The 144,179-nt window shown below is 41.8% G+C and overlaps 4 protein-coding genes across 4 annotated transcripts; 3 read left to right on the top strand and 1 right to left on the bottom strand.

The window, feature by feature from the left end:
- The first annotated feature begins 4,383 nt into the window (after positions 1 to 4,383).
- gspt1l (G1 to S phase transition 1, like) lies at positions 4,384 to 22,912 on the top strand. Its single transcript, XM_083978076.1, has 14 exons — positions 4,384 to 4,783; positions 5,766 to 5,810; positions 10,075 to 10,320; positions 11,521 to 11,554; positions 11,674 to 11,751; positions 12,578 to 12,758; positions 13,030 to 13,184; positions 15,624 to 15,764; positions 15,853 to 15,946; positions 17,302 to 17,382; positions 18,997 to 19,170; positions 20,666 to 20,755; positions 20,942 to 21,110; positions 21,847 to 22,912. Exons 1-14 carry the CDS (start codon positions 4,591 to 4,593, stop codon positions 21,897 to 21,899), a joined length of 1,734 nt encoding a protein of 577 aa, XP_083834202.1. The 5' UTR covers positions 4,384 to 4,590; the 3' UTR covers positions 21,900 to 22,912.
- A 5,092-nt stretch (positions 22,913 to 28,004) lies between these two features.
- On the top strand, positions 28,005 to 28,613 carry LOC310990577 (transmembrane protein 238). Its single transcript, XM_083978010.1, has one exon. The coding sequence runs from the start codon at positions 28,094 to 28,096 to the stop codon at positions 28,604 to 28,606; it is 513 nt and encodes a 170-aa protein (XP_083834136.1). The 5' UTR covers positions 28,005 to 28,093; the 3' UTR covers positions 28,607 to 28,613.
- A 3,564-nt stretch (positions 28,614 to 32,177) lies between these two features.
- On the top strand, positions 32,178 to 44,684 carry rrn3 (RRN3 homolog, RNA polymerase I transcription factor). Its single transcript, XM_083976388.1, has 17 exons — positions 32,178 to 32,494; positions 32,579 to 32,635; positions 33,126 to 33,215; positions 34,498 to 34,627; positions 35,529 to 35,588; positions 35,787 to 35,850; positions 37,129 to 37,198; positions 37,526 to 37,624; positions 38,203 to 38,298; positions 39,884 to 40,007; positions 40,096 to 40,226; positions 41,296 to 41,426; positions 41,537 to 41,724; positions 41,820 to 41,928; positions 43,331 to 43,483; positions 43,798 to 43,882; positions 44,080 to 44,684. Exons 1-17 carry the CDS (start codon positions 32,399 to 32,401, stop codon positions 44,227 to 44,229), a joined length of 1,833 nt encoding a protein of 610 aa, XP_083832514.1. The 5' UTR covers positions 32,178 to 32,398; the 3' UTR covers positions 44,230 to 44,684.
- Positions 44,685 to 47,068: 2,384 nt separating this feature from the next.
- On the bottom strand, positions 47,069 to 135,972 carry LOC310989744 (syntaxin-binding protein 4; the record flags this gene model as incomplete). Its single annotated transcript, XM_083976890.1, has 21 exons — positions 47,069 to 47,256; positions 48,694 to 48,824; positions 48,913 to 48,962; positions 49,914 to 50,030; positions 51,246 to 51,443; positions 51,563 to 51,628; positions 51,969 to 52,061; positions 52,449 to 52,576; positions 54,145 to 54,241; positions 57,411 to 57,499; positions 63,420 to 63,498; positions 64,231 to 64,372; positions 66,486 to 66,592; positions 75,013 to 75,154; positions 77,861 to 77,984; positions 80,827 to 80,906; positions 86,886 to 86,960; positions 87,051 to 87,120; positions 88,979 to 89,074; positions 100,056 to 100,129; positions 135,830 to 135,972. 21 exons carry the CDS (start codon positions 135,970 to 135,972, stop codon positions 47,069 to 47,071), a joined length of 2,289 nt encoding a protein of 762 aa, XP_083833016.1.
- Between the last annotated feature and the right edge of the window lie 8,207 nt (positions 135,973 to 144,179).

Below are 144,179 nucleotides of genomic sequence, written 5' to 3'. Positions count from 1 at the left end.
TCTCGACTGTTTGACTGTCTTTGGTTTGAGTAATAATCACAGGCAGCACTGGTATGTATGGCACAGTGTGGGCACATTACGTGCACTTTATGAATGCTCTTTAACATGACTGTAACTTCATAGTGCGTCTGTCACACCAGGACACTAGAAGACATAGAGACCGTGATGACTGTGTGGTCCCAGGTGATCTGGTCTGATCTGAGCTTTGGAAACCAAAGACAAAAACTCTTGACAGGATCAGAAATATAAAAGCAAATTCTCTCCAAACCAACCAGACCATCAGTGAGAAATGATGCAAACACCGTCTGACATGACAGGGTAACTGCAGACTGTGGCGCGGCCTTAAAAGAAAACTCTGTCTTTTTTTGAATATTATTATTTTCCATCATGTGTCTGTCCATTAATGAACGTGATTCGTCAACTGGCAACCTCTGGCGCGTGTGTAACGCCACCCATTGGTTTTAAAGGGATAGTTCAACATTTTGGCAAATTGGCTCATTGCCATAATCGCTATAGTCATAGCAGTTTGTTACGTTTATTTGTCGGCGTAAGCTATTTTTAGAACAGCGGAGCAGAGCCACGAGCTGCTCAGAGCTACGCTACGAAGGCTCTTGGGATTTCTTGGTTTCCCTCATCAAACTCATCAAATACACAATCCAACAACTCCACAACGCTCTGGTGGACAAGTTGTGACCTGCACATTCACCAGGCTATGAGATAATAATGGAACGTTACGAGACACAGTTGTTTTCAAGGTAAATACAGAGTCTGCTTGCTGAAAAACTGCACGTGCATCAGTGGTTTTGCATGTATTTACCTCTAAAACAACTCTGTCTCGTAACGTTCCGTTATTATCTCATAGTGTGGTGAATGTGCAGGTCACAACTTGTCCACCAGAGCGTTGTGGAGTTGTTGGATTGTGTATTTGATGACTTTGATGAGGGAAACCAAGAAATCCCACTAGCCTCCGTAGCGTAGCTCTGAGCAGCTTGCGGCTCTGCTCCGCCGATCTAAAAATAACACCGACAAATAAAGGTAACGAACCTACTGCTATGACTATAGGGATTATGGCAATGGGCCAATTTGCCAAAATGTTGAACCATCCCTTTAAGGCTCAGGGGGAGCTGCTTTGTTGATGCCATCATTTGACTCCGCCCCTAACTGCAGCAAATCCAAAGGTGAAAGTTGGGGTGTTTATAGAGCTGAGACTCTGGTGCATGCACATGCTTCCTCACCTGTCACTCAGGGGCCACACCCTCAATATGCAGAACTTTAAGCCTTAATGAAATGTAAAAACAGGTGAGCTCAGAGGTTGATACATAAGCAGAAAGAGCTGGAGTCGTCATCTTAGTCACAGAACTGAATCCTCCTCCCTCTGTACAAACAGTTGGTGAGAAACGCTCTTTGAAACGAATCTGTAACTTCCAACTTCGTGCTCAACAGCTCTTCCTCGTCCTCTGCCTGGGACTGCAAAGCTTATTGTCTCTTGTCAATCGGTTCCACACAAGCACATGGGAAAATAATCCACACTGTGATGGAAACATGCAAACTTCCATAAACAACACGATGAGCGTGGTCTCATCACTGAGAGGTTGTCATTGTTCTATACATGATATTGGAGTTGAGTGGGTGGGCGGGGGTGCTCAGTGGGTGTGGCAGACATGGGTTTGTCTGACTGGAAAAACATGACATTAAAGGGATAGTTCAACATTGTGGCAAATTGGCCCATTGCCATAATCCCTATAGTCATAGCAGTAGGTTCTTTACCTTTATTTGTCGGTGCAAGCTGTTTTTAGAACGGTGGAGCAGAGACGTGAGCTGCTCAGAGCTACGTTACGGAAGCTAATGGGATTTGGTTTCCCTCATCAAATACACAATCCAACGCAACAATTGGAGTTGTTGGATTGTGTATTTGATAAGTTTGATGAGGGAAACCGAGAAATCCCATTAGCCTCCATAGCGTAGCTCTGAGCAGCTCACGTCTCTGCTCCACCGTTCTAAAAACAGCTTGCACCGACAAATAAAGGTAACGAACCTACTGCTATGACTATAGGGATTATGGCAATGGGCCAATTTGCCAAAATGTTGAACTATCCCTTTAAAACAGAAGGAAAGTGTCCAAAAATGAGAAGATGAAGCTGGACTGGTCCTGTAGTAGACTGAGGCCGGTGGTGGAACATTTACTGTAGAGAGATAGAACATGGTTTAATAAGGAATTAACACCGGGGGAACGACGATTACAAAAGAATGGATTTCAGCTTTATTGCACTTGTTCTGTAGATAATTACTTTACTACTGTTCTTTATTTAATTTCTAAATGGTGTAAATGAAGCAGATTAATGATTATTTTTGTCATGTGATTATAATGCAAAGCTGAATCAATAACTTTCTATGTTTAATGAAGAACTTTTGGTTTGATATGAAATGTCCTGTAGCTTTCACTGTCTGAACGATTGACTGTATTTAATCAGCAGAATCCTTCCTCTTGAATATTTTATACAATTAATTTACAGCACAGAAACATGTTGACATGTTTTGTGTAAATTATTCCTGTCGACAGATTAAATTCTAAGTTTTCTAGTCTGAACGCGAGGTCATGGCTTTCTGTAGTTCAACCTCTCCATCGGATTTTCGTCATGAAGTTGTGGGTTTGTCAGTCAATACAACTTGTGTATTAACGGTTCAGTTAGTCAGCATGTTCATTTTGTAAGGACAGTGGAGAGAGAGAAATGATGACAGGCAGAAAAGGGGCCACTGGTCGGAATCGAACCAGCGAGTTCCACCAGTTGAGCCACCATGGCGGCCCCAGTCAGCATTCATTCTTAAACACTGCAAACTGTTATCGTTCTGAGGATCAAGATGTCAGACAAATACAAAAAGAAATGTCAGGTGTTAATAACAAGATGCACAGTCACTAACAACATGAGATAATTATATTATAGGCACTTCTCTATAATATAATTTGTTTGTGTGTACATGTGTTTTAAGACCCTGTGACATAATATTACAAATAAAAAGTTAATATTACACCTTATCTGTAATGGAGCTGTGAACAGGGTCAAACTATGTAAGGTCTCCTAAACCAAAAAAGAGAGAGAACGTGGTGGGGGAGTGAAACAAAACACAATCACAACCTGCCTCCATGTGTGGAATCGGAAGTCTTAACCACATCAAAGAAAGACAAACACTAGTCAAAACTGCATTGCAATCTAAAATGAAAAGGATTTCCAATAATACTGACTTGTGATCATTTTGATGTTTGAAACCGAAGTCTGGACTGAACTAAGTGGTAGTTGGTCTTGACCTGAGACTTCCTTGTGACTTGGCCCTGGTCTTGTTACATTTTCATGTTAACATGGACAAATAAATTGCAGCACATGTTTGATCTAGTGCTACAGATCCTTCCTGTGTGAGGCTCAGAGAAGGTGATTCCATCTATTCATCTGTTCATTCACAGGAAGTGTGGCTGGTTGCATTATTTTGGTTTCATTGAGTTGCTTTTATCTAATATACATAATAAACTAACAACAACCATATAATAACTCTACACACATAATTAAATAATAATTGCAGGTCATATGGGCCTAATCTAAGACGGATGTTGCATCCTCTGAATGTGAAGTTTATGCCTTCAGGCACTCCTTTTTATAAACTGGCTGCTATGCTGATCTAATTAAATGGACAAGTTAAATGCCTACAGGCATATTCAAAACCACCAAATATTCAGAGGTGACACCCATCATGGACAAAAAAGCACGTGTTTCTGTTGATTTCCTAATTATGCCAAATGAGCTTTTTGTATGACTTTTAAGTCCCTTGGTACTTGCATTTACTCCAAATCATTCATTACCTGAGGCTGATATGCATTATTGGATAAAATTAAAAAGGGAATTACTTCAGTGAGTGAGACTGGTGCGAGTTTAAAATCAAATCCTTAGCTTTGTTGACTTGATAAAGTTGGTGATATAATTATTGGGGAAAAAAAAAAAAAACTTTTTCAACAAATCCTCATGGCGAATTTCGCAAATCCCAGAATATGTAGAGAATATTCTATGTGGAACTTAAAATGTTGAAGTACAATAAGCTTTCCAAAACAGAGTTGAATAAAAATACTTGAGTGCAGGAAGTTGTTTAACTGAAACTGAAGTCGTTTTTCCAATTGCTCCAAAATCTGAGTCGAATCTGCGGTTCCTGAAAAGGTCAGAAACCCCTGACGTTAAATGTTTGCCATGAGCCTTCGGGAAAAGTAGTTTTCTTGCCCCAAAATCTCTTTAAAAGCCAATGTTTCGCAAAGGCAAATAAGACTTCATATCCCATAGGGCATTGCGCGTAGCACGTCGACTGACGGGACGTATTAGCTCACGCGGACTGTCTCTGGGAGTGCTGAGTCGAATATCCTCTCTGGCGTCTGTGCCGATAGAAGCCGGTGGCTGAATTTCACCTGAGCCGGAGACAAAACATTACACACCGAGTTGGGGCGCGCTCGATTATCCGGAGGGGTCACCTTAACGTCGGCTATTGGACAGACACCAACATAGACCAAGAACTACGTTGTTCAAATCTCACACTAGTGAAAATCTGAGACCAACGATGGACCCGAGAGACACTGCCCCTGATTCCTGGGAACAAGAGGACGATGTGGAGGCCACGATCGACGGACAACTTGATTCCGCATTCACAAATCTGAACGTGAATGCCAAACCGTTTGTGCCCAATGTAAACGCCGCTGAATTTGTTCCGTCTTTTGCCGTGAAAGCAAACTCGGAAAATCTCAATTCCGATGGTAAGTTGACAGTCACGTTGGGGGGAGCTACGTTAGCAAGCAGTTAGCTAGCCGCCAACACGAGCCTGGGCTGGGTGGCTGCTAGCTCACTTAGCCGCTCCACAGACACGCGTTTCTCGAAGCGCGACAAACTAAGCTAACTGCCGTGGTGTTCGGTCGGCGTGGTAACACACTCGACACGCCTGACGCTGTGTAACTCTAACCACGTCCCATAGGCGCCGTAACTGTGATTAAATTGTGTTGTGTTACCTTGTTGAGCACTGGCAGAACTGTGTAAAAAAGTGCTCGAGCCAGCCGGTGTGGGCTCGTTAAAGCGGTAGCCACCTAGCGTGTTCGTTAGTGGTGCGGTTTCACAACTGAGCCCCGGGTTCCAGTAGAGTCGACCTGAGCTCCACCGTTCACTCCAATGTAAACCTGTAAACGGACCCGGGGCTGGACAGCAAACAAACACCACTGTTACCGTTTACCACCAACACTGTGGTTATTTAAGCGAAGCTAGTTGCTCGGGACAGAAATTAGTGGGAACGTGAGTGTTTCGTGTGACGTGGGTGTTCTGACGCACTGCTGGTCAAGAGTGGAGCAAAATGTGTCATTGAAACCCGGGTGAAGGCGAACCAGAGACCTGGACCGGGTTGAATACCGTACTAACACCGCAGTAAGCAGCATGGAGCGGTTATCATTTTACATTAACGTCCTGTTTCCACAGTGTGACAGACATTATGATGTTCACTGAGTTCCAAACTCCTCCACTAACTGTCTCCATTAACACCACTCGTGGACTTTGAGATGCCTGACATGACAAACGGATGGAAGGACCTCCACATGTCAGGCTGTGGAGTTTGAGGAAAAATACACTTGTTTTATATAGTTTTCCAGTCAGATCAAACCACAGTGTTAATTTAACAGAGTTTGGCCTGTGGTGAGTGGAACTAGTTGAACTTTACAGATGTCACATTAATTCAACACTTGTTTCTTTTTTCAGTTGCTGTTGAAAAAATCTCCACCATGGAGGTGTCAGAAAGCACCGGTATGTATGGCCTGCCTCTGTTTAAGACCAGTTCCCTCTGTGCCATGTGTCACCTACATGTTGTTACTGGTACGCCTCATTGTGCTGCCTAGTGCAAAGCCTAAAGTGACTGTTACATCATGAATAACTGAGGCCTAATTACAGAAGTTTAGCCCCCCCCCCCCCCCCCTCTCTCTGACGCCAGATTAACTGAAAAGTGAGTTTTTGTCAGAGATTAGCATCAGTTTGTCCCGTGTTTTGTTTCTGGTTGTGTTTCATTATCAACTTTAAACAGACATGACCTTATTTCAGAGGGAGATAAAGCTCCAACATTCAGCTGAGTTGTAAGCTGGTGAAATGTGATTATAATGAACTATGGTTGTGTTGCGTGTCCTCAGGGTCACAGTGCGCAGCTACATTGATAGTGTAACACTGCTACCTGTTACTTGGTCATTCACCTCTACATGCATGCAGTCATTCTTACACTAGAACCAGGACAAATATCTGTAGTATTAGTTTTTCTCTTGTTATGAGGAAACATAAAAAGGAAGCAGAGGAATGTGGTTGGATGTCAACAGGTGATGACCATAGTTTGAGGTGCGGCCATCATGTTTGGATCCTACTGCTTGTCGACTGTGCACACACAAGCCAGGAGTCTAAAGTAGGCTCTGTAGAATTATATTCCAGAGAAAATAATATAAAGTAAGTTTTAGTTTTTGCTGAATAGCCAACATACCGGTAAGCATTAACAGCTGTTTACTTACCAATGCAAACAAAGCTTAACAGGTTCACTTCATTGTCATTCTTCAGTGGAGGAGAGCAGCCCTCTTGTTGTAGTTTTATCTTCTTCTAAAGTTGGCCGACCTGATTCATCACTTCCTGGTAAGAAGTCACTGTAGCATCCAGTCTGAGCTGACTAGAGGGCGTATCTGAACCTCTTGTGCTGTAAACACAGGGATGGTTGACGCTCTTGACAAGACTGGTAAGTAATAGGCTGGTAATGCATATGTTGGCCACATCCTCGTAGCAAAGCTTAGAAATAGCTTCTTTAAAGGAATAGTTCAACATTTTGGTAAATTCGCCCCATTGCCATAATCCCCTAGAGTTTCAGGAGTAGGTTCATTACCTTTAGTTGTCGGTGCAAGCTGTTTTTCGATCGGCGGGGCAGAGACGTGAGCTGCTCAGCTAACGCAACAAAGGCATATGGTATTTCCGGGCCTTCCCTCATCAAATACACAATCCAACAACTCCGAAACACTCTGGTGGACAAGTTGTGACCTGCACATTCACCACGCTATGAGATAATAACGGAACGTTACAAGACGGAGCTGTTTTTGAGGCAAATGTGTAACAGAAACTACATTCCAGACACGTGGCTGCTGGGCGGAGTGATTTCAAGAGCAAGTAGTTCTGAGTATTTGCTTCATGTCTTAATGTTACATACATGTATGTTTTTTCATAGTGTGGTGAATGTGCAGGTCACAACTTGTCCACCAGAGCGTTTTGAAGTTGTTGGATTGTTTATTTAGTTTGATGAGGGAAATGTGGAAACACTGTGCAGCTCACGTCTCTGCCCCGCCGATCTAAAAACAGCTTGCACCGACAATTAAAGGTAATGAACCTACTGCTATGACTATAGGGGTTATGGTGATAGGAGAATTTTCTCCTAATTTATGATGTAACAATTTCTCCAAACCTGATGTGGCATCCTGCCAGTAACAGTTTAGTTGATCTTACAGAATGTCAATCCAGAAAATATTTAAAGCAGTAAAATGAACCATCATAAAGAAAAATGGAGGTTTTTCAAAAGTCTCTGAACTTTTTGCTGATTTTTTTTTATAGAGAAAGGAAACAGTAATGGTGTTTGTTAGATAATTGCAATGTAATGGTGTTGGGTTATAATAAGGGGATATACTGTGAAAGTTCATTATGTCTTCTTAATATAAGGGGAGCTGTTTGCAGGAACGGGTATTGGTCAAAAGATCAAATCTGAGGGAGGTGTGAGACAAGACGAAACGAAACAAAACATGTGCCCTTTTCAAGGAGCGTTGTACAAATCCATCTCATCACTCTTAACTGGTCAGATAGACACAACTGATGATAGATCCCAGGTCCATCCCATCCTTCTCTGTCCTGGACTGTTCCTGTCTCTGTCCACGGTCACTCTTGTGGTCACCTGTGTCCTTTCAACCCCAGCTTATGCACAAAAGAGCTCACGTGCCTCTGAGTTGATTGAGAGCAGACAAAAAACCTCTTCATGACTGCACACAGAGCTTTCCATACACCGACAGCCAAACAGCCGAGTCGACTGCACATGAAGTCCAGTGTGCCTGTTTCACGACTCTGCTCCAAAACAATGCGAGCCCCCACATGCTCTGTGTGTGTGTGCGTGTCTGTCTCCTGTACAGTAGAGTGTGTGTGGTGTCATCTTTTGGTATTTGATAAATATCAGCAAAGTGAATAACAAACAGCTGAAGAAGTGCACTGATTGACCACACAGCCTGCTGAATGTACAGGGAGGATGAAGAAGACCACAGACACCACACAGATGTTCATCAGCCTAATGAACGAATTATCTTTATATACACAGCAGCACATTTTAACAAGACTCACTGCAAACACACTGGAACAGACAGTGTTGTCAAGCTAACAGGTGTGTGTCATATGTATTGCATTCACTTGAAAAAAAAACAAATTTTTTTCTGAATAAGTTATTTTTTGGTTTGTTTTTTTGAATATTTTTTTCTGTTTTTCTGACCAATTCTTTTCCCCTTACTTCACGAGATTTCAAAATCAAGCAAATAATGTTTAACTGCTGCGGTCAAGCCTCCACTTCATCACAGATCTATTAAATCCATGATATGTATGTGTTCCACTTCAAAAAGTACAGTTGAGCTATCTCTGGCATTGTTTTGTGCTAGTCCTACATGTATATAGAGCGTGTAAGTGTAACTCACCCATAAAGGACGTGCAAACCCGACTGCCAAGCGGTCATTGACCACTTGGCACAACGGTTTGCATCGCCGCCCGCCGTACCGAAACACACCGCAGAGGGCCAGATTAACATCGGCTACATGAGGACTGATTTCAAAATAAAGGTGACCTTCCAAAACGGATTCAATCGCATGCTTTGCAAGGTGATGTAGATTTTCAAAGGAAAACCCCACTCGTTTTTCATATTTTCACTGTGTTCCCTGTAAATTCAGATTGATATTGAAAGGAGACTACCTGTCATTACAGAACACCACCTCAGAGAGTGTCACCTTTATTTTGAAATCTCGCTAAGTCAGAAAAAAAAATTACTCTGAAAAACAGGCGGAAAAAAATTAACATGAAAAACAATGAATTAATCAGAAAAACAGAAAACATTATTCAAAAAACAAACCAAAAAATAAATTACTATTACTAAATGACTTGTTTTTTTTTCAATTGAATGCAATACGCTTCCTTACATGAGAAGGTGAATTCACCTTTACAAGAATTCACCATTTTTATAATAGTGTTGGCAATGTCATTAAAATGTAATGTAATGCAGTGTAAATCCAGTTTGTACACACATTGACCTGTGAGAAGACAGTGTTGTGGTGCTGTTTGTCGTCCCCAGGACTGCAGAGGTGACATTCTTGTGACTGAACTTGGTCAGAAAGTTGCGTGTCAGTTCTAGTTAGGTGCACTGATGGTGTGTCTGCACATGGAAACACTTCACTTTTTAGTGTTCAAATCCAGTGAAACGGACTCTGAACTGGTCCCGTGTTGGTGCTTGGTGTTCATTGCTGCTGCAGGCCTGTGGTGGCTTTAGCTCTGCTTCACTGCTGGATCCTGAACGAACCTTCACTGGCAGACAGATGTGTGAATTAAGTATTTGTCTGTTAGTCACGCACTCTTGCCTTTGCTCTCTGTCAAACTGTGCGATCGTACGAATCGCTTGTGCCACAGCTGCACTTTGACACACAAACGTTGCCAGCAGAGAACGAAATACCAAACATAAAGCCAATGTGTAACGATGTGCAGGGTATAAGATACCGTCTTTATATTCAACGTCTGAGTAAAACATCTGGTCAGTGCTTTTTGCAGTCGTAGTTTGTTTTGTGCTGAATGAAGTACTTAACTTGAACTCAGGAACTGCTCCGATCAGGGTGATTTACAGTCAACAAAGGTGCTGTGTTTTTATGTTTTAAGGATCGGTCCACACCGCAGTCAGAACACACACTTGGCTTGTTGCTCTGCAGTTTTGTAAAGTTACCAGTAGAATAATGGGTGTTTGTGTGTGTGTCCGTCCGTGCAGCTCCGGTGGAGAACGGCGACGCAGAGATGACCACAGAGGAGCCGTGGGACCAGAAAGAGGCCGAGCCCAACGAGGAGGAGCCAGGAGGCGGGGACCGGGGACCGGCGGTGGCGGCCACAACGGAGGAGACGGCTCCAGAGATGATGGAGGAGGAGGAGGAGTCGCCACCGGTGCCCAAGGTTCCACTCACACAGCCAGACGCCCCCAAGAAGGAACACATCAATGTCGTATTCATCGGACATGTAGGTCAGTGCAAACAAATACCCTGTCCCCGCTGATTTCCACAGGAGAGGCTTCAAAAACCGTCTCAGACATAGATTGTTATTTTTGAAGGAGTGAATGCTCAGGGATTTCCTAACGCGACACGGCCCAGCTGTAAACTAGGTCTCTACCCAGTCAGGGGACCAGAGGGAAGAAGGTCCATCATGTCTGCAGCCAGGATGCAGAATAGAATAAAATGAAAATCCCAATTTACCAGGCGATCAAATCAAAATGCATCTGCAGAAATAATCTATTAATCTACAAGTTAGCCACAGAAAACATAGTGCCCATGTTCAGATCGATTCCCTACGAGAGCAGCTGCATGTTTCCTAAAGCAGCTATCCCGCTGATCTCAGTTCTTCTGGTAGTTTGTTCCAGTTGTGAGCAGCATAACGGCTAAATGCTGCTTCACCATGTCTGGTTTGAACTCTGAGCTCCACTATCTGACCTGAGTCAGTAGATCTCAGAGCTCTACTGGGTTTATACTCTACTAACATGTCATTCATGTATTCTGGACCTAAACCATTCAGTTATTTTATAGATAAATAGATACCAACGAGTGGTTCTGCGCATGGAAAGTGAAGACCAGTTTGTGAGAGAGTACAATGTACAGCGATGTGTGAGGGGTTGAATAAGTTGTCGTTCATATCTGTTATTACAAGTCAGGCAGGCCGGGCTAATTATCCCACATAGATAGAATGTAGGTGATTATGTTGGACATGTGACCGTGGGCCTCGGACAGGGCTGTGCCGCTGCCAGCTGTTCAGCCGGTGTGTAGCCGGTGTGTGTGTGCTCAAGCTGCTACGTGGTGGGACAGGAGCCTCCTCTACATACTCACACATGCAGATCACAGCCAGCAGCAGACGGAGCTAAACTGTGCTGATGTTTGTTCCAGCTGCTGCCGTGTGTTTACTCAGCTGTCCAGTGTGCACACAACCAGCTCAGAGATTATCACCTCCACAGTGGCTCATCACACTCATTCACACTGTGGTGTGTGTGTTGTGTTCAAGCTGATTCATAATGAAAGGACAGTTTTATCAACCCGGGCCCAGCAGGATGATCTGATACACCTAAAGTGTCTCTGAACAGCAGCTGAGATTAGACTTGTCACAATACCACAATTAGCCGATAGTCGATACCAATACCACCATTGATGTAAAGTTGCTCCGTGTGTTTCTTCTCCAGATGCTGGCAAGTCCACCATCGGCGGACAGATCATGTAAGTGTCCTCTTTTTTTCTGGTCCTGTGCTTTTCCTCCACCGTGAGCGAGGTTAAATCCACCATGAGGCCTTTGTGCTGCTGAGGCTTGTTTCTTAGTCTTCCCTGCTTCCCAACAGGTACCTAACGGGCATGGTAGACAAGAGAACCTTGGAAAAGTACGAGAGAGAAGCCAAGGAGAAGAACCGAGAAACCTGGTGAGTGCTCACACCGTCCTGCTCTGTCCCCGTGACTCCATTTAACATCTGAAACACACTGGAACTTTATGACTGATGTCATATCAGATTATTAGCAGTTTAGTTTAGTTCCTCAAACACTGATGGAGCCTTTATTCATGTGCTGAATGACAGCTGGTTATGTCTACTCCCTCTGTTTGATGAGTCATCGGTCACTGTCGGAGCTAACGTTAGCCTCCATCAGGATAACTGTAAGCAGGTTTTCACTGCACACTGGATGAGACTGCTGTGATGTAGTCGGACGTTGTCCCGTCACCTTTTTCACCTCGGCTGAGTTTGCACTCCCTGAACTTGCTGCATTATTTATACAAACCAGCACTTCCTCTTACTAACACTAAAAAATATGCATGGCCCTTTAAAATTTGTTTTATTTTTTCCCAAATTCTGTTTTTTCCATTTTAATTTTTGGGAATTCAGTTTTATTTTTGCCTTTTACTCTTGTTTTACTACCAAAAAGAGTATATCTTTTAAAGGGATAATTCAACATTTTCGTAACAAACCTACTGCTGTGACTATAGGAATTATGGGGCCAATTTGCCAAAATGTTGAACTATCCCTTAAATATTAATGACTACACAAATTAAATAGAAATGACTTAAAATGTATTGAGGTAAAAAATAAACAACACTTTGCATGATGCAGCATAACACTGCACTACAGGTACTTTGAATACCAACAAAATATTAATGCTGAGCTTTAAACTGTTTAGTGTTAATCGGCCGATTAAGGGGCCCTGATTATGTACTGTGATGAACCGGCATGAAGCGTGTCATGGTTTGTCCCTCAGGTATCTATCCTGGGCCTTGGACACCAACCAGGAGGAGAGGGACAAAGGAAAGACGGTGGAGGTGGGACGGGCGTACTTTGAGACTGAGAAAAAGCACTTTACCATCCTAGATGCTCCAGGCCACAAAAGCTTTGTCCCCAACATGATAGGAGGGGCGTCACAAGCAGACCTGGCTGTTCTGGTGAGTCATGGACCTGATCAATGTCGCTCAACTCTGTGGAACATTCCATTTAATAGACGCTAATGAGATTTAAAACAAAACAATAGGTACAGTCTGAAAGCTATTAGTCGTTTTGTTTTCCTCAGATAATCATCTCAAACTGAAACACAGTGAAGATGTCTTATATTCAGTCCTGCAGCCAGGTCCTGGACTCTTGTCCTGTCCTGTTGTCTGTCTCTGTGGTGGGACTGTTGCTCTTGATTCAGATCTGATCCTTTCTGCCGTCCCTCAGGTGATCTCTGCCAGGAAAGGCGAGTTTGAGACTGGCTTTGAGAAGGGCGGACAGACGCGGGAGCACGCCATGTTGGCCAAGACGGCCGGCGTCAAGCACCTGATAGTTTTGGTGAACAAGATGGACGATCCCACAGTCAACTGGAGCCTGGAGAGGTGGGTGAATAAGAACCAGGAGCAAAGAGAGAAAGCCAGCGAGTTGGTGCATTGTACACAGTTGAGGGTGGGGTCACGGTCCAGGTGGTTGCTAGGCAGCACTAAGGAACTCATTGACATATTTCTGGGAGGTGAGATCAGACCCCCAGCAAAGCTTTGATGAGGAAGAGGAAGGAGGAGTGTGTACTGACAAATGACTAACTTCAGTGTGTACCTTCATTCTGCCTGTCAATCAAACACATGCACAAAAAGCCAATGATCGCGAAAACCCAAATGAGCAGTTGTCTACGGTGGCCTGGAGGCGCAAACCAACATTACAAAATCCGAAAGACAAATTTACATTTCAGAAAACAAATGGACAAGAAACGAAACACTTTTACAAACACCTTGACAATGATGGTTTGCACCTCCAGTAGTGCTGCACGATTAATCTAATCGCAATCGCAATCGCGATGTCACGCCGTGCGATTACGTAATCGCACGAAAGAGTGCGATTGGCGATTTAAAGTACATAAATGTGCGACCGCGTGAGCCTGTAAACGGGACTTTAACTCCTGTAGTGTGTGGAGCGGAGCCGCTAATGTGTGCAGCATAGCAGACTCCGCCAGTAGTCATGTGACCAGCAGGTCTGATCACGTGACTACCCAGCTGGCAGACAGCCTCCGTGTGCTGCAGGACCGTCTCCCCGTGATTACAGCAGGTGTGGAGCTTTAGCGTCACGGAGCGAACTGTGTTTTCCTCCGCAACATGTGCAGTGCGTTTAAAAAACAAGGAGGTATATGCCTGTTGGGGCGAACGACCAGAAAGCTCCGGTGTTTGGTTTTCTTTTAACTGTCTTTTTTTTTATTTATTTTTTATTTTTATTTTACGGTAACAGCCACACTCATTTGCCGTCTCCTCTCGTCTCCTCCGTTGTGTGTGTGTGTGTGCGCGCGTGTGCGTGCGTGTGTGTGTCTGTCTGTCTCTGTGTTACCTGTGTACCTGTGTACTGTGAGAGGAGGGAGGGGGGAGAAAGGCATTGTAATAAATGATGGCATCGCAGTAGACTATGAAACTGAACAAAAAGTTACCTATTTTTATTTAATACAAAGATACTGTAAGGAAACACTTATTATTTGAGAAATACACTCCTAAAATATGGTTATTTCCTGTGCTGTGCTTGAAAATCAAGCAAATAGACTCCTTACAGCATTAATTTACAATATCGTAATCGCAATCGCAAATCGCAATATTTTCCACCATAATCGCAATCGCACATTTTTATCAAATCGTGCAGCACTAACCTCCAGGCCACCGTAGTCGTCAATTTTATCATGATTTTTACTGAAGTGCACTGAAAATGTCCTTTAAGTCCTGAAACACAACCTGATCATTCACTTAAGCATGTGAATGTCTGAATCCACACACATCCAGTGCAGCAGCGCTGGCTCGGCCGGCTCCAGGCTAATGACAGCTTTTCCACTGCTGTAATGTCTCTCAGTCACAGACGCTACACTGTGCTGTTAACGGCAAGGCACATGTATTTGTTAGGAACATTATCATACAGAGAGGTCATTCAGTGTGCGTAGCAAGGCCAGAGCAGTTACTGTATCTATTCTGAGTCTGAACCTTGGAACATGTCATTCAGCAGCTTTTCACATGGACCATTGCCATTAGTGTTGTTTTTGGAGGCCTGATTTAATTGTAGTTTTAGTCTAGTCTTTGTGTCCAACTGTCATTTTAGTTTTTATTAGTTTAGTTTCATACTCTTTTTTTTCTTTTTTTTTTGTCTAGTCAAGTTTCAGACGACTAAAAGTCTGAGCATTTTAGTTTATTTTAGTCAGAATAACCCATTACTATTTTGGTCTAGTTACAGTCAATGATTTAAATCTCTTTGTCATTATGTTTAACCCAGTCAATGTAGTATAATTATCTTGTATAGTATAGACATCCATAAACATCCATTCCTGACATGGAAGATGCTGCTCAACATATTTATTTTCAGTTCCCACACACTAGGTTTAGCAGATATTTTGGAAAAAACCCACTTTACACTCTCTCTCTCTCTCTCTCTCACACACACAAACAGGCTGGCGGCCATCGGGCCCTTTCTCAGTGTCAGACTTAACTTTGTTTCTTAGATTGTGGTCAAGTCTAACCCACCGCAGCTGCATCTTCCTAAATAATGCTGCGAGTAGGGATTGAGGAAGTGACGTCGCTGCCTAGGAAACAGAAATACTGCAAAATAATAATAACAACACGACTTTACATTATATTACATAACATTATTTCGTCCCGTCACGTTTTCGTCACGTGATAAAGGTTCGTTGACAACGATATTTTAGCTTTGGTTGAGGAAAGCATCACTTTGCCTTGTATGATAATATATATATATATATATAATATATATAATATGTAGCTGTGTGTCCTGACACCACGTCCCCTTGTCTGAACCCACAGGTATGAGGAGTGCAAGGAGAAACTGGTGCCATTTTTGAAGAAGGTGGGCTTCAACCCAAAGAAAGACATTCACTTCATGCCGTGCTCCGGGCTGACAGGGGCCAACCTGAAGGAGCCCACCGACATGTGCTCCTGGTACACGTAAGTCCTCTCAGCAGCGAGCCGTACACACACACGGACCCTGGTGTCCCTCCACCCAGCTCACCGTCTGTGCTCTTTGTCATTCCAGAGGTTTACCGTTCATTCCACACTTGGACAGTTTGCCAAATTTCAACAGATCAAGTGATGGCCCTGTCAGATTGCCCATCGTAGACAAATACAAGGTAAGAGCGTGTTGACGACACTCTGCAGGTCCACCTCGACCTATTCATCATCCCTTTTAACATTTCAAATATTTGTGTCACACACCCGATTCTGTAACGACATGGAATACATTCTCACAGCGCCTTTTCTAACTGATCAAACAAGTGAAAGTCTTGGACCTGGTCTCATGTCCACATCACAAACTGTGTCTTTAGACTCTCAATCTTCTCTGGAAAAAATTTGTTTCACTTTCCACTTAAAGGGCAATTCCGGGCAAATTCAACGCGGGGCTGTATTTTCCCAACATTTTAGGTCTAAAAGAAGGGATCTGAAGATTTTCAGTCTAATTGCTCCTGTTTTGCGGTGGTTGTGTCTGTCCCCGCATCGCCACGGCAGCGATGAATGGAGCGGATTGAAGTTCCGCTGCTTAGGCTGTTTACATCCCTCAAAACTGCAGTTTTTTTCCACAGACAGCGTCAGATGGCTACTCAAACATGCACCCAGAAGTTTGTTTACTTCAAGCAAGTCAAGAGTTGATATTCCTGTGTTTATGACACAAACGGGAGCTTCCGACTGCACGTGAACACACCGAGCACGTCAACTTGAGACTTTGAATTAGATCTAGTTTTACAAACATGTCGGCTTGCTTGAAGTAAATAAACTTCTCGGTGCATGTTTGAGTAGCCATCTGACGCTGTTTGTGGGAAAAAAATTGCGGCCTTGAGGGATGTAACAGCCTAAGCAGCGGAACTTCAATCCGCTCCATTCATCGCAGCCGTGGCGATGCGGGGACAGACACAACTACCGCAAAACAGGAGCAATTAAACTAAAAATCTTCAGATTCCTTCTTTTAGACCTAAAATGTTAGGAAAATACAGCCCCGAATTGAATTTGCCCAGAATTGTCCTTTGAGACTCTAGCAGTAGGTTTGTTACCTTTTCATTTGTCGGTGCAAGCTGTTTTTAGAACGGCAGAGCAGAACCGTGAGCTGCTCAGAGCTACGCTACAGAGGCTAATGGGATTTCTTGCGTTTTGGAGTTGTTGGATTGTGTATTTGATGAGTTTGATGAGGAAAACCAAGAAATCCCATTAGCCTCCGTAGCATAGCTCTGAGCAGCTCGCGTCTCCGCTCCGCCGTTCTAAAAACAGCTTGCACCGACAAATAAAGGTAACGAAACCACTGCTATGACTATAGGGATTATGGCAATGGGCCAATTTGCCAAAATGTTGAACTATCCCTTTAAGGGAGTGCATGTTTAATGTTGTTACCCAACCTGTCCACATGTCTCCTTCTTCTTCACATGGACCTTGTTAAACAGCTGGTGTTTGTACCACTGTCTCTGACTGACACTCTAACACCTTGTCTCTCCATCAGGACATGGGCACGGTGATTCTGGGCAAACTGGAGTCGGGCTCCATCAGTAAAGCACAGCAGCTGGTCATGATGCCAAACAGGGTAAGATATCCCACAGGCCTTTGCTCCAGACAGATACACAGGATGAGACTGTACCTGGATGTATTGATCCCTGCAGGCTTTGTTTCTTGTTGTTGTGCTGCTTCAAACTTCATCTCAGGACCCGGTAACACGTTTAGAGTTGACACATTGTCCACAGTCCTCAGAACAGCATGCTCTGTCTTCAGTCCTGCAGCCTGCAGACAAGACAGCCTCAGCTCACACTGACCAATGATCATCAGCCACTTGCACATAACTCACTCTAATGGTCTCATATTGTTACAGTTTGACTGAGCAGCTGGGTAATGGATGAGGTTGCTTTCAAGAAGTCAAACAGTTGGATGACACACAACAACACAACATTTCTGGAGCGTGAACACACTGATCTGTTATAGTGGACGCAGTCATTGTTGTCACGGTCTTCATCCCTAAGATGAATGGAGCAAAATCTTTTTTATTTCAAACAATTTATCCACATATACTAGGGCTGGAACGCTACAGAAAAGTTTCACTTTTGAAGCCACGGCTCATTAGTTTCACACTTTCCTCAGAATGGGACTTCAAAGAACTTCTAAAAACAAAACAAAAATCAAGCCCCAGTTCTGTCAGCTCACCTTCTGCTTTAAGTATAGCAAACATCGCAGAATTCATTTCAAAAAAATAAACAAATTCAACGTTGAGTGCTGCTTTACCAGCAGTGCAAACTCATATTCTCTCTTTTTTTGAACAAAGCAGCATTAGCAGCAGAATGAACTAAGAAACCGCTTCATTTAAATGTCTTCTTTTATTTTATTTTATTTTTTTATTATTTTTTTTATATATATATTTCTTTTTTGGGTGAGGCTTTGTATTGCCTTTAGTTGATAGCACAGTGAAGAGAGAGACAGGAAATGGGGAGGCAGAGAGAGGGAATGACATGCAGGAAAGGGCCGCCCAATGCGGGATTCGAACCGGGGCCGCCTGCAGCGAGCACTGTAGCCTCAACGTTATGGTGATGTGTGACAGTTTCAATCATCACACGCTCGTGGTGCAGCGTTTTTTTTTTTTTTTTTTTTTCAGCAGTATAGACGCTTTCTAAAAAAATAGAAATTAAAAAAAGATGGGATTGATTGATCGTCACGTAATCCCGCGATCGCGTATTTATCACACTTATTTTTACCAGGCCTACTCCTTCTCTTGTCTTTTACTGACTTACTCTCTCTTTTTTCTGTCCGTCTCGTGTTTTTAGTAACGTTGGGTTTTAAAAATGCCGCTTATTTCGGGGCTTTCTCTTAGTGTCACATCCTGCTTTGAGTCTGACCAATCAGCACAGAGTAAATCTCAAGCCCCACCGGGACTTTTTCAGGGCCGATCTGAGTACCTACCCCCAGGCAGGGACTCCGTTGGGCCCCGTAAAGGTTCCTGTAAACGGCCCAGTGGGGGAGGTCTGGGTCAAGTTGAACAGCTGTCAGTGATGAGACTCCTGTAGTTTGCCTTTGCTTCTAAACCAAACCGGAAAATGAAACGTTAACACGAGGAGTTGGAGCTTTAATTCATGTTCTCTGTTGCCGTCTGCTGTGATTCTTCTACCCTGCACATAAACATGAAATGAGCCGTCTCCCCTCTGTCCTCCTGCAGCATGTGGTGGAGGTGTTGAGTCTCCTGTCAGACGACGTGGAGACGGACGACGCCGGGCCTGGAGAGAACCTGAAGCTGCGGCTGAAGGGCATCGAGGAGGAGGAGATCCTGCCGGGCTTCATCCTCTGTAACGCCGAGAACCTCTGCCACTCAGGGCGCACCTTCGACGCCCAGGTCAGTCCCACGCAGCGTCTCCGCTCGCCGGCGCCGCTTCACCGTCCAGCCGTCATTACACAGTCTTTTGGGAGAAAATGAACAGTGGGTGGCACGATGCTGCCCTCCCAGTAGAAAGCCAGGGCCTGTCGGTGTAGAGTGTGTGTGTGTGTGTGGGTGTTGTTCAGCTTGCATCCAGAGAGCAGATCCCCTGAAGGACGCAGCTTCTATGTGAGACACAAAACAGGACCCACATCTCGTCTCTCCTAGAGAGATCCAAAACTTCATTGTCTGTCCCAAAAGGTGACGGAAATCCTCCTTTTTCACAAGGCTCAAACAGCACACACAGTTCACATTAAAACACATTGAAGAACATATTAAAACATACAAAGGAGAGAGGGTCAGACACAGCAACAGATAAAACAGAATCACCATGTGTCTATTTTATATTATTCAGGGCGGTTCTGACAGAGCGAATGATAGATTTCTTCTAGATGTGTTTTTGGGGCCAGTAGGACTTGATCACTGGGTGGGAGGGGTCTTCAGAAGTCAGGGTGGTCTAAACTCACTCGTCTGCACCTCAGTTACAGACCACAGCCTGGTTTTCACCACACAGTCAATTAAAGGAGAATTCTGGCCATTTTTGACCCCTAAATGGTTGTCCTGATGGTCACCCAGTGTTGTGGGGAGCAAAAAACGTGACTAAAATTGATGCAGGCAAAAATAACCGGTGGAGCAGTGCAGTGGTAATGTCCATAATATCTCTGACTGTTTATTTTTGTAAAGAAATCATCACAACAAGGAAAAAGTGTTTGTTTCTGTGGCGGGGAGAGCAGGCGCTCTGCGATCGGATAGTAACGTCTTTAGTTTATACTGTTTCTACTGTACACTATATGAGTTCAGTGGTGTGTCATAAGGATTCCAGTCATGTACCATAGATATTTGATTGTTTTTTGAATGTTTGTTGTGGTTGAAAGAATTGTCCCCATGGGTTAGCGTTGTCGCTATCCCTAGCGCCGTCTAGCCATGGTGTAACTCCGGTTTGCCTGCATCAATTTTAGTCGCGTTTTCTGCTCCCCCCCAACACTGGGTGACCACCAGGACAACAATTTAGGGGTAAAAAATGACCGGAATTCTCCTTTAAGTCAGTGAAAGAATAACAGCAGTCTGAGTACAGATCATTGGGCGCTGCTGCTGCTGCTGCTGCTGCTGTTTTGTAAAATTAGCGGGTTTGATTCTTGTGTGGGACGTCGCGCTTTAGACTCTTCCAGTGACGACGCTCTGGCCAATCAGGGAAAGGCAGTCAGCTGACATCACCTCGGTTCACTTGGAACCCGAGGCCGAGGCGTTGCCAGGTAGCAGGGGCTGGAGGAGAAGGGCCAATAGGAGCGTGGTTGGGTGGGACATGTACTGAGACACGTCCTAGTTGTGGGACAGTAGATTGTAACTGCCTGTAGCTGGTGTTGTGGGAAGTCCCTGTGTGTCCTCATCATCACTGTGCGTGTCTTCTCCTCAGATTGTCATCATCGAACACAAATCCATCATCTGTCCAGGTTACAACGCAGTCCTTCACATCCACACCTGCATTGAAGAAGTGCAGATTACAGTAAGTCTGACATCACTCACTACAACTGATAGTTGTTAGCAGACGGAGGAGGATGTGCTTCATTATGTTGTTCCTGCTGTTCCTGCTGCTCCTCTATCTGAATGTATACAGTGATGTCATGTCTGTCACTATGAGTAGCTGTAGTGACGCTGTGTGTGCTGACGTTGTGTTGCTCTCTGCTCTCAGGCCTTAATCTGTCTGGTAGACAAGAAGTCAGGAGAGAAGAGTAAGACACGCCCACGATTCGTCAAACAGGACCAGGTCTGCATCGCCCGCCTGCGCACAGCAGGGACCATCTGCCTCGAGACCTTCAAAGATTTTCCTCAGATGGGACGGTTTACCTTACGGGACGAAGGTGTGTGTGGCCTCATCACTAACAATGCCGTCGTTAGAAATCTGCTGTCACTGTTCTGAGTTCAGTGTGAAACTCTTCCACACCCTAACGTAACACTCCTCAAATCTGAGTTAAAATAATAACACTTACACAAAATGCTGTTAAGTTTTTTTATGTCCAACGAAGAATTCAAACATTTCTCCTTATCTTAGTCTTACACTACAGGTGAATAGGGTAAAAAATTTAACTAACACATACCATCATGACACTTCCCAAGTTTATCACTTGCATTAAGACAAATATTTTTTGTATTAGAAGTTTTGTCAAATTTTATGTTTGACTATGTAAATGGAGCAATATCTGATGAAATATGCGCTAATTTGCATATATTTCCAGAACCAAAATCTGAACAATGGATAAAGCTACTTTCAAAATTCTTGTTTTATTTTGTTGACATATTAGAGTCAGAAGTTTTTACAGAGGGGATTTTGGATATCTCTTTTTATCACTCTGTAAATTAGAAAATACTGTCACCAGCCATAAAAAAATCACATTTCACCCTATTTTTAGGGATAAAATGTTGTATAAATCAGGCTGTGAATGATATATCAACAATCCACTCTGTAACAACCTTCAGAATATGTTTTCAGTCTGGCTCCTGAACCAAAAACTTGAACCATCTTGTATCCAGTAGTTTCTTGCTACAGACTGACTTTGACTGACATGTGACTGTGTGTTTTGTGTGTGTGTGTCTCAGGTAAGACCATTGCCATCGGTAAGGTGCTGAAGCTGGTCGCCGAGCGGGACTGAAGAGGACCGAGCCGTCTGAGAGTCCTGGTGAGAAGGAACGGGCAGAGCTTGGTTTTTAACCCGCCCACAACGTTGTCAGCGGCGACGGCACCTCCCTGTCACGCCCCCCTTCTGCGTGCCGAAGATCTGCTTCAGAAAAAAAAACTCATCTGAAAAAGAAAAACCTGTTTTTAAGTAAACGACAAACCAAGATGAAGTCCACACGAGTCAGCTTTCTCATATTGAGAGCTCAGCTATGCCATTTCTGGGTTAGCCCTCCTCCACCTCTACCACCTCCCCTCTGGTCTACTCATCATTACATGATATTTTTCTTCTAGTTTTTTTTTTTTTTTTTTTTTTCTTTCATAAATGACAGTGACAAATGGCAGAAGTTATATCTGTAAACAGATGTGGACCAGGATTTTGCTTGGAGTATAAAAAATGATTTTCAGAAGTAAATTGCAAAAGAAATTGTTTGAGAGAACTTAACCAGTTGAAACCAAATGTTTATCTTGGGTGTACATGTCTCCCTTTGCTTTGACCCAGTTTTTGGTTTCTCGTTGCGTTCTGGCTGTGTGCTTGAGCGTGCTCAAATGTTATTAAAGCAAACAACTATGACAATAAAATAATAAATTGGGAAAACAGTGTTTTCATTCTCAGAGCATGTTCCAGTGGCTGCTTTCATATTTCACTCTTTAAAGGAGTTCCTGACAGACAAATAACTCTCCAATCTCTAATTGAAATTTTTAAAGAATAAAATGTTTTTTATTTTTAGATAAAATTCTGAGCAGGTCCCAGACAAACTGGCCTGATCCACACATCTCTGTGTCGGTGCACAGATGCTGCAGATGTTTGGCGTCATACAGTTTGTCTTGAGGGACTGCTCCTACAGCTGTTTGAATCTGGTCGACCTCAAGGCATTCTACACAACGGGCCACATTCACTTACATTTGTACTTTTTCTTTCACGTGCACAGTCACTAATGATCAGTGTCTTGTCCACGAACTCACCTGCTGTGTGTTATCTGGGTTCAGACTTCGCCACAGAGGCCGAGGCTGGAGTCCAGTCCCCGGCCCTGTGCTGCTGCTGCTGCTGCTGTCATTCTCTCACTATGACTAATAAAGGCAGACGCCTGAAAAGACAACTTTAAGAAAAAGAAAGATATTGTGTCTCTCCTAACTTCCTCTCTGCCTGGTTGATTCCATCATTAACAGCGTAATAGTTGTAATCACAGGTCCTTCCTCATTTATATTTCACTGTGTTTTTACTCAGCGTTTCATTGTTGAACTTCACAGCTGAAGACTTCACAGCAGGCCCACGTGGTCCAATGACCCACATCTGATGTTTAATGGCAGTGTGAGCAGCACAAATCTCACCATATAGAACCTTTCAAAGCAAATAAATGCTGTTCAAAATGCTTTACATTTTGATTGAAAAAGTATGTAAGAAGTGAAACAAGAAGAATGACATGGAGACTAATGCACAAAGATTAAAAACAATAAAATATAGCAATAGTAAAAAACAAAATAAAATAAAAACAATAAAATATGATAAAATATTTAAAGAAGAAAAAACAATTTAAAAAAAATCGAAATAAATTTGAATATGGTTAAAGTTGATTTATTTTGTAATTCAAAAAGTGAAACCTTCACATATTCTCGGTTTAAAACACGCAGACTGAGATATTTGAAGCTGTATTTTAGTTTAGTTTTGATGCACAATTCTATGAAAGACTCTTACTTTGAAAATATGATCACCAGTACAGTGTCAATCATGTTTGGACCTATCAGTGTCCTAATGATGCTGTAGGATGAAGATGAGGTGACTCAACAGGTTGTGTAAATGTGGAACAATAAAACAATGAGTTGACATTTATAATAAATTTAGTTGGGGATACTTTAAACTCACGTACTGCAGCATTCTTAACTTCAATATATACAGTGGCGTGCAAAAGTTTGGACACCCCTGGTCCAAATTTATATTCATGTGAACAGTTCAGCAAGTGGAAGATGAAATGATCTCCAAAAGACATAAAGTTAAACATGAAACACTCTTTTGTAATATTTTAATCAATATCAGTGTATTAATTTAGAGTGAAAGGGGGAAACAAAGCAGCAAGAATGGGAAACCCAGGAGACTTGAGCTCTCAGATAACTATGACCAGCCCCAGGTGGGGTTCGACCCCTGGTCTCCTGCACGGCGGGCACCGATGCAAAACCGTTGTGCCAAGAGGTCAATGACCGCTTAGCAGTCGGGTTTGCACGTCCTTTATGGGTGAGTGAGTGCACCCGGAACCTCCGTTGCACATGCTGTGATAGTTTCCATAGCTACTAACTGTGCCGGGGGACAAACCTTTGCTGTGGCTTTTTTGTTTTTCTGTCATTTTGAAAATGTAAAGGGAATTTTTTTCTCCAACCTTTATCTTCTGCGAGGGAGACCTGGCTAAGAGATTGCACTGGTACAACAAAGATAGAAGCAGATTACGTGACAATACAAGCACTTTAAACATAATACAAACATATCATCATTCAGGTGCAGGTGCACTTTTCTGTTAATTTATGTTTTATAAGGGCTTTGAATTCGCCCGGGGAGATGAAATGGGACAGTTGAAAGGTGTTCTGAGTGCTGTTCCAGGACCAAGGGGCAGCATAGGAGAAGGCTGCTCTACCATGCTCTGTATGAATCCTGGGAACTTTATACAACTTCCGTGTGGAAGAGCGGGAGTTGTGAGCTGGGGATAACAGATTGCACAGATATGACGGCAACTTATCGAGGAGCGCTTTATAGATGAAAGTAATCCAATGGTGTTGTCTTCTGAGTGACAATGAGGGCCAAGAGACCAGAGAGTAAAGAGCACAATGATGTGAATGCTGAGTTGGTGATGAACCGAATAGCACTGTGGTAGGCTGTGTCGAGGCACTGGAGAGTTGAGGGAGCAGCATGCATATAAATAATGTCCCCATAGTCCAAGGTGCTTAAGAAAGTTGTTTGTTGTAATTTTTTCTTGGCAACAGCATTAAAACAATGTGTCATCTGTAACTTTTAGATCATTCCATCTTCCACTTGCTGAACTGTTCACATCAACAGAAAGTTTGACCGGGGTGCCCAAACTTGTATATCACTGTATCTGAACAACTTTCACTTGTACCAGAGAAATATCCAACAAGGAAAATCTGTACTGACAGCCATTCAAACACACACACACACACACACACACACACACACACACACACACACACACACACACACACACACACACACACACACACGCACACACACGCACGCACACGCACGCACACGCACACACACGCACACACACACACACACACACACACACACTTGGCGTCATGATGAAGCGATCTGACCTAATCTAATCTGCAGCTCGTCCATCTGTCTGTGTGCGCTCTGCAAATAAAGCAGAACCCCCTGTTAGACAGCAGCTCAGTGTGAAACACTGGTGCTGTAGAGTCACCTGCTGGATCTGTCACTCTCACTCTGTCTTAGCTTTTTTCAATGTGTCCATAAGTTGGATGGATTCACTGATACTAAATCTGCTTTTTGTTCCCTTTACTGATAAGATAACCTTCAACACCCATCCTGAGGCTATGACATATGACCCATACAGACATTTATGTGTATATTCTCATCTCAGAGGGGCATTCTATTAAAATATCAGTGTCTTTAGAGGAAACACTAATACAAAAAATACACTTCAACATTTGCAGCAAAACATGAACAGTTCTTTATGAAAGTTGCAGGCACCAAATAAAGCCACGAGTAGATCAGTTAGTACGAGTTCACTTAATACAAAGAGCAGTACACGGGAGAAGTCTAAGTCAGATCTGGATTAGTTGTGACCCCTCTCTCTCTGACTCCAGCAAACCTGCTCTTCAGGTAGTTGGTAGGTAGCCTATAGGTTGTCCTGCCATCTGCCTCTGTGCAGTAGTACAGTAACCATATATATCCCTTATAAATTCTGACCATCAAAAATAAAGATATCACAACAGTGTTGTAGAAAAAAGAGCCAGGACCTCACCAGACATATTGTGTTGGTCCGGGTCCCACAACAGACTGCTCTGCACTGTGTGTTCTGACAGCTTTCTATCAGAAGCAGCATGAAGTTGTTCAGCAGTCTGAGCGTCAGTAGCTGGTCTGTTGGATGGAGCACACACAGCCGTCTCTGATGAAGAGTTATTCACTTCACCTGCGAGTGGTCAAAAATTCAATGTAGTTTATAAATACAGTTAAAAATGTTTTACTAAGCACTAACTGTATTTATAAACTACTATAGGCCTATTAATGAGTATGCATGCATTATAAATGAAGAGTTCAGTATTTATTCATGCTTAAAGCAGAAGTAAGTGATCCGGTGGTTTTGGCTAACTTCCTGTCAGCCGATGGAGTTAGCAGTCCCCCGCCCCCGCCCCCTTTATGCCGTTCTCTCTCCTCATTGGATAAAGGTTGTAGGATACAAGGAAAGTTTTCTCCTCGGCTTACAGCAGAGCAGAGTGACTGACAGACCCGTGTTTCAGACCAAACACTCTATATAAGTGATTGCTGTCGGAAGATATAACTATTTAAGACTTATATTAAAGGGACAACGAGGAGTTTCTATTCGGTTATAAAAAAGTCTCACGTTAATGTGGATGAATCTCCGCTACCCACACTTGTTAATGGGCCCATTTTCGATAAATATATCGTTCTGTCTCTATCGTTATTTTGTTATTATTAGTGGTGGCGGAGATGCTGGTCGAGCCGACCAGCGTTTTTTACTTTCGGTTTCGCAACGAGTCATGAGAATAACACAGCTGAATCGCCGTTTATGGTCGGGACTACGACGGTATGTGAACCTCTTCGAACCTCTGACTTTAATTCTTGATGAATGAAAACATGAGTCCGTCTTGCGCCGGTCAAAAGAATTTTACGGTGCGCGCGGAGGCTCATAAATGTAGTGTGAAAACGCTTCGCTTTTCCAAAACTCCTCGTTGTCCCTTTAACACAAATATTCCGCTTACTTCTGCTTTAATAGTGTGTAGGCTACTTATTATAAAGTGTTACCAAATGTTGTCATCTTCATTACATCACACAGTTCAGACAAGTGAAACTATATCAGTTTGACATTCCACCATTATGTTTTATTACTCTGTTATTACTGAACACACTGTGTGTGTGTGTGTGTGTGTGTGTGTGTGTGTGTGTGTGTGTGTGTGTGTGTGTGTGTGTGTGTGTGTGTGTGTGTGTGTGTGTGTGTGTGTGTGTGTGTGTGTGTGCCATTGTGTGTGTGTGTGTGTGTGTGTGTGCCATTGTGTGTGTGCCATTGTGTGTGTGCCATTGTGTGTGTAACTCTACCCCTTTCAGGAAGTGGCCTACAGCCAATGTCTTGTGTGTGTTTGTGTTTGGACGTTGATGTTGCCGACCTGTAGGCCACCCAGCTGGGAAACATCTGCTCAGCACCTGAACATCTGTCCACTCCCTCCATACAGAAGGAATCTAGTAGCCTAGGTAAAAAAAAAAAAGTAATAGGGAATAAAATCATCATTAGTCTTGTCAAATATTGATTTTATACAAGCAGAACATTAGGCCACAATTAATCCATCACAACAGACATAATGTGTTACAAGGTCTAATACTGACCAAGTTTACTGACCTTTACAAATGTGAGTCAGTAAAGAAGTCCACATGTAATTTTCAGACTGTTTGCAACAGACTAGATTATGATTTGTGATGAAGTCTAATGTGTTATTTGAAAAGTTCCCTAACCCGTAATGTATTGACTATAATTCCATTGGAGTAAAACCAGGGCAAAGTTGGTCAGAAAGACAAACTACAAAATAGGCTACATTACTTCAGTCCACCTTTATCTAATCAATTATAGACTTGGTAGTTGTTCATAATTTGATGCTTAAACCTGACAATGAAAAACACAAAAAGCAGTTTTTCTCAGTTTGGCAGCACTGTGCCTTTGTAGGGCAGAATGCTCCCTACCTACCTCCTACCTGGCAGGTGAGGCAGTCAGCCCCTCCCACCGCGGGCACGCCCCTCCCTTCAGCCTCAGCAGGTCAACCTGAGCGGGAGCGCGCCTTACCTGTCTCACCTTACAGCCTCTCTGAAACTCAACACCTCGGTCCAAAGGTCCCGGGTGAAGAATCGGTTATTGTCAGAGACCTGGACGTGTCTTCGGAGTCCCGCGCCGTACCTGGGAGCGTCAGGTGGACATGGAGCCGGCCTACCGGGGTCTGGGGCGCTGCGCGTGCTGCTTCTGGCTCGCCGTGGCCTTTGACATCGTGGGTCTGCTGGTCCTGCTCATCGGGGTGTTCGTCAACGTCTTCTTCTACGACCTGCTCATCTACGCGGGCGCCATCGTCATCTTCCTCAGCCTCATCTGGTGGGTGTTCTGGTACTCCGGGAACATCGAGGTCCCCCCGGCGGAGCTGGAGGATGACGTCGGTCTGCTGAAGAAGGACAAGGGCATCAGCGGCGCGGTGCGGCGCTTCTCCAGCCGCCTGACCGGCAGCATCAGGAGCTCGTTCCGCAGGAGCGGAGCAGCGGCCGGTGCCGGTGCCGGTGCCCGCCGAGGGCCGCCGGCCGCCCCGCCGGGGGGACAGGTGACTGTTGCGATGGCAACTATTAACCCGCAGGAGGACATCCCGCACAGTGACAGCGGGTCCACGGCGGCGGAGAGCGAGATCCAGATGCCACACACCGCCACAGAGAGCTTACCTGCATAGAGCAGCTGGACAGGTGAGGCAGAATGGAAAGTTAACCAAAACAAACCCCCATGTTGCCTAATGAGATAAGCACTTGAAAACTAAAATGTTAAATGATTAGGCCTCTTTTCTTTGTCTTTTTCAAAGCTGTCCATCATTAATCAGAAACAGAACTGTTTTTATTGCCAAGAGCAGTAAAGGTCAGTTTACAGCACGAGGAACTTGTCTTGGTGTCAGGTGCAAACATAAAGGTACCAAAAATACAATAGAATAAGAATTTAGAGAATTAAGAATTAAAATAAAATAAGATGGAATGAATTAAAATATTCTAGTGCAAAAGATACGCATATAGGCTACTATGCAAAAAAAAATATGCATATAGTATAAATACACATACTAGCCTATATAAAAGAGTATAATAACGATATAGGCCTATACAAAATAAGTTATAGTGCAAATTGTTGTAATAGTGCAGAGTGACTGTCCATAAGTTTAGGGTTATTTAGGGGGAACTGGGGCATTGTTCATTAGGCTGACTGCTTATTACATACACTTACATTATCCAGTCTTATCAATTAAAACCATACTGATGTCATGGTAGCCTACTAAACCATCAGATTCTCTTTAATGTCCACTCTCACTGAGCCTTGTACCTGGTTAATAGAGGATTCAGGATCATGGAAACATGATGTTTCAGTAAAGAACAGCTTCCTGAGCTCTGTTAGACTGTAGGCTACAGTTCTAAAGAAATAGAAAGATTTTCAAATTCAGTTTTATTTTACATCTAGCTGACATACAGTTCAGTTAAAAATGAAAATCAGACTGTATCAAACGTGCTATGTGTGTAGGGTGAATGTAATATCCCCCCACAGGTCTGTGGTCCTCAAATGTGTTACACATGGTCTCAACACCATTTGATAAGAATGAAGCTCAAGTGGTTTCACAATCGTTCTTGCCATTGTTATATTATCATGAGTATATTTTAAATGAAAGTGAATAGCAACAAAGTATCTGTATGTTTGATGTCAGATCAACAGGGAAACCCGCCAAACACACAGAAGAAGCATCACAATCCTGTGTCAGATGTATTTGCTGAAGGAACAGTTTATCGTCCTAAAACCTTGAAACTGTGAAGTAGAGGCGGCATTTATCAGGGCTTGTTCCTTCTTTCCTTCAGCCTGATGTTGTTTAAATGTGCAACTGAAAGGACTACCTGTGTCTGTGGCAGGCAGCAGCACAGATCTCTTATCAGTGGATAATCATTAACCACAGTTCACTGCTCACCGAGAGACAAGCCCTTAGTTTAAACAATGTCATTATACCTGAAACTTCCTGGTCATCCACACACACTGATGTACAAGTCTCTCAAACACCACATTCATCTCCAGCCAGTGCACAAGCTTTAATAACTTTTTTTTTTTTCTCTTACAGATATTTTTTATTAATATTCTCTTGCAACACTGAACAAAAGAGAGAGACTGCACTTCACTGTCCTGAGCTGTCTCCAGCAGACTCCAGTGGATGTTTTTTTCTTTTTCTTTTTTACTGTTTAACTGTTTGTTAAACACTGTTTGTGTGTTTAATGAGAAATGAGTCATAATTGATAAGGATGTGTGGAGGAGGTGTCATGTCTTTAACCACTGTGTCAGATGTGTGGCAGCTTGGATCATAGACAGCATATTTATAATGTGATGACAGCTGCACATATGAGCAGCAGCTTTATGTCTGTTTGTTGGAGAAGTCATGGAACACATAGACGCGGCTAGGTTAGTTTTTATATGTTGAAGTAAATCTGAACTAAGAAAGTGTTTTTTGTTTTATGAACTATGTTTGTTGATGCTCTAAAACATATCAGACTGTGGAGAGACATTCAACCTTCCAACCAATCAGAGAAGACAAAAGTCAGGATGGACCTTTATTACAGTAAAACAGCTGTCACTTACAGGCCTATACCTCTCCTCTCAGGGCCATTAAACCTCACTGATGTTGTTCATAAGAATTGTAAATGTCTTACAGTAATTGGTGTAAATGGTGTGTATGATGTTTTGTATGACTGAATTGTGTTGTAGCGCACGACATCTTGATCTCAATGACATTTTCTGACCTAATAAAGCCTTAATGTACTTCATAAAAATGCATGGCTGAACATGATGCAGTTTAAAGTATGTTGATCCACCTCTGCCTTTTGTTTTTCTCTGGTTTAGATAGATAGATAGATAGATAGATAGATAGATAGATAGATAGATAGATAGATAGATAGATAGATAGATAGATAGATAGATAGATAGATAGATCTAGATGGAAATATAGTAAAGGCAGATTAAAAGTACAGTGGGGGCTGGATGTGCATTCAGTGTTTGGATTGTGCATGCCCTGTGAGTGTATTTTGTTTCTTTTTCCCTATCTTGATGGTTTTTATAGTCACTGTTTCCATTAACAACCAGCAGTTCATAGTCAGACACACCCATCAGGTAGCTGTGATAACAGCTGTAAATGTATGAATGTGTTTGGTTCAGGCCACCAGCTCCACTCTGGTTTATGCTCGGACCCCTACCTTACTAGACTCACTATGGCCATGGTTTATCTCATCATATTACTATGTCATTCAGTTACTTGATTCAAGAGGAAACACCAGTAGCCTATGTGACATGAACAACAAGAGCCAGTGACCGCTGTGGAAAAACAGGTGTAGTTGTCCACAGGCCTCCCTGTTCCCACCCATGGTGATAACAAGCCTCGTGTCCAACCTTTGGAACCAGCTTCACTTTATTATTCCTCTTTTTCCTCCAACTGTACCTGTGCTTCCATTATCAATTCTACCAGTAGGTAGGCTACAGTTCAAACAAGTCTGTTCAGTCACTACAAAGTTGATTACATAATTACATTCAGAATCAGTTTGTCTTTTTGTCTCTGCACTGGTCTATTTGATCACTGATCTAGATTTCAGATTTTATACTAGGATGAATATAATAGCCTACACAAAGAATGCATTTGAAAGACAGCTTATGAATAGGAGACTGAAGCAACAGGCAGCATCCTGATTCACACACTCTGCTCAGGAAATCAGCTGCAGAGCATCTGAACCAAATTCCATTTAGAAATAGATTATTATAAAACCCTCTGTTCACGGACCTGCTGGTTGATAATTCATAAGGTCATGGTATGTAAAAGCAGGACATAAAAACATATGACTTCTTTTAGGAACACTGTGAACACTAAACACCATGGATTTCAGTGAGAACTTTGAAACATGGAAGGAGTGAGACAGGAGGGAAAGAAGGAAGAGGTGTAGGACAAAGAGGACATAGAAGACCAGACAGGAGACCATGGATGTATTAGATTAGCAGGAGACAGACACACACTTCAGATTACACTAGGATTTCCTCTTTTCTACATGTTCACTAGTAACATTAAAGCTGGTGTCCGGTGAAACTACAAGTATAACTTCAAACAGAAATGTTTTGTTCTGTGTTTCGAACTCAAGAGTCAACGCTACAAAGTGTAAGGTAAGGAAAGCCAAGCGGAACTCATCATTCCGGAAGTGGAGCAGCTGGGAACATTTTGACTATAACACCGGTGTTCTGACGTCACTTCCGTAAATACACATTTCCTCCTCTAGAGAAGAAACTTCCCATGTGCTCAGTTGTTTACTACGCAGGATATTAATTTACTGCCAAAGCAGCATATAATAAACCCTATAATCACGCGGACGTCGAGCTGTGAGGACAGAGACAGAATAATGTGAGCTGTCCGTCTTTTCCTTTGGCGGGACAAACAGTTAGCAGTTAGCAGTTAGCAGAGGCGGTGGTCGACATGGAGATAGACGGCCGGGACTTCATGAACAGCCCCCCCGTCAAGACGGTCCGGTTCGGCAGCAGTGTGGCGGACATGTTAATGAAGCACAAACAGGTGAGTGCTGCTGACGTCAGGCGGTGTGGTGAGTTCAGGTGCCGCTCGGTCACCGTGTAACTGTGTTTCTCTTGTCTTGTCTAGGGAGACTACAGCGACTACGAGCTGCTGAAGCACCAGCTGGCGGACCCCGACATCAAGGTAGAGTAGAGCTCTGACGTCACGTGTGAGGAGACCCTGATTTATTCAACCACCAGCAACTAGTCAAGCATGACATCAACACAGGCGACTGGTTTACTGAAGTCATGGAAAACAGTGTGCAAGTGTCAAATGAAATAAACTGATTTAGAAAGAACTTTTAAAACAGGCCATAGACCCACAACAATAACAACATCCACTTTTATAATTATTTTTCTGTTATTATTTCTTGCACTGGTGGGTATATATACCATCCGAGCAGGAAAATTGTTTTATTATTTGAAAAGTCAGTCTCCTAGATCTACAACACATTTCCTATGGAAAGACCATTGCAAACCCTTGATAATACAGACATTCACCAGTTCCAGTGACTCAAAAGTTGGATCAAATCCTTGTTTTAGATGAAAAAGAAAACTCTTCCATTGTGTTTGAGAGACTGTCTGTTGTTGGAACAGTGAAGTAACAGGAGCTGCTGCTGTTTCTCCTCTGACAGGATGCTCAGATCATCAACTGGCTGCAAGAATTTCGGGGTTGTATCACCCAGCTGACTAAAGATCATGAGCAACTCATCTACGCTATCCTGGTGAGTGGGGGGCAGTGATTGGAGGGTGGGGGCTAAGTCATATTAATCTTTCTTGATTGTCCACAATGTGGAAATTTGTCTTTGGCTTCACCACATAAAACCACATGATAACACACATTGAATAAATAACATTCAATACACAAAGAGAGAGAGGTGTTGTACATAGCTCTGAAATGTCCTTGAATGTGTTCATGAATTTAATATTGTGATTGCATTCGGTATGAATGACTCCTTATGAATATTTTTCATTGTTTTGGCAGCTCTATAGCGCCTTCCTGAGGAGAGTTTTTGAAATTCATTGGCCGGGAGGTGACTGGGATCAGCCAAAATCCTGTGTGCTTTCCGTTCAACTCTAACGTCATAACTAGCCTACATCCCAGCTGTTTCTCCTCCCTCCCTATGATTTTACTGGCCATTTTTATAATTTTTGCCAGTTTGGCTCTGTTTTTAACCCCCAGGTGACCACACCATGTACATATTATTGTAACACAGCACGCTTTCTACAAGATCCTGATAGACTGGATCCAAAATATTCTTACTCGCATAAAAAGAATTCAATTTTCTGTATCATAACCTAAGTGTTTTTATTCATTAAAATTGCACATTTTGAACATAAGGATATATCCTATGGTTACACTGATCATCATCATCTAGTTTGTATTATTTTTTCTGCATAGTTTTATATCATTTATTGTACTTTTTGTAATTAGTACACCTCTTGATATTGATGCTGCTGCCTATGTGCTTTTAATCGCCCCCCTGGGGATAAATAAAGTCTTTTGAATTGAATAGAATTTGATCGACAGGCAATTATTGAAAAGTCGCCACATTTACTTTTTAAACACCAAAGTCCAAAGACAAACAGTGTAAAGCGCTGAGTGGTCCTAGAGCAGTGGTTCCCAACCTTTTTTGGCTCGTGACCCCGTTTTGACATCACAAATCTCTGGCGGCTGTCAATCAAGATGCGTCAGCTCAGATATTTTTATATGCTGCGTTTTATTTGAACTCTATTTATATTCGAGAAAGTGAAAGTATAGAATACAGTTGTTAAAGATTGTGTGTGGTGTTTTTAATTATACTTTTAAAAATAATCAAAATTAATTAAAAAAAATATTTTTATCAGTAATTTTTTTTATCAGTTACTAGACATTTCAGGCGACCCCATTTGAATTCCAGGCGACCCCACGTGGGGTCCTGACCCCAAGGTTGAAAAACACTGTCCTAGAGACTAGAAAAGTGCGATGTGAGTCCATTGACCATTTCCCATAATACTCTGTTGTAGAGGCTTCCATGGGCGGGGCGGAGCCAGGCGGTGGTGGACGAGTACATGGCCTTCCTCAGTAACCTGGTGTCAGCGCAGACGGTCTACCTGTGCTCCTGCCTCAGGATGGTGGTGTCCCACTTCACTCCCAGTACGTTTCCCTCACAGTGATGTCAGAGCTGTGAGCTGAGTCAATATTAGAGCTGCATTGTGATCAGTGAAAGTTTCGGCTTTTCACAATTATTTACATAATCGCCTGATCACAATCATTTGAGCTGACTGCGGTCATCATAATGGTTTCCATTCAAATTTATAAAAACAGCTGGATGAAACTAACAGAAGTGTCAGATTTCATCACTATTTCCTCCTCCACTGTTTTAGTTTTGACTTAATGACATCATGTTGCATCCTCATGGTTTAATGACACGAGTGGAGAATTAGTGCCACAAGCTGTTCATCTGTAGCTTCATTTCTTATATTCAACAGCTGCATTTTGATGAACACATGTAACGGAGGTCCGCGGTTATAGTCACAGTCACGAGGTACCAGTAAGGAGAAGTGACAGTGTGTGGCGGTTAGTGGTTCTGAAGTTAAACTCACTCACCCATAAAAGACGTGCTGACCCACTTGCCAAGTGGTCATTGACCTCTTGGTGAAACGGTTAGCATTTGTCGCCCATGGTGCGGGAGACCCGGGTTCTAAACCCGCTTAGGGCAGGTCAGACAACATCGGTCACACATACATAGATTTAGTTGCAAAGTCTAAAGATAAACAGAAATGCAGTTTTTTAAATATATATATCTATATGTTCCAGTTTGCTCTTCTTCTTTATAAGGTGTATGTGTATATTTAACTATGTTCAGGCTTATACCATAATAGTGACATAATATGATCAGAAAAAGACAATAACATCGTTAATTTCAACTATTTGTACAATTAATGGTAACCTAAAATGTCTGATTCTGACAGCCTTGTGCATGTTTTGTGTGTGTTACCACTGAAAGGTAAAAGACGAACGGTCACCTCATGTTGTACACTGTGTGTGTTTTCAGAGAGAGTGACCATCTGTGAAGGAGGGGTGGATATCTCTGACTCAGACGACGAAGATGACAGTAAGTGCTGTCTTTGTTATTTCTGATGCAGGTGGCTTCTACCATGTGGTTGTTTTACACGTCAGACACGTGTGATCATGGCTCTGTTTATCAAGTTTATGGAAAGAGAAAGAGGAAAGAGCAGCAGGACGTGTGCGGTGTGAATGTGAAGCAGCGCAGCTTTCATCCTGAACTGAAGCGTTCCCTCTGTTTGTTCAGACCTCCCCAGGACCTTCAACCAGAGCCACCAGGCGCTGCAGCTCATCACCAGATACGTCCCATCGTAAGTCACCTGATGAGGAGCTCTGCCACTTTATCTCTGTGAGATCATAAGAGGAGGTTTTAGGCAAGGCAAGGCAATTTTATTTGTATAGCCCGTTTTTACAAACAGTTTGTCTCAAAGGGCTTTACATGGCATCATAACAACATTCTCTGTCCTTAGACCCTCACATCCACTGAGGAAAAACTCCATAGAAAACCCTTTTAACAGGGAGAAATTGGAGAAACCTCAGGGTGAGAAACAGAGGAGGGATCCCTCACCCAGGACGGACAGACGTGCAATAGATGTTGTTACAGACAAGAAAACAGTTTATAACACAGAATATGGAAAACATAGACATGTTAACAAGAGCTGATGGAGGAAACTTCTGGTGGGAGGAAAGGCAGGGAGAGCAGGCCAGCTTAAAGGGAGGACTGGATGACAGACTGGTTCATGGGAAGGGAGGGCAGGCCAGTTTAAGGCCAAACTACAAAGTGCAACAGATAAAGATAATGACAGTTCAAAATGTGCTGAGAAGAGAAGAGAAGAGAAGAGAAGAGAAGAGAAGAGAAGAGAAGAGAAGAGAAGAGAAGAGAAGAGAAGAGAAGAGAAGAGAGGAGAGGGCTCCATGTAACCAGATGTGTCCCCCAGCAGTCTAAGCCTATAGCAGCGTAGCTATAAAAAAGGACTCGGAGCTACCTGAACCAGCCCTAACTAAAAGCTCTGTCATAAAGGAAGGTCTTAAGCCTAGACCTTAATGTAGTCCCTCCTTTAGGGACAGAGCTGTTTGAGACTCTTGGGGACTCTGATCAGTTCCTTTTGTTTGACATGTGAGGGGGCAGGGGCAGGGGCAGGGGGCTGCTGCTGATGGATGTGGTAAAACATCATCATTACATCGCATTTTCTGATCATGTGTGAACATAAAATGAAATTCATCATGATTTTCTATCAGAAGAGTTTATTTACCTTTAGTTGCATCATCCATGTGAGTGATCATCATGTTGACATATGGGAGGATCATGTGTTTGTGAAGGTCTAGATTTCATCTAGACTGTGATCCAGACCAGAAAGAACCTGCTGTAGTTCTACATTAAACTCCTCAATGAGGTTTTCTGACCAGTTCCCTTCACATTGAACTTATGATTGTTCAGGACATCCAGCAGCCAGTCATTCCAGTGATGATCCCACCTCTGGCTCTTGTCCTTACATAGTCCAAACCTCCTCCTATGATCTTCTTCAGATCTTCACATGCTGCTTTAATGTTTGTGTTTTGAGCTGCTCACATCTGCTTCCTCCTTCCAGCACAAGCCGCTTCCTGATGCCCATTTTGCAGGAGAACTTCCCCTTCATCCAGAAATCCTCCAGAACCCTGGTAAGAGAGCACAGACCATGCAGCAGGTCCGGTCACATGACCACTGTCAAACATGGCCACAGAAGGAAAAGCAGATTTGTTAGCCTGTGGAGAGCAAAGAGGTGGAGGGGAGTCTGATAGTCATCTCATGTTGGCAATAATCTATTCATATCCAATAATCTAAAATCAATATCACACTGATCAGGCCGTGGAAGTGGTAGAATGGCCACTCCCACTTGATGGTGCCGTTATACATGGGGATTGTTTTCTGTCTGAACTCACTCACTGTGTTACAGACTAATGAGAACTGTGGTGTTGTGGTGATTGACAGCTTGTTGCTCTCTACAGGAGTGCTACGTTCACAACCTCCTGAGGGTGACGGTGTACATCCCATCCATCAGACGGGACGTCCTGGAGCTGATCATGGGGAAGATGCTCAAACTGGATGTGAGTGTTGAAAACGACACAGCAGGAGAGGGGAAGTCTCCGTTTGATATTTAACTGTGAACGAATTTGTTAAAGGAGAAGTGCCGTTTTTTTATAACCTGGACCTTATCTCGCCATAAAATCTGGCGATTTACTCACCCATATAACTTAGTGTCATTAGGAGTCCTTCCGACGATATTTAGATCCATTCCAGAGCTGTGTATATCCATATAGTGGGAGTGACCAGGGCACTGGAATGCCTCTAAATAACACATTATCTGCCGTGAAACTGGTTCATTTCAGCAACATCCCTGATCACTCCCACTATATGAATATACACGGCTCAGGAATAGATCTAAATATTGTCTGAAGGATCCTAATGACACCAATGTTCTCTAGGTGAGTAAACCACCAGATTCTATGTCAGAAATAAGGTCCAGGTTGTAAAAAAAAACGGCACTTCTCCTTTAATGGACAATGCAAATTCATTACTGTGCCTTCATTATTTTCTACTGCAAGATGTTTGAAGAATCAGGTGAGTGGATTTGCCAGGTTGGTGGTCAGTCCAGGGTTGTAATGTGTTGAGTTGTGTGTCTCAGGTGAGTGCGTCCCGGGCGGACATCGAGGAGGCTGAGGAGAAGATGGAGCAGAGCCGGAAGCCAGAGGAGCAGAGTGAGGAGGGGCTCTTCCACATGGTAACCAACTGACACAGCAGTCAACAATAGTTATGTTTAAGTTTATCACAGATTAATGAAACCGTTTGTTTTTTTGTTTTTTTTTATTTTGCAAGAACATATAATTTGAAATAGTATGAATAATCATTATGATTGGGATGTGCAAAGGGGAGGTATGAAACCCAAAAGGGCTTTTATTTATATGTGTATATATATATATATATATATATATATATATATATATATATATATATACACTATATATATATATATATATATACGGTATATATATATATATATATATATATATATAAAACCTCACCCAAGAAGAACATTATACAGAAACCAAATTTGTTACAAGTAAAGACAAGAAAATAGGGAATAATTAAATGATAACGAAAAATAAGTAGAAAAGTAAGTGATTATACAGTACATATAGGAAAGAAAGGAAAAATACATACATGAATGAATATTATTATAATATATATGTTTTTCTGACAGCAGACAAGTGATTGTTTTCATCCCTTGACATGTTTTGACGGTGTTCTTCCGTCTTCTTCACCACGTCAAGGTATGAAAAGAACCACTTACTTGCTATAAGGAAACCAATACAAGTATTACAATGTGAGACACCCTATTGAGCAACTAGAACAAATGTTTGTGGAGAAAATATCAATGTATCTTTTACATTTGCAGGTAAAAGACTTGTTCTACCACAAGTTTTTGAAGCTAAATTGAAAATATGGAAGGAAAAAAAAGACATGAAACATTGTAGTCCAGTAATTTTAAGCCAAAATGGGGGTCAACCTTGAACAAATTGCAACAGAAGCAAACTCAACTGATTTTGTATCCTCAACATGTCCTGAGTGAGGGAAAAAAAGCCCAGAAGAATCCCATTAGGGGAAAGTTTCAAAAAAGACCAAAATATAGCCCATGCCATACCTGCTCCACTAAGGTGGCGGTCATCTTGAAAAATTGCAGCCATCTTCAAATTTCAAGTGGGTTCTTGTCGAGTGACTGATGGAGTCAACTCATCCCAATTTTCATGCTGGTACCACCACAGCACCTTTATATATACCCGTGCTGTCAAAACGGTGTGATTTATGCAAATATATGCAAAGTTGCTCATGTTAACAAACAATTAAAAAAAAACTTGTAATACATTTTTTGTTAGTCTTAATGTAAGTATCAACCGGGTACTGTAATTTTCATGATGATATCTAAAGGTTAAAAATGTTATCCTATTCACGAGAGAAAAATAAGGCGTATGAATGGACTATGTTTTTTTTTTTTTTTTAACTTTCCCCTAATGGGATTCTTCGGGGCTTTTTTTCCCTCACTCAGGACATGCTGAGGATACAAAATCAGTTGAGTTTGCTTCTGTTGCAGTCTGTTCAACCTTTTTTCATAAAATGACTGGACTGTTGTCAATCATCATTTCTATCTGATGACGGTTGTTGTATGTCAGTAGTAAAATACAGTGTTCAAAACAAATGAAATCCACAAAGAGAGAGAATAATGTGAATGTATCAGAGTAGAAGAAGTGAGTCAGTGTGAACATGATGTGAAGAGGCTGCTGTGTTTGTGTGACTGTGTATTGTGTCAGGACGAGGACGAGGCAGCAGACGAGTCCTCCAGGACGTCTGCCATGGCTCATCCAGAGGCTGAGAAGCTGGACGTCCTCATGTCTGTGATGATGTCTTACATCAAGGACATCTGCCACGACACAGGTACGGCACACCGGCTGCACATCTGTCCGCCGTGTTTGTGTGTCTGTCTGTGAGCTGAGCTGTGACCTTCGCTGCTTTGTGTCTCCAGGCTCCCTGCACGTGGACAGGACCAAGGAACTGTACAGAGATCTGTTGAGCGTGTTTGACAAACTCATTCTGCCAACGCACGCGTCCTGCCACGTCCAGTACACACTGTTCTACCTGTGCAGCTTCAGACTGGTCAGTAAGCTGTCGCAGACAGGATCACTTAGTAGTTGTGTGTGTGTGTGTGTGTGTGTGTGTTCAGGGTCACAACAGCCTCTGTTTTCATATTACAGTTTTTCTCATTTGCTTAGACACAATTCCACAACAACTCACCATTTTCTCATATCTTCACACATTTTATACAATTTTAAAGGGACATTGTGTAACTTCTCCCGTTATCTATTCACGAAAATCGATTATTTTGTTCAAAAGTATGTTTTTCAGTAATCAGTAATCACCCCCATCAACAAACTGAATTGGTCTGTAAACAACAGGTAGAACAGCAGCATAGGGTCAGACCCCCCATCTGGTTGTGCTGTTAAAATAAATTTTAAAAGGCAAATATACAGTACATTAGTGAAAGTGTTTCAAATTCAAACTTCAAATTTTAAAATTCAAACTTCAAATTTTAAAATTCAAACTTCAAATTTCATTTCAGTTTGGGGAAAAGTAGTTGGGGAAAAGTTTTTCAGTTGTAGAATATTCAAAAGTTAATTTTATTTACTAATCACTGTTATGGTTTAAAAATGAGGTGCAACATGTAAATCGATAAATGTATTTTTCGGCTTCTACATTATAAATATTGTTTATTTGACCAGTTTGAATATAATTTAAATCACAATTTGTTCCTGAAATCCTCCCTGAATTCACCCGACTGCTGGGATCAGAATAATCCTGTTTTTTTGGATCAAAGTTATCCCGATCCTACTAAAAGGTTTTGAACAACACAAGGTGAGGGTTTGATCCAGATGAAAACCAAGATTGGATTACATGATCTAATCCGATCTGAGAATCCGTTTTTGGTTTTGAAACAACCCATTTTCAAGATTTGATCTAATCCATTATCCAAAATCCCATCAGATTACTTTTGAACAACTGGGCCCTGGGGATCAAATACTTCTTTCCCCCACTGTATAACAGGTGAACGTATGAAGTCCAGTCAACAGGTGGAGACAGACACACACAACCACAAATCCAGATGAATGCTGCCCCCCCCCCTCAGATGAAACTCTAATGGTGTGTGTGTCTTCTGTTGTGTGTTCAGGCCCTGGCCGAGGCCTTCCTGGACCACCTGTGGAAGATCCTGCAGAGCCCCTCTCAGCCCGCCGTCCTCCGCCAGACGGCCGCCGGCTACCTGGGAAGCTTCCTGGCCCGAGCCAAGTTCATCCCCGTGCTGTGAGTCAGTCCACCTGTAGTCTCTACACACAGGCAGCTGCAACACACCTCCATCAGCTGTTCTAACCCCCCCCCCCCCCCATCCTCTCCTTCTCCCTCCGACCCAACAGCACGGTGCGCGCGTGTCTGGACCTGCTGGTCTCCTGGGTCCACGGCTACATGGACAGCCAGGACAGCAGCGGCAGACAGGCCTGCTGTGACATCAGCCTGCACGGGCCCTTCTACTCGGCCTGCCAGGCCGTCTTCTACACACTCATCTTCAGGCACCGGGCCATGCTGGGGGGCAACATGAAGAAAGGTCTGGATCCTCAACCACCTCCCATTCCACTCACTGCCCACAACCCCACATGAAAAACACCAAAACACTCTTCTCTGTGTGTGTGTGTGTTTCAGGTCTGGAGTACCTGCAGGGCCTGAACCTGGAGCGGATCGTGATGAGTCAACTGAACCCTCTCAAAGTCTGCCTGCCGTCTGTCACCAACATGTTTGCTGCCATCACCAGGTACACACACACACACACACACACACACCTGACACTGCTCAAAGTGAAGGTCAAATGTCTCAGTCTGTACATTTACATTATAGTTGAGAAAACTGAATTCTGGCCTTAATCCGACTATGGTCTTCCATGTCAGAAAGACGCAACAATCACTGGCATCTCTTCATCTTTAAAGCCATTACTGAAAAACTCCCACCATACATTACAACACTGTTAGATTTAAATCAAGGTTCATATTCAACTCGCTCCAATGACTGGCTTACTTTTAAAGTCCCCCGGGTACAAACTGAACTTGGTAAATCTGCATTTTGCTATGAAAGTTCCTCCTGGAACGACCTTCAACTCACACTTAAAATTGATGCCCCTCCATCCTATCAACATTATGAAAATATCATCTCAAACCTCTTTACCACAGTCTGTAACTGTTTTTAAATTTTGTAATGAATCAGCTGTATTTAACTTTTGTAACTGTGTTTTATCCTATGCTGTGCATTGTGTTTTGCTTTGAATGTTGCTGTGATCTCTACGACATTGCAAATGAGGGTAAAACCTCAATGTCCTTTCGAGAATAAATAAAGGTTTGAATAACTGGACGACTGAAGTTCATGTAAACGCATTAATCCGACTAATATCAGAGTTCTCCGTATCCGACTAAGACACTCAGATAATGTGATTGGAAAACGATTTTCTTCTGCGTGTATTCACCTTCAAGGTACATTGTGTAGGAATTACTCCCATCTAGCGTTGCGGTTGTATATCGCAAGCAACTCAATGGTATTTTTCATGCTGCATTCACATGGAATTGGGCAGACGGCAGACGGACGACAGCCGCTGCACATAACGGCATAAACAAGCCTCTATGTAAACAAGTGGTCCGTCAGCACGAGGCAAAACAATACACGTGACAATATGTTGTCATGGCGATGTGGTATTGTTTACCTGACCCACGTTTTACCGACTTTCTCTGTGACTAAAATGACATCTGGTTTGTTACCGACGGTCGTCTGCCCGCCGGCACGTGAATGCAGCATCAGTGTAACGCTCCATTCCTCCTCACACACGGTGTCTCCGGATTGTTTATGCGGTTATGTGCGGCGGCTGCCGTCCGTCTGCCCAATTTCACGTGAATGCAGCATGAAAAATACCGCAACGCTAGATGGGAGTAATTCCTACACAATGTACCTTTAAACCTCCATACTGGTTGTTGTGCCTCCACCTCAGAACTGTGTCTCAGAGTGTGTCACCCTGTAAGTCTGCAAACATCACAACACACACTCTGAGCTGTTGGACGTAGAGCAGCAGTGACAGAGGCAGGCAGAGGTGGATCTGAGTCATCACCCCCCCCCCCCCCCCCCCACAGACATCCTCAGCAGCAGGTGTGTGTGTGTGTGTGTGTGTGTTGCAGGAAGTACCAGGTGGTGTTCTGCTACACCATCATAGAGAGGAACAACCGCCACGTGCTGCCGGTGGTGCGCAGCTCTGCAGGAGGAGACGGCGTGAGCACCAACACCAACCCTCTGGACAGCTTCTTCCCCTTCGACCCCTACCTGCTCAACAGGTCCGTAACAACATACATTTATACAGGAAAACTCCCTGAATAAACAAAACACAGAGGAAAATCTAATGGCCATCCTTTGACACTCAGATTTATATTCCATACTTCAGTACTTGCTTAAATAAAGAAAACACATTAATAAATATTGACTGTCTGAAATGACCTATCCTTATATTTTGACCACTTATAATAAACTTTATTTGTATAGCACCGTGTGGGAGACCAGGGTTCGAACCCCACGCAACATCGCCTACACATATAGAGAATTACTATTATGGTGTGAGTCCTGACTCCTCATGTTAAATGTGTCCACACAGGTCCGGTCAGCTGATCGAGCCACTCTACCAGGTGTGGGAGGAGCTGTCGGACGTGGAGACACTTCCTGCAAAGACAGGCAAACAGGTGAGAGGAGAACTCCAGCAGGTCACCACAGGAATCATTGTCTCACCTGTGTGAAAGTGCTGCACTGTACCTTTAAGCGACTAAGTGAGTGACAGGTACAGGTAGTATATGTGTGTAAAGTAAAGGAGCCTGGTGTAGGGTGTGTTGTGTCCTTCCTGTTGACTGTTGGCTGAGGTTGTCCACTCTGTGTCCGTCAGGGCGCGAAGGAGGACGAGGACGACTTCCTGACTGAAGAGACGCCCAAAACAGACGGCATTGTGGGAATGACTCCCAGCTCCTATGAATCCACCCTCCACAGCCCGTGCAGCATCGGTTCGCCGCCCTTCGGCTTCCAGAGAGCGCTCTAGTCCCTCATCATGCTGGACAGGAAGCTGCTCTGCCTCCAGCTCATCACACACTTCATGTTTAACTTATAAACTCAGACAAAGACTTGACATGGAGACAGAGGAGCAGACCACCACATCATGACTTCACTAACAAGAGACAAACTGTTTGAAATAACTATGAACTCTACACACACAGATATCCAATATGTTAAAGTGACACAGGACTCAACTGTGTCTGTTTTTGTTTTCTACTGTGGAAAGTTCATGCATCTGAAAGGTGTTTAATATATAAAAGAGATGAGAAGAGAGTAGGAGGTGGTGATGGGAAATGTAGTCAGGAAATCTGATCTTAATATTACAGGATAGTTTTCTAAAACAGCTGAAAGTTCAACTTCAGCTGAATATTTTTGTACAGGACGAGGACAGAGGACAATGAGGACAGCAATGTTGTTGGTCTCGCATAGACTTGAATAAATGTCCTGTGCGATGTTACTGTTACTGTACAGTTGTTCTTGTGTTCATCTATTTACGTCTGTTGACCAGATCTCTGTGAGTGTGGGATGTAGTCACATCCTTCACTGTGGCTCTGCTACAATAAAATACCTTCTGTTGGGTTGTTCTCAGCGGAACACCATGTATGTGTGTGGGGGGTTGGAACAAATTCTAGTCAACACAGGGTACACCAAGGCCTGATCAAGATCATTCGAGCTGACGATCATTTTGCTTAATGGTTAAAAAGGTTTCCATTAGTCTGTATGAAACTAACAGATGTCAGATTTGATCGCTCTTTCCTCGTCGTTTTCCACCATTTGAGGTTTGACTGGTCCTCTTTTAATGACATCATCACGTTGCGGCCTCTTCTTTAATGTCACGAGTGGAGCCACAGACGGTTTATCTGGACTGCATTTCCATGAGCATCTATTGACATTAGGCAAGGTAAGTTTATTTGTATAGCCCATTTTTACAGTTTGTCTTAAAGGGCTTTACACAGCATCATGACAACATCCTCTATCATCCTCTCATTAGCATCATGGATTTAGTTGCAAAGCCAATAAATAGCTCTTCTTGTGTGTATTAATAAACTATGTTACGTCTTATCTTATATTAGTGGCATAAAATGATTAGAAAAAGACAATTACATAGTTAATGGCAATTAATCAACAACTACATTTCATGATTGTGACAGCCATACACAGGACAGGACAGGTGACTTGTCCAATGACTGGACCTTTTTCTATTAAAGGGAACTATTCCTTTAATTACATAACATACATACACAACATAACATTTTTGCCAAATTCGCCTATCACCATAATCCCTATAGTCATAGCAGTAGGTCATCACCTTTAGTTCTCGGTGCATGTTGTTTTTTAGATCAGTGGGACAGAGACGTGAGCTGCTCAGTGAACACAATGGAGGTGAATGGTACAGGTCCCCTGTAGCTCATCAAACTCATCAAATACACAACCCAACAACTCCACAACGCTCTGGTGGACAAGTTGTGACCGGCACATTCACCACATATGAGATAATAATGGAACGTTATGTGACAAGAGTTGTTTTAGAGGAAAATGCGTATCCGGAACTACATTCCAGACACGGCTGCTGGGCGGAGTGATTTCAAAAGCGCAAGTAGTTCCAAGTATTTGCTTCATGTGTTGTAGTGTTACATTATTATTTCAATCTCAAAACAACATGCACAGATAATTAAAGGGATAGTTCAACATTTTGGCAAATTCGCCTACTGCCATAATCCCTATAGTCATACACTGTAGGTGTAGGTTCATTACTTTTAAGCTAGGCTCAAGTAAATGGTCATGGAGAGCTAACCACTTTCTTTTTACAGTCTTTATATTGAATCCCTGTAACATCCATGGTTCTTTAAACCTGTCATTCCCTCTGCTCCTGTGAAATACAGAGAAATACCATGTTGGAAATAAACAAGGAGCCGGTCCAGTCAGTTATTCCTTTAATATAAAACAGTAACAGAAATAACATGAGGCCACACCAAAGATGCAGTCTGGTCGAACTACAGGACGAGTCTTTGAAAGCGTTTGCATCTGTCTGTAGAAATAAAACCAGTGCAGCCTACGACTGATGTCTGTCTAGACTCTGTGACTAACAAACACAAGTTACACAGCTGGAGCTACAGCCACAGTAAAGCCACTCGTCAACATGAACCATGCAGTGACATGAAGCTGCTCGAGTCCAGTAGCTTTCGCAAAACGCCATTCTTTGCCTTTAATAATGAGTAAGGGCACAAGGAGAAGAGAGCATGATGGGAGAGGGACTGTTGTTGTCTTCCTAACAGCTGGTTCTGGCTCTGTGGCACAGCTAAACCCGTGACAGTGTGAGGAGGCAGATGGCTGGCAGCCAGTTATTACGACGGAACCGGCTCAGGATTGTCCTCTCCAAGCAAAACAAGTCCTTTACATGCAAATCCACGGAGCGAATCTACGTGTGTGGTTAGAAAAGAAGTCAGGCAGGAATATTAACAAGGTGTACAGCAACATGTGTGTGTGTGTGTGTGGAGGACTGGGTCATGCAGATCCTCCAACAACCACCTGCTCTCAGACCAACACAGAGAGGATTCCAGCAGACGTATTTTGGCAGAGCACTAGTCATAGAGACTTCTGTACATGTGAGTGAGTCCATGGGTCATGGCTGAGTTCAACACACCCCACCGCTGGGAGCCCACACAGGGACGCAACACACTGATTTGATGTGTGTGTGTGTGAGGAAGCTTTGGCATCAAAACGTTGGCTGCGCTGTGTTCAATCAGTGGCCGTGAGCCGACGGTTTATTGGATTTGGTTGAAGTGGTGTCGGATGGCGTCACGTCTGGCTGTGGTGTTGCTCGGTCATGGGTCGGGGGCCTCTCCAGCGTTGCCCTGGCCTCCCGCCGTCCCCTCTGGCTCTCTGCTGCTCACATCTGAGGAGGGCCGACATCTGGGAGCGCCGCTGCCTCTGACGCGTTGTCTGCTGCTGCAGGTCAGAAACACACAGCACTGATCATCATCTTTAATCAACACAATGCATTTGGTGGTTTCTGGAACAGGAGCACAGGCACAGATGAATCCACCTTTTCCAGACTTCACAAACGGTTTTGCTCTACCACCGGAATTGTATGTAACGCATAGATCTATTAACCCTGGGCTTTTGGACCGTGGAAATCTAAACATACAATTCCATCGGAAGAGCAAAACTGGCTTCCGTTTGTGAAGTTGGGAAAAGGGTGGATAAATCAGAAGACTCTGTTGCTAAAGAAGGTTCTGACTGAGTGAAACCAGCGTCGTGGTCACTGCTGCTGTTTTCTGTTTGTGCCATGATCCACAACTGAAGCCCAAATCCATACACACATACAGTATTTCAGACTGTAACCGTGGGCGACGATGCTAACCGTTTCGCCAAGAGTTCAATGACCACTTGGCAAGTGGGTTAGCACGTCTTTAATGGGTGAGTGAGTTTAACTTCAGTACCGCTAACCGCCACACGCTGTCACTTCTCCTTACTGGTACCTCCTGACTGTGGCTATACCCGCGGACCTCTGTTACACCTGTACATATTTCCTCCATTGTTAGAAGCACTAAAATTTTCCTGTTATCTTATTTCAACATCAGTTGTTTGTTTTTGTGGATAGGTAAAGGAGTAGCCTTTCATTGTTGTGTCTTTTTCTATGGAGGAAGGAAGCTGCTGCCAGGGAACAGAAAACTACATTCTGGGCTAAAGTGTGATTTTTGACATTTCCTGTTTAATATTAAATCTTTTTTTTTTTTCCAGTTTTGGTGAGTCTGACTCTCCTCTGCCTTGCTTCCTGCATCATGTGATGTGACAACTAAAACTGAACCAATGTTTGGCGGCCACATTGCTTAGACCTGAAACCTGAACTACAATAATATAATCAGTCATAACAGAAGGGACAACACGGCTGAGTTTATGCAGGTCACAGCGTGTTGTCAGTGCCTCGACGTTATGCTGGACGCCGAAAGTTGCTGCATAGCGTATAACTGGAGCAGAGTGGATGAGTTGTTTTTGTCTCTTTTCAATAGAAACCAGGCTAAGCTAACAGATGTTTGATGCCTCGTATTATGTGCTGGGACCCTGATTGTACTGTTAATGACGTTTGGTGCTGTTCTGAACATTATTTGTGGCTATAAGTGGCTTTTTGATCGTTTGCGCATGGATAAATAGACTGCGCTGTTTGTTATGGTGCGGTCATTGTTTAAGTTGCTACAACTAGAGAAGCTAGCCGTTAGCAGACTTCATCTCTCGAGGGGGGATCTAACTTGGTGTCACGGTGTGTTGGACCATGGCTTAATATTATGCCGGAATATCCCTTTAATGAGTAGTAATTGATCTTGATAAAAAAAAAAATATGTTGTCTGACTTCAGTCGACGTCCCACATACACAGTGTGATCAGTTCAAGCTTTGAGAAGCTGATGTGTTTTCTTGTTACTGAGCACAGCTCCATGTCTCCTCTCTGACCTTTGCTGTCAGCGGTGACGCTGCTGACTCCCTCCACCAGCTCCTTGGCCTCCACAGCCAGCTGGAACGCAGGGTCAGGAAGTGGTGACGGGGTGTCGGGGCTGTCGGTGGCTGGAGACGACCTGTTGCTCCTGACAACACACACACAGGAGGAAGGATTACAACAGCGCTCATACTGCAGAGGTGGGGGCTGATAATGTGACGTTCAGGGTCTCTTACCCGCCTTCTCCTCCAAACAGGCTCGGTGTTGTCAGCACTTTGTGGACGTTCTGAGGAGAGAGATAATGTGTCAGTTTAACAACGTTATGTGACACAGCCAGGGATTTATCAGTGTCATGAGAGAGAGAGAGAGAGAGAGAGAGAGATGAGGTGTTTTCAGATGGAGCTGAGGAGAAAGAGACCTGCACCACTAACAGGTTCCATGCATGAGCTCAGAAGTCAGTACAACCTTGTGTTTGTCTGTGCTGGTTTATCAAACTGCAGTGAGCCCTTCAGCCAGTAGGGGGCAGACTGGCTCCATAGCTGTCTAGTGATTGGCTCAATCTGCTGAGTGCCCAGCGGTCTGCAGCACAGGCAGAGGCAGGACACACTGATCATTATGGAGGGAATTCCCATTTACCACAAATCTTAAGGCCTGATGAAGGTGCTGATGTAATCAATCATCAACAAGCTGCTTCATGTTTGGCTCTTGAGAAACCGACCTATATTGTTAGAAAGAAGAGGACTCTGATTTACAACATGTGGAAGATATTTCTGGAACTGTTGAGAAAAGGAGATGTGAAGGAGGCAGTGGGAGAAGGAGATAATGAAAAATATTTAATTTGTTGTTGGGAATGTACTGTAACCTACATTAAGAATATATATATATTTTTTTACTATTATTTTTATTTTTTCCATTTAATAGGCTACTCATTGCACAGTAATTTGTTGACTAATGCGGTTTTTATTGATTGATTGTTTTTTTTAAATTATTTATCTTTTGCTATCTCAATTTATTTAATTATTCATTTATTTGAAAATAAATATAATATATATTAATACTACTGAAAACAAAAAACAAGCTGCTTCATTTGAAACTGGGAGTTAGTTAGTGAGACTTTATCGTCTCCGAGGGGAAATTCTTTTCCACAGCCACACACACAAACGCGCGTTCAAAAAAATGCCCTATTAGACGCAATCTGTGACTCAATGCAGGAACAGACTGACTGCAGGAGCCTAACCTGAGCGAAGCACAGCAGTTTCTTGTTGGAGATCTCCAGGTGTTTCCTGCTCAGCTCAGACTTCCTCAGCTGACAGTCGACGGTCGTCAGCCTCTTGTTGAGCACCAGCACATCCTCCTGACAAACACACACACACACATCACCACTGTGTCAGCACTCGTACACCATTGATTTTGTTGATGACCTTTTGAGGTAAGAGAGACTGGATCAGAGTGAACTTCAGATCCAGTTGTTTATTTGGCTTTGTTCTTCTCTACCTCCCACCATCAGAAACATCACTCTCACAGCTCTCAGAACAGTTCATGTAATTCTCATAATCTCACCTGTGAAAAGCCTCTGAAACAACCAAAACCTTGTTAATGTGTTGAAAGCTGCTAAGTCAGTCAATCAATGTCAATTAAACCTTTTCACCAGAGCTTCAAAGCCCAAACAGCAAATGTTTGTTTTTTGATAAAAACCTGACTTACTTAAAAAACATATTCAGACATACACTGCAGCAGAGTTTGCAGCCACAGAAAAAGAAGTGTATTAGCAGACCACTGGACTGTCTGTATAGAAATGTATACACAAGACTGTGAAAGACAGAAGAGCCTCAGAACAAGGTTTACTGCTGGACATGAACTCACAACCATCAACTCCTCTTACACATTTGGGAGAGATTATATTAGTTATGGACTAAACTGGGTTGGTAACCTTGATCTTTGACCCCTCTAACCCTAACTGAGCAACCTTACCTACAAATTAAATCCTCCAATTGAACTTTTCAAATCCTGTTCAAACCTGTATCATTAGCAAAACATGAACTTATCGAAACTATCACAGTGTACAATGAGACTACAATGAGAGATTGTAATATACAATCATGTATATTACAGTATATTTATTATTCATGCATTGACATGTGATCAGCTATTTAATGTTGGACTTAGTTGTTCCAGAGTTAAAGAGGAATTGCCGTTTTTTTTTTTACAATCTGGACCTTATTTCTAGCATAAAATACGATCATTTGTAAGACACTTGTAATGACACCAACGTTATCTGGGTGAGTAAATGATCATATTTTATGCTAGAAATGAGGTCCAGATTGTAAAAAGTGGCAATTCCCCTTTAAACTAGTTCATATGTTAGGGACTCTCCTTTTCTGTCACGCCACTCCACTAATCAGATCTCGCTACAATCAGCCAATCACATCGTCCCTGTCATACTTCAGGTGAATCCAGGTGAATGGCTGTGACCTCCTGGAGTCTGATGACCAAAGACTCTCACCTGTCTTTCCTGCATGACATGATGTTATGTGGAACAGAGTCAGGCTGACTCCTGTGTGAAACACACCTTGCCGGGCTCCAGTCCTCGTGCTTGCCTCTTGCTGGACAGCTGGTTCTTCAGGTCTCTGATCTCGGCCTCCAGCAGCTGGATCACCTCCTCGTAGTCCTGCTCAGCGCTGCTGGTCTGCCGCTGCACCGCCTCGGCCTCGGCCGCCTGCAGACGACTCTTCAGACGAGAGTTTTCCTCCACGGTCAAACATGCTTTCTGAAGACAAGAGAATTCTCTGTGGTGAATGTTTCCAAAAATCAACCTCAGCCATGGAATGTAAAACATACAGTATGTCCACCATGTTGAGAGGACCACTGTGGACGCTCATGTCTCACCTCTGAAGTCTTCTGCAGTTCATCCTCCAGAGATTTCTTGCTGTGCTCCATGTCCTTCAGCATCACCTGTAGTAGATGGAGACCAGCAGGGTTTTACAGCTGGGAAACCAGACTACATAACAGATCAACCCCCTCTGACCTCTTCAACATGGTGGATGTCGATAAATCAACAAGCTGAGTGCCACCTCAATATCCTTATATGGCTATTCATGTTAATTGCTGATCACTGGGGGCGTGCTGTTAATTTGCAATGGGTTCATGATCTTACACACGTGCTTACGATCATCCAATGTTATCAAATGTTTGATAGAGAGGTACAGAGGTCCTGTCTGTTATGATGATATCGCCTAATTTACTATCATCACTTTGTGTGAGTGTGTGTTTCTGTGTGTGAGTGTGAGTTCACCTTGAGCTGTTTCATCTGGGTCTGCAGCTGCTTCACCTCCGTCTGAAACTGCTCCATCTCCTCACTGCTGTAGCTGCACTCTGATTCATATGTCTGCACACACACACACACAGAAACAACATGTCCCTGTTCAGTTCTATCACGTTACATTCTCACTACAGACCACCAAGGCAGAGAAAACAGGAACAGTAAAAGGCAAAAACAGACTGATTTTCTTTTTTTTCTGAGGTAGACACCAATATTTACAGATAAAAACCTTGGTATTTAAAGTGTGCATGTTCATACGGGCTCTCTCTGACTCAAACAACTTCTGTTCAGTTTAAGAGGCAATTGTTGGTGCTGTAAATATTCAAAGTTTTACAGATAGTGGACTGTCTTCTGTCTTTAGATCATTAAAGCATTGCTTGTTGTGTTGTGTTGCTCGTTGCCAGAGGCTGTGCAGATTGAGAGAAGCTGTGAGAAGCTGTGGCTGCAGCTTACAGGTGAGTGGAAGGCCGATGTGTCCATCAGGCTGGCTGCTTCATGGTAGGAGAACATGAAGGGACCCGACCCTAGACCCAGCTCCTCCAGGTCCTCCTGCAGGACGCTGCGTATGGCCTCCACAAAGTCTGAGAGTCAGTGGACAAACACAGAAAGGACAATGTTTTCTATGGGAAAGCCAAAGTTCCCATGGTAACCAAGGGGACAATTAAAACAATCTATGGTCAGAAATGGTTCAAATGCAAAGTCTCAGTGATTCAGAGAATTTAAAGAGGTGTTATAAACACCTAACTATTTGAACCATTTTTAATAGAGATAATGAGATATTTAAAAGTTAGTTTGTATCGAGTGCCTTTGAAAGATGAATAAAAGAGCTGAATGGTGTTTCATATTATCACATGTTGAAATTATGTAGATGATGACATAGATCTAAAATAACAGTGACTCTGCTGCACTTTACTTTGTAATACAATAGAGTGGGCTAAAAAGAACCGTGTCGGATGAATATTTACAACAGATTCTACTACAGAATAGATCTGTTAGATGATCATTTAGAGACAGACCTGTAATTGTTAAGGTTGACACCTTTAACCCTCCTGTTGTCCACCTGGGTCAAGGAAGGAAGGAAGGCAGGAAGGAAGGATGAAGGGAAAGAAGGAAGGAAGGAAGGAAGGCAGGAAGGCATGAAGGACAAAGGGAAAGAAGGAAGGAAGGAAGGAAGGAAGGAAGGAAGGCAGGAAGGAAGGAAGGAAGGAAGGAAGGAAGGAAGGAAGGCAGGAAGGACGAAGGGAAAGAAGTAAGGAAGGATGGAGGGAAGGAAGGAAGGCAGGAAGGACGAAGGGAAAGAAGTAAGGAAGGATGGAGGGAAGGAAGGAAGGAAGGAAGGCAGGAAGGACGAAGGGAAAGAAGTAAGGAAGGAAGGAGGGAAGGAAGGACAAAGGGAAAGATGGGAGGAAAGAAGGAAGGGAAAAAGGAAGGAAAGATAGATGGAGGGAGGGAACAGATTGGGTCAAGAAGGAAGGAAGGAAGGGGGGGGAAGGATTGTGGAAAGAAGGAAGGGAAAAAGGAAGGAAAGAAAGATGGGGGGTCAATTGGATCAAAAGAGGAAGGAAGAAGAAGAAAGGACAAAGGGAAGGAAGGAAGAAAGGAAGGGAAAAGGGATTGTGGAAGAAGGAAGAGAGAAAAGGATGGAGGAAGGGAACAGATTGGGTCAGTTTGACCCAGGAGGACAACAGGAGGGTTAAATCAGCAGTTTCAGACCAGCAGCTGATTGGATATAACCTGTGTAGTTTGAAGTGAATTACAAATTCAGACAGATCATATGAAGCCTGATTACTAAACAGCCTCTTGGTATGACCACTATTCATTCTAAACTCAATGAATCATGACAACAAGTCTGACTGTAGTCATCCGTCATGCGGGGGGCTGATCCCAGACATGCTGCACAAAAACACACTGCTGCTTCTTGGTTACACCATGTGACACAGTCAGTCAGTAACAGAGCCTGTGATTTGACAGGATTTCAACACAGATCTTTCACCTTGCTGTGGACTAAACTGGATAGGTGTGTGACTTGTTGTTGTTGTGACTCGTTATGTGTGTGTGTGTGTGTGTGTGTGTGTGTGTGTGTGTGTGTGTGTGTGTGTGTGTGTGTGTGTGTGTGTGTGTGTGTGTGTGTGTTGTGAGTGTGCTTCACCTCCATAGGCCACAGTGCCCTGTGGGTCTGCGGTCAGATTCTGTCTCAACTTCTTCTTCTTTTCTTCTGTGACGTCTAACCCCAGGAAGGACAAGGCCTGAGAGACAGACAGACAGAGACAAAGGAAATGAAGACATGGAGATATTTTGGAGCCAAACTGCAGCAAACTACCTGCTGACAGTTTTTGGTATTGGATTAGTGTTACACAACACAAGTTAGCAGAGAGTCAGACTGTGTTTACAAGGCCAAAGCTGGTTTTTTGTCACCATGACCTTGACCTTTCACTTTTAAGCACCAAAATGGAAATCAGTTCACCATTACATCTAAATGAATTTTAGATGTAATGGTGAACTGGTGAATTTGGGCCAAATTTGAAGAACTCCCCTTGAGGAGGTCACTGTGACTTTTGGCCTTTGGTTTCTGTAGGACTTGAAATACCAATAAAGACCTTGGCTAAGGAAAACTAAACTGAGACTAAATATTCAGCTAAAATGCAAATTCATACAGCGCTCTGCAGCAGTAAAAGCAAAGTGAGTTTGATCCACTGTCAATCCAATCTGAAAGCGCTGAGGAAGAACATTCCACATGTTGCACATGTTGAGGCTTCTCAGGGGGTTTGTTAAAGAGATAGTTCAACATTTTGGCAAATTTGATTTGATGAGGGAAACCAAGAAAATCCCATTAGCCTCCGTAGTGTAGCTCTGAGCAGCTCACGGCTCTGCTCCGCCATTCTAAAAATAGCTTATACCAACAAATAAAGGTAACAAACCGATTGCTATAGAGATTATGGCAATGGGCCAATTTGCCAAAATGTTGAACTATCCCTTTAATAACGACAAGAAACATGGACTTTGTGAATGAAGTCACAATAAACCAAAGCATTTTTACACTATGTTGGATACAACATTCAACCCCTGTCACAGCCATCAGTGGTCTGGACTCTGGACCTCATAGGGCTCATAATCAGTGATATGCAGAAATGTGTATCAATGTGCATCCAAATACTGTATTGTGTTCAGTGACAACTCAATAACACAGTTTTTTTTGTTTAATCTTTCATTGTTATTTTGTCCTTTGTGACATTTCCTCACCTATTACAGTGTCTCTCAAAGCTAAAAATACCCATAATCCACCTCTCCCTCTCTCTATTTTGCATTTGTAAAGGAGCCAACAGATCAAGAGAGAACTGTATTCAACATTGAGTCTCTCTGTCTCTCTAATCCTATTAATGAATTGGTAGATTAGAGGGTCAACCTATGGCTGAGCAGGATCCGGACTAAATTAAAATCAAAGCTGAATAATGGAAACAAAAACCATAGAGAGGCCAGGGAACAAGGCAGAGGGGTGGGAAGCTGGGCGGCTGGAGAATGTGCTGATAGGAGAAAAACTAATGAATACTGTGAGCGTGATAGGGAGAGCAGAGAGAGATCAATAATTAGATGAAGGGAGCGCTCCGGGATACGGGTGAAATGGCACTAGAGCTGTGAAAAAGTTGTAACTGAGTTAATCACATCAAATACTTCCTGATTCCTGTATTAGACTGAGCCCTCAACCACCATCATCATCTCAGCTGTTTATCTCTCACACTCTCACTAGATTTACAGTGATTAACTGAAACAGATTTTTAGATTTAATTGAATTTAATTTCTGATATCAATAAAACCATCCAGTGAAGCTGTTCACTGAATATTTCAGGGAAATCTTTCAAATGTAGGTACAAGCACTAAAGTTGACACAAAGGTGTATTTTAGTTTAATTTTAAATAAAGAGGGTAACTTATCCAGATATGTGTTATTTTGTACATTGGAATCCATCAGACTGGTAATACATGATGTTTTTTCTGCATCAAAAAGGATTTTGACTGATTGTGACTGAACACTGATTGAAATTAAATACTCTGATGACTTGTTCGGTGTGTCGTCCTGAGAGTTTCACTTACAGCACTACAAGCTGCCATCTGCATACTGACTCGGCACATCTGATCTCTCATGAACAAAGTCACTATTATGAAGAAACAAGCTTTGTTATCTGGAGATGACGGGATAATCACCTCTTTATCTGGATAACAAAAAAAATCTCCTGATAATATCTCATTATCTTGGGATAACGAGCTTTGAAATGACTGACATCAGAGCAGCCATGTGTAAAAACATAAACACGATGGTTATTGATTATCACCTTGTGTTATGCAGCAATATGAAAGTCAGTCAGTGACACAGTCACAGTATGAAGAGAGTGGACTGTTAGTGAGTGTGCATCAGGAGGTTGAAGGCGAGACAGAAACTGTGTTCGAAATCATCCACTCATCCACTCACTCCCTATCCCCTACATATGATATAGTGCACTACATCATTTACACCATGTAGGCAACGACAGGAGGAGAATTCGGACACTACACGGTCATTTTCTGACCATCAGCAGATGCGCCAGGTGTTGCTGTGACGTAAGCAGAGGCGCCGAGAATCATGTAAACAAACCCGACACATAGAAATAAAATAAGAAAAAACAGACACTTGCAGGAACATTTGAGGATGTGATTCTGCGTGGTTGTGTTTCTCGGACAATAAACTGTTGAAATATCGAAATCGTTTCTAATCGTTTTTATCGTTTGGTCTACTACTGGGACTACTGTTGTGTGTCCCGACTGGGAGCCGTAACGGTTCTGTGGCTATTAGCTTAGCTCGTATTTACTACATATTCTACTACAGTTTCTTTATTAGATTGATTTAATGCTGCCTCTTATTATTCGGATGCTGCTCGCCCAACTCCTGCTCCTCAGGCGAGGCAAACGGAGCGAAGGCAAATACGTCTGGGGAGTTTATTTGTAAATAATAACCTAAAGAAATCGTAGCTAACATGCTAATTATCTTGCTCGTCTTCTCTGGCAAAACACGATCACATTGCATTGTGGGATACGGGAGTAGAAAGTAGTGTACATCGCTTGTTCACTCAATTTTGCGGTGCATTGTGGGTGTTTTGTCGTCCACTACATTATGAAATCGGCCACTGAGAATTCGAACAACACTACAAAATGGTGAACACAATATATAGTGCGCTACATCCATGATAGGGGGCGATTTACAACACAGCTAGAGAGACAGAGTGGAGTCAGAGAGAGAGAGAGAGAGAAGCAGAGGAGGATTCATGTGGCTGTCTGGGCAAATAAACCTGAAGCAGGAGCAACAGCTCACGGCTTGAATAAACCGCTGCAAACACCACACGCAAGGAGCATCGTGACCACAAACAACTTGTCTGACAAGACTCACCAAGTCTAACTTGTCTGATTTGAGGCGTATGTACGGGTCCAGCGTTATCTTAGGTTTGGCCCCTGTGGGCGACCTCTGGCTGGATGAACCTAGAGAAAGACACAGAAAAAAACAAAACGTGAGGAGAGTGGAGGGAGAATGAAAAAAGAAAAATATGAGGAATCTGGACAGCAGGAAAAAAAACAGTGTCATCAACAATACAGTGTCTGTCTGTGGTGAGGAGACTGTCTGTCTGTGAGGCCACTGGACACCTGGTAAACAACACAAGGAGAGATATCATTGGATAATCTGTATTATCAGAGTGGATGGACCAACATTCTCTTTGGATTTGGTGGAAGTGGGAGGTGTAGTGATAGGGGAGGTGTGTGAGTGGGGGTGGGGATGGAAAGCAGATGATTAAAAAGAGGAGTGGGAGAGAGAGGTTGATGATTATATGGATGGGAGTGAGGGAGAACAGTGTGTGTGTGTGTGTGTGTGTGTGTGTGTGTGTGTGTGGCACAGAGCCCAGGCCTAATATTAATTTGATGAGTTTGTATGTCCCAGATTTGTGTGTGTGTGTGTGTTCGCTGCGGCAAGTGTGTGTGTCTGCACACCCTCTGTTGCTAGGGCTCCTCCTCGTCCTACCCAAAGGATTTACCCCTCTGATTGACAGACCTGCTGTCGTGACAACAGCCATGCTTTAAACGCACACGCGCGCACGGCGCAGCGGAGTAAAGGTCTGTAACCTGCGCCTGGTGTTGGTGCTTCTTTCCTGGAAACAGCAGCTGATGAAAGAATCCCACCTCTCGTTCATCAGCAGCTGGGATGGATAGCGACCATGTGATGATGCTTAAAAGCTCCTTCGCAGCTTCTTGATGTGATGTGTTTGATTAGCAGGAGCGAGGCCGTTTATTCTCAGGTGACGACAGGTGTGCGTGCAAACAGGTTTTACACATAATGACACGCGTCAGTTCATCTGACTAACAGGATTGAACACCTCTGATGATCTCTGGAGGGGAGCTCACGGCTGACCCACCACACGAGAAGCTGTGATGACCCCGACTCAATCTGACAATCCGGTTCCTGTCTGCTTATGTCTCGGATGTCTGGTGTGTGGGTGGGTGTCTGTGTCTCTGTGCCTTCCTGTACTCAAATCATCTCAGTTTGATAATGACTTTGTTTAAAGGGATATTTCCATTTTTTTGCGGGGCAAATTGGCCTATTGCCATAATCCCTATAGTCATAGCAGTAGGTTCATTACCTTTAATTGTCGGTGCAAGCTGTTTTTCGATCGGCGGGGCAGAGACGTGAGCTGCATGGTATTTCCACGTTTCCCTCATCAAACTAAATACACAATCCAACAACTCCAAAACGCTCTGGTGGACAAGTTGTGACCTGCACATTCACTACGTTATGAAATAATAACGTATAATTATGTAACATTACGACACATGAATAAATACTCGGAACTACTTGTGCTTTTGAAGTCACTCCGCCCAGCAGCCATATCTGAAATGTAGTTCCGGCTACGCATTTGCCTCGAAAACAACTCTGTCTCATAATGTTCCATTATTATTTAATGTGCAGGTCACAACTTGTCCACCAGAGTGTTTTGGAGTTGTTGGATTGTGTATTTAGTTTGATGAGGAAAATGTGGAAATACCGCGCAGCTCACACCTCTGCTCCGCCGTTCTAAAAACAGCTTGCACCGACAATTAAAGGTAATGAACCTACTACTATGACTATAGGGATTATGGCAATAGGCCAATTTGCCAAAATGTTGAAATATCCCTTTAACTTCTGAAACCTGTGTCCTCCACTGTTGCCATGGTGTGAAAAAGCATTTGTGTGCCTGAGCAGTATCACTGGTGTTGGGGGGGGGGAATGGGGTCTGCTCACCTCACCACAGACCGCTGACCCTGACACCACCTGGACCTGGACCTGGACCTGGCTAAGCAGTAAGAGCCTGAAGGTGAGATAAGTGGCCACAGCACCCAGGATATAACCTTAGCTGGTCTAATCCAGGCAAATAGGATTGGGGCCGGCTCTGACGACCCTAATCATCAGAGCTGCTGCTCTCATTCACATCAGGACTTTTTCTTTGACTATGAATTGATTGTTTTATATTGTTTGGTCAACAGCTTCATTGAGGTTCTGGCATTTATTCTTCATTACCTCTCAACCAGTCAACTGCAAGTCCTCCATCTGAACTGACACCAGGATATTTCAATCAGACATGGTCAGTCATATTGACTAAGTGTTCTGCACCACATGGTGTCCAGCAGGGTCGTTCACACTAACACGAGGCAGCAGCAGCATCAGAGACAATGTCATGACAATCATGAGTTAGCCACCACTCCAATTAGTTTTTCACCATTGGTTTGGCTCATTTTTCGAAACAGAAATTACATTCTCAAAACAACATGGACAAACCTCCAAACCACTTGGCAAATGTTCACAACAGAATTGTATTTCTCATTCATTTCATCAAATTGTGAATGTCTTCGCACATCTTTGCAAATGATTACATAAGTACAGGTAGCTGCACAATTTCCAAGTGAATAGATCTCGTTGATCTAAACTGATTGTTGATTCTCAGTCTAATGGTTGTTCTCTCCAAAACATGTCAGCATCATTTCATACTATAAGTCATCATCACATGCACAATGGTCTGTTATTCACTTGTCAAAATTAGTCAAGAACATAATACCATGAATACCATATATTTATTTACAGCACTGTAGGCTAATCATAATTTCCCTTGATTTTATGTGTTTATATTACAGTAGGCTACTGTATACTGTATACATTTTCTTTTTACTCTGATGAATGGAACTTACTTTATGTGTGAATACCTTTCCTTGACAGTATGAGTGCAATGTGTGATGTCAAACCTTATAGGCTACTCTTACCCTAAAAATGTTTTCTTCAGTTTTATACACAATTGTATTCTGTTAGCTAGACAAAACAACAACAACAAAACTAGTACAGTAACTATTATCAATGAAGCACTGGGCTCAGAATGCTCCTCTGCCACAGTGACAAAACATTTTGACTTGCAGTGCTCACACAATGCCAAAGGGACGATGCATTTTGGGGGCACTGAGGATTAGTGCCCCCAAAATGAGGATTATTATTTTATTATTTGCCAAATGATCTGAGAGTTTTGAGAATGTAATTTCTGTTTAGAGAAATGAGCCAAACCAATGGAGAAAAACTGTAAGTCCCCTGCAATGTACCGTTTTAAAGAGGTGGCATGTACCAGTCTGCTTTTATAGAGCTGAATTGAATACAAAGCTGTAGCGGGTGTTCTGAGCAGTACACACTTTCAATGCTGTCTCTTGTGTTTTCAGAATAGACAGCACACCTCCATCTCTCCAGCCTATACAAAGAAACAGAGTCCCCGGGCTTAAATTATAAAGTGTCAGCTGTCAGGTGACAGTCATGCACTCCTCCATACTCTGGAGGTATGAATACCTAGTGTGAAACTTTGGCCAGTCCTGGAGATAGGAGGGCGTGTAGCCAGGCTCCATCCTCATCATTTGTTATCCGATTCCTTTCATTTCTCTCCTCTGACTATGTTAATGAGTCTCATGTGCATAATGATGAACTCCCTATCTCCAGCTCTCTCTTTATTTAATGAAGGCCTTTTGGAACGTGTACAGTCTGCCATGTGCTTGTGCAGGGTGCTGATGGATGGGCTGAGCTGCCTGATGTTGATTATGTTTTTACCTCAGCACCACGACGACCCCTTCTGCTTCACTCGAACTATTCAGAGTAGAGCTCTGGCTCTGTTCCTGTTCACTCCGTATACACCAGACTTTGAATAAAGCTCTTATCTTACCACAACCAGAAATACTGGGATGACACAGGTCTTCACCCTCCAGCCAGTCAACATATGAGGGATGGACACTGAGATGGTGTGTAGCCTTATTATAAATAGGTGTTAGGGGTGTGTTAAAAAATCGATTCACATAAGAATCACAATTCTCATTTAATACGATTCAGAATTTATATAAAATGTCCCAAAATCGATTTAAAAAAATAAAAAAATGAAACAAATCTGCTGGCTGTCGGCCTCCATTTCCTTAGAATTTAAAAGGCAGCTGTTTAACTGCAGTATTTTTTTTAATAAAGAGGCACTTTTAATTTTGTTACTTAAGCAATATGTGATATTACTTTTATGCAACAGTTTCAACAATTCCATCTAAGCATGGATAAATGTTTAAGAAATCAATAAATGTGAAAAAGACACTTTAGTCATTCTGTCTTGCAAAGCAGACTGGAGTAGATCATGAGGATCCTTTGCACACTGAGAGACTGAAGCAGAAATCATTATGAATCAAATCGTTTTGAATTGAAAATCGATTTTGAATGGAATCATAGCCCCAAAAATCAGAATCAAATCTAATTGTGAGATAGTAAAAGATTCCCACCCCCCTACTAGGTGTGCACCTGGATAGTGAACTGGACTGGTCTCTATCTTCTACTGGAATTGGCAGAGCTGGATTTTTCCTGAGGATGCTCAGGTCCTTTGATTCCTGCAGTAAAATCCTACACATGTTTTATCAGTTAGTGATGGGCACTGGCCATGAACTGTTTGATGCTGCTGTCTGCTGGGGCAGCAGCATGTCATCATGTGTAATGTCACTGTGGCTGGACACCAAACTACTGTAAATACCGCTGAGAGTTTTCAGGTGAGTTTGTGGTTGTTTCAAACTCTGCTCAGTGTTGTGTGTATAGGCTATTTCCACATTTTAACAGAGTGGTTAAAAATGTAGTAAAAGAATGTGTCGACAAACTAATTTAACGACTTGGCTTCATAGTTTTTCTCTGCCCCCTGTGTTCTTCTTGTTTCTTGATTCTCTGTCCACAACATAGAGTCACTGCTGCTGAAAACAATGACGCATTACACCCAACGTTATTAAGACAGGGCTCTGCTGTGATCCCTCATATTCCTGTGCACTCGTAGGTCCCCTACTGTGCAGTGGTTTCATTTAAATCCCATCCTCTCCTCCCCTCTCTACCTAATCCCCAATCTCTGTAAGGGAGCAAATGTTCCCCGTTTTTCATTCTTGATCAGCAGGGTTTATCTCATACATCTGATACGAGGTACTTCTGGGACAAATCACAGAAAGTCTCAGCTCTGATTTGGCAGGTGTTTACCAGTCCTTTAAAGGTTATTTGATGGCAGAGCTGCTTTGTAAAAAGCCATGGTACAGATGGTGAGGGGGGTTTTTGTCTACCAACAGCAGCTGGACAGTGGTTGGTTGCTGGTGTGTGTCAGTGGAACACAAGCACCAGTACCTCAGAGGATCAACTCACATCAACAAGTCTGCTAACATAAAAAAATGGCCCAAAAAATTCCAAGATCCCTGTCAGCCTGCATAGATAAGCAGTATGTCTAATGGATGGATGGATATTTTAAAGTCCCCCTAAAGAGTCATTTTAAAATTTGTAAAAATGCTCTGTTATGACTATTTTTTGTTTAAAATTGCTTTCCCACAGGGTTAGGGTTTTCAAAAATCCAGATTCTATGAATATCCATGAGTATGCAAATGCGTCATGACTCGCGCCCGCCCACCGCCACCGCGTTGCTAAGTAACGGTGGTGCGCGTTAACGGGGCAGGGGAAATGGAGGAGTGAAGTCAAAACACGAGGTTTGTACCGGGGTTCGAACCCTGATCCCGCATTTCATTTTTTAAATTTTATTCCAGCTGTGTAAGTAGATCATATCACAGTGCATATAACCTGCATGTCTTTGGTCTGTGGGAGGAAGCCGGAGTACCCGGAGAGAACCCACGCATGCACGGGGAGAACATGCAAACTCCACACAGAAGGGCCCCAGCCGGCCGGCAGGTTTGAACAGTGCTAACCACTGCACCACCGTGCCGCCCGCTTCTGATACTAGCTTCTGATACTAGATCATATTATTCAAAAACATGATGCTGTTCCGCCCGACGACAGGTGCCACCTGTTAACAAGGATTTATTTATGTGTGTGTGTGTCTGTGTGTGTGTGGTGTTGTACCTGAAATCTGAATATCTGGTGGGCAGATGTCAGGAGAAGGAGAAGGTGAACACACTGGAGCCGGCTCCTCTGTACAAATCTGCACAGAAAACACACAAATACATTTGACTGTGGAAAAAAATGTGTAGTGTTGCAAGAGAAATAAAAGAGATTAAAACAAACTTTTTTCTGTTTTGCAAATTTAATAAATTTCCTAACTTTGTCTCTCAATGATTAATCATTAATTGACTTTTGAAATAAAACAAAATTAAATAATAATCATTTGGTCTTGTTTTGAATCTTAAAATAGAAGTATTAGGCCTAATGAAAAAACTGCATTGATAAATGCATTTTACAGGAAAGATGAATATACAGTTGAACAAAATTAAATCAAGTAAATTAAATTAAATTAAAGTTTCTCAGCGTATTCACTGATCATCTCAAACTTGAATATACAGTATATCATTTTTCCAGAGGCTTCACTGATAAAATAGAATAGCAGGAAAAGACGTCCATATAGATCCATCCAGCCTTGTTCAGATCTTCTCTCACACAGCAGAGAGTTTTACTGAACCAATGCAAAAGCAGAGATAACAGTATCATTTTTATATAATTCTCATTAATTTAGAATAAAAAAAAATCCCAAAAAGCGGTTCTGAGCTGATAACAAGTCTAAAGATGTGTGGAGACAGAAACCTGATTATTTTATTCAGTCAGAGATTCTGCTGCCCTTTCTCTACATTTGTTCTGTTACTTGCAACACTAATAAATTGCCACTAAATCTGTGAATCGACTGACAAAATGTCCAGAGCCTGTGTATTGGTGAGCTGACCTCAGGTGATCTGATGTGGACTTTTAATCGTCCAGAGCTGTAGTTGGTCCCGGCTGCTCGCTGGACTCCGTTGTGGAGGGATGTGCTGCTAGGAAACAGTCCTTTACCTGGGATGAAGGCAATCTCCACTGTGGTCTCTTGACTGGAGAACCGTAAGAACACAAAGACACAGTGATGTTGTTAGAAGCTGACTACACTCACTGTTAACACTTTACTTGAAGGTATCGTCATGAACGTGTCATAAACGTTATGTCAATGTCATAAAGGTTTATGACTGTTGTCATTAAGTGTCATTCAGTTTTTGTAATGACAACTTGACATTGTTTGGGTTGTCTTGATTATGACAACTTGACATTAAATTAGTTTGGGATGTTCTTATTGTGACAACTCGACCCTCTGGTATCGCTCGTTTAGAATCACACTTATGACATTCGGGGACAAAAACGTCCCCTATAAACAACTGCTCTAAAATGTATCAGATAAATATTTTTTTTCAAATTTTTTTTTACAAATCTTTCAGTCAACTTCTGTTCTTTCCAAAAATACTAAATATTGTATGTTCTTTTTGGTTTTTAATATTTTTATTAGCTATTGAATGAAGCGTGCGCTGGATTTTTGAAAAAAATGACCGAAAATTGCTGATTTTCAATATAAAAAATGATTGGAGGTGAACGATTTTTTACGTGGTATCAGACCCTTGGATATGTCAAAGATTAGTAACAAAACTGATTTTGATGCATTATTAGTTTTTTTGTAGGTTCAGTTTTTCCAAAAGAATCACACTTGTAACATTCGTGGACGTTTTTGTCCCATTGACTTCCATTAAAACCACATTTTTTGATTGCAGGGCTATAACAGCATAAAAACATGCATTCTGCAATCTCAGTGGCTTCTTCTCTTCAGAAGAGGTCAAATTTGAAGATTTTACTGTCCATCACCAAATGGCGCCATTACCTAGTAACCAGGCCTATGGAAACAGAGCATATATTTCTAGGCTTTTTCAATGGGATTTTACATAGAGGATATGGATTTGTTCAGTTCTGGGTGTGTGTGCGCGTACAAACACACACACACACACCCACACGTGTCTGCATGAGCGTGTGGGTGTGTGTGTGTGTTTGTACGCACACACACACCCAGTACTGAACAAATCCATATCCTCTATGTAAAATCCCATTGAAAAAAGCCTAGAAATATATGCTCTGTTTCCATAGCCTGGTTACTAGGTAAATGGCGCCATCTGGTGATGGACAGTAAAATCTTCAAATTTGACCTCTTCTGAAGAGGAGAAGCCACTGAGATTGCAAATTTTGTATTTATTTTTTTACTTTTACAGCCCTGCAACTCCCTGCGATGAAAAATGTGGTTTCAATGGAAGTCAATGGCCTCTAGGGGGTGCAATTTTGGAAAAACTGAACCTACAAAAAAACTAATAATGCATCAAAATCAGTTTTGTTACTAATCTTTTGACATATCCAAGGGTCTGATATCACGTAAAAAATCGTTCACCTCCGATCATTTTTTATAGTGAAAATCAGCAATTTTCGGTCAGTTTTTTTCAAAAATCCAGCGCACGCTTCATTCAATAGCTAATAAAAATATTACAAACCAAAAAGAACATACAATATTTAGTATTTTTGGAAAGAACAGAAGTTGACTGAAAATGTGTAAAAAAAAATTTGAAAAAAATATTTATCTGACACATTTTTAGAGCAGTTGTTTATAGAGGACGTTTTTGTCCTCGAATGTCATAAGTGTGATTATTTTGGCAACTTTTGAATTATTGACCTTAGAAAAATTTTCAAACAAATTTTGGAACGTTACAAAAAAAAAAGCTTATTAGGAAAGAATCATGCCATTTCAAGTCATACAGTGAAAGTTATGGCCAAGAATTAAAGCAGAAGTAAGCGATCCGGTGGTTTTGGCTAACTTCCTGTCAGCAGATGGAGTTAGCAGTCCCCGCCCTAGTCCCTACGTCATCACATTCACACGCATCCCTTGGCTGCACACACAGAGAGGACCGTCCCTTTATGCCGTTCTCTCTCCTCATTGGATAAAGGTTGTAGGATACAAGGAAAGTTTTCTCCTCGGCTTACAGCAGAGCAGAGTGACTGACAGACCCGTGTTTCAGACCAAACACTCTATATAAGTGATTGCTGTCGGAAACTATTTAAGATTTATATTAACACAAACATTCCGCTTACTTCTGCTTTAATCAAAGTAATCAATTCAGACCTAATCCCAACACCACCCACCTGATCTTGACTTTGTTCAGCATGCTCTTGGCCTCCTCGTGGGTCACTCCTATCAGAGACTCTTTGTTAATGGCAATCAGCTGATCTCCGGGCCTCAGACGTCCATCCTGAACAACAAAGACACAGAGCCTTAACTCACAATGAAAATTAAACATGATTGGCGAGACACTTTTTTTCATGCACTGATCAATTTTGAGATTTAGGGCTATTTTTCAGAAAAATTGAAAGTAATGGTAGAAAATCCACATTAAGGTGGATGTTTTACTTCACTTTGTCTCTTTTGTCAGTAGATTTCTCCTAAATTCACTAAAGGTTAACATGCTACTGTGACATACTGTGCTGTGTCTCTCAGGTATCATTGTAAAGCTCTCTCTCTCCTGAACAATTATGTAGGCTCCAAAAACCAATCATTTACATTAACAATCTATGGAATTTTACAGTACAAGTCTTTAAAGGCCTTTTTGTCAGTGAGTTTTCCCTCAGACTCTGAGCTAGAAATCTCCACTTCAGCAGCACCTACAGACACCAAACCTTCCAGTTTTATTCCTGTCTATATTCTGAAGGTTTTTACAGAGGGGATTGATGATATATCATTCACAGCCTGATTTATACAATGTTTTGTTCCTAAAAACAGGGCAAAATTAGATTTTTTTTAGGGCTGGTGACAGTATTTTCTCATTTACAGAGTGATACAAAGAGATATCCAAAATCCGCTCTGTAAAAACTTCTGAGTCTTATATGTCAACAAAATAAAATGAGAATTTTGAAAGTAGCTTTATCCACTGTTCAGATTTCAGTTCTGGAAATGTATGCAAATTAGCACATTTCATCATATATTGCCTGATTTCCATATTTAAACATAAAATTAGACAAAACTTGTAATAAAAAAAATATTTGTCTTAATTTAAGTGATAAACTTGGGAAGTTTCATAGTGATACTGTATCTGTTATTTTAAAATGTTACCCTATTCACCTGTAGTGTCCCCCCTTAACCTTAAGGGGTTAAACAGGATTTCCGTAATCATAAATGTATGGACCACAGGGCATTGGTGCAGTACACTATGACATGTTTATGGGGGTATTGTGGCCATCTTTTCTCTCTAGGGGTTCCTGGCATTTGTTTGCCCCCTCCTGATGGTGCAACTCTGGCTTTGTTAATAACACCCCAGAAAATACTTCATCTGTCCAATCAAGTGTAAAAAGGAACATGTTGATGTTACAGTAAAGGAGGAAACATGAGGAAATGGTAATGAACCTTCAGCAGTGTCAGCAGGGGTCAAGCTCAGATCACTGCTCCTCAAGAGGAGACTGTCGCCCACTGATGACCTCCACAGGTGAATAACAGCCCCTGAGCATCATCCTCACTCATTTCTACACAAATCTCTCCTGCATGGTTTGTCACCTTAAAGCTGCTGCATAATCCTCCTGCTGACTCACAGACTCACACAGCATGGATGCTTGCCTGCTGCTTCCTATAGTCTATAACATAGGGGGATTAAGAGTTGAGTTTTGGGTGAAATGGACAAACTGCTTCTATAAGCGGAAGACTGAGGGTCAGTGTCAGCTGCTGTTGTAATAGAGCCAGGCATTAGTGTACAGTGAGGAGCGAGTCACAGAGACTTAATGACAGTATGGCAGTGCAGCTCTGCCCTGTGTCAAACACAGTTGCGTGTAGTCTCCTGCTATGAACCAGTCACCATCTGTTATTGAGGATTGAGTCTGTAAGTCAGTGAAAAATAAATGGGCCAAATGAAATCAACATGTCTGCTGCTGTAGCTCCATCCCTCAGACATTCCTCCAGCGCTGATGCTGGATTAATGCAGCTGGTAGAGAGACGGCTGGGAAATTTACAAATATATACAGTATATACACATATACATACATGAACTGTATATATATATGCAGACATTTTTATTACGTGAAGAGGGAATGGTGTGAGTATTTATTGTGTGTTCTGTTTATTTTGCCGCATTGAAAGTCCCATATACTGGAATATAAGGGTAGATGTCCATGTGTAGTGTGATTAGAAAGCAGCTCTAGGTTCTATATTATTACTGTGAAAGTATCAAAGCCTCAGTCCACAGAGAAATGCACACAGCCTGTGTTCAGACATCCATCACAACTTCTGTGATTATATTTGATAGTACATAGTGAGATAGACAGGAAAGGGGGAGGCAGAGAGAGGGGGAATGACATGCAGGAAAGGTCTGCCCGACGCGGGATTCGAACCGGAGACTGCGTTGAGGATTACTGTATTCCGTTATAGTTACAGTTTAAATCGGTGTATTCTGAATACAGTTACTTTCTTTTAAAAAAGACGGATTACTTGGATTACTTTAGCCTACCGCACTACACTGACTGTGCGAACGCTTGTTGCACTGTGGCAAAGTTCAAAAACAAAACCGACTTCAGCAGAGAAGTGAATTTAAGTACAGTTTTAGTGTTAGCCTACAGATTTAACAGTAGCTCCTGTCATTACTTTATTTTCAAAATATCATCATGTTGCTTTCCCTACTCACAAACAAAACCTGTTTTAAATGGTGTATTTTTTTCGAAGGTATTCTGCATAAGTATGAGAGGTTCAGAGGCTGTAGTCTGGACTGTAGAGCAGAGAGAACTGCTCAGTTTTAATATAGCCTAAGCCTACTAATTTAATGTGATTGGCGATTTAAAAAAGTCATTTAAATATGGCTGGATGATCAATAACAAATTTAAATGTGGTTCGACAAATTCAAACACATATTTATTAATGCTTTTTTTAAAGGAGCCACGGTAGCCTATAAGTTCATGTGTAAGATCATTCTCTAAACAAGCAAATCCAGTCTCCCAGTTAAAGGCGCTAAGGCAGGCGATTTTGAAGTAATCTAAAAGTAATCCAGAAAGTATTCAGAATACATTACTTTACTTGAGTAATCCAAATACATTACAGATTTACATTTTAGGACATTTAATCAGTAATCTGTAGAGGAATACATTTTAAAAGTAACCCTACCAACACTGCAAATAAACACCTGATACAGTTGTTTGCTCTCTCTTCTGAGGGAAATATGGTCCCATGATCTAGGCGTCAATTTTAAATGGTAGTTCAGCCATGTAGAGATCCCTGTCTATGTCAGATTCAGAATCAGGAAAACTTTAAAATCAATTTGAAGTTACTCATGAGGAGTTTTTATGCCAGTGACAGGCAGTGCCAGGTGCATACTGTTTTCAGATTGTCCACCCATCCTATTTCTATCCTTTTTTGTATTTCAACAACTAAAAACAATCTTACAAAATTAATATTATCATAGAGCTTTAAATGAGCTGCAGTGTTTTAGAAATTCTTTCAATCACACAATATATTACAAGGGTTAGGGTTTTATTATTTATAAGGTTCTCTCTCTAAGCAGACAAAATGACAAAAAGATTGTTTTAATTAAGAAGGTTAATAGACAATGTCTGATGGATTTAGTCTGTTTTCATTTGTCATTGTGAAGAGAGAGAGAGGGAATCTATACTGAACATGCTTCAAAAGGTACAAGCCACAGCAACACAGACCTCACCACAGGGATCAGAGGATATGTTCTCAGCCCCGGGCCACGCTGGTCTCAAGAACTCTCTGTGATCCACTCGCTACTATCTTGCAATGCAAATGCTGTACTTAGAAACAGCTTAATTCAAACGCACAAAATACAAGAGCATATTCCTTTCATGTGTCTCTCCCCTTCACTCTCCTCCTCTCCCTCCCTGTCACGTTGCCACGGTTGACAGTGAGTAGGCGGACAGAGAGGCGAGGAGGATGGGATTGTGGAGAGGGAAGCTGGAGGAGCTGGAGGAAAGGCAGCGCCGTGTGCAAACAGGACGGCTTGCTGGTGACTGTTGGAGCATCTTTATGTAGGAACATCATTCTGACTGCCCCTCTGTGAGAGGATAACAGGCTTTCACACCATGAGACAGAGAGTGGTCGTCTGTACTAAGGCTGACTTTAAAGACTACAAGTTTTTGTAGTTTTGGCTCACAATAATCACAGCCTGATGGAGCCTGAAAAACTTTCTACACGCTCCTACAGTGTTTCTTGTGTAGACTTCCTGCTACTGTTTCGTATGGCTCATTAAAGGGGAATTGCTGTTTTTTTTTACAATCTGGACCTTATTTCTAGCATAAAATATGATCATTTACTCACCCAGATAACTTTGGTGTCATTACAAGTCGTTCCGACAAAATAAGATCCAGCCGAGAGCCACGTATATCCATATAATGTGAGTCTACAGGGCAGCGGAATGCAGCTTCTAAATAACACATTATCTGCTGTGAAACTCATTCATTTCACCAATATTTAGTTATGATACGCTAGTGCTGTTCCCCTCTGAGTCCGGGGTTAGCTGTTATCAACATCCGGGGTCTGTAGGTTGACCTACTAACCTCTGACCTGGATGATGTCATCTCTGAGCGCTGCTCGGTTCATTCTGATAATAATCATTCCACTTCGGCATTTGGGTCCATTTTTAGGCTCCAGGTTGTGGAGAGGAAGCCTGTGGAAGCTAAACTTCGTCCAGCTGCTCATTTTGTTCTGGCAAGTCAGAAACACGCAGAAACGGACCGTAGCATTAGCAGTAGCAACAAGCCGCGCCGCATGGCGCTCAGAGATGACATCATCCAGGTCAGAGGTAAGTAGGTCAACCTACAGACCCCGGATGTTGATAACAGCTAACCCCGGACTCACATTATATGGATATACGCGGCTCTTGGCTGGAGCTAATTTCGTCGGAACGACTTGTAATGACACCAAAGTTATCTGGGTGAGTAAATTATTGTATTTTATGCTAGAAATAAGGTCCAGATTGTAAAAAACAGCAATTCCCCTTCCTCTTTAATATTCATGATGATATGTGACTACCACAATATACACTTCCTACACTGCATGTAGTTGACTGGGGCTGGACTGAAAGGAACTAGAATCACTACCTGGTTGATGTTGTATCCCTCTAACGTTGACCTTTGACCATTTATATATAAAATGACCCCTTTCCCCCCACAAAGCCAGTTTGCCTTCTGTGTGGACTGTGGACACACACACACACACACACACACACACACACACACACACACACACACACACACACACACACACACACACACACACACACACACACACACACACACACACACACACACACACACACACAGTAAACTGCTAGCCTCTGTGCAAATGCGTCAATGCGTCACATCTCATCTCATCCTTATGTTTAATTTGAAAGAGTTCCCTCAAGGAGTTACTGAGATGTCAGGTTCACAAGAATGGGACGGACATCAGCGCATAAATGACACGACAACTGAAATACACAATGCAATGAATCAGAGTTTTCCTTGAACAGGACAACAAAAAAGCCTGATCTGATCAGACGTGAGGGTTGAGGCTGCAGGTTCCACCACTTAATGCCTGTTTTTTCAGCAGAAACAGCTGATACCTGACACTCAGCCAGGCCGCAGAGCTCATCCATCATGCTTACCAGTAGCTTCCTGTCCGGATATACTCCTTTTCTTTTTTTCAACCCTCACATGCTTCAGTAGGCTCAGCACCAGGCTAGAGTGGCCACAGAACAAACAGCTGCTCTCAGGATAATAAACTGGACACTGTGATTTAATCTAACGTATGGTAATGTATACTTTTGTTTAAACTAATGCAACAAAAAGAACAAAACCAACAATAAACTGATCTTGTTTAGCTTATTTCTCCATGCACTGATCTCTATTGTCCAGGAGGTATTAAACTAAATCATGAACACACATATACAGTGTAGTTTAGTTTGATTCAACCCCCCACACACACTGTCCCACTCCCAGACATGTTCACTAGAGCATCAAATGTGGATTAAACTGCATCTGAAAATAGGATCCAAAAATGCTGGACCTCCGTATATAAGTGAGGTGTGCTAAAGAACATGGTCCTAATTAAAGGGACATTGTATAACTTCTCCTGTTATCTATTCACGAAAATCAATTATTTCGTTCAAAAGTCTGTTTTTCATTAATGAGTAATCCCCCCCATCAACAAACTGAAGTGTTCCTTTCAGCTCTGAATGAGCCGTTCATATCATCCATATCTACATGGAGCGGGTAAGCTCGGTGCTGGCTGCCATGTCGTGTCGCCATGTTTTTACGTTCAGTGGCAGCGTGACGGCAGGAAACCACGGAAACTCAGCGGAGACACCGGAGCTGTCGGCTCAGGTGGAGGTGGCGTCTGTGAAAAGTCACCGTGGTAACGCAGTGAGGAGGAATGGAGCGTTACACTGATGCTGCATTCACCTGCAGTCGGGCAGACAGCCGTCGGTAACAAACCAGATGTCATTTTAGTCACAGAAGTGGAGAGAAAGCCGGTAAAACATGGGTCAGGTAAACAATACGACATCACCATGACAACATATTGTCACGTGTATTGTTTTGCCTCGTGCTGACGGACCACTTGTTTACATAGAGGCTTGTTTATGCCGTTACGTGCAGCGGCTGTCGTCCGTCTGCTGTCTGCCCAATTTCACGTGAATGCAGCATGAAAAATACGATTGCGTTGCTTGCGATATACAACCGCAGCGCTAGATGGGAGTAATTCCTACACAATGTGCAAAGTAAATACTCAGTAAACTATAAACTCTAATGATGTCCTCAGTAGGAGTCTGAAAGCTGCACTTTAGACAGGGCCTGCCACTGCTCCTGTACTCCGTCCGTATCTAACAGCATGCAGGAGGGGACGGGGGGACGGGGGGTGGGGGGGTGGAGCAGCAGCAGGGTGATGCCCCCTGGCAGAGTCCTCGCTTGACGACTGACCTTCACACTTGGTGTAGTTTGTGTGTCCGGGGACTCTGGGATTTCTGACGCCAGCGCAACACAAACGCCAGCAGATACTGAAGCAGTGTTTAATATTCTTTAATCCAGCATGAACTCCTAAATATTCAACAGAGTTTAATGAGATGACAGGACTGTGTTTGCCACTTTATGCTAATTTCCTCCAGGCAGTCAAGGTGACTCCACAGATAACAGAGACTCTCTGTACATACTCTGTGTTTAGGAGAAACATAGAGGTCTGTTTACACCACCGCCGCACGTCTCCACCTTCACAGCAGAGTCCTGCAATGGGTCGGGTACTCGCGAGTACTATGGTAAACTACAGATAACTATCTTGCTCAGTATCTACTCTTTGCACCTCGTCTGCACCTGGATGACGGACCACAGCGTGTTTTTCCGCAGCATCATTTAACTGTTAGTTTTTATGGTATTCAACATTGTTGCTTTCATCCTTTGGAGAATCCCTCAACGAGAAAACTCCTCCAACTACTGTATTATCACCTTTACCTGGTATAATCCTACATAATGTTGTGGTTATTTTGGCAGATATTGTAGGCTACTTTGGTCATTTTTGCAGTAAATTTAGGATTGATCTTACTCTGTCAGACATTCATTCACATCAACTGTTTTTTTCTGTCCCAAGAACTTCAAAAGAAATTGGTAGACGTGCTTTCAAACACAAAGCTCCCTCTGACTGGAATAAGTTACCGCCATCCATTACTGTAGATCTGTCACCTCCTTCCATCTGTTCAAGACCTCACTAATGTCCTTGTTACAGACCCCCTGCTGTTGTTATTAGCTTTTTTATTTATTTATTTATTTTTAATTATTCTTTTTATTTTTTTTATTTTATTTTATTATTATTTTCCATTTATTTATTTTTATGTATCTTGTATTTGACCCTTGTGATGGGGTTAGGGGCTGATGGAGTTTGTGGAGGGATTTGGGAGCCGCTGTGCACACTTTAAATGTGTGTTTTGTGTTGTGTTCATGCTGTATTGTCTGATTGTTTCTCTGTATAGGACCCCTTGGAAGACGAGATGATACATCTCAAGGGGTTATCCCTCAATAAATTGAATTTAAAAATGTAAATAATGAAGATGAGAGAATACATTCTGTTGGGTCTTCTACCAAACAAACATGTTCCTTTACATCTGTAGAGTTTGATTCTGACTCTTTATATGTGGACCTTTGATCCTGACTTGTTTGTCTTGTGGTTATTTTACTTTTTGTCTTGGTCCCATTTTCCACCAGTGTGATTGCATCTTCGTCCTTTGCTGCTTCTCTCCTGATTAGTTTCCCTCATGTTTCAGTTTTGTCTCAATTTTGGGTTTTGAATTTGTAACTACGTCACTTTTTGTTATTAGAAGGCCACTTTACACTAATCCAATTTGTATGTGTGTGCATGTGGGTTCAGTTTTTTACCTAAAATGTGTGAGTGTCAAAATTTCTTGCACAATAACAACAAAAGCTGTAAGCTGTGTCAAACAGAGTCACGGTGGGACACAGTGATGATGTTGGTGCAGTATTAGCTTGATCATGTATCCTATGTGCCTATACTTATACTACTACTGGCTATTGGCACCAAGACAATCAAAAAAATAACTGCAAATAAAATGATAAGATTGGAAACATCTCCTCTTACTTTATCCTTTATCACCTCTGGTATCTGCAGCTTTTATGTGACTGTGTGTGTGAAGGTGCTCACCCGGTGACAGTCCCCTCCAGACAGAACCTCCTGGATGAAGACCGCGGGGCCCTCCGGCCGGTTGGAGCCTCCTCCGATGGTGATGCCTAGACTGCTGGAGCGCGTCACTGAGAGGAGCTGGATCACCCCTTCACCTGGATGACTGACACCATCAACATCTACTGTCAGTACCGTGCACAGTTTACATGATGACATTGGCTTATCACAGGTCTAACTGCATCAGCATATACACCAGTTACTAAATAAGCAGAAACTGCAGTGCAGATTTACTAGAGACATATTTGAGGTCTTTGACAAACTTTTTCAGTTCCATGTTGTGTTACTGGAGAGCGATGCCAAGTTTATACTGTACTGTATTTGTCTCACTTAACTGGGTCACTCACAGTGACAGTGTTAGTGCTGCACTGTTGGCCTCCTCTGAACAGGTAGCTGATGCAGTGTAAAGATTCATGCCAACATCTACTTTGCTACCAAGAGGATGCCAAATTCTGAATTCTGTATTTGTTTTTGTACATGTATTATGGCTACTAGAGATGTTATTGGTCCAGGACAGAGCAGTGTAATAATAACACTGTGTGTAAGTGTCCTTGTCTGACATTGAACTTGGAGAAGAAGAGAGCAGGAAACAATAACAACATGAATGAAAGCAGCAGGTAACCTACAGGTGCAGCTCATGGTACATGGTCCAGATCGGTTTCAGTTGTTCACATCATGTCAACAAAATGCCAACGTGTTGATGTCCTGAATGTTTGATTGACGTTTGATTGATGGATGACGGATCCAATATCATTGGCTGATGAATCGTGAGCAACGTGCCGCATAATTTGTGCGCCTCCATTATCCAATGTGAAAAAAAAATACCCGGGGCGGTGTGTGGCGTGGGGCGGTGAGTGACGTAGTGGTTAAAGCGGCCGCCCCATGTAGAGGCTATACAGTCCTCAACGCAGGCGTCCCCGGTTCGAGTCCCGCGTCGGGCAGACCTTTCCTGCATGTCATTCCCCCTCTCTCTGCCTCCCCCTTTCCTGTCTATCTCACTGTGCTATCAAATAAAGGCAAAAAAAGCCAAAAATTATACTTAAAAAAAAAAAAAAATACCCCACTTTCATCCCGGATTTACTCGAAAATAGAATTTTGCACAAAGTTTGGGCTACATCGTCTGATAGATGAGTGATACACTAATTTTAACTAATTGAGTGCCACGCTCCTTTCCAAAGTTTTAGTCAAGTGTACCGGCAATTTAGACCATTTTTTGACTTTTTATGTAGAGCCATAGTGTATTCTATATTATTGCCACCAACACATACTGTAGCTCAATTGAAAGGTTTAACTTTATGCTTCAAATGACCACAAACCGTTTGTTTCTACGTGCCTCCGTTCCTGAGAAAAGTCAAGCTAAACATGGCTGGGTTTCACCAAAATCCCTCCTTTTTTTCTAGAAAAGGAGATAGAGCGTCTTTTATGAAAGGTGCTCTGTTTGTGTCTGTCGCTCTTCTCACACTCGCATTTCTGGATCAAAGGGCTCGTATAAGATAAATATATACAACAATTGTTGTTCTATTCACAAAACCACCATCGGGGGCGGGGGGGCGCCACTAAACAACAATAACACAGACGCACCGCGCCGTGTCACAGCCTCTCGCCGCGGAACGTGAGGGTCTGTCGGCCACAGCGGCTCCGGAACACCGGTCCCACCGGTGGTCGCGGTCCTTCTGTGGTACGGGTCGGTGATGCCGGTCTGCTTTGGCCCAGAGACCATCAGATTTTACCGCGGGAGGACCTTGGGGGAGGACACGGTGTTGCTCCAGATGAAGACCGGGCGGGACTGTGGGCTGGGAGCTTCCTGTTTCAGCTCCGAGCTGCTGCAGCCTCGCGGGTGAGAGCGGAGCAGCTGCTGAGCAGCTGCGCTGCATCTGCGCTGCATCCACATGCAGAACCCCGTTTGCAAAAGCCGAGTTATGATAAAAACTTCTAGATCATGAGCTGTCATGTGACTTTGATCGTCATCTATTTCAGTTCTCCTCGTCGTAGAGTCCCCAAATTTACATATAATGTGTATTAAAGTGTCTATTTTCATAATTTAAAAAAAAAGCAAAAAACGAAAAATCTCGTTTTTGGCACTCAACGCATGGGAACGAAAAACGAGAAATTACGTGGTTGGCACTCAATGAGTTAAGACCCATAGTGGGATCAAAATCAATTTTCTTTTCTGAATACCTATAAATAAAATTCACCCCCATGCCTGTGTAACTGTCATGCAGGAGGAAATTAGCTGTAGACAGCAAAACTGTTTCTGTACCAGACTGTAAACATGGAGTCAAGGGGACTGACTCACTGAGCCAGACTCTAGTGGTCATTTGAGGAACTGCACTGTTTGACACTGGTTTAATTTTTTCTCAGAGGTTGATGCACACAGAAGACCAACAGAGGCTCATGTTAGCTAACCTTAGTTTGCAGATATTAGTATACTATCAACATGAGCTTGTTTAGGCTAGCCAACAGTTCATAACATGAGGTTGTTCACAACATTAGCAGCTGCAGTCATCACTGTTCAGGCTCTCGGACTATAACAATGAGTTTCACACCATGAGTCTGGCCTGACTGACTTTAACTTTGATTGTAGATGCACTTTATAATTCTGTTACTGCACGCCTATGCTTCAGCCGGCCACAGTGTCTGGGTTTTAGGATTATTTGAAATGTGTCGTCTCAGCTGGAAAGAGCCGTGAGGATGAAAATCCACACAAGTGGAGAGTTTGTAAATCTGTGCTTTGAGTGAGTATTTGCTGGATGAGACTTGTCGCAGCACCACTACAGGAGAGCAGTGTGCTGGTCGGTGGGTGAACTCTTACCTGAGGGAGCGCAGCATGGGCCCACTGTTGTTGTACATGTTCTGAGATCCTGCTGGGCTCAACAGCAAAGGACTCTGGGAGCGAGATGAGGAGCCGGATGATGTACTGTCCAGGTAGCGACCACCTTGGATTGTAAAACAGAACATGACACACAAAACAGTGTGAGTAGAGATGTGAGTGGAGGGATAGTTTAACATTTTGGTAAATTTGCCCATTACCATAATTCCTTTAATCATAGCAGTAAATTGATTACCTTTAATTGTCAGTGCAAGCTCTTTTTAGATCGGCGGGACAGAGACGTGAGCTGTTCCCCTCAAAACTTATCAAATACACAATCCAACAATGCCAAAGTGAAGACGTTATGACCTGCACATTAGCCACGCTATGAAATAATAATAATAATAATATGTGAAGAATACAATAAGAATAATGTATGTGAAGCAAACTCACTCGAAATCACTCCACCGAGCAGCTGTGTCTGGAATGTAGTTCCGGCTACGCGAAAACTACTCCGTCTCGTAACGTTCCATTATTATCTCACAGCGTGGTGAATGTGCAGGTCACAACTTGTCCACCAGAGTGTTTTGGAGTTGTTGGATTGTGTATTTGGTGAGTTTGATGAGGGAAAGGCGTAGTACTGTGCGCCTCATGTCTCTGTCCCACCGATCGAAAAACAGCTTGCAACACCAAAATGAACCTACTGCTATGACTATAGGGATTATGGCAATAGGCCAATTTGCCAAAATGTTGAAATATCACTTTTTAGGTAACTAATGGTTCACTGTCTTGTGTGTGTCAGCCCTAGGGCATACTGCTGTACACCACCCTCAGTGCCTTTTCTTGAGTCATACTACTGCTGACTGTGGATATGAGCTTGTATTATGCTGATTAAAAGGCATACAGGACAGGGAACATAAAGGAACCTCGAGGCCCCTGGTTTAAACCAAGACAACCTCGGACGCTCCCAGATGACGCAGTTATTCAATGAGTTATGGTGAGAAAACACAATGTGTTTTATAGGAGGTGACGTGTAGAGAATTAACATTTCAGACATTAAAATAGAGGCTCTCATCAGTTCCCTGCAGCTGCAGCAGCACAGAGCCTCTCCACTGGAAAACATGCATCGCCTTGTCAAATGTTTCTTAAGCCTGACTGACTCTAATACCCAACATGCTGACCAAACCAACTGCAGAGCTGCACACATATCCTCCAGACTTTTTTTTTTACCCACAGCTTCCACCCTGTCCTTAGAATCAAAGGTATCTCTGATTTTGTGTGTGTGTGTGTGTGGAGGGGGGGTCATGGATTCTTTCATAGAGGGAGTTGAAAAGGCTGAAAAAGAGCTGCAGCACCGTATTCCTGCTTCTGAGTGAACAGAGTGTAGCCTGTTTTCTTCACGATGATGATGATGATGATGATGATGATGAAGGTCATATCTGCAGAGAGCTGACTTTGAGTGTGTAAAGCTGACACATGCATACACACATTATACTTGTACTTGTGTTTGTGTGTACAGTGCCAGAGGCAGTACCTGTGGTGTAACATACTGCATCAGGAGGAGGGCCTTAAAGGGGAATTGCTGTTTACAATCTGGACCTTCTAGCATAAAATACGATCATTTACTCACCCAGATAACTTTGGTGTCATTACAAGTCGTTCCGATGAAATTAGATCCAGTCGAGAGCCGCGTATATCCATATAATGTGAGTCTACAGGGCAGCGGAATGCAGCCTCTAAATAACACATTATCCGCCGCGAAACTCGTTCAGTTCACCAATATTTTGTTATGATACGCTAGTGCTATTCCCCTCTGAGTCCGGGGTTAGCTGTTATCAACATCCGGGGTCTGTAGGTTGACCTACTAACCTCTGACCTGGATGATGTCATCTCTGAGCGCCGCGTGGCGCGGCTTGTTGCTACTGCTAATGCTATGGTTTGTTTCTGCGTGTTTCTGACTTGTCAGAACAAAATGAGCAGCTGGACGAAGTTCAGCTTCCACAGGCTTCCTCTCCACAACCTGGACTTACTAAAGCTCTGGCTAGTTGCACTAAAAATTGACTCGAACGCCGAAGTGGAATGATTATTATCAGAATGAGACGTGCAGTGCTCAGAGATGACATCATCCAGGTGAGAGGTTAGTAGGTCAACCTACAGACCCCGGATGTTGATAACAGCTAACCCCGGACTCAGAGGGGAATAGCACTAGCGTATCATAACAAAATATTGGTGAAATGAACGAGTTTCTCAGCAGATAATGTGTTATTTAGAGGCTGCATTCCGCTGCCCTGTAGACTCACATTATATGGATATACGCGGCTCTCGGCTGGAGCTAATTTCATCGGAACGACTTGTAATGACACCAAAGTTATCTGGGTGAGTAAATGATCGTATTTTATGCTAGAAATAATTGTAAAAAACGACACTTCCCCTTTAAATCCATGTCTCCTGACTCTGGACTTGGACTCTGATGTATCAACACCATCCAATGCTCAGAGCACACAAGACTGCCCATGTGCTGAAACTCAGTTTTTACAAATGTGTACCAGCTGGCTGCCTCCTTCCCGACTCAAACAGATGTTGGTAATTGTGTAATGGACGAGTGCATTGTCATAAGCCATTTTTAAAGGCTGACTTATTCCATTACCCTGCAGGCTTAGCCCTCTGTCAACCACAGGAAGCTGTTTGGCAGCAGCAGGATGTTCCTTGATGTCCCCCCGCATCATGCGTACACGTTTACAATCCCTAATTTTGTCATCCTGATTTCGTCATATTCTAACTTTATCGTACCGCACATGACAATTCTTGCAATCCTCTTGGCAGAGGATCAGTGCAACCGCCGAAAAATTTGCGATGCACTGTTTATAAGAACAGGATCGTGAGAGTCAGCCAACATTAAACCACAACTTGCAGAAATAATTATGAATATGTAATGTAGTGCACACAGGCTTGAGCAGTGGTATGCCTACCTTGCTGGATGGGAGAGTTGCGCGTTGATCCTGTGCTGCCATTGGACCCATATTTCTCCAGCAGCTCAGCAAACTCTCTCCTTTTCAAAGAAATAAAATGAGACATGTTCAGAATATTGTTGCACTAATGACATGGTCGTTTCTAACTGCTCTGATTTTATTTATTTATCTTTATTATTTATTTAAGGACAATGTGTGCTTGCATTGATCATTTACAAGAAAACAAAAAGATTGGCACACCAGATTTACACTGCCCCATCCAAACAGTGGAATGATGACTTCACCTCCTCACCTCACCTTAACAGAACTCCCTCTGCTAACAAACTTAATGAGACTTAGAACATTTCTAAACCATATAAACCATTTAAATAATATACAAACATCCAGAGACTTTGATTTTAATAACATAAAAATGTGTTTCGTATTTGATTTTTTCTTGTATCTTTATTCATGTTATGCAATGACCAAAGGTACTGTACATAAGAATTTCACTGTAATTACTTGTAATTATATGTGACAATAAAGTAAACTTAACTTAACTTAACTCATAGATAAGTTACTGTCTCATCTTGTTTGTCTTTTATGCAGTGAATGATTTGTCTCATATGACTTTTGTTTCTACCCTCTTTCACATCACAATTCTTTTCTTTCTAATTCTTTCAGTTTGATTTAGTTTAACAGTGGATTTTAGATTCAAGTTATAGACATAAAAAGAAAAAAGTTAAAAGTGACCGACCCCTCTATCAGATAAAAAGAGTAAATGTATAGTTATATTTCAGTATCTGGGTGGAGATGGGATGTCTGCCTCCTGTTTCTCCTGCTACAGTGTTACTGTATCATCCACACACAGCAGTGTGATTATGATCTGCTGTGGTTGGTGATTCGGATGTGGTGTTTCTAAGCAGATTAAGACGCGCGCTGACATTAGCTCCTCCATAAACAAGGACACAAATTGGTCTTCATCAGCTCAAAAACAGGCTACACGTGGTTCATAACCAATAGCAACAGGACATTGTGAGTGAGATATTGAGAGAAATCATAAACCATTGTTAATTTGAGAACATGCATTTTAAGTATAAAACATTACTTAATTGGACACATTTTTAAGTGAGATATTCTAGCTTTTTTGGTTGAAAAGAAAAACTGAACAGACCATATGATTTAGTTTCTGTTTTATAAATCCATATGAATTTGGCTTTCAGTTGCAAAAAAAAAAAGGATTGGCGAAAAAGCCAAAAAACAAGCCAAAAATCTATATATTTTTTAATTCTGACACCGAAAAAAAGTTTTTCCATTTTGATTTTAAAACAAACTGATTTATGTTTTTAAATTACAAAGGTGTTATGAATTTTCTGATGACCCTTTCACAGGCAGCTGCATCTAAGACATTTAAATTTGTGAGTATCTTCAACAAGCTAATGGACACAAGTGAAACGATGACATATTAAGCGTATAGCGTTAGTTCTGGCAGGCCATGACGTCAAGCTCTTAATCAGCAAAGCGTAACTGTCTTCACCTGTGCAGCTCAGCTGATGGCTCAGCTGACTCCCCGTGGCTGCTTCCTATTGGGGAACTGCATTCAGAGCGCGCTATTTAAACTGCTCTAGTCCGACGTCACCTCCCTTGCTGCTGCTGCCGGCTTTTTTGCAAGACGGGCTCCCGCATGAGGGAAGGATCGCCGCTCGTGTTCGTGCTCGCCCCGCTGCTCCCGATGTCGTCGCCCCCGTCCACGATGCGGACCCGCTGCGGCTGGCGCGGTGACGTGTCATGGGGCTTCAGCGAAGCTCTCGAGCGGAGGACGCCGTCTGCGACGACGGGGGAGGGGGGCTCATTTTCTCCGTCGGGGCTCTCACCTGGCAGGCGGGGCGGGGGGCGGCGTCACACACAGCTGTTCATTGACCGGCGACGGCTGATTCCGGGGCTGTGGAGTTTCTGTTTGCAGCGTTGCTGCCACGCGGTCGGAGCGTCACACAAGGAACGGTTTGCTTTATTCTTAATTTGTCTGTTGTCTGTAACAGCATCTATTGCACGTCTGTCCGTCCTGGGTGAGGGATCCCTCCTCTGTTGCTCACCCTGAGGTTTCTCCGATTTTTCCCTGTTAAAAGGGTTTTCCATGGAGTTTTTCCTCAGTCGATGTGAGGGTCTAAGGACAGAGGATGTTGTTATGATGGGATGTAAAGCCCTTTGAGACTAAAATTGCCTTGCCTTGCCTAATTTGCGCTGGGTTTCGACCTCCATAGCGATCATACAGAATCATATTTTGCATTGAATTATTCACCTATGCAGCTCCTTTCGTTGGTTTTGGGGGGGTTCTTTGTCCATTTCCTTTTTAAGGGGCTACATTTATTTCCAACTTAAATAGCCTCCTGACATCTCTTATTGCTAGAGGGTCAGGGATTTGCCGGCGTGGTCGTTTTGGGGGATTTTCTTTGCTACTGCGCCTGGCAATAGAGCCATCCTAGATGCTCAAAGCCATGAGCCTCTCATTGTAAATTGATTTAATATTCATTCATAGGCATGATTGGTTAGGTCTATATTATTATATTATCATATTGTTATTACTATATTATATTATCGTCGATATTATTAAGAGGCAGCGTGTGGCTTATTCCCTATTAAATCATATAAGAAAATTTATTCCATCCTAGATAGCTTCCTGGCTTCTCTTGTAACAGAGGTTCCAGGATTTGCCGGTGTGGTCGTTTTGGGGGATTTTCTTTGCTACTGCGCCTGGCAATAGAGCCATTCTAGATGCACAAAAAGCCATGAGCCTCTCATTGTAAATAATTGATTTAATATTATTATTGTTATTATTAATAATTATTATTGTTAATAATTATTATTATTGTTAAGAGGTAGCGTGTGGCTTATTTCCTATTAAATTTTATAGGCAAAAATTAATTCCATCCTAGATAGCCTCCTGGCATCTCTTAGCAGAGGTTCCAGGATTTGCCGGTGTGGTTGTTTTGGGGGGTTTTCTTTGCTGCTGCGCTCCCTGCTTATGCCGTTCATGATGGCTCGTGAAGGGCAGGAAGGTGCTCTTCCTGCCTCAGGCTTTCCACGCAAGCGCGTGGAAGAGCAGGGGGTCCCAGAACAGTACCATACCGCCAAATTAAACTGTGCAAGTAAATAAATATTATTTTGACATAGTGGTCCTGACAGAAATTAAGCGTATAGCGTTAGTTCTGGCAGGCCATGACGTCAAGCTCTTAATCAGCAAAGCGTAACTGTCTTCACCTGTGCAGCTCAGCTGATGGCTCAGCTGACTCCCCGTGGCTGCTTCCTATTGGGGAACTGCATTCAGAGCGCGCTATTTAAACTGCTCTAGTCCGACGTCACCTCCCTTGCTGCTGCTGCTGCTGCCGGCTTTTTTGCAACCCACCTCCACCCCAGCTCCTCCTGTCATTGTATCTTGTGGTTGCTCTGCTCTGTCTGGGTTTTCTTTGCTGCTGCGCTCCCTGCTTATGCCGTTCATGATGGCTCGTGAAGGGCAGGAAGGTGCTCTTCCTGCCTCAGGCTTTCCACGCAAGCGCGTGGAAGAGCAGGGGGTCCCAGAACAGTACCATACCGCCAAATTAAACTGTGCAAGTAAATAAATATTATTTTGACATAGTGGTCCTGACAGAAAGACAGTTTGTAGAATTACAGTGGAATAAAATGATGGTTGTACAACTGGAAACCCTGTCAGGAAACCGTCAATTAAGATGTAACATCTGTCACTGTGGCAGATATACCGAGGGAAACTTTGAACTGACAACACGAAGATCCCTTGTTGTCGTGTGCAGTCATGAATGTTGTTGTTTTCTGTCTGTGTGCTCTGTGATGTCATCCTGCTCTGATATTCTCCAAGGCTCTTACAGCTGGTGAGCTAGTTTTTACTTGTTTTAACAGACAGGCAGACAGACATAACCCCTCCTGCCGTCGTCCACCCCCCCACCCTCCAGTTCATCTGCTCTGGGCTGCGGGGTAGTTAATACACGGAGCACAGATTAACACACACGCTCATCTCGTCAGGAGCGCTGCCCTAGGTTAAGCTCTTTCCCCTCCCCAAGTCTGCTGTCACTGCGCCGCATGCAGCACAATGGCAGCGAGGGTGGGCTCAGGATACCTCAGCATTCACACTGTTCTGACACAACTATACATGAGAGGAATATTCACCAATTGAAATGACACAACACGGATTGTCTGGAATATATGTTTCAAATGACTATACAATTTGATGTCAGCTCAATGTATTTTTGTACCATGGCATTACATTCGGAGGAATTTAAGAGTTGGTGGTCAAAATGGATCAGATATATAAGATCACGGAGACCTGAAAGTACCTCCATTACATGGCTTGAAGTACCAGTTTATTAATCTTGATGGAAAAATTTGTAAATGTGACTTCCTTTGTTCAAATGTTCCTATTTTATACATTGTCAAATGAAAGGGAGAGTAATAGCTTGGAGAATATGTTAGCACAATTGTCCAAATACATGTTTTTGTTTAGCTCTGTATGTGTGTAATGGTGCTGAAATGACTTTCTATGTTTCTCCCTGATAAAAAAAAAAAGAAAAAAAAAGAAATGACACTACATGTGTTCATACTGGGATCTGCCCAGTAATCCCAGTCTGTTCACATCACGGTCACTGGCTCTGACTTCAGGCCTCCTCTGTAACAGCTGAGGTGGAAATCCTGTCTGTGCCTTCTCGCTGAGGATTTACAGGTGTGAGACGACCTGCTCATTTAAAATGCAGATCCACCACCATCATTGTCAACTTACTGTTACAGCTTGATGTTGTCTAAAGTGGATTTAAAAGGGGAGACGGGGCCTGATGTTGACAGCTGGCTCTGACCTGGTTTCCACCCAGACTGGTTGTGGTGCGATTAGAAAGCTGAACACTGATATTATGAGCCTCTGGCATCAGTCAGGCAAGCTTCTCAATGGTATTTACTGGTTATCAAAGCTATTTGTCCTGGATTCCTTATGGAAGACCAGTTGCACCAACTAAGCCTATGTCTATGTTTGTAAGCCTTGTCTAAAAATTTGACTCAGTCTTTGTAAAAAAAGACCACGAAAAAAAGCACCAACCACGCTTAAAGGGACAGTATGTAGCTTATTTGGCTTTTTATTAGCAAAAATCAATTATTGCTTTCATAGATACTTATTTACCGAAGTCTAATCACAACCGCATACAAATGAAAGCTGTCTCGTAGCTTAGAATAAGTTGTTTACAAATACATAGGTGGTAGGAGCACCCACCGGAGGCTGTCAACAACTCCGTCTCGTAATGTTCAGTTATTATCTCATAGCGTGGTGAATGTGCAGGTCACAACTTGTCCACCAGAGCGTTTTGCAGTTGGATTGTGTATTTGATGAGTTTGATGAGGGAAACCAAGAAAGTGTGTATAGTAGCAGTAGTAGTAGTGTAGCTCTGAGCAGCTTGCGGCTCTGCTCCACCGTTCTAAAAATAACTTGCACTGACAATTAAAGGTAACGAACCTACTCCTAAAACTATAGGTATTATGACAATGGGCCAATTTGTCAAAATGTTGAACTATCCCTTTAAATCATCTTTAAGACAGATCAAGAGAAAATTAACTTTAGAGACCTGTCTCTGTCTCAACACATACTGTATCTCTTTTCTCAGACTCTCACTTGAAACACTTGTCTCTTTGCTTAATAATTCTGTTGCTATTATAAATGAACTGCATTTGGGTTGATATGATCTTGTACTCGGTTGATCAGATATAAGAAAGCGAGATACAAAAAATGAGCTGGCCATGGTGTCTCACACATTTCTGTGAACAGACGTGTGCTGTGTTTCGGTCACACATAGGTCTGCTGATCAGCTCCCTCATGTACAAATCAAAGCTGTGTTATCAGAAAATAACTGATCTAACAAGATATAGATAGTGAGTGACATATCTGAGCATTATCACATGAACTGTAAAGTAGAAAAGCCAATAACACCCTGGTGAGAATTATCAATTTAGATATTCAAACACCTTTGAGTATAAATATATTTAAGTTCACAGTAGTTTAACAATAACCAGAGCTGGAGACATCGACTTACTTTGCTTCCTCATCTCTGGCTATGAGAAGGCGCATGTGATTGGTTGCAGAGGCTGCTCTCAGGATATCCACAGCTCTGTGAAACAAACACAAATGCATGTTCACATCATTGTTACATCATCGCAGGCTGAAAACAGAGACCGCTGAGATTTTACCAGGACTTCACCTTTCACTCGTGACTCCGACTAGACTGTCCCCGTTCACCTCCAGGATCTGGTCCCCTGGCAACAGGTTTCCTGTCAAGAGATCAAATAAATGTCAGATGATCATGTCCACAGATGTAAAAATGACAGTCAGGCAAAAGACAGTGACATCCAGAGTCAGGGTGTTGTTTCACTTATGAACAAATATGTGTAGCATATACAGTATGCTACACATTATGTACATACATACATACAATTGTGTGGTGGCCTGGGGAAACCCTTCACATGGTGGGATTTTGACATTTTCATTTTTTGATATTTCCATTGATTTTCAGCTATTTATAACTGTTTGAATAACTGAGATAAAAGGTTATGGGCATTTTAATCTATTATGACCAAAAAACTGAAAAGTGAGAAAAATGGCTTTAACTAGAACGTTGCTGTTTTAACACTCCAAAGACGAGTGTTTTACAAAACATTAAACAACTTCTGAGCCGTTTATGATAAAGACGAGCTGTAACCTGTATCTGAATCGTGTGACGTTCTGCTTTCTCTATGACAAGAAGGGACCATATAGAGTGCGTGTAATCACATGGTACGGTAACAGACGCTAAACGGAACGTAGCATCGATGCTAAACTGAACGTAGCATCAACGCTTGCTCATGTTTTACAAAACATCAACAACATATTGTAACGTCCGAACTGTTTATGATAAAGATCAGCTGTAAAAAAGCATCTGAATCGCGGGATGCTCTGCTTTCCGAAGGTCCTTGAATGTTACCTCTACAATAACAACGGACCTCCTCTCCTCTAGCGCTGCTGCTGCAGCTCACAGCTGAAAATGAAACGTTTTATTCGCCACAAAAACATAAAATTAAGTACTTTCTGTTTTGTTTTATTTAAAATATTTATTCACCACGATGTAGTAGGGAGTTGAAAGTACCAGAATCACACTAAATATCAAAATGGTGGAAATAGTAGCCTACTTTTCCACCTATTTTGGCTCATTTGCCACAATAGAACGTCAGCAACTTCCGACGGGTTTTCCCAGGCCGCCACACAATTAATATGTACTGTACTTGCACCGAGATGAGGTGTTGAACATGAGCACTGACTCCCTGACTTGCACACTGGTGTTGGGGTGAGTATTTCCTGACAGTAAAACGCCTGTGTGTCCTCTGCTGCTGAACTTTCTTGTACACAGAAGAGATGAGGTCGCAGCTCTGTCTCAATGTCAAGGTCTCTACTGACTCTCATCTGCTCCACCACCTGCTCCTGAATTAATGACGGGGGTTTGAAAATGAGTGTGTTGGAGAAGTTCATCCTCAAAGAGCTGTCATCACTAAGGTAGGTTACGTTTTTTTTTTTTTTTTTGACTCATTATTTAGAAAGTCTGGATCTGAGTTTGACAGTTTGAAATGCATTGGTGCAGCATCTCAAATATTAAGAAGTTTTTTTTCTTGTGTTATTTAAAACAGCTTAGAAAGGCTCATCATTATCATCCCCACACTGTAACGTCAAGAACCAGAGACAGTTATATACTTTATTAAAAAAAATGTAATTCATTTCTATTTTTCTGGTTATTAATAACACCAGTAACAATATACCACATACTACACCCACTCTGTTCAGCAGAATATGACAGAATGAGAATCAAAACTACAAGACTTCAACAGTGTTTTGTCGGCAGCAGTGGGAGTTTGAGCCATCACAGCTGCCATCGCTGTTGCCGTCTACTTAGTCTCAAGTTTTACTGTGAGACATTTTACTTGGAATAGATGGGAGCGGTATTTTCATTAGGGTGAGCAGTTATCGAGACAACTCACAGGACACAGTGCTCTGAGACAAGGGTGGACGAGGATCGACTTTTATTTTTTCAGCACACCTCCGTTCCTGGAAAGTCTTTCTTGTTTTTAGTAAAAATGTCCCCTCAGACCACATGATACTCACCATCGTTTGAAGCAAGGCCACCTGGTAAAATGCGCTTGACGTAGACTCCAAACTCTTCTCCAGTTACCTCTTTCACTCCTCCGATCACTTTGATTCCTGGTGGGAGAAGAGAGATCACACTCTGATCAGGATGTCCAACAGAAGGTGATTCATTTAATTCTTCAATAAACTCCCTGACAGAGCAACAATATCACATTGTAAATTATAGGTTCTCCCTGCTCTTGGCCACACAACAACATAATTACACATTTGAGGTACATTTCCACTTTGTCTCTGACCTGATGGAATGGGTCAATGCAACCTCATGGTTCAACTTACCACATCCTCATCACTCAGATCTCAGTGACATCGCTAAACTTTGTGTTTCACATTCATCGTATTTCCATTGTAAAAAGAAGGTAATCTCCAAAATGCTAATAAATATTCAACATTGCTTTTATTTCTAAACATCCAGTTCACTTCATGTGGTGTTTCTCCCTGGCTGCAGATGAAGAGGTGAACTGACATCAGTTCATGCATGTTGTATAACAGTGCTTCTCTACCTAAGGACCCCTAAATTGACACAAATTAGACCACGGACCCCCATTGGACAAAACTTTCAAGCAAACACCAGAAATACACAAATGTTTGTTCTGAGACTGAATAACGTTCCTTTTTTTGTACATTCAGATTGGGGCCAATGGCGTGAATTTTTTTGAAATATTATAGAAATATTATATTACATTATAAAAATCTCTGCTTGAAAAAGGTCCTGTGGACCGAAACGTTGTTTCTTTTATAATAAAGTTTTTTGCAAGTGATATGACAGTGTGCGGGAGACCCTTTTCCTTGTGGAAATATTATAGAGAAATTTATGGAAAAAAGTGGTACAATTTCTCCAAAAACATTTAAATATTTGTAGGAAGACGTGGTTAAAAAAAAGTTTAAAATGTTCTAGAAAAAGTGGTAAAATTCTAAAAACCAATCAAACAAACAAATAATAATAAAAAACAAAACATAATAATAATGAAAATGAAAAAAAAAAAAAAGTGGTAAAATTTCTAGAAAAAGTTGGGGACCCCCTTGAACCCTCTCAAGGACCCCTGGGGGTCCCCGGACCCCGCGTTGAGAACCACTGTTGTGGAAGAATAGATGTCTGTGAGGATGAATGAGATCTTCTAACATGGACGCGGACCAAACCATAGAGAGGTAAAAGCTGTGTTCGAAACCACATACTCCATACTACATACTTCCATACTGCATACTTCTATACTCCATACTACATACTAATCGATCATACAGTATGCAGAGCGTTCACACTGCTGCGTACTATGATAACCCACAATGCATTTCGCTCCTGCCCGAGCCGAAATCAGCCGCCCTGAAGCTGATTTCACTTAAGCTCTAAACTCTGTAAATATATAACTTCAGCAACATTTGAAACATTTTCAGGCGAGAAAGTACTACTTCGTATCCCCATGGTGTTGAAAAAATGACAAAATAACACCTATTTACAATTTTAGTCGGACGAAGTCGGACTTCTCTGGCGTTAGTAAAACCAGCCGTAGTGAGCACTGTACTTCCGGTTTCTGTGTCAAAATAAAGCACCCGTTGCAATTGACCATAAAGAAAGCCGTTACAATGACGTCAGTGCTCTTACTTTATAAACAGGAAGTGAACCTGTCCCCACTGTGGCTAGCTTGGAAACGCCGTTTGGACCGACCTCGTGCCGTTAACGGAATTTGCCCGTTCAAAATGCCTTACCGGAGAGTTTTGCCTGCTCTGAGACGAAGATCCGCCCGCCGTCTTCGCTACATCATACTTGCTCTGGACTGGGGATTATTTTAAAATTTATAGATTTGGACAGCTCCTGTGTTTTCTGTGGCCATACTGAAGAAACTTTAAATCATCTGTTTTTTGAATGTAATGTAACAATGAAATTTTGGTCAGACTTGTGTTCTTATATTTTCTCCCATGTAAACATGTCATACTGCTTCTCCCTTAAAGATGTTATATGTTATTATGAAAATAAGAAGAACAGGAGTCTTCAGTATTTAGTTAATTTTTTCATTTTATTTGGTAAATACTTTATTCATAAGCAAAAGTTTGCAACCTCCAAACCAACCTTTTCTCATTTTTTAATTGAATTCAATTCTCTCTATAAATCCCTAGCCTTAGTTAAAAATAAGAAGAACACAACTTTTTTAGAAAACTATGAGAAGGTATTTATTGTACTTCCTGACATTTAATGGAATTTGTTAACAGTGATTATTACACACCTATGTATTGACATGACAATATTTATTTATTTTTGGTTTGTTTCTGTTTGTCTAATTTTCTTCATTTTCTACTTATTTGAATGAGATCCTTGCTGTATTTATTTATTTTATCCATTGTCTTTCTGAATATGAAACAGCTCTCGTGTTGTGTTATGTGTCAGTGTTTGACACTTTTTGTACACTTTGAACACTTAAATAAAGAAAAAAAAAAAAAAAGCAAGGAAGAGGCGGTCCTTGATGTCACGTTGCGTTGCATCTTGGGTAGTTTGAGTATGAGTAGTGACCTCATGATGTATACTCAACATATCGGCCGAATCTAGTATGCATCCGGGAACTTCTCGCCTACTGCAAATCGCATACTGCGCAGTGTGAACATACTGCATACTCAAATCGTTAGTATGAGTAGTACGAGTAGTAGGAGAAGTATGCGGTTTCGAACACAGCCAAAGACTGGTGATACAGAGTATAGAGTGAAGCATGCTGGGTACAGCCACCATCAGTTGGGTTTATAGCAGTGACCAGATGGTAACACCAATTCTATGTATGACTACCGAGGACTGGGTTCATACTGTACCAGCACTGATGTGAGGCCATGTTGGAAATGACAGAGATGACGTTTCATGATTAACTGCTGGATAGAAAATTAGGGTCATAACATCTATAGTGGCTGGTGACAGGCCAAGAGCTTAGTGTCATTTAGATAGTGTTTGGTATTCATGTGTGTGTGTGTCTGTGTAGCATCAGCTCCCCTCCTGATTTAGTTTAAAACCCAGTAGTACAGTTTTTAATAAACTGGGCTATTTTAGTTGACTGCTTTTGGGGGAGCAGTAAATCACTGCAATAAGTTACCATATCTGTTTGAAATAAAGGCATTAAAGCAGATATCAGCTTCACGGCCGTTTCGGCTAATGCTGCGTTCAAGGCAGGCTTTTGAAACCGTAAGTTACAGCTTCAAGTCACAACTACGACTTGGTAGCGTTCCAGGTAACCCGTAGCTCGTGTTTTTACCATCCTGTTGTCTGTGAAAGTTCCCTATAACGGCCACTCGTAACTTCCGACCCGTGAACTCGTACCAGATCGAACTGGTATGACTTCACAGGAAGGAAAAACACAAAGTACGAGTTTCTTTGAACGCACCATGAGTTAGCAGCCCCCGCCCTTGTCAGGCATCAATTGGTCCTCGTGCTACGTCACCACATTCACGCGCATCCCTTGGCTGCACACACAGCCCTTCATGCCGTTCTCTCTCCTCATTGGATAACACTTGTATCCCACAAGGAAAATTTTCTCCTCGGGTTACAGCAGAGCAGAGTGACGGAGAGACTCGTGTTTAGGCTGAAATACTTAATGTAAGTGATTGCTGACGGAAAATAGGACTATTTAGGACTTATATTAACAAAAACATTCCACTGATATCTGCTTTAATGCAGAAAAGAAATCAGCATAATTATGAATAGTTGATGTTTTTTATGTGTAAAGGAAAAAATCTCAGAAAAAATTCACATTAATGCCAATGACATGTTAACTGTGTGTGTGTTTAATGGGGTCAGATCTCCAAGTTCACATCAGAGTAGATCGCCAACCACAACAATTTTAGTTTTATCTTCATTTAGTTTGAAGTAGTCGCTGGTCAAAGCTCTGCTGATGATGTACATCTCCTCAAAAGTTGGCAAAGCCTGTGAGCTGTGTGCACAATAATCAATACAAACCAATAACATTCTGCCTCCGAAAGACGCATCAAATGTTTCTGACTTAACACGAGTCTGATTCTATTCTTGTGAAGTAACACCAGTCTGGTCTGCTATTCAGACCAACACTACAGACCAGTCTATAACAACTCTAATATGAAGAGGGAAAATTCAAATTATAAATAACATATTCATGATAGATGTGTGGTTCAAGCTTTATAAGCGCACATTTACTTTACAGCTACTTAAATATTGATATACTGTATGTTTAAAGGGATAGTTCAACATTTTGGCAAATCGGCCCATTGCCATAATCACTATAGTGATAGTAGTAGGTTTGTTACCTTTATTTGTCGGTGTAAGCTAACGGAAAGTTATTTTCGAGGCAAATACAGACTGCTTGCTGAAAAACTGCCCCTGAAGGGAACACGCATCAGCGGATTTGCATGAATTTACCTCGAAAACAACTGTGTCTCATAACGTTCCATTATTATCTCACAGCGTGGTGAATGTGCAGGTCACAACTTGTCCACCAGAGTGTTTTGGAGTTATGTTGGATTGTGTATTTGATGAGTTTGATGAAGGAAACCAAGAAAATCCCATTCGCCTCCATAGCATAGCTCTGAGCAGCTCGCGGCTCTGCTCCACCGTTCTAAAAATAGCTTGCACCGACAATTAAAGGTAATGAACCTACTGCTATATGACTATAGGGATTATGGCAATGGGCCAATTTGCCAAAATGTTGAACTATCCCTTTAACTGTTGAATAGCTGCGGAAATACACTCCGTTAGTCAACGGACTGTCAGGTCTGCAGTACACTATCCTGCAGCTGCTGTGGCTCCTGCAACATTCTGCTGATGAACTTCAAGTAGTGTAAAAATGAGCAGATTCAGCAACAGACAAACTGTTTCAGAGCATTCTGAAATATTCCTCCTCACACTGCACACACTCAACCCTCTAAAGAGCCTCTACATCTTCACAGTCCTTCACATTCGCTCCTTTGCTGCACTATACAGTGAAATCACTTAAGTGTGACTGCTACAGTACAGTCGGCCTTATTTAACTATTAGATCAGGCTTCTTTAGCTTAGGGCTGCTGACGGCCTGTAACCGCAGAGACAAAATGGTAACACTAATTGGGTCTGGAGCGAAGGGGTGCATGTTAATTATTGCCTGTTGGAAGATGGAGGTTATAAAGTTCCTCCTCTCATCCCTTCCCTCTGACTCTTCTCAGAGGAAAACAGACTCTTGTTCTTTTGTTCAGCCTCAAAGCGCTCTCCTCCCTGTGCCCATCATCAGATAAGAAAAAACATCAGTCTAATGCACAGGCACAAGCGGCAGCAGCTAATATAAAAGACAAGCCTCTCTCTGCCTCTTATTCAGCTCAACATTTTGTTGTACAAATCATTTCCATGTGTCAAGACCACATTCGTTACCCAAGGATTAAATGTTCCAGCAGACCTTGTAAAGATGGAGGAATTCAAAGAGCAATCTCTCTCTAAAAATGGTTCAATACCCCAGATGATAGAAAACATGATCAATTAGAATTAGTTTTTTTTTTTTGCTCATAGTGAAGACTGTAGAGAAATGTATTTGATCATCTTTAATCAGGCAGTCTCATTGAGATTCAAATAGCTTTCCTGAGAACAAGAGGCAGTCACTAAAGACTGCATCCTTTACACCTAGACTGAATCTCAGCATTATATAGACGTAAAGAATATGTTTTTGCTCACAATGAGGGGGAGGGGACTTGAAGATCCAACAGCGTGCACCCTTACAGTGTTCACAGCGTACACTTCCCCAGATACTGCAGCAGCCGGCGGGGGTCTTACTGCGAAGGCTTTATGTATCAGAACAGTGTGTGCAACTTGAACGTGCTCAAGTTGGTCGACAATAAGCTGATTTGCGTCTCAGTACATACACACACACGTTCCACCTGTCCTCCAGCTCTCTCCTCACATGTGTTACACCTCGCTGTTGTTTTTTTGTGACGTCTTCGTCGTCACACGTCAGGTGTCCATGTAGCTGTGATGCAGATGTGGGTTGTAAGTAGTGATGTCGCGATTACTTGTTTTCACAATTAATCGTGGTATTAAACGCCACAATTAATTAATCGTAAAGATTCCTAAATACCGTTACTTTCCAAAAAAGATAATGTTGGAACCATATTGGCAGATAAATTCACAGATACTGGTCCATTTACTTAACATAATATTGAATTGGTAGGAATTTTGATGTTAGCGTGTCATTTGTAATTAAAAAAGCAAAACAAAAAAAAGATTAAAATAAACTTAAAGGGGCATTGTGTAACTTCTCCTGTTATCTATTCACGAAAAAAGATTATTTTGTTCAAAACTATGTTTTTCATTAATCAGTAATCACCTCCATCAACAAACTGAAGTGTTCCTTTCAGCTCTGAATTAGCCGTTCATATCATTCATATCTACATGGAGCGGGTAAGCTCGGTGCTGGCTGCCATGTGGTGTCGCCATGTTTTTACGTTCAGTGGCAGCGTGACGGTAGGAAACCACGGAAGCTAACAAACCAGATGTCATTTTAGTCACAGAAGTCGAGAGAAAGCCGGTAAAACGTGGGTCAGGTAAACAATACGACATCGCCATGACAACATATTGTCACGTGTATTGTTTTGCCTCGTGCTGACGGACCACTTGTTTACATAGAGGCTTGTTTATGCCGTTACCTGCAGCGGCTGTCGTCCGTCTGCCGTCTGCCCAATTTCACGTGAATGCAGCATGAAAAATACGATTGAGTTCCTTGTGATATACAACCGTAACGCTAGATGGGAGTAATTCCTACACAATGTACCTTTAAACACTTGGTATAGATGACAATTTATGACCTGAATATTTCAAACACTTCCCCTGGGGGATTTATAATTGGTCCTATATTAATAGATACTGGAAATATTTTGTGTAAACAATGATTCATGTCATTATATTTTGACTATATTTGATCATTTTACACATTCATAGTGTTGTGAAATGAATTAATGCATAATAATTGTGATTATCGTAATACCTTGATTATTTCTCTGACAATAATCGTACCAAGAAAATGTATAATCGTGACATCCCTAGTTGTAAACCTACACACAGTGGAAACTGATACAGTGTTTGTGTCGTATCACTATCAAGACATAGTTTATGAGAGAGACTATAGTATCATATTCACTAAAGTCTGTGCACATCCACTCCAGCTGCTTTTACACTGAACCACAGCACCTGTTCACAGCTTGCAAGTGTTTAAATATTGGGTCCATTAACAATATGCTGCACATCTGTAAAATAATTCTGTATACAAATATGCTCTACATCTACAGCATGTGGGTCTAATAAGATTTAAATTGAGCTAATTTACTTATAAAGAGGATGTTGATAGTTTAGGACACTCCTCCACAACCCTGCAAGGAAGCTAAAAAACATAAAGATAAACTGTGGTGCACAAGAAGAGCTGGGGATCAAACTGTCAACACTTGACAACGTCAGGGTCAACACTTAAATCCCTAAAGAAAGATGTGATGTGGGCTTCTTAATGCAGAGCAATGTAAAATGCTAATTTCATTGTAGGTCAATTCCTGGAAGTGTGTATCTCTTATGCTATTACAAAGGGATCAAACAACAAGAATAGGTCTAAGCCTTGTGTATGGCTGGGGGGTTGATCATGTCCTTTGTCCTTGTCCTTGTCCTTGTGCTGGGGACAAAACGAAAGGTTAAATTCTAGTGATCTATGCTGGGATTAAGTCCTATTACAGTACCATAGGAAGTGCCACTTTGCCTCCCATGCCAGAACATGCCAGGTAGAGGAACATCTGACAGTGCTTCCCCTACCATTTTACAAAATGGTATCCCTCACCAGGCCAAAAAAGATTGTTTTATGTATGGGATGCAGCCATGGGTAGATTATTGATGCCTTCGCTGAAATTTCATGTGCTCATTAATATCACTAATGAAAGAGTGCATCCAAATCCTCCCAGAGCCTCATTCTGTATAATTAGAATTGCGTTAGTGAATAAGGTGGTGAGTACTGGACTCACTGGACTGGATAAGAACAGGGCAAAAAAATTCTATGGAGAAATACTAACAACTTAGCTTAAAACACACTGGGCAGAGACAGAAGTGCGTTTCCATTACCCCTAGAAATGCACAAAACCTAAATATCGAAATAAAAAACTGGTAATGGAAACATACATTTCGAAAAAACTCTCAAATATCACTCTCATGAGGTGGTTTTTCAGACGTATCGATATAAACGTGTATCGCACAAGTGTAGTGGGAACACTTTTTTTCACCAGCGTCACCAGAGTTGTGTGTGTCCACAGCTGTGTTGGTTTATGTGACTGGAGGGGACGAATGAACCACATGTTTTTTGGAATGCATTGCTGACCTGGACATTGTTTCTCAATAAATTAGAAAAACTTTTCCTATCATTCCCCTTTTCCGTGCATCACATCCACGCTCCACTCCCTCCTGCACCGAAAGGTCCCCTCCATGTCACATAAACCAACCCGGCTGTGGACACGACCACCGTATATTGTTGTACCTCATCAACGCTGGTGTCTCTTCTTTGTGGCCGCTGCCAGCGCCACACGGGCTTTGCCTTTCAGCAATCAAGCGCTTTCTTTGTTAAAAACAATAACAGCAGCAGCTCGCTGTACCGTCACCATGGAAACTTAAGACGCTTACGTCCAGCTTCCTCAAAGTGAAGTCTCGCGGGGCGAGAATTATGGGATATCACAAGACTAGATTACGGCTCATTCGCCAAACACTTTTCAATGGAAATACCTGCAAACAGCAATACTTTTTCGAAATTACAGAAATATCGCTTTTATTTTGCGAAAATCTGTAATGGAAACGCAGCTAGTGAAATCACTCCTCACTGTTCATCTGAAGGACAGTTAAAGGGATAGTTCAACATTTTGGCAAATTGGCCCATTGCCATAATCCCTATAGTCATAGCAGTAGGTACCTTTAATTGTCGGTGCAAGCTATTTTTAGAATGGCGGAGCAGAGCTGCGAGCTGCTCAGAGCTACGCTACGGAGGCTAGTGGGATTTCTTGGTTTCTCTCATCAAACTCATCAAATACACAATCCAACAACTCCAAAACGCTCTGGTGGACAAGTTGTGACCTGCACATTCACCACGCTATGAGATAATAACGTTACGGGACAGAGTTGTTTTCAAGGTAAATTCATGCAAAACTGCTGATGCACGTTCCTGTCGGGGGCAGTTTTCCGGCAAGTAGTCTCTGTATTTGCCTAGAAAACAACTCTGTCTCGTAACGTTTCATTATTATCTCATAGCGTGGTGAATGTACAGGTCACAACTTGTCCACCAGAGCGTTTTGGAGTTGTTGGATTGTGTATTTGATGAGTTTGATGAGGGAAACCAAGAAATCCCATTAGCCTCCGTAGCGTAGTTCTGAACAGCTCGCGGCTCTATGACTATAGGGATTATGGCAATGGGCCAATTTGCCAAAATGTTGAACTATCCCTTTAAGAAAAACACGTGAAGAAATAAAGGGATGTTGTCAACTGAAAAGCTACAGTAAAAGGCTTTTAATTTGAAAATGTTAGAGGAAATGTTGAGTTAGTTTTAACCTGTAATACAGTGAATTTAACACAGCAAACATCAACAAAGCTACGTTACATATTAAAATATGAGTATGACCAATCAGCTGCACATAAACACCTGTTACCTTCTGAGGTTTGAGATTAAATGAACAGAATTAAATTGTTGTTGATCCACTGTCAATGCCCCCTGATTATGTGAAAGAACAATGGCCAACGGGAAAAGTCTGACATTCGGCCAACCATTGGTATAATTCCATCCTTAATGCAACTCTGTCACTCACTCACTCATTCACTTAAGCAGTCATGGATGCAGCACTGGCCTGGGGCCAGTCCAGATAAAAATACATCTGGTACAAAAATAAAACCCCATTGAATCAAAGGAAAAAAATATTTGTGAAATGATGCATCTCATGTAGATCAGTCATCTCAAACATGATTCTGAATACGTTCACAAAGCTTTGGAGCAGATTTGTGGGATTAGAAAAGACACAGCACATCCACTACAGTAGAATATTTTAGTTTAGACTGAATTTGCATTTATGCATATGAGCCATTTGTCCTTGTGTAGGCATGGGCTCCACCAGAGCGATGGTGTGGGAGTGAAGTAAGGATAAAAACAACAGCAGCTCCTGCATTCTTAACCTCGCTGAGTTAAGTGGGTTAGGGCTTTCGCCACATGACCTACTTCCCCTCTCAGGCAAAAACACAGATACTTAGCAAGGATACCTACTCTGTAGAGACAATCCCTTTAAAGTAGGACTTACATTATTTCAGCTATTCCAAATCACACTCCATTCCCTGATAGTGGATGATGATGGAGTGTGCCTATACAGTGTTGTTAGTATAACTGAGTAATTTGAGTAAGTGAAATGTTTTGCTGAATGACAGTGGATGTTTACCTGTGAGGGATAAGCCAAAGCGCCACACCCCTCGTCCCCAACAAGTGGTAGTAGAAGGAATTAGGAGTTACAGTACCAACAACAACGATCCATTTGTCCACTATGGTATGTGGAAGTCAAGATATGGACAGGACTTTACTTTCATGACACATTAATAGCTGATGATGGGAAAGTAACCTGTAATCTGTAGATACTTTACTCAAGAAAAATAAAACCTCACTTACCCTGACTCTGCCCTTCAGAATAAAAACATCATTTTATAGGATCATGACTTTGTTCAAGACCTGTCTCTATCTCAACTACACACTCTCGTGAGATTTGGCACAGCTCTCCTAGGCAACGTCAAAGAATTAAAATTTTCGTCATGCGAAAATGTTATCATAAGAAAATATAAATAGCTCACTTTCATCTCACTACAACTTTTATAAATCCCCACACGTTCACAACATGAGGTGGGGGGACGGGTGACCACGTCCATTTAGGAGACAGGAGGTGTAACCATTTCATATCATTGGAGCAGCCTCTCATGGGGTATCTTGGAGTATCTTTGGTTATAGTGAAAGGGATGGAGATGGCATGGTGCTTTCAGGAACAAATGTTCACCCTTTATTCTGCTGTTCAAAGAGAAAACTGAGACTTACCCAGGCCATTCTCGCAGTCAGTAAACTCCATGGAATGAACAGCTCGGTCTACTCCATATGGACCCATTAGTGTCCTGTTAGAGATAGAAAGAGCGAGAGAAAGAGACAAAACAGACAAAAAATGAGTGCAACATAAACTTGACTATACAAGCCTTTCATTTTTTTTTTCAGACAAGGCCCTTTGGTCATAAAGCTTCACACTGTTCCATTCACTGCAGTTTGACTTGATGATGAATACTGAGCCTCAGTTTGTCCTGCAGCAGTATAGGGTCGGGGATTGATGGCACTGACTTAATATAACAGAGCATTTCAATATTTCAGCTACAGAACACAGGCAAACGTGTATACATGAACACATGTGTCCAGAACTCATCTTTTAACCTTGACAGGTTATGTTCCACATTCATCACTGTGTCATGTCATGACAGTACAGGACAATGCTGAAGCAGTTGTTTCCCCTTTTTGTGTAAACAGCTGACAGAAAGTCTGGGGGTGGCAGATGTGCAGCATTTTAGCTTTGAATATATTTAGTCCTTATTCATTTATATATGTGCATCTGGCAACGGCCGGTCCAAAACCCAGACAACACAACATACTAAGTGACAAGATACAATCCTCTTGACAGTTTTTGTTGTGCCCATGAGGAGTAAATGGTGAAATAGCTGCTATAATCCCTGGACAAATACAGTAAATCTCTCTGGTGGGACTACACTGCAAAAACTCAAATATCTTACCAAGAATATTTGTCTTATTTCTATTCAAAATGTAATTTCTAGTCAAAACAAATCTCATTATACTTAAAATAAGACTTATCACATAAAAAAGTAGCTTGTTTTTAGACACTTTTGACTTCTTTCAAGGATATTTTCACTTGAAATAAGTAGAAAAATCTGATCGTGAAGCAATCCTTATTACAAGCACAAAAAACCTGCTTTCACTGGCAGATTTTTTTCTACTCATTTCAAGTGAAAATTTGTTTGCAACAAGTGAAAATTATCTAAAAAAAAAAACAAGTGAATTTTTAGGTTTAGTTTTGACTAAAAATTAGACATTTTGACAAGAAATAAGACAAATATTCTTGGAAAGATTTTGAGTTTTTGCAGTGTACTGTTCTGTTTACACACCCGCCATCACTTCCGGGGAGTTGGAAATGTTGTAAACACTCCTGAAGCAAGACTGGAGGAGAGAGATTCACAACATGTGACTTCAAGATACATTTTTAACACAGGGGTGACTCAGCACTGAGGAAATAAATTCAGTTTGTAGCTGTGTTGAAAAGGAATGTCAGTGCTGTCTGTGTATGCAGCTGCTGCCACCCCATCACAATCCACCATCCACCACAACCAACCATCCATATTTCAAACAGTGTCAGCAGCAGAGGCAACACCAGCCTCCATATCTAAAATAGATCCGATCAGATCTCTTCGAATCAAATCTGGAGCATCGCTGCTAAAATGTTGGATGATTCCTTTATCTTAGTTTTATCTACCACGTAGTGATGAAAAATTTGTGTGAAATATTTTCATGGTTGTTTTGTGATGTGATGTGACCTCAATGCTATACAAAGATGTTTCACATAAAAACGGATGCTGTCTGTGGAATAGACAGAATGTAGCTGTGTCCTTCAGATGATGCTGAAAAATGCTTCCCTCTGCATGTAGGCTAATGTAAATATCAGGATGCAGAGGCAAAAAAACAACTCTTCTTACACTTTTTCAAAAAAAAAAAATGAATTAAAGTAAAAAAAAAAAAAAGTAAATATTAAGGCTGCAGAAGCAAAAATCCACATCTGACAGCCTCAAAGTGCGCCCTTTGAAAGAAGGATCACATAGTGCTTCAGGAATTAAGTAGAGTAGACAGTAGAGTGTGTACAGAAGTACATCAGCACTATCATTGATGAGAAGCTGACCTTTGAAGCCCACCTTGCCTTGTATGTTTATCACAAGCTTTGTTCTTTAATATTCTATTGCTGTTTTGTTTTATCAAATCTTTTACAAATCATTTACGTGTTAGCTGCTATGGACTACATAGAACAAAAATAGACTACAAGTGTAGTTAAAGTTGTGTTGCAGGTGTAACGGTTTGGTTCTGTTGATTCCACTTCCACAGTGACAGACAATCACATTTAGCTTTATTCATGTAGGCCTATCACGGACGCTCACTGGTTGGCAGGCTCTCCTTAGCACATAATATGGGCTGTGACGTAAACACAGCGCCAGTACATGAGGATTGAGCCCATTACACAAAGCACAGCGTTATACTGAAACTGTGTAAACAATAATGTAATACAGTTAGCAGTATATTATGATCAGGAAGCTGGCGACAGCAATGCATAACTAAGTGTTAAAAAAAAAAAATGTGTTTAAAGCAGAAGTAAGCGATCCGGTCGTTTTGGCTAATGCTGCGTTCCAGGCAGGCTTTTGAAACCGTAAATTACAGCTTCAAGTCACAACTTACGACTTTGTAGTGTTCCAGGCAACCCACTCGTGTTTTTCCGACCTGTTTTACCGGTGAAAGTCACTATAACGGCCACTCGTAACTTCTGACCCGTGAACTCGTACCAGATAGAACTGGTACAACTTCACAGGTCGGAAAAACACGAGTTACGGGCTGCCTTGAACGCACCACAACAGTCCTCGTCCCTACGTCACCACATTCACGCGCATCCCTTGGCTGCACACACAGCCCTGCATGCCGTTCTCTCTCCTCATTGGATAAAAACTGTAGGATACGATAAATGTTTTCTCCTCGGCTCAGAGCAGAGCAGAGTGACTGACAGACCCGTGTTTCGGTCCAAACACTCTATGTAAGTGATTGCTGTCGGAAGATATAACTATTTAAGACTTATATTAACACAAATATATCACTTACTTCTGCTTTAATGTTTATTGTTAGCGATCTTAGCTCGAAGGCTAAGCAAAACTTGCTAACTTTCTCCCATGAAGCTGTGCCGAACGAGTGCTGTGCTTGACCGTGAGCAGACCAGTTTTTATAGTAGCATAAGAGACAGCGATCTACTCTTACTTGTTGTTTTATTGCAATGTGCTGTACATTTTGTACATGCAACTCTTCATATTTCTCAGTGTGGTACAGCTTCCCCCAAATATTGCTTCTCTCAGAATAAGCACTATATTTCTGTTAACAGAATTGGTTATGGACAGAATTAGTGTATGCAAAACACTGTGAAGTTGTCTATTACCTCTCCAGTTTTAAGACCACATTGTTGTGGCATTTTATGAGCTGTATTTTTGAAATAGACATGTTAAGTGGGTCTTTATAGCACTTTTGTATTTGAAAGAAGAAATAAAAGACATTTTATCTTTGTGTTTATATGATTTTCTAACCAAGACACTTTGATAAGAATTGCTTTCTATTTTTAATATAGAGATTAATCGCGAGTTAACTATCGAAAAAATGCGATTAATCAAGATTTTAAAAATTAATCGTTTGACAGCCCTAGTTTATACATTTATTTTTAATTGTTGATGTACACAAACAAGGCCAGTATGCGCGGATTGAGCCCATGCTGTGCCGAACAAGTGCTGTGCTTGACCGTGAGCTGACCAGTCGGTTTCCATATCGTTATGCAGGCAATAAAAGTCAAGTACTAAAGCTGAAAGAGTGTCAGCCCTTCTTCCAAAAAACAACACAACGCAGACAACGGTTGCACAGGCACAACCATGACGTAGATTTTCCCAAGTTCATAAGCTGAGGCTTTTAAAGAAGGCCAAGGCAGTGATAACAGACCACAGCCACCGTATAAGCTGCTTCCGTCAGGCCGCAGCTACAGGACTAATAGATGTAAAAATCCATCAGTTTCTGCTCGACAAATGTTTCTCATTGTTGTGTTGTGGTGCCTTTTGTATTCATATGTTGTGTGTTAATATATTGTTTCTTTAAGACTGTTTGCTGCTGGCTGTACAACAAGTTGCCCTACAGGGATAATATAGATTACCTTGACCTTAACCTTGATCTAAATATTAGGCTTAGTTGAGATACTTACTACTACTTGGTGGTACTGATAGTGTGTTATACTCACTAATGACAGCCTCATAAAAATAGATTCAAACAGACAGAGTTTCATGTTACAAATCTAAGGAACCAATCCTGTCAACTCGCACAGACTGGAGGCGGAGCTTAATCAGCCTGAAACCTTGTCAGTTAAGAGACAGAGTTAGCATTAGCACAACAGCTGTGGTTCAAGTTCATATGTTAAAGTGTCTTTGGGCTAGATACTGAATTGCCCATGATGTATCATCGGTGTGTGTGTGATTGGACTGGAAATGTCATGTATATACAGTAGCACTCTAAGTTCTTCGGGGCATAGATGACACACAGTGTCACATTGTCACGTTCAAGGAACTAGTTTGAGAAGACTTGAGCTGTGTGACGGGGGGGGGGGGGGGGGGCATGTTATCCAGCAGGGAGTAGCCATCAGAAGATAAGCACACACCATCATAAAGGGATGTTCTTCTGCAGACCTTGGACGAGTGGTTACTTAGTTACTAGCCATGTTTCCATCAGCATGTTTAGCATCTAGAAGTAACGCGTCTGAAAATTATGATGGAAATGCCGTAATTCAAACTAAAATCCCCTGATTCGCACAAACTAAAATACGCTTGCTAGAGCCGGGTTTTGGTTGATTGGAAGGCGATGGAAACAGTTCTGTTAGAATTAAGTGTGACGTAGCGCACTTTCACCCCAACTGCTTCCGGTGTTTGCGGTTACGAAATATGACATACCGTAGTAACTTTTTAGAACATCAATAAAGGAGAAAACATCACTGCTATCCACTTGCCCCCATGTCACTAAAGCTTGAGGTCCTCTCTCCATGGTGACATCCACACTCCGGGTCGGGAAGGCAGGAAAGCGTTTACAGGCTGGTTGCCATGCCAACCTACTAAAACTAATGCGACTTAGAAAACCTGCACGAGTTTGTAGTTTTAACCAAAGTCTGTACTTTTAATGGAAACGAATTTCGAATTTCTTTTTAATGCTCATTTCCCACTGATTCGAATCACTTTGGATAGAAACATGGCTGCTGTTGCCTTTCTATCACCTCCAACCAGTCTAGCCATGGTTCTCCTCTGGGATCAACATTGCATTTTCGCAAAGATCACTGGATATGCTCTCTTTTGTGGGCCATCCTCCGTAAAACCTAGAGACGGTTGTGCATCAAAATCAGCAGTATCGGCAGGTTGTCTCCAATATGTTTACGTTCCTAAATGCACTGAGTTGCTACCATGATTGTAAGTGTAGCAGCTGATGTTAATCTGGCCCTCTGCGTTGTGTTTCGGTACGGACTGCCCCAGGTGGGGTTCGAACCCTGTGCCAAGAGGTCAATGAGTCTTCAGCAAAGTAGGACTTCCCCCTCCCCCTTTCAGTTCATTCGTTCAAAAATGCCAGGTGAAGAACAGCTGATATTACAGCCACCTGCTGCCGTACCACCAGCACCACGTGTCGTACATCCCCACATGTGACCACACGCCATGCAACGAACCAAAAGCTACAAATAACACCAGCTTCCCCTACAAGGATGATTGGCCTGTCAGATTAGCATTAGCAATTAGGTGCACCTAATAAAGTGGTCAGTGAGTTTTCATACACTGTACTTGTACAAAACTACCTGTGAAGCCTCATTAGTGCATTCTGTATGTTTATCCTCTTTTCATCTTATTTATGTCAATATATTCTGTTATTATCAAAAACAACTGGACTCCTCACTTTGTACAACATGGGTCCTTTAAATGAGACGAGATGAAATACAAATAACTAGAGCTCATCTTGGTGAGAGTTCACAGTCTGTACAGTAATCTCCAGTAGATGAGGTTGGCTGAAATTATAGTAGTCTTATATAAGAGCACTGCACTAGCAACGACCTCTCTGGTTTCGCTCCATTTTCCTAATCCATCTAGCACTGGCTCAAGTAGCAATTAAAGAACATCCATGTGCTCAGCCTGTGCACTTCAAAAGATACTATATTGCCCTGAAGATTAGCATGAGGAAGCAGTGCATACAGGTAAGAAGTCATTATTACCAGCTTATACGCACTTTTTAGTAAATGGAAGAGGCTGTTGCAGCCAGGTATTTTGGGAATCTGGAACAATGTCTTGCGTCAGTGACAGTCACAGGTCCCTGTTTGGTTGGAGCCCAAATGAGAAGAGGGGTTATCAATATTTCATGTCCAGAGGGTTTAGCACAAAGAGCTGACAGTCCCCTCCTGTCACTGAAACAATGAGGCTAATTGAGGACGCACTGAAATTCAAATGAAAACACTGTCCTTGTGAAAAAGACAGAGTGAACTGAATTATTTTTCTGCGCCCTGACATGTTAAATCTTCATAGTTCCCCTGACCGTGTGAATCACCACTTAATTGTAAACAAGGCAACTCTCTCTAACACACACACACGCTGATATAGAAGCCTTAATCTCCTTGTGTACACTTCTGTACATTAAACTAGAGCTGCAACAATTAATGGATTAAAAGAACAATAATTGATTATTGGATTAATCATCAACTATTTTGATAATCGAATAATCAGTTTGATTAGTTTTTTAAAGAAAAAGCTTCTTAATTGACTTCATTGACTATATCATTAAAATGTCTAGTCTGGCAACAACCGGTAGACCTCGGCTCAATCTAGGGGGCGGGATGAAGGATGTCTTTCAAACTGCCTCTGCACGCAATAGGGTAGCGCTACGACTAATCAGAGCAAAAAGCAGTATGACGTTAGCCTGACAAGCCAATTAAAATGTATGTCGTCATAGCGTTAAGCCCACCCAACGACTCTCTAAACTGATAGAGCGCTGTGATTGGTGAACACAAACGGTGTTCGAGACTCAAAAAGTTCCTGCTCGTTTCTAGACTAAAGGTACATTGTGTAGGAATTACTCCCATCTAGCGTTGCAGTTGTATATCACAAGCAACTCAATAGTATTTTTCTTGCTGCATTCACGTGAAATTGGGCAGACAGCAGACGGACGACAGCCGCTGCACCTAACGGCATAAACAAGCCTCTATGTAAACAAGTGGTCCGTCAGCACGAGGCAAAACGGTAAGACAATATCTTGTCATGGCGATGTCGTATTGTTTACCTAACCCACGTTTTACCGGCTTTCTCTGGAATTCTGTGACTAAAATGACATCTGGTTTGTTACCGACGGCCGTCTGCCTGACTGCACGTGAATGCAGCATCAGTGTAACGCTCCATTCCTCCTCACTGCGTTACCGCGGTGACTTTTCACAGACGCCACCTCGACCTGAGCCGACAGCTCCGGTGTCTCCGCTGAGTTTCCGTGGTTTCCTACCGTCACGCTGCCACTGAACGTAAAAACATGGAGACACGACATGGCAGCCAGCACCGAGCTTACCCGCTCCATGTAGATATGAATGATATGAACGGCTAATTCAGAGCTGAAAGGAACACTTCAGTTTGTTGATGGGGGGGATTACTGATTAATGAAAAACATACTTTTGAACCAAATTATCGATTTTCGTGAATAGATAACAGGAGAAGTTACACAATGTTCCTTTAAATGTGAATATTTCTGATTCCTTTATGACAATAAACTGAGTATCTCTTTGGTTTGTGGACAAAACAAGACATTTGAGGACATCATCTTGTGGTTTGGGAAACACTGATTGACATTTTTCAACATTCGACAGTTTTATCGATAATGAAAATAATCATTAGTTGCAATAATCATCAGTTGCAGCCCTACATTAAACAGTAGACACCTGATGCACTGAGTCGCTGAGACCACTTCACATCTCACAGGCTAATGAGACTCAGTGTTTGATTGGATACAGCTATAAGCTATGGGCCACATTCTACTGAGAAAGACAGGATCTTTTCTTTAGTTAAACCAGAGACGGTCTGACCCTCATCTGGTGGTTCTAGTCCTGCCTGAGGGGATGAGCCTGTATATCCACTCCCTTTAATCAGGATAATTTGGCATCAGAGTTGTAAACACAAAGAGGAGCCAAACCTGGGAAACCGTGACCTCTTCCGGGGCGTTCCTCTGTGTGCAACCTGAGCAGTCCACTACTGTTTACTGTTCGATTCTGCGTGTTTATTCTGAACATGGTCTGGCAGATTGTAGAATAGGATAAACGATGTCGTCTGAACTGACTTGAATAAAGTTTCTTGCTTTTCTAAACAAACCTGAGTTCCATCTCACTTTGACATGGTAAGAAGAATAGGCCTACTGCCAAAAAAAAATCTAAAATTGTCTGTTTTGGGGTTTTTAGCACATCTTTAAATCTCTAAAATGACTATGGTTTATTTATTTATTTATTTATTCTAATCCACAATAAAAACTAAACCACATGGTCTTTCTGTTTGTTACAACAGTAAGCTGGGTAGTAGAGTAGATAGACAGGAAGAGGAAGTGAAGTGTACAGTCAAAATAAAAGCTTAGAGGACATAAAAGTGTATAAATTAAGTGAGCACAGGATTTAAAGTGAGATGTTTTTGCTCTTAAATGACAGATGAATCCCAGGCTGACCCTAACCCTACACCACTATTACTATGACTCTGTTCACTGACTTCTGGTCTGGATTGATTCCGTTTGATTTTTTCACAGTCGCCTATACAGTCGTTCATTATCATCACAACTTCTCTGTCGGACCGTCAACACACACAGCCTTCACGTCCATGTCCGTAGAATGGACGTGGACGCCTCGCGCGCCAGGCGACAGATGGACACAGTTCTGCTGATGGACTAGGTCTCCCCCCACACACACATACACATACAGTAGCTACACACACACGGTAAACACAATAGTGTTTTAGTGTAGTGCTTGCTTCGCCGGCACAGATTGGCGCGCGAGCCCATTTTTACAAACCCAGTTCTCCCCGCGTGCAGTCACCTCTCCATTCCACCTGCGCTCCGTTAGTCCCCGTCGGTCCAGGCCACCGCTACAACAACACACACTCCACTAAACAAGTAGCACAGAGCCGCGTCGACCCCGGGGCTCGAACACCCGCCGGTCCCCGTTGTGTGTGTGTTTTTTTCTTTTTCTTTACCTGCTAATGATGACAGCTCCTTTATACATGACTGAGAAGGTTGGCATCTTGACACGGAGCCCGGGTCGGTTCTCCGGACGGTGACGGTCAGTCGGAGCTTCCCCAGCCTTCAGTCCTCAGCTCTCGACCACATGATGGTCTGTGTGTAGTCGGCTACAGTCCGCCTCTAATTCCAGTTGAAGCGCGCTGCTGTCCGCCCAGACATCTCCACCTTCACCCACACGTTTAATCTCTTACATAAGCACAGCCGCCGAAAAAAAAAAAATTCAAAAAAGGCAACAGAGAGCAGCAGAAAGACCGGAACCGAGCGGGACTGGGACCGGGACCAGGACGGGTCTGACTCTTCACCTGACACCTGCCTGCTGCTGCTGCTGCTGGAGTGCGCGTGTGTCGCTGCGAACACAAGCTGGAGTTGCACGCGCAGCACAATCTTTCCTCCCTGCAAGATTGTTGCTTCTGGTTATTTACTCACATCCAGGGATGGGAATAACGGCGTTACTAACGGCGCTTCTAAAGTAACGAGTAATAAAAAAAAAAAGTTACGGTTTCCCCCGTTATAGAAGCGTAGGCTATTGCATTCAATTGAGTAATGTATTATTATTATATTTATTTTATTGCGCTACATCCATGGATATGCTCCACAAAAAAATACAGTCTTATTTTCACTGTGTTCCAAGTAAATTCAGATTTATATTGAAAGGAAACTCCCTGTTATTACAGAATACCTCCTCAGAGAATGTCACTCAGAACAGTCTGATATAGCAACTTTATTTTGAAATCAGTCCTTACTTTACTTGCAGGTGGGAGCTTCTCACGGGATTTTGAAATCTCGAAGCTAAGTCAGAAAAAAATTACCCCGAAAAACAGGAGGAAAAAAATTACCACGAAAAACAGAAAATAATTAGTCAGAAAAACAGAAACGATTATTTAAAAAATAGATAGGCTAAATAAATAAATAACTCAGAAAAACAGAAATAATTACCTTGAAAAACAGACCAAAAATAAATAAATTACTCAGAAAAACGTGAATGCAATACGCTTCCGTATTATAACAACGTTACGTTACTGACAATAAAATGTGCCGTTACTCGCCATTATTTGACTCAAGAGGTCCCGTAACAAAAGACTACATCCGTTAAATTTCAGTCCATCAACCAGTCAGAAAAAATGTGTTTATCTGGAACTAACCAACTCAACAGATTGGTTAGTTTTAAAGGGGAGGTAAGGGTTATGGTTAGAGGGTAAGTGGGGGGGCGAGTCCAAGTAATTTGACATATTTGAGCATTTTATTTTAAAAAGGAACGCAATAGTTACTTTTCTTGGTAATTACTTTAGTAATGTAGTAGCCTAATTCAGTTACGAACTCAGTTACTTTTTGGGGAAAGTAACGAGTAGTCAAAAGTAACGTGTCCAACAACACTGGTCACATCAATCGTATTTTAACAAGAAAAAACAACTTCGGTCCTAGATAACAGACTGAACTTGATGTTTTATGAGACTCCTTCTCATCCACACAGCTTTATGAATATAGTCCATAACAAACACTAACAGGCTACACAACAGGAAAGGTCTGGGGTTGAAATATTTCCTCTGCTACAACTACAACTGCTTATTGTGCCAAAGAGAATAGAAACAGCAGGAGGGGCTTAGATGCCTTTAAACACATTAATGCATAAGTGCCCCACTCTCCATTTAGAAACAGAACTTAATCCTCAGTTGTCATCCATTACATGGAATTGTCATTTGTCATTCAAGCCCGTGAGCATCTGTTTCACTGCTGCCCATTCAGGCTGCAGCTTGTGATTTGTAGACCATTCAATACAATATTGATTATTTTTGACAAATGAATGAAGATATTGTTATGCTAAAGATATATATTTTAAAATGTATTTCCCATTTAGGTCCATTTTCGCCATTCTTTATGTTGCCTTAGATGTAAAGTTGTTATCTTAGATGATAAAAAAGCAGAAAAAATCTGCTAATAGGCCTACAAACTATTTTTATTTTTCAAATCTACCTTTTTTCTTATATTTATGTATTCATGCCTCAAAATAAAAACAAATATCTATCTATGAACAACAGTAATACAGAATGCAGGGATGAAGCCTCACAAGTAGACTTTGCATTATTCTAAATTGTGTGTGGTTAGAAAGCAGCTCAAGGTCCTATATCAATACTGTGAGAGTATCAAAGCATCAGTCCACAGAGAAATGCACATAGCCTATATTAAAGGACAATTCCAGGCAAATTCAACTGAGGGCTGTATTTTCCTAACATTTTAGGTCTAAAAGAGGGAATGGAAGATTTTCAGTTTAATTGCTCCTGTTTTGCGGTAGTTGTGTCTGTCCCCACATCACCACGGCAGCGATGAATGGGAGCGGATTGAAGTTCCGCTACTTAGGCTGTTACATCCCTCAAAACCGCGTCAGATGGCTACTCAAACATGCACCGAGAAGTTAATTTACTTCAAGCAAGCCGACATGTTTGTAAAACTAGATCTAATTCAAAGTCTCGCGCAAGTCCCAAGTTGACGCGCTCGGTGTGTTCACGTGCAGTCAGAGCTACCGTTTGTGTCATAAACAGAGGAATATCAACTCTTGACTTGCTTTCTAAAATGTTAGGAAAATACAGCCCAGAGTTGAATTTGCCCGGAATTGTTCTTTAATATAGGCTGTGTGCATTTCTCTGTGGACTGATGCTTTGATACTCTCACAGTATTGATATAGGACCTAGAGCTGCTTCCTAACCACACACAAAAAAATTTACTATATTTAGAATAATGCAAAGTCTACTTGTGAGGCTTCATCCCTGCATTCTGTATTACTGTTGTTCATAGATAGATATTTGTTTTATTTTGAGGCATGAATACGTCAATATAAGAAAAAAGGTAGATATGAAAAATAAAAATAGTTTGTATTAGCAGATTTTTTCTGCTAATTTATCATCTAAGGAACTTCAATCCACTCCATTCATCGCTGCCGTGGCGATGCGGGAACAGATACAACTACCACAAAACAGGAGCAATTAAACTGAAAATCTTCAGATTCCTTCTTTTAGACCTAAAATGTTAGGAAAATACAGCCCTGAGTTGAATTTGCCCGGAATTGTCCTTTAAGACACTGAAGCTTAATAGCAGGCAGCCTTCAGGACTTATGTGATTTTGGATGGACGGATGGATGGATGGATGGACGGATGGATGGATGGACGGATGGATGGATGGACGGATGGATGGATGGATGGATGGATGGATGGATGGATGGATGGATGGATGGATGGATGGATGGATGAAGAAGAAGAAGCAAAGCGGCTATACACTAAAATGGTTTTGGTTCTTAAAACTATAAATATCTTCTCATGGATGAAAACGGGAAAAGAGGACAACATGGATCTTTAAGGAGTGACATCCCAAAATAGAAGGGAGCCATTTATAATAAAGGATATAAATATAGGTTTGCTGGAATATTACTTAGTCTGTAGGGTGACTTCTGACCTGTAATATGATGAGGTGACAGACAATCTGAAGGACTTGCTTTTGTTTTACTATTTTATCTTTTTAGTTAAAAGTATTTCTTTTTTTTTCTTCCATGTGTATGATGTTGTTACTGTTATGTTGTCCATGTTGTTATTATGTGATCTTTTTTTATGTGTACATGCAAATGTACAAACACATGGTGACTTAAATAAAGTAAAAAAATAAATAAATAAATTAAGTATTTCCTTTTCCCCAAGAATCACTTGTTTGCATAGGGAACCTCACGTGTTTCCAAGTACAGTAAGCACACATCCATCCCATCACAGGCCAACAAACACATGAACACAGCAGCAAGTAAAGCCTTACAGAGCTGATAAAGTGCAGGTCTATGCCACTGTAATGTGTCCCTCCTATTAAATATTGCATGTGTTGCTCACCCGTCCTGAGCCTGCAGACATGTTAAGTATTGAATTGAGTTTATTGTTATATGATACTGTGAATTCAGAAACAAACTCCTCAGTCTAACATCACTCAAAAACATTACTCAAAAACATTTGAACTCACAATACAACACCTCTGGATGCACGTGTAGGTGCATGCACAACTACTATTCACTTGGTACAAACAATACATTTACTACAAAGTGTAATACGTGTGAAAACGTCCCAGACTACCGGCCTACATCAACTCAGCGTGGCCTCATTAATCCCTGACATGTAGGCACAGGAAACGTCCGTGAGTCCATTCGGCCTAACTGACTAGGAAACAGCTGAGAACGTACCTGGCAAAGGCAAACCCTAGAGGCACTTTCAGCCTTTGGAACATGTCTCTGTTTTTGTGGAAAAGCTTGGATGCCTGATTGTCGCTGTTAACAGTGGCTCCCCAGATTCCCCGTCATGATGCACTGCGGCGAGCACATGTGAAGAGTGCCAATTGATGAAGCGATGATAAGCTTATGGCAAAAGGATAATACACACAAATCCATATGGCACCACAATGTGCTAAATATAGGCCTTTATAAGAGGGCTACTCAATTACAGCAAACACTAAGCACAGATTATTCCACTATTCTTCAAACTGTACACAGAGTTCTATTATTAGTAGGATATTCAGTGTTTTACACTTTATTCTTACTTGTGCTAAATTTTTTAGTAGCTCCATTTATTCATGACACAAGCTGCAGTTAATGTTTAGTTTGTCTTTGTCTTTTGTTGCTTTGGCTGAATATCAAACTTTTTAACTCAACACTGAAATCACCTTTCAAACAAAGCAACATAAGCCTTCATGTTCCCAGAGAGCAGAGGAACCTCCTCTTCTGCCTGCCTCACTAATCACGTCACCATATTTGAAGGGATTCCCTCCTACAGCGTCAAAGCTGCTGGAGACCCAACCAGAGGAGCAGCGCTGTCACACATCTGAAAATTACCCATTGTTTCATTTTTCAACTCATATGGTTTGTGTTCAAACACGTGTGTTTTCACTTGGGTCCAAACAGTAGATGAGTGTCATGTTTCCATGACGACTGACCGGAAGAAGATGAGAGATATGTCATGTTTACGTGACTCCAGATCCAAAAATCAGTTTTAAGTGCAAACAGTTGATATTATTTATTTCAAATTTTTTTTTTTTTCTTAAACAGAATTTCAAGCTTGTGCCTTTTTGTAATAGCTGGTGTTTAAATATGTAGAATAAGTGTCTTATGATAACACATGGTTATGATAATAAAACTATTTTTTCCCTAAAAATATTTTTGGGGGCTTTTTCACAGCAGAGTTGAGAGAGACAGGAAATGGGAGGCAGGGAGGGGGGGAATGACATGCAGGATAGGGCCACTCAACGCAGGATTCGAACCGGGGCCGCCTGCAGTGAGGACTATAGTCTCAACACATGGGGCGGGTGCTCTACCAACTGAGCTAAACACTGCCCCTTCCAGTTAACTTTTAGCATTGATCTAATGCAAGGTGTTATGGAATAACACCTTCTAAATTCTATTGCTCCATTCATGAATCTGTTACCTATACAGTAGGGCCCTGCCATCAGTCAATGGTTAGGGTTAGAGTTGTTAGGGTGAGACCCCGGCACAAAAAAACACGTTTTCTGGGGGAAACCCTGACTTTATTGTATTATTTCATTAATTTGTGTTTCATTACAATAACAATTTAAAAACAGTTATGTTACTAAAACATGTTTCATGGGTTTTTAATTTGCTCCGAGAAATAATCGTGACTAATCGAAAAATAGATAGATTAGTCGACAACCAAAATTATCGTTAGTTGCAGCCCTAAATGACACACAGCAATGGGCCGCTGGGTGGACTCAAACCCAGGGCCGTTGTTCTGACCTGCCCTGAGTGGGTTTCGAACCCGGGTCTCCCGCACCGTGGGCGACGATGCTAACTGTTTCGCCAAGAGGCCAATGACCACCTGGCAAGTGGGTTAGCACGTCTTTTATGGGTGAGTGAGTGAGTTCAACGTCAGTACCACTAACCGCCACACGTTGTCACTTCTCCTTACTGGTACCTCCTGACTGTGACTATACCTGCAGACCTCCGTTACATATACACGCAAATAATTTATGTAGATTCCAAGGTTTGTGAGGTTTACCGAGATGTTGAGATTAGAAGAAGCTGTTGGCCATCCAGCCTCTTACCTAACCCAGTCTTGTACTGAATCCAGAGACAGGCTTTGAGAACACAGATGTAAGCTTGGCTAACACTTGGCTGCTGTGGTGGCCAACTTGGTGTCACTGCTATCATCTTATTTACAGTACATAGAACATCTGATTACTACAAAAAGGCAAAAGGGGTGTGTGTACTGTATGTATGTGTGTGTGTGTAGATGGACAGATTTTACGACAATCTCATCATATCTACAGTATGATGTAACACTTGCACATCAACATGTCAATCCCTCTGTGAGGTAATTAAACAGAACAGAGTGGATGATAATAGAAAGTGAACTCCCCCAGCAGCTCATCAATGTATCAGTTCTGATGTTGTGCTGTAAATCACTCTAAATGCAGGAGCCGATATCTATCTGTTATGGCTTCATCAATTCAAAAACCAAGGCTCACATGTGTCTGTAGAATATACAGGATGCCACAAGAAGGGCCAGTGAATCATGTTTATTCTGAAACGTGATTATATAAGATAATAAAGCACAGTCAAGTGGATGGTCAAATAGAAGAAAAACCAGGGACAATGCTGCACCTAATGGGAGCCTCTGATGGACCCTTCCTCCTGCCTTTTCCTCCCTGCTGATTACCAATTATCTCCAGCTTCAGAACGCATGTGAAAAAATGAGAAGAGGAGGACGAGAGAGAGAGAGGGTGAGAGAGGGTGGAAGATGTGGGGGAATAAATACAGTGACATCCACACAATCTGGCCACACGCCACAGTAACAGTGTTGTCTTTCTCTTCTCTGGCCATAGATTCTGACAGCATTGTCTTTGGTATTCACATCACGTCACATGTGCAGCTTTAATGTGTGCAATTTTTAAGACCAATTAAATCCTTGCACTAGCAGAAACATCCCACGCTCAAGCTGCCAAGCCCCCGTCTGCTCCACTCTCATCACATGCTCTTATTAGAACCAATGCAACCAGAAAAGTTAGCAATGTTGAAAACCCTATGTCAGACAGAGTGAGCGTGCCGTCATTAGGTTATGCTTTGCTGCCTTGATTTAATCGTTTTTATACTGTCCTGCCCACAGCCCCCACTGAACAAGATCCATGTTGGAGTTTCTATACAAACTTTTTTATCACAGATTTTCACAGTAAAAACCAACCAACCAAACCAACAAAATACTGTATTCAGTCTAATCCCAGGTGTATTATTCCAAATTTGGATTTTTTTTATTCACAGCAAATTAATATGGGCTTTATGCACAGCTCCACTACTTCCTGGACTTAAATAAGCTCCTTTATTTTCTGTCTTACACTATTGGACAAACTGATTAATCCAGATGTGTCTGAGTAGTCACAATGGTCAGACACACCTGGATTAATCAGTTTGTCCAATAATGTAAGACAGGAAACAGAAGTAGTGGAGCTGTGCATAAAGCCTATTGGTTCTAAATATCAGTTTCTTTGATTACTAATAATTGGAATCAGTATCGGCCCTAGTCAGATGTTTGATTAACCTCTCCTCTCATTCCAGATCCTTGCTTCCTGCCATCATCCATTTCCCACTCGTAAATATGCTTAATTACTTCAATAAAATTAGGTCAAAATCCAAACCTAGGAGTATGGAAAAGTTCCATTCAGCACTATCAAAGGCTTTCTCAGCATTAAGTGATATTACTGCTGCTTATGGGTATGAGATGGGACTGTTAGCTAAGATCATACAAGGGAGAACCTTGTAAAAGCAAAAACACTTTCCCTTGACAAAGTCAAAACCGATCTATTTGATTAACAATTGAATCCTTTTTCTTTAAAGGTGTACAGAAATGAAAATTGAATTTGAGCCCACTCTGGATCATAAAATTAATGTGATAACTCATCTTTCAGACGATGTAGGCCAAACTTTGTGCAAAATTCTATTTTTGAGTAAATCCGGGATGAAAGTGTGTTTTTTTTTTTCGCATTGGATAATGCAGGCGCACGGATTATACGTCAGCCTGTACACAATTCACCAGCCACTGATATTGGATCCGTAATCCGTCATTCAAACGTCTGAGACACGCACACACACACGGAGCTCGGGCTCGCCCCAAGCTTTGAATATCCCGCCCGCTCGATAACGACCAGTCAAATTAGTTTTCCTCACTCGGGTAAACTCGTGTTGCAGCTCGTGACAACTCGGCGCGACAAACAGGACAAACGGCCATTTCTGTACACCTTTAATAACAGTCTACTTGTGTGTGGCAGATTGTGTGCATCTTTTTCTTTCTTTCTTTAAAAAGTATATTTATATATTTTAAGTATATTGACATAAGCAGAATTTCAATAAGAGAATTTCAGAGGCTGTTCCTATAATGTATTTCCAGAGTGTGTGAATTCCTGTCTGACATCCTGTAACGACTCCACCATTAACCTTGTTTATTCTGTGAGACATATTTTGTGTAAGATGTTGTATTAAATATAAAATATCAGGGTGCTGTATCTCTATATTATGGAATGATCCTAACAAGGGATGGTTGTTGTTAAGATTTCAATGGAACTACTACTTCTATTGGTACCATAATTGTTCTTATTGACTCAACTAGTTAGGTTGAACCAACCCTAACCCTTGAATTACAGAATGGAGATAATATCCGAATATATCCGAAAATATCCGCGAATTTGCAAAAATGTTGAATTATTCCTTTAAGTATAATACATTATTGGGCTCAAAGCTGCAGCAAATAAAACAATCAATATTTCCCTAATCCTAACAACTGATTTTTTAATCCAATGTGTTGCCGGTATTAAAAGGCTGTGGTTTAGACAAATAATCCTGGCTAAATGGAAGTGATCATTCCTGGTATGCAAAAGAGACTCATTTTTTTTCTCTTAATCATAAAAAGTTTCCTCCTCAAGCCTGATACAGAGACGACTGTTTGTGGTGTGGTTTTCATTTTTGTGTTGCTTTTCCAATCTCAACCTCAAATCAAATTGAGTGCATCCAGAACCACAATGGGTGGAACTAAGAAACAATGTAATGACACATGAAATTTGGGAGACCTTTTATTTATGAAGACAAATGTGAAGAGCTTGAGCCTTCCTTGAGGTTTTCTTATGCTATACAAATGTAGACTTTTTGATGTCTTTTCAAAAAGTAGTGGACATTTCTAAGATATACATTCATTGCATTACAATATGGCAATATTGCATTTCTACATTGGCAATAAAAAGCTTGATGCAGTCATGCAGTCAGTCATGCAATCTTACGCATCTGTTAGAGACAAACTCATTTATCTCACCACCACATTTGTCATTTTCTAAGTAATGCTCTACAGCTCTAGGTCCCAGAGTGTGACCATAGGAAAAAATCTGAGAAAAATCTGTGCAGACCGGACCTAGCTTTCCTCCTGCTAGCTGCGCTACACTGCAGTTAAACAGCGAAGTAATGGGGGCAGTTCTTCTAACCGCGACTTTGGCCTCTATATGAAATATATATATATATAATATATATAAAATATCACTACAAATGCTTTACAACATCCACCAGTTCCTTACCACAAAACACTAGTGTGAATATCAGAGAGCAGTGTTAACGTGTGTTTTTATCACTGTACCTCTGTTTACTCTAGCTTCCTGGGACTTACTAGTCGACTGTCGAGCTTGGGACTGTTTCCATATCAACAAGACAAAAACGCGAGGAAAACATGGATTTAGGAGAAAAAAAATATTTTGGATGGGAAAAAGCATCAATATTAATATAACTGCTTTTTTCCCATCCATTTTTTAAGATTGCCGGATACATTAATAAAATTCCTTCACCCAGGACCTTGAACTGAGTCTGCATCAAAATTGAATTTCCTGAAGCATCCTTCAACCAAGTTTTGGTGTAGTACATCAGTTCAGGACTAATCCTACTGACAAAAACACCAACCAACACACAAAGGTGAAAACACAACAGACGGTGCTTTTAAATGGGTTTTCTGCCACTGTGATCAGAGGAACATTTCTGTCCCACATGGTAAAACCTGAACTATGTGGAACAAAAACACATTCACATTTATGGTGTAGATTATATGAGAAAACTGAGGAAGACTTTGAGTTTGTTGTTGTGTCATCATGCTGGCAGCCTCTCAGACTAAAGTGACTCGCTCGCTCAGGACCTTAAGCCTCACATTCATCAGCAGCTTCCTTCCGCTGCTATTCATGTTTCAATAGTTGAGTTTGTTTACGCGGTTTTCCAATGGCAATCCAACATTTGGGGTAAGCCACGTAAATTCATTCAGTGAGCATTTGATTTGGGTGACTTGTGTTTACTTTGATCAGCCACTGGATTACATAATATACCAAATCCTGCATTTTTTTTTTTACTCTAATACCTAAAGAAGCTTAGTGGCCTTTCAAAGCATCTTTGCAAGATGCTTTGAAGAACTGATGGGTGCTTTAAACCTGAACCACAAAGGCGGAAGGGTGTTTGGGTGCTGTATATTCAGACTTTACTGTGAAGGTCAAGCAGCCAGTGTTTAGGTAGTGGGTTTTGCCTTTTTGCTTTGAAGCTGGTGCACAGAATAGTGTCAATTTAAATTCAGTGAAAAGTGAAGATTTATTGTTGCATTATCTTTGGACCAGTTGCAGCAGAGCAACATTATCATTCATTTAAAATGGTGTTTGTTTCCACTCCCAGTATTTATTCTCCCCTAGCTCTGTTTATGGTCTCCACCAAACACTGTGAAAAATGTAGCTGATTTATGTTTCTGTGTTCACCAGCTTGTCTCAAACTACACTGATCTGTTGTCTGCTGCAGAGTAGGTTCATGGGTTTTTCTACACTGAAAACAGCCGTCTACTGCTTAATGAGAACTGTGAGCTAAAAAGTTAGATTAATAGTATGTAGAACAGATCATGGACCATGGTCAACGTTGAAGCGCTTGATCACACACTTGGTTGGAATGGTTCACTGAAACAGAGATGCTATTGTGCTACACAGCCACATCCATTATCCATATCCATAACTACTTAAATGTGTTCAGAAATGGCCGTTTGTCCTGTTTGTCGCGCCTCCTTCCACGAGTTTCCACACAACCCGAGTAAGGAAAACGAATTTGAGTGGTCGTTATCGAGCCGGCAGGATGTTCAATGTTTGGGGCGGGACCGAGCTCAGTGTGTGTATGTGTGTGCGTGCGAGTGTGTTTAGCTAACGTAGCTAACTGATAGCTAGTAGACTAGCTACGTTTTATTTTTTTTTATTACTAACACTATTTATTTATTATCTTTTTAATAATCTAGGATCTTTATTTCATATGTTTTTATTCTATTTGAATGTTCTGGTTTTTGCACTGCTTTTAATCTAGGAGCACACAATTTCATCTCTTTGTACACCGTACAAGAAATGACGAATAAAAACATTTGACCTTTGACGTTATAGCTTGCTAACTTAGCTAGTGAGGCTAAGTGATGGACCGCAGGGATCTGGAGGAGGAGAGTTTGTGTCGGTGGTGGTGGACGAGTCTCCTCGTTTTACTCAGACGTTTGATTGACGGGTGACGGATCCAATATCAGTGATGAATCGTGAGCAATATGACGCATAATTTGTGCGCCTGCATTATCCAATGCAAAATAAAAAGTACCCCACTTTCACCCCGGATTTACTTGAAAATAGAATTTTGCACAAAGTTTGGTCTCCATCGTCTGATAGATGAGTGGTTACACTAATGTTAAGACCCATTGGACTCAAAATCAATTTTCTTTTCTGAATACCTTTAATAATTATGTCAAAATCATCTGAAACTTAAGTAAGCTCGGGGCAGTTGTAAGTAGGGATGGGAACTGATACCAATGCAGTCGGATTCCTGTGGATTTTCTGCAGAAGAAGGTAGAGCTGAACACTGAACAAGACAGATCACTGCTGGCACAAAAACTGTTGTTACTGCATGCTGACAGTTGTCTTCTTCTTTCTCCGGTGTCACTTCCTCTCTTCCCTCCCCCCTCTGTCTCTGTCTCTGTCTCTGTCTCTGTCTCTGTCACTAACTCAGAAATATAAACCCAGAACTTTTAGAATGTAATGATGACTGGACCCAGTGTTTCCTCTACATTCATTCAGGTGCTCTGACCACAACTCAGACTTCACTCTCTCATTGACAAGCAACACCCAACGTTATGTTGGAAATGTTTGAAGTGGTTGATGAAATCCTGCTGTAGTGAAGGAGCCACTGACAGAGAAGTGAGAGTGGAAGCTGCTGTCTCCACCTTTGATTGAAATAATAAGCCTCAGTTTGGACACTTCTGTCTGCTGGCACTATGACCACTGTTTGACTCCTTCATTGTCATCTGTGTAGAAAGAGGTGTAACATCATTGTTTTGTGAGGCTTGTGAAACGAAGTAGATATCGATAAGGGAATAAGTAGCAAAAAGGCAAATGATGTCGATTTATATTTGGGGTTGTGATTCTCGCTCTGATTTTATATATTTATATATTTATATTTATTTATTTTCATATATATTTTATTATTATTTTAATATATATATATATATATATATATATATATTTTGTTACTATTATTTAATTTTAGCTGTTTATTCATGAGTATGTATCTGTATATAAGCATATGTATAGACAAAGTCCCGTGCACAGCAACTAAATGCTTCTTCTACATGCCAGCTGGTGCCGGATAATATAATATATGTGAATTTATATATGAAGAGTTCATTTGCAAAAGCAGATAAGTGTCATTTTGAAAAAGCTGATGCTTTTTAATTATTCTTTACATAGTGTTGTTTTCAATAAAGCTTTATTTTTTTGAGTTACATCTGTTTTTGTACATTGGTCAAAGCCACTCAACTTTGGTTTGACTGATGTCACCTGGTGTAAATAATAATTAAAACATTTCAAATATATATTTTTTAAAAACGGAGTTATCTGCTTTTGCAAATTAACTCTTCATATGTATCTTGGTCTATTTTTGTATTTGTGCATAACCGTAGGATACTTTTCATTGAAATGAAATAACGAATTTGATCACAAAAAAAATGATGTTGATGGATCAAACGAGTTGGAACTGGTTCTCTGGTCCCATCTTTGAATAGTCTTTATTGAGATGCTCATAGTTGAATCAGCCAGTGCTTGTTGACACAGTCTGTGTCTTGTGAGCAGCAGAGAAGTGAAGGCTGAGGAGACGTGAGCCTGTGAAGCCTGTTGATGACGTCTGTTTACTGTTTGACCTCTGAACAAACCAGCACAGATCAACACGCAAACACTCAAGTAATTCACTCTGATAAATATCTTAATAATGTCCATTTGCCACAGTGTGTGTAGTGTAACACGCACTACTACACTATACATCGGCAGCACCGACATTACCCCCAAAACCCCACACACACACACAGATTTGTTCTTCCTCTATTTGGCAGCCATGGCAACGACCATTTGCCTCAGAACTTTAATCACTAAATCTGCACAGTGGGTTGTTATCAGATTATGGGATTATCCAATCCACACGGAGAAATCAAACAGGCCCCGACTCAATCACAGAGAGACACACAGGCACACATGCTGTCTCTCTGTCTCTCACACACACACACACACACGCTCCAGTGTGATGGAGAGCAATACGAACAGAAGACAAAACAACTCCGGAGATGAGTGATCACAGTTACAAGGCTGCCCTCTATAGATGAGAGGACAAGCTGCAGCCTGGGTCACACACTCCGGACCCTCCACCAGGCTCTGAGGTGGAAGTATCAGTGCTGAACTGACTGAAACAGCTGCACAAACCACTCATTCAGCATCCATGTAGAAATGTAATGTAATGCCATTCAAGAAGAAATGATATGATGACTTCTTATTGTGAAAGTGCAACATTATCTCTGTCATACTGGGACATTTTCCTTGACATATCATGAGTTTATTCAAAGGTAACAGTTTGCTGTAATGATGATGTTGACATCTATTCTGTGATCTGGAGAAAAAAAATCAACCTGTGTAAGACAGGATGAAAACATATCAAAGGCTTCTCCCTCCTATAAAATATTCATTTAAAAAAGTACTAACGAGTCTGTTTTTGCTTCTGCATATTTCATATTTCACAGATTAAAATGCACCACTGTGTGGCTATAGACCATTCTAGCATTAATTAAAGACCAAGCCATTACTACACAAGTCTCTTACTAAAATGATTATTATTTATGCTGTATGAGAGGACAACAGAGCCATCCCACGAGATAACAAACAGCCACACCATGGTTTACCTGTATCTAATAACAGAAGGGATTAAATAATCAGATCTTCAAGCTTTGAGAAGCTGTAGTTTCTCCAAAGGACATTTAGAACAAGAAGAAGTTTAATAAACAGCCCGACAGATAGAAAAAAAGATGTTTGTGATAAAAAAAAGGTTTTTACTAATCTCCAAGAAAGATTTTCTCGTTTTGTTCTTTCTTTAGTAAGAACAAAGTGACAATAAAGTTTGATTTGATTTTGATAGAGGATAAGAGGAGGTAACATGCATTAAAGATTGGCTCTGCTTCATTTCATTTCCTGTGATGACCTGCACATGTTTTTTGAACAACCATATAAGCCGATCAGAGGCAGAGGCAAAGTCATGACCAGGAAAACTATACACTCAGAGGAGTTGCTTTGATTTCACGCTTAGACTTTAACTTTTTCAGATCAGCACACAGACATACTGTTTGCACAGGGTGGACACACAAGAATCAACCCAGTCCTCCTCACAACCTGTCACACAGTTCATCACTTGTGCTGCAGTATTCAAATGACTCGTCTCTGTTGCTGAAGTACACTCATCTTCAGTTAGAATATTTGACACTAGTTTTTAGGCTTGTCTTGTTAAACACCAACATTTATTCTAAGGAAGTACGAATTTGCTTGTTCTGGTGCATTATCAGAAAGTGTCAGACTCTTCCACTGATACACACAGCTCTGCAACAGCAGAGAGGCAGAGGGTAGAACAGTAACAAGGAAAACATGAAGGTGAACAAAACAAGTTTCAAACTTTAAAAAAAAGGGTCTGCAGACCTCAAAGTCATGAACAGTGAGTTCTGGTGAAACTTTGTGTTCATAATAAAACACCTTTAACCATGTTAAAGTGCGTGTTAACATGGATGGAGGTACTTTGATAGTCAGTGCATTTCTGCAGTAGATCCAGGTTGGTTTAGAGAAGCAGCAGGAGCAGTGGTACAGAGGCTGAGCTGCTGAGTGATGAGCTGATGGGAGCAGGGCCGTCCACAAAACAGGTTTTAGCCTCTTCTGAAAGTGCACCTACACTGCTACGTTTACAGCCCCGAAAACAGAAATATTCAGAAACACTGCTGGACCTGTTTTATTTTGAAAACTCTGTGGTTGTACTCTGGATGTCACCTCTTATAGAAAACACACATCTCAGGACCACTGACCTGTATCATCAGAACAGACATGGCCTGGGATTTTGTAAGCCTCCTTTCATATTTAAAGCTATAGTGCAAGAGGAGATGATACAATGCTGATTAAGCCGTTTGGCTCCTCTAACGCCTCGCGGTATTTTTCAGTATTTGTTCTTTTTGTATTTGGTGTAGTTGGCTCACAGGAAATGACGCGTTGTACTCAGTTTTACCTGACAACGAGAAGGGAGGAGGGAGGATATATACAGTATACATATATATAAATCAAGTATACATATTTTGTAAATGTAAAAGATGGATAGCCTTTATTGTCCCATAGGGATATTTGTTTTCAATAAAGAATAAGTGTGGTGACCTTGTGTCTTTGGGTGATTTGTGAAAGAAATCAGTTGCAAACTTAACAAACTGCCTCCTGTTTACATGGAGCTAGATATGGTTGTGTGATAGTGTGGATGGAGATGATTTCTAATACAAAGATAAAACAGTTGTGTAGCTGGAGACACTACTACTCTAAGGAGAAAATGCAGCAAGAAAGAGCTTGTCCATACATTGAGAGGGATTTTTTTTCTTGAAGAAGGGCACCACTGATGGGGAAAATCTCGACATCACTTAATTAGCCTTCAGCTGCATGAAAGGCACTGAGCTTGTTTCAGCTAATTACAGCTGTTAGGGCACACAGCAGCAGCCCACTTATCTGCTCTTGTAATGAAGAAACAGAGCAGTGTCTTTCACCTTTGAGACTTCTAAACAGACACAAGAGACCAGTCAGATGTAAAGAAACATCAATAGTTCAAGATGGAGCATTCAGCAACAAGCAATTTTCCCTTGGAGGTAAAAACCAGTCAGCATTCTGCTCCAGGATCCACGTCCTATGTGGATAGAAAATCAAATACAATGAAGTCGTCCGCACAAAATCGATCATCACCCCGGGGAATAGGAACAGGAGCAGTTGGCAAGGGGGTGAATTGAAATCCCATTACTGATCATTGATTTTACCTGACAGGGAGGAATGGTGCTGATTCTCACAGTGTATGTCCAAGTTAAAAGACAGCTCCAGGAGCAGAGAACGTAGGTGGTCAGCTCTGAGGAGCATCGTCATTTCCATCCAGTCTGGTTTTAAAAACAGAGCTGGACATAAAGGGCAGGCATGTTCATCTGGCTGGCTTGATATCAGTTAGGGTTAGAACCCCGTGTGTAGCATTAAATTAATAGAGAATTTAATTTACGTTTAATATATACGTATATCCAGAACTATGATTTGAATGGACACACCACAATCCGTTGACTGTAATAAAGAGTAGAGAGGAGACCAACACACACAACACATGACATCGTTCCTTTCCTCATCCTGCTGCTTTTTATGGTGGTGAATGGTGTTGCAATTTAGATGAGCAAAAATATAGGGACTGAATGTCCATATGACAGTAGCGAACGGGGCTAACTTTTTTTCGTCCAAAAAGACACACCAAGAAACATCCAAATACCTCCATACTGCTCATCTGTAATGTCCCTCTTGTATTGAAGCCCCGACATGAGAAATTGTAACTAACTAACCCTAACCCTAACCCACTACAAACAAGCTTAAGATATAGACTTATTTAATTTTTTTTGGAACAATTTCTCATGTCGGGGCTTCAATACAAGAGGGACATTACAGACGAGCAGTATGGAGGTATTTGGATGGTTTTTGGACGAAGAAAAGTGAGACCCGCTTGCGACCGTCATATGGACATGCAGTGCTGCGCGGACACCCGCTGTAACTTCAAAATGGCACGGAGGAGTAGAAAATGAGTGAAATTTGAATTTTGGGTGAACTATCCCTTTAATTAAACAGCTTTGTAGTAACTGTAATGGTTAAATCAATGACTTGTAACTTGTTCCAGGGAGAATGGAGGCTCTCTGCCCTCCACCTAGCGTCTCTTGGCTGAAAACCAACCTTGTAAGACCAGAGCCTCCGTCCCGGTGTCCCAGCTCTCGTCTCTGCGGCACCGCCACACAAACGCGCCCCGTAACCCGTAATCTCTTGTTTATGACAGACAAGACTACACAAATATACACAAAATCAAGTCAAATACTGTTTTGAAATTTGTATATACATGATCTACATAGCTCATAAGAGAATGATCTGATTAACATTGATCACTGATATCACTGTCTGTTTGGAAATCCCTGGTGACAGCATCAGGCTGTGAGGGGTTTCCCAGCAGCATAGGAGACAAATCAGAAACAAGGGAATGATGTATGTAGACAAACACAAAGAAAACCTGCTCAGTCAATGCGATGGGCAATGGTTCACCTTAACACAACAATGACCTACAGCAAACAGCCAAGACAAGTAAGTCCAGTCAAAACCCAAGATCTGTGGTGAGACCTGAACATCTCAGGAGGATGTGGAAGAATGAGAATGAGACTAAATCCAGATGTCCACTAGTCTCCAGCAATAATAAAAATGAGACACAGGACAAAAGTGAACTTGAACCGGTTGCCAAACATTCATGGCCAGGCAACATGTGCAACCAAGTGCAGATACTGCTGATCCTTTAGTAGTTGAGGGCACATCATGATATACAGTATATATATGAAAGTATTAAGTAACAGTAGATCTGGACAGAAGAAACATTAACAAACAAGGAGAAATATCTGAAGAATAAAAACACTACAAAACAAAGACTGGAACGAAGCTTCACCTTTCAACAAGGTGATCCAAAACAGAAAGTCAATCGGCTTTGGGACAGGCTTTTGGATGTCCCGGAGTGGCCCTAACCACAGACCTGACTTGAACCCAACTGATGTGGCGAGACCTGTAAACAACAGTTCCCCAGTGATCCTAATCCAGTCTGGCATTAGGTAAGAGGATCGGCATTACAGAGGCTGTTTCCAGGTGTGCACCACTGGTAGAGGCCAAGACTGGGAGCTGTAGCCATTTACAGACATGGACAAAATTGTTGGTACCCATTTGTTTAAGAAAGAAAAACCCACAATTGTCACGGAAATAACTTGAAGCTGACAAAAGTAAAGGACCAAAGGATGTTCTCCTAGAAGCTCCGTGGACAGATGAGACGAAACTAGAGCTTTTTGATCCAAAACTGAAGCTTTTCGGCAAGTCCCATCAGCTCATCGTACACGGATGCAAAAATGAAGCATACAAAGAAAGGACACCAGTGTTTCCCCTACCGTTCTGTTAGCAGGGCGGCCCTCCGCGCCAGCGCGAGCCCCCACCCCCCCTGGAAAAATGGGAAATCTAGGAGCCAGCTGTTGGTCTGACTAGTCGAAAACAGTTGGAGCCCTCCACCCAAAGCCAGTAAGAAGCTGCAGACCAGTCGACCAAACAGCGCTATTCACATGAATGCGATGCAGGCTTCGGGGGAGCAGAATCGCAGATGCGCGTGTCTTTCAGAATAAAATCCCCCCCCCCCCCTTATACGTCTATATAAGTTAGTTTGGAGACTAAATTGAAATTACGCTTACACAGGTCACAGGGGTCGTCCAACCAACACACCAAGAAGAATGGCTAGGAACAAATAACTGGTTTGTTCTAAAGTGGCCTTCTATGACTCCTAAATCATCTGTGAAAGGAGCTGGAGCAGTTTGCTCACGAGGAGTGGGACAAAATACCAGTCTACAAAATATTAAGTTCATGGTACCATCATTTTTGTCAAGGCCAGTTTTATTAGTTTGTTTTTTAAAACAATTCTGTTGGACCACAATTCAAAAGCAATGTCTGACTTTTGTTTGAAAATTTTCGCTAAATTATTATAAAATAGTAAAATAATCAGTTTCGAGCTGACAATTGTGGGTTTTTCTTTCTTTAAAGGGACAGTATGGGACTTTATTGGCTTTTTATTGACAAAAATCAAATATCGCTTTCATAAATACGTATTTCACTGAAGTGGAATCGCGCCCGCATACAAACGAGCGCTTTCTCGTACCTTAGAATGAGATGTTACAAGTCGTTACAAACATACAGGGGGGGGTTCACCGAACCTTCTCTGCCATGTTGAATCGCCATGTTTTACGTTCAGTGTCACCGTGGCTGTAAGTAACCTCAAACTCGGGCCGCCGGAGTTTCTCGGCTCGGGGAGAAAGTTTTCCAGACAGCGCCTGTTAAAACTGTCACCACCGTGTAGCTAGTGTGAGGAAGGACGGAGGCACTGGTGTTGCCTTCAGGTGCAGTCAGACACCTGAATGACGCCGTGAGTGACGCCGTCGGCAAACCAATTGGATGTTATTTTACTCGACGAGAGAAAGCCGGTAAAACGTGGGTCAGGTAAACAATACGACATCACCATGACAACATATTGTCACGCCTGTATTGTTTTGCCTCGTGCTGGCGGACCGTTTGTTTACATAGAGGCTTGTTTATCCTGATACATGCAGCTTGTGTTGTTTTTCTGGCTTCTGCCCGAGTTTACGTAAACGCAACAGCAAGAATACGTGCCGACATGCAACCGCACCGCTAGATGGGGGTAAATCTCACATACTGTCCCTTTAAAGGAGAATTCCGGCCATTTTTGACCACTAAATCGTTTTCCTGATGATCACCCAGTGTTGGGGGGGAGGTTAGCGTTGTGGCTATCCCTAGCGCCGGGTAGCCATGGTGTAACTCCGATTTACCTGCATCAATTTTAGTTGCGTTTTTTGCTCCCCCCAACACTGGGTGACCATCAGGACATCGATTTAGGATTCAAAAATGGCTGGAATTCTCCTTTAAGGCTACCAATAAATTTGTCCAAGTCTGTACGTATATATAATGATGCCATACTTTATTTAGATTCACGAGAATCATCTTTGCCACAGTGAAAATTACAGCCCACTGACCATAGTTCTGTCAATATGGATGTCGACACTGAGTGCTGTCCGCTCACAGTATGCCCCACCCTGTGGGGGCCTTTAGACTGACTGGGTAGACTCAACCAGATCATCCAAGACATGTCCGGTCTCCAGCCATGGAAGTCCATGGTGGTTACTACCGAAAACACTAGAACTGTGATGTGCAGAGAAACTGACCTCTGTACCACTGCTCGTTTCCACTACTGAACCTCATTATTGGAGAAGTATCATGCTACCGGTGTTGGTGTGTCTGTTCTGTAGACCAAGTATCTTAAAAAATAAACTGTGCACATCTTGGTGGGGCAGTGTTTCTGTTATGGATTGAGTTTGGACTCTGTTTCGGGGTTTGACCGAACAGATAGTTGGTACAGATATTTTATTTTAATTCTGGAATGCGCTCTCCCCAGACTCGGCAGATATCTTCAAGGCGCAGCTGAAGACTTACCTCTTTCGACAAGCATTTGAATAGCGGGATATTTAATCATTATGTCAGTGTTGTTTTTCCCACTGTCGCACATATGTACAGTATGGTGTTTTGTTCTGCTTGTTCTGCATTTGCTGTTTCTTTTAAATTGTTTGTAAAGTACTTTGTGACTGTGAAAAGTGCTATATAAATAAAGAATGATTACTTTTCTTATTATTTTGTTCTGACAATTGGTAAATGACTGACGATTTGCCTGAGCATGTCTCACCTACACCTTAGGTGGCAGAAGCCTGGTTTGGGCCTGTCTCGTCAAAGGTGTGGAAGATACGCACATGATTTCTAAAGCATTCAACAGAAACGCTTTGTAATGATCATGACTGGGTGTCAAACTGTTCTTAATATGGTCTGTTTTTTAATCTTATTAGCTCAATAAAAAGTATTCTTTGATTTGTCTTCCCCATTATTCAACATTCAACGCTTTTTTTCATTGTATGGTGCCCCCAAAGTCAATGAGTGACCTTGTTAAATAATTGTGATGTTAATATTTCTGCCATAATTATGCAGCCGTATCTTATAATATTACATTTATTCACCACTGACCTTGGATTAACAGGAAAGGAACAAAAGGAATGTCACGGCAGTGTCCCAGATGAGGAGGTGAGAGATGCTGAGGATAGGTGACTCAATGAGAGCACATTGTTTTCCTCTGTCACAGCAGAAGCAAAGTGATGTTTGTTGCCACCAGAGGCCTGAATTCCACCGGACAGGAGTTGAGTAAATAATCTGTCAGAGTGCATCCAGTCACACCTGCCACAGCTGTCACTGTCTGTGGCCAGTCTCACTATCAAAATCAAGCCAAGGACACCAAGTAAAACAACGTGCTCTGTGAGGTTTCAACCTGTGACAGGCTAAAAATATGCATGTATTATTATGCATGTATATGTTATGGAACTAAAGTGTGCAGCACCGTTCTGATGAACATTTCTATCTGAATTAAAGTTCCTCTTTGATACAATTCTCATCAGAAACATTACTCTGACAACTCTTGATGCAGGTCTTACACTTCTTCACAAATTTTGCTAATTTTATTGGTGCATTTCTCAGTGTGTGACAACTCATTAAAGGGATAGTTCACCCAAAATTCAAATTTCACTCATTATTTACTCACCTTCATGTCGACTAAGGGCTGGGAGAAGTTTCAGAGTCCTCTGTGCCTTCTCTGAGTTACGGGGGGGGTGGGGGGGGGGCTCTGTGTAGCAGTGCATGTCCATATGACGGTTGAGAACGGGGCTCACTTTTCTTCGTCCAAAAAGACACACCAAAAAACATCCAAATACCTCCACAGTGCTCGTCTGTAACGTCCAAATCTCACGCGATTTGCACTGACGCCGGCGCAAATTGTGCAAGATTTGGACGGACCAGGAAGAGCAGTGCTGGGAGCTTCCGCTACAAACAAGCTTAAAATACAGACTTATTGAATTTTTTTCGGAACAATTTCTCATTTGGGGCTTCAATACAAGAGGGACATTACAGACGAGCACTATGGAGGTATTTGGATGTTTTTTGGCCTGTCTTTTTGGACGAAGAAAAGTGAGCCCCGTTCTGAACCGTTATATGGACATGCAGTGCTGCACGGAGCCCCGCTGTAACTAACTGTAAATTTGAATTCTGGGTGAACTATCCCTTTAAAACAGACTGCCCCTCCATCAAACAGAAAGACACACATACTGTATTTACCGTGAATTCACCGTACTATAATTGATTCCACACAGACCTGCTTCTCCTGCAGCGACGTGCTACCTGGCTCTCAGTGCTTGTCAGTGTTGTGTCAAATCTGGACAAATTCCCTGTCCAGCTGTTCCTCCCCTACTGTTTCCCACAGAGCTCTGCCCCCAGATGTAGAATATATTTTTTATAGAAGAGAAACACACATTTCAGGACCAATGATTTGCATCATCAGAACAGACATGTTCTGTGATTTTCAGCCTCCTTTCATATAGAGGAGGGACAACACCTGACAATAACTATTTCAGTTGTCAGTAGGCTATGATAGAGGCTAAAAACATGCTATTTTCACAAAGAGTGGGAAACACAGTTTTGTTTTATGAACGTAAAAAATCTCTCTTATTTTCACTGGAAAAAAATTAGCTAATGGAAATTCTTCTTCACATTGGCTGGTGATCAGGGGTTAGGGTTAATAGTAGTTAATTTACAACATTTCTACTTGAACCTCCAGCTCCAGCTGATCTAAATAATAATGTCATCATTTAAACCAGTGACAAATAAATCCATCTCAACAGGCTCTGAAAAAAAAAGCAACCTGTGCACCATAAAGGTCAATCTAGATGGATTTTTTTTGTTAATTTACTTTGCTCCCTCCCTCCTTTTTGTCAGAGTGGCCGTCTTGTTTGTCTTTTCTCCTGTCTGGTGTGTTTTGTTGGAGGTTGGTCTGGAGCTGAGTGGAGCTGGAGTTTCTCCTTGTTGCCTTTAACACATCTGCTGTCAATCAGCTGAGAAAGTCATTTCCTCCCTCACCTGTTAAAGGCCTGACTCAGCTCTCCAGTCCTCTCCAGATCACTGGGGTATACGTAGTGTCTTCTGTCTTGGCTCAAGTTCAGGTTATCCGTTGGTGCTTCTTGTATGGACCATCAGTCCATGACTGCTCTGAAACTCCACTCTGTCCAACCTCTTTCTACCTCCCTGCCTCATGTCAAAGTTTGAAAGGCCAAGAGTACTAGAGAGAGAATCTCTAATGCCTGCTGCTTTGATCAAAGGTGAAGTTATCTGCTGCCACCACATCAGCCATGTCAGGTCCTGCACTTCATGCCTCAAAAGGATAGTTCAACATTTTGGCAAATTCTCCTATCACCATCATCCCTATAGTCATAGCAGAAGGTTAATTTCCTTTAATTGTCAGTGCAAGCTGTTTTTAGATCAGTGGGGCAGAGACGGAGTCGCACGGTATTTCCTCATCAAACTAAATACACAATCTAACAACTCCAAAACACTCAGGCGGACAAGTTGTGACCTGCACATTCACTACGCTATGAAATAATAATGTATAATTATGTAACATTGCGACACATGAAGCAAACACTCGGAACTACTTACGCTTTTGAAGTCTCTCTGCCGAGCAGCCGTGTCTGAAAAACAACGCCATCTCGTAATGTTCCACTATTATCTCATAGCGTGGTGAATGTGCAGGTCACAACTTGTCCACCAGAGTGTTTTGGAGTTGTTGGATTGTGTATTTGATGAGTTTGATGAGGGAAAGGCGGAAATACTGCACCCCCGTGCAGAGCTCACGACTCTGCTCTGCCGATCTAAAAACAGCTTGCACCGACAATTAAAGGTAATGAACCTGTAGGGATTATGGCAATAGGCGAATTTTCCAAAATGTTGAACTATCCCTTTAAGTCCTGCCCCTACCACCTGCTCTTAGTCACACTATATTTTACCAGAGGAGTTCTGGTGACTGCAGCTTAAGCCTCCTGGTCCCATAGTTCTACAGTACCATCATCCACCACCTCCATCACCCGTCCTCCCCATCAGTCAGTCCTCCAATCAACAGTCCCCTCCGTCGTCCCTCACCACCTCCTCACCACATCCCCAGACTCTCTACCATTCAGGAAAAGTAAAAACTAGACACACTTCTTTGTGAGATGAATTTCATCCCATGTATCACTGCCAAGTAAAATCCTTCAACAAAACACATTTTACATAAGTTACATGAGTCACCTGATAAAAGAATAATGCAATAGTTGCTCCTTCCATTATAAAGGCTGAATTTCAACAAAAGGCCAGGATTGGCCTGATCCGTCTGTGTAGCCAGTAGCCACGCATCAAGTTCCTACAGCAAAATGTGAAATGCAAGTGGAAGAGACAGAGACAGAGACAGAAAAAGAAGAGAGTTTGGACTAAGCAATTCACCATCTGTCTCACTGTCTTAACCTCCAGCATGATCTGTGTTGGCAGCCTCACTGTGATTCATGCTCCATGTAGGACTGCTCAGATGTTTTAGGATGAACAGGAACAGTTTAGAACCAGAAACCTTCTACATTTTACTGAGCTGGATGTTTGTGTGACGCTACGTCGTGTTGTGATCATGATTTACCTTGACTCGTCTATGTAAACCTGTCACCACGGGAACAGCGGTTACACAACCACACGTTGCTTCAGTGTTCACAATACAAAACTACCAGAATATGTAGTATGAAATATATACTGTCATCTACTAAATGACCTATTAGAATTCTCTTTAAACTGTGAGGACCAGAGAGCAGAGACCCAGCAAAGGTGCCTTTCAAATATGCTGACATCCACACATGATCCAGGTCATTTCATGACTGGACAGTGACGTTACATCTGCTCATCTCAACTGTCTTCACAGACCACAGACCCGAAACTACAGACCTGAAACAACAGACCTGAAACAACAGACCTGACACTACACAGACCTGAGACCATATGAAACTGTACAGACCTGACACCACAGACCTGAAACTACAGACCTGAGACTACAGACCTGACAGGATAGACCTTAGACTACAGACCTGAGACTATAGACCACCACAGACCTGAGACTACAGACCTCAGAGTACAGACCTGAGACTACAGACCTCAGAGTACAGACCTGAGACTACAGACCTCAGAGTACAGACCTGAGACTACAGACCTCAGAGCACAGACCTGAGACTACAGACCCGCATAGACCTGGGAGCACAGACCCAGCAGAGCTCTACTCGGTACCAACAGCTCCTCTGGCTGAGTGTTTTGCAGTGCAGAGACTGACAGAGATGAGTGTGTGTTAAAGGGATAGTTCAACATTTTGGCAAATTGGCCCATTGCCATAATTGCTATAGTCATAGCAGTAGGTTCATTACCTTTAATTGTAGGTGTAAGCTATTTTTAGTACAGCGGAGCGCAGCAGCAGGCTGCTCAGAGCTACGCTATGGAGGCTAAGGGAATTTCTTGGTTTCCCTCATCAAATTCATCAAATACAAAATCCCAAAACTCCACAGCGCTTTTGTAGACAAGTTGTGAGCTGCACAACCACCACGCTATGAGATAATGACGGAACGATACGAAACGGAGCCGTTTTCGAGGTAAATTCATACAAAACCGCTGATGCGCGTTGCGTTCAGGGACAGTTTTTCAGCAAGCAGTCTCCGTATTTACCCTGTATTTACCTCGAAAACGGCTCCGTTTCGTATCGTTCCGTCATTATCTCATAGCGTGGTGGTTGTGCAGGTCACAACTTGTCTGCAAAAGCGCTGTGGAGTTTTGGGATGTTGAATTTGATGAGTTTAATGAGGGAAACCAAGAAATTCCATTAGCCTCCATAGCGTAGCTCTGAGCAGCCAGCTGCTGCGCTCCGCCGTACTGAAAATAGCTTACACCTACAATTAAAGGTAATGAACCTACTGCTATGACTATAGCGATTATGGCAATGGGCCAATTTGCCAAAATGTTGAACTATCCCTTTAACTGTGTGTGTGTGTGTGTGTGTGTGTGTGTGTGTGTGTGTGTGTGTGTGTGTGTGTGTGTGTGTGTGTGTGTGTGTGTGTGTGTGTGTGTGTGTGTGTGTGTTAACTGTGAGATGGTTTTAGAGCACAACAACACACAGGACTCCAGACGGACAGAGACAACGTCTCCTCAGTATCATGTGTTCTGTAGGTTTTAGCTCTTTTGAGTGACAGATACAGTATGACACCAAAGGGAAGCCAGTGAAGTCTGTACTGTAGCCTACTGTATGCTGCATTGCATCAATTAAAACAAAACATCTGAAATAAGCCAAGATGATGATGTTTCCTTTCCAGGAGGACACAGCTAGAATCTGTCACAAGTAGAAACGTAACATACCAGTCTGTAACAGCCTCACACAACGCTGTACAATAAACACAGAATTTCTAAACTGAGTTACTGAAGAACGTCTCAGCACAAATCGCTCCTCATCCGTCTTTCCAGCAGTTTATTGGTGAGCTACACCTCCTCTAAAAAACACCAGATAAAGTGCCCCCTATCTCACCTACCTGCTTTTAATGGTGGGGTTCATCCTGAGAGGAAAGAGTCCCAGATCTATGTCCTTACAGTCAGGATTAAACTCTAGAGCTCCTGAGATGTAGATGAGGAAGTAGTCCCAGAGCTCAGGTAACTTCTGGGAGGAGAGAATCATGAGGGCGGCTTTGGTGTCGGCTCCGTTTGTCAGAGAGAGACGCGCGGAAAAAGATGGGTGTCATCCAGAGAGGGGCCACCCAGGAGTGTTATATCACCTCCCACTCAGTGTGTGTAAGCGTTCCTGTCTGGCCCCGACCTCAGCAATCCACTCAGCAGCTACAGTTAGCTGACTGACTCCTCCCCTTGGGGCATAACACAAGCACAAAACGAACCCACCCTCCTCAAACTGCCCCATGGGCTCGTTCACATTTGAGCCGTTTTACTCATCTTTAGTTGTATAGACAGGATCAACCTGACAGCTGCACCACAGACCTGCTCAGCTCTCAGCGCTCTGTTATGTAATCCTGTATGGCGTTTCAATAGTGTGGCAAAAAGAATATCAATATCCTTTCTCCCTGTGTTATTTTATATTTGTGTCATTATTTTATCCCTGTTGGGCACTTTACCTTTTATTGAACCAGACTGATGTGTGCAGTTTACACACACATGGACCGTGAATTATAGAGACTGATGCATTTAGGGCAAGATGCAATAATCAGGAAAGTGCAATAAAGACTGACTGATCTAGTAGCACGGTTCGTCTGTAAGTGTTCTCTGTTGTGTATGTGTTGAATGATTGTTCCAATTATATATATATTTTTTTTTTTCAAAAATCACTCCAAAATCCCCACAACAAACAAATGCACAAGCTAAACAATAAAAACAGCCACAACAAAACAAAACAAAAACAGCAAATAAAACACACAGGCTGTGTTGAATGATTGTTGACTGCAGCCGGGTGCAGCACTGACTGTTCAAGAAAAATTTCCCACCAGGGACAATAAAGTTTATTTTGATTTCTTTTTTTCATTGTTTTGAAAATAACTAAGTCTAATATCATTATAGGCTATATTATGTGGATCATGTGTTTTGGGCCATTAATTACTTATTTTCTAGACTAGAGCTACAGTTTTATGCATTCATTCATTCTCAGAATATGTCAATAAGTCACTGCATGGTGTTGTAGCCTAATTAAGAAACATCCCAGAATCAAAGACTTTTAAAATATTTCATCCATCTGAATAAACTAAAGCTGAACTGTTCACTTCACATGCAGGATTTTACATGACAGCAGACAAATAGCTCCAAAAGGACAACACACTGAATGCTATATTGTTTTTCATCTGCGAGCTCAAAAAGCCAGTCAAATTCAACTGTGCGCGTGCGTGCGTGCGTGCGTCTCAAACTAAACTTGGTTGACTTTGCACCTACCAGTAGATGAGCGACAGTCCGTCGAACCTCTCGAGCTCTCTCCCCCGCTGCTTCAGTAGAGACATGTTCTTCAGACGTGGTCCCGGTCCTGGTCCTGGTCCAGGCTACGTGTGCTGCTGAGCGTGCAAACTGAGTGCCCCAGTCCCGGAGACCATCCCTCCTCTGCTCCCCCTGCTCCCCCTCCCTCCCCACCCCGCTCCTCAGCCGGCGGACTGCGGGGATGTGTGTGCTCTCATCCCGCTCTCCGGTCTGACCAGCCCCCGCCTCGGTCCGGCCGCTCCTCGGTCCTGACGGTGTCTGTCTACTGTCCGCCCCGGCGGGAGGACCCGAGTGTGACTCCCGACTCCCGTAGTGACGCTGCATTCAAAGTCCAATTACAAAAACGGAAACAACAGTAGCAGCCTACCTACGGGCAAAGATCCACCTCATTCAGGATTATGACGTCCAGTCTCGTCGCCGCACTGACTTAAATCTTTCTACAGACAGTTGATGCTGCACCGAACTGTGAAACAATAACATACTTGGCACTTTACTCTAGTTCAGTAGTAGCCTACACCTAGGCACTTTCACTGTTTCTCAACCTTGGGGTCGGGACCCCAGGTGGGGTCACCTGGAATTCAAGTGGGGGTCGCCTGAAATGTCTAATTGATAAAAAAAAAAAAAAAAAGACTTATAGCCTACTTTTTTAAACAAATTATTATTCTTTTTAAAATTATGATTTAAAACACCACACACAATCTTAAATAACTGTATTCTATAGAGTTTAAATACAGCATATAAAAATATCTGAGGTGGTGCATCTTGTTTGACGGCTGCGATCACGTGACTGCAGGGGTCGCCAGAAATTTGTGATGTCAAAATGGGGTCACAAGCCAAAAATGGTTGGGAACCACTTCCCTTGAAGTTGGTTTTTATTCTAGCCTATCTTATTTACATATTATATTTTTTAATGAGAATGTATACTATGTATAAATGTTTGTTTTGTTAAATCGTGACTGTAGGAACTGACTTGTCGTTCTGTGACAATATAAAGCATTCAGAATCTGAATCTGAATGAGTCTGTCACTCATGTCACCGAGCACAGGGATATCTCAGACTGGTCTGTAGTAGGCTTCACTATTAGTAGCTGTGCGCATAGGTAACAGCAAAGAAAAATGTGGATTATAATTCTGTCTCTTCTGTCTTCTGTCTGTCTAAAGTCTGATCATTTGTTGGATCGCAGCCACATAGTCAACATCTGTCTAATCCAAGAGAGGTAGCGAGTTTCCTACAGTAAATGTCTCATTGTTTTATTGTTTGTTTTAATGTAGCTACCCAGTGAATTACTGAGATGATGAGCCTAAAGTAAAAAATAAAGTAAAGGAACAACAACAGCAGGAGCAGTAGTAGCATTTGTAGTAGGCTTGTAGTAAAAGTAAAGCACCTGCAGGACTCCAGGTTAATGTCCATTCATCAAGGCTGCCAGCCCAGTTCCTGTACATGATATGTGGCAAATGACAAAACACTCATTTTATCATTTGCCATTGTTAGATTTAGTCTCAGTTATGTTCATGCTGGAGCAACAGAAGTTCCTTCCTGTTGTCAGACAGAGCTGGCACCCTGAGGGCAGCTGCCTGCTGCGCGTCCTGAGGACGCTGTCAGTTACCTAATTGACACCCGCTGTGGGCTGTTCACCTCCCACTGTCTACAGGAACAAGGCAGAGTATTAAGAGCTGGAATTATAGCGGAGACCTAGTCGCTGCTCACATTATCAGGTATTTAAAACTCTGGAGCTCACCAGTGATGAGACTCTCTGTGGTTGTTGGTGACTTTAAACAGGCTGAATACATTTGCCTTACATGACATAATTATTATAGATGAAACCTAGAATAGAGAGCCTGAAATCTGTACGAGAAATGTACCTATTACTTATTTAATTAAAGGGTAATTGCCATTTATTTTGTTTTTATTTACAATCTGGACCTTATGTCATCAGAGATGACATCATCCAGGTCAGAGGCTATAGTAGGTCAACCTACAGACCCCAGATGTTGATAACAGTTAACCCCGGACTCAGAGGGGAATAGCACTAGCGTATCATAACAAAAATATTGGTGAATTGAATGAGTTTCACAGCAGATAATGTGTTATTTAGAGGCTGCATTCTGCTGCCCTGTAGACTCACATTATATGGATATACACGGCTCTCAGCTGGAGCTAATTTCATCGGAACGACTTGTAATGACACGGAAGTTATCTGGGTGAGTAAATTATCATATTTTATGCTAGAAATTTAAGTATCAAGTACCACAACAAAAACAACATACACTTTTTCACATTAAAACAAGCTAACCTAACTGTTGTTGTGCTTTGTTATATTAAAATAAATGTTGCTGTCAATTCTCAAACCTGGGAAATCTGAGGGATTTAATCCTGGCAGGCTTTCATCTACTGTACAAGGTGTCAGAGAAACAAGCTGAGTATCTATCTATCTATCTATCTATCTATCTATCTATCTATCTATCTATCTATCTATCTATCTATCTATCTATCTATCTATCTATCTATCTATCTATCTATCTATCTATCTATCTATCTATCTATCTATCTATCTATCTATCTATCTATCTCAAGCTCAGCTCCATCCTGTCCTGTGTCCACTGAAGAGTGCTGGTGAAACTGAAACTGTTTTACAGTATTTGGGGGTGCTCAGTGGTTGGGTGATTACTGTAAGAGCACATCCATGGTGGCAACACCCAATGCAGTCATCACCGGATTGATCCCCGACTGTGCTGATATGTACTGCGTGTCATTCCCCCCAGTCTCTCTCCCCACCTTCCAGTCTCTTTCTCCACTTTCCTGTCAATGTAAAAAGAAAAATGCTCCTCAAAAAAGTGAAACTGCTTTCTGAGTGTTTCTACTGGTCGCTATGCAAAGGGGGACATGACCTCTGTGGATACAACAGCTGCTGGTAATAGTAAGGGCAACATATGAAAATCTGGGAACTAAATCCTTACCAAGAAATTTCTTCACAGTTGTCTTTAGGAACGTGCGTAGTATGACGTCTTAAAATGTTGAAATTCAACTCCCGTGGGAAACCCCCTAAAAAACGACTCAAAGTTGGGGTACCCGGTAACTGGATTTTTGAACATTCCGAAATGTTAAATTTGGCCTTAAGTAACTTGTGAGGGGTCAAACTAGGGGTTTTTCATGATTCTGAGTTGATTGCAAACATTAGTTTTACACCCAAAACACTCCTTGGTGGAGAAAAAAACAGCCACACCCACTTTTCTTGTTCATCGGAACCCCCATCACCACCACCAATAGAATGTTGGTGCAGGGAAGTTCCATAGTGCAGTTTCAGCCGACGCGACCCGGCTCAGGCTGCAGCGGCAGCACCATTCATCCTATTAACCATTTTTCTACCATTGCAATGAGTCTGGAAACATTATTTTAAGGCCAAAAAACTCAGCAATGTTAATTTAATGCAAATTCAATCATGAATTCTTTGGCCTTACCACTGCAACTTTTCTGCAAATTTGCTATCATAGACCGCTGTGGCTACTAGCTGTGGTCAGCTGTGGCCACAGTGTTTCCATTACGTTTTTTTGCATGTCTGTGTTTTTATTACTAGTTATTGTTTTCATATAACATTAAGTTGTATGCGGATCGGGAGCGAGAGAGAAGGAAAGACATGAGGTGCACACCAGATTTCACATACAAGTAAAAACGGAAACATACACATAGCCTACACACAGACACACACTTCTCACTATTGGGTACATGTACATTAAAAGGTTGCTTTCTTCTACTTTTTATTTATTGCCATGGTAAATCGGCCTAAGTATTGTTTAGTGGTAGTTGTAGTTGGTTAGCATTAAAAGTGAGGAATTTTGGAGTTAGCTAGTGCTAGACATGTTGAAGCCATATACAACCTTAGATCATTGACAGACACTTTTTACACCTTATGTGAGAGCATAAGAACTTGAAATATGTCATGTCATTGCGTTGATAACATGCATAAGAAACTTAAAAATTTTGGTAACACTTTATTTGATGCCTATCTCTATAATGCATTATTGTCATACTTATAATGGGTTATAATAATAAAAGTTATAATGCAGTTATAGCACTGTATAACTATGGTTATAAACACTCATAAATGATTATAATGCTTTATAACAATAATCATAACACACTATAAAGCATTTTATCTTGTCTTATAAGGTCAGGTATTAATATATTATAACTATTAGGAACTCACTGACAATGCCCACATTGATAATGCATTAAAATATAGTTATAATGTGTTACAATTGTCTTATAGTTGTGTATAACTATCATAATAAACACTCATAAATTACCGTAAGGCTTTATAACAATAAGCATAACATATTATAGACCATTATAACTCTATTGTAATACTTGACCTTAAGCCATTATAAAATGCTCTATGTGTTATGCTTATTGTTATAAAGCCTTATGATCATTTATGAGTATTTATAATGATGGTTATACACTTTTATAAGCCAATTATAACACATTATAACTATATTTACGATGTATTATCGACGTGGGCATTGTCAGCCAGTTACTAACAATTATAACGTATTATTATACCTGACCGTATAAGTCATCATAAAATGTTTTATAGTGTGTTATGATTATTGTTATAAAGCCTTATGATAATTTATGAATGTTTATAATTATAGTTATACAATGCTATAACCACATTATAACTCATTATAAGTATGGTTATAATGCATTATAGAGATAGGCGTCAAAGTCTTACCAAAATGGCTGTTAGTTGGTAAATAACAGTAAATAATATGGTTAGTTAGCCAACTCCTATGTGCGACTGAATCTGATGACCATCTCTGACCATTTTATTTTCCTAAATGCTAGCTGACTGCCCCATTAGCTATCAAGCTAGGAAAACATGGCGTAGGCCTATTGTCATCGCAAGGATTTTTGCAGAACGGTTTAGGCTATTATAATAAAGGTGATCTACTATACTCAATAGAATACATTAGAGATCAGCTATTCCTGTGTATGACAGAGGTTTTCTTTAATGTCACAAAAAAACTTCTACTATTACTACTGAATATTTAATATAACTTATATTCTACCTTTTTACATTGTTGGACATTAATCTAGCACACACGTCAATGTCATGTCAAAAACCTGGGGGCCAGATCTGTCCTGCGACACTTTTATATGGCCCTATTATGTTAATAATGGCCCACCAATATAGCATTCACATTACTCACATTACAAATCCCATAATACACTACAACAGCTACCACGGCCATGACCAAGCAATAGGCCCAAGCTGGAATGAACAAGTTTGTGACACACTGCAACATCTTTTTCCATTCTTCAAAAACGACCTCTTAGAGCCTGGATGCTCGATGGAGATTGATGCTCAGTGTGTGTGCAGATTAACATTACCATGTTTGCAATCAATGTAGCACCACTGTGTATTTTTTGTACTTTTCCCATCTTCATTTCGAACAAACTTGTTTCAGTTGTTGCTGGTATGTGAAATCTGGTGCATGTCCACTGTCTTTTCTCTCTCGCTGCTTGCTACCGATCTGCATAATAAATTACATCTATAATAACTTTTTTAATAAATTTAGCGACACCACAAAATCCTGGAGGGTCTGTAGAAATATAATAGAAAAAAAAATAGAAAAAAGGGTAGAAAGTTATATTGAGTATTTAGTAGTATTATGTAACACAACCTCTGCAATGATAAGGAATGGCTTCTCTGCAATACATTCTATTGGTGGTGGTGATGGGGGTTCCGATGAACAAGAAAAGTGGGTGTGGCTGTTTTTTTCTCCACCAAGGAGTGTTTTGGGTGTAAAACTAATGTTTGCAATCAACAGAATCATGAAAAACCCCTAGTTTGACCCCTCACAAGTTACTCAAGGCCAAATTTAACATTTCGGAATGTTCAAAAATCCAGTTACCGGGTACCCCAACTTTGAGTCGTTTTTTAGGGGGTTTCCCACGGGAGTTGAATTTCAACATTTTAAGACGTCATACTACGCATGTTCCTAAAGACAACTGTGAAGAAATTTCTTGGTAAGGATTTAGTTCCCAGATTGGTCAAATATCTGCTAAAATGCCCTTACTATAAAAACCTACTGAACATCTAGGCTATCAGTTATCAACAATCTCAGATACCCCTACCTGCTTTATTCAGTGTTTTTACGTAATGGTTATAGTCACTGACACAGAGGGAATACAGACCAGGTGGAACTTACGTAACTCCGATCATTCAATGCAATTATGATGTCAACCAACCCTGTCTTTTGTTATTGTTCAGTTATTTGTGTGATGTCCCGTGGAATGTCTAAAGAAGTGTCCTGTATACAGTAGCTGTTATTTATGCTACCTGCCTTAGGACTATGGATGTACTTTAGCAATTGCGCTAATTCTGGTATATTTACGCTAATGCTTTCTGCTGATACACTGATTAATGTGCATTGTCCTCATTCATTAAATTACGTAATTAAAAAAAAAATGAAATAGTTTGACTGAGACAGACTGAGTGTTTAAGTGAGATGTGAAGGGTCTTACTGTAAAATAACATCTGTACAGATGTTTCAGCTCTAGCGGTCTCAATGGATGAATGCTTTTTGTCTAATGTTTCTTTCCTCTGCGTATTTTTACCATAGATTCATGTTTTAAAGTTAGTCATATAGGGACAGGGTCTGTGATCCAGTCTGTCATCAATACTTGAGCAGTTCACTTTATGCATCAATAAATAACATTTAAAAGTGTGCAACCCTTCTTATGTTGTCAGGTACACAGACTTTGACATGGCCCTGAAGTTTGGTATCACTGTTATCTCAACATTCACCCAGCAACTACATGAGTCAAGAACAAGTTATTTATTGTTTTGGAGATAATGTTGTGATTTTCATTATTTCCTGATTCTGCCTCAGTATTTTACAGTTCATCAAA

The sequence above is a fragment of the Trachurus trachurus genome, assembly GCF_905171665.1.
Source record: "Trachurus trachurus genome assembly, chromosome: 8".
Classification (NCBI taxonomy): domain Eukaryota; kingdom Metazoa; phylum Chordata; class Actinopteri; order Carangiformes; family Carangidae; genus Trachurus; species Trachurus trachurus.
The sequence above is the reverse complement of the archived record's forward strand: the minus strand, read 5'-3'. Positions and strand labels throughout refer to the sequence as shown.

Bases quoted from the DNA above. Each gene is read 5' to 3' on its own strand.
- gspt1l (XM_083978076.1), top strand. From the start codon at position 4,591: ATGGACCCGAGAGACACTGCCCCTGATTCCTGGGAACAAGAGGACGAT. The intron at 5,811-10,074 runs GTATGTATGGCC...CCGTCCGTGCAG, and splicing joins GGAGGTGTCAGAAAGCACCG to CTCCGGTGGAGAACGGCGAC. The intron at 12,759-13,029 runs GTGAGTCATGGA...GCCGTCCCTCAG, and splicing joins AAGCAGACCTGGCTGTTCTG to GTGATCTCTGCCAGGAAAGG.
- LOC310990577 (XM_083978010.1), top strand. From the start codon at position 28,094: ATGGAGCCGGCCTACCGGGGTCTGGGGCGCTGCGCGTGCTGCTTCTGG.
- rrn3 (XM_083976388.1), top strand. From the start codon at position 32,399: ATGGAGATAGACGGCCGGGACTTCATGAACAGCCCCCCCGTCAAGACG. The intron at 40,008-40,095 runs GTACGGCACACC...TTGTGTCTCCAG, and splicing joins GGACATCTGCCACGACACAG to GCTCCCTGCACGTGGACAGG. The intron at 43,883-44,079 runs GTGAGAGGAGAA...TGTGTCCGTCAG, and splicing joins CTGCAAAGACAGGCAAACAG to GGCGCGAAGGAGGACGAGGA.